Source organism: Carettochelys insculpta, chromosome 3 (assembly GCF_033958435.1).
Source record: "Carettochelys insculpta isolate YL-2023 chromosome 3, ASM3395843v1, whole genome shotgun sequence".
NCBI lineage: Eukaryota > Metazoa > Chordata > Testudines > Carettochelyidae > Carettochelys > Carettochelys insculpta.
In genome coordinates, this window is record NC_134139.1 from 78,757,380 (window position 1) to 78,892,448 (window position 135,069).

General features: G+C 45.2%; 2 protein-coding genes across 3 annotated transcripts; one reads left to right on the forward strand and one right to left on the reverse strand.

Annotated features, from left to right (window-relative positions):
* Positions 1-8,017: 8,017 nt before the first annotated feature.
* On the reverse strand, positions 8,018-38,515 carry TAF5L (TATA-box binding protein associated factor 5 like). Of its 2 annotated transcripts, XM_074990190.1 has the most exons (6): positions 38,338-38,515; positions 37,084-37,184; positions 28,877-29,021; positions 21,056-21,160; positions 17,535-18,259; positions 8,018-9,979 (listed from the first exon to the last, which is right to left on the reverse strand). In XM_074990190.1, the coding sequence occupies exons 3-6, from the start codon at positions 29,016-29,018 to the stop codon at positions 9,182-9,184; spliced, it is 1,770 nt and encodes a 589-aa protein (XP_074846291.1). In that variant the 5' UTR covers positions 29,019-29,021; positions 37,084-37,184; positions 38,338-38,515; the 3' UTR covers positions 8,018-9,181. The 2 variants fall into 2 exon arrangements, with proteins under 2 accessions (XP_074846291.1, XP_074846290.1); XM_074990189.1 differs by lacking the exon at positions 37,084-37,184.
* Positions 38,516-38,663: 148 nt separating this feature from the next.
* Positions 38,664-68,148, forward strand: URB2 (URB2 ribosome biogenesis homolog). Its single transcript, XM_074988656.1, has 10 exons — positions 38,664-38,708; positions 39,592-39,740; positions 42,827-43,003; positions 44,766-48,177; positions 50,947-51,107; positions 55,176-55,286; positions 56,222-56,464; positions 58,085-58,175; positions 60,304-60,443; positions 67,477-68,148. The coding sequence occupies exons 2-10, from the start codon at positions 39,615-39,617 to the stop codon at positions 67,672-67,674; spliced, it is 4,659 nt and encodes a 1,552-aa protein (XP_074844757.1). The 5' UTR covers positions 38,664-38,708; positions 39,592-39,614; the 3' UTR covers positions 67,675-68,148.
* Positions 68,149-135,069: the final 66,921 nt, after the last annotated feature.

The window sequence follows — 135,069 nt, forward strand, 5'->3', positions numbered from 1 at the left end:
TCGCAGCTGTTTTTGGAGAAACCCTGGGAAAACATTAGCTAGGAGCAGAGAGAAACAACAAATGAAAAAAATCTTTAACTAAAAAAAAAAATTGAAAGGCATTATTCAGACTTGTCCTAATGCTTATTGCTTTCTGGAAGACTTTCCCTGGAAATTAATTTGCCAACAGTATTTTAAAGTCTCTCCTTTTATGGGGATGCAGACCAATAGAGTCCTGCACTGATATAAATAATGACCCATGCTCCATCCAGAGCACAAGGGTTTAAATAGGTAAGTACAGATATAAAATTTGCATCTGCATTCATATCGAGATGGACATCCACAGATGCAGACACCTGTGATTATAAAGCAGACATCCACAAATTAACAGGGTTTTAGACAAAAAAAATTTTATCAGCACCTGCAAAAAATGGGACGCAGGTATCTGCATCCATGTCTGCAGAAGTGGATGCTGCAGATAGCTGGGGATTTGCAGAGCTCTACTGAAAAATTGTGCTCTGTGCTGCTTTCTCTGTCAAGGAAGGTGCATATTAGTTTATATTATTTCCATGAAACGTTTGTATTCTCACGAGAATAGGGCGGCAGTTTTATGCATGAAAAATTCCAGTCCCCTTGCCCCATAGCTTTTTAAAAACATGTTTTTTTAATTAAAAAATTCTGCAACATTCTCACCATTTTTCAGAAATACTGACATTTGTTTTACTGAAATTTTTACCAAAATAATTTGATGCTTTTCATTGATCAAAACCCAACTTTCAGTAAGAATGTACAGTAAACCCTCAATTTAACGGACTAATGGGGGGAGGTGTGTTTGTTAATGGTGAAGGTCCATCATAGTCAAGTGGTTATACTGCATCATGATGCACTGACCTTCCCAGCCCATCACTCACTCCTGTCCTGTCCCTTCTTCCCTTTGCGCTCTCCCATTCTTCCCCTCACACCTCCATCTCCCTCTCCCAATTACCAGAAGAGGAGCTGAATGCTGGCCTGACTCCTTCCATCTTCTGCAGCTCACAAAGCTGCAACTTCTCCAGCCCCTGGCTCTGAGCCACCCACGTGAAGGTAGAGTGTGGCTGCCCCCAACCTGTTAGCAGGCAGCAGCCTCCAACACCATGGCTGCTGTTTAGTATCATTGCAGGCAGTGACGTCTGGGTGCCAACATACTCCACACACACGGGGCTGGGGGGAGGAGAGCTCCTGTGCCCTACCACAACCCACTGCTGGCTCCTCCAGCCCTGGCGGCCCCAGCCGTTCCAGCAGCTCTGGTGATTCTCCAGCATTTATATAGGAGCGGGCAGTGGGCTGGCAGACAGCATCCTTTATTTCCGAAGTCCCTTTTATCAGTGTGTGTTTAAATCGAGGGTTTACTGTATGGTTTTTACAAAATGTTCAAATGTTATTGAAAATTTTTGAAAAAGTGAACATTTTTGTAAAAATAGAGAAATTTGAAAAAAGGGAACATTTTCAAACACTGCAAAATGCAAGCAAATTCAAAAACATTAGCTATTTCTATGAAAAGATCAAACATGTATGTTTGTTTTTTAGGAAAAGGAGTGGGGATAATTAAGAGGAAATAAGGAGTTGTAAGAAAGTTGAATTATGGTGAGGTGAGTTAAAAAGGTATGGATGAGATACCGAAGACAATGAAGAAGACAAGTAACCCACTGCTCCTAGAGCTGAGTACGTTCCTGATGTCATCAGTATACGGGAGCATTTATAAGAAGGTAAACACACAGGGAATTAGGTTGGGGAGTAAAGGCACTTTGAAATAGCATGGGCAGCTTGAAGCTGCTGTGGGGGAGAATTTGCCTAATGAAGTGCTGCACGTGCCTTGCAGGAGCCAGGAAACCATCCAGTGCTGCTGCGCTGGTCAGTTTCCTGACTCCCAGAAGTGGCAGGGAGCCAGGAGATGCCTGGTTCCCAGATCCCTACCACTCCTGGGAGCCAGGAAGCTGACCATTGCAGCAGTGCTCCCGCAAACTGTTTGTGTTCTGGAGAAAAGAGACTTTAACAACTGCCTACAGAGAGAATGTTTGGAACTAACATTGATAGCCAAAGTCAACAAGTTAACACTTGGTTTGAACAGGGACAGCAACTACCTGACTCATTATAAGGACTCTCACATACTTTGATGTTTGACCAAACACTCAACTGCCTCGACCCCTCACCCCCCGTCATTTTGCTCTTCTGAGTTGCCAACCTTGATAATCATTTTTTTGATGTGTCAACCTTGATAATTTTTGAACCTCAGTGCTTTATATAGTGAGTCCATTCTGGTAAGGCTATGATCCGACAAAGTGGGTCTGTCCCACAAAATCACCTAATAAATTATTTTTTTGGTCTTTAAAGTCCTACAGGACTGCTTTTTTGTTTTGACAAGACATTTCTGAGCATCTATAGCATGGGTATAAGTTGGTAGTATTTATTATAGATGGCATATAACTGGTTCCTCTACTGAAGTCTATGACAATTTAGACATTAATTCCATGGGAGCAGTATTAAATCTTTAGCTGTATTTGGATTACCCGATTATTGCACCCTTCACAATTGAAGTGGAATCGAGTCAGACTTCAGTCAGACACCATGGTGCCTTCTGGAAGTGGGGAGATCAGGAATGATTTCTTCCAGCCATTCCTTCCTCAGTCTGTGAATTTGTGCATAAAATATTCCTTAAATCATTTTGAAAAACCTGATGGCTGTAATAAAACATAAATCTATGACGTTTATTGGCAATTTGTGAACTGGAAGACCAGTAGACAGTGTTTCACCAAGTAAGTCAAACAGCTCTACTAATTATTACAGCTGTGACTGCAGACGAGGCGTTAGCTCGGGGATGGCGAATAATTTTGACAGGGGAGGCACTCCAAGAATTTGGAAAGCTGGCAAGGGCAGCACTCTACTGTAATATTATTGGAGGAGATGTGGGGTCTGGGATGGAGGTACGGTGCAGAAGAGAGCTTGGGATAAGGAAGTGTCGGTGAAGGAGGGAGTGCAGGAGAGGATTCTGACTTGGAGAAGGGCTGTAGGAGGGGATGGAGGGTCTGGGACAGGATTGTGACTTGGGCCAGGGTGCAAGGGTTTGAGCTGTAACCAGGGATAGGCGATTGAGGTGCCAGGTGTGGAAGGGGGTTGTGACTGGAGGAGACACCTAGCAGGAGGTGCAGGGTCTGGGAAGGAGTACGGGTGCAGGAGTGGGGGGGTGCAGAGGGTTTGGATTACATGGGGTAGGGGTGCAGAAGTGGGGTAGGGTTCCAGAGGCAGCCCTGGCTGGGAGATGCTTACCTGGGTGATTCCTGAGCAGCAGCCGAGCAGGTACCTGAGCCAGGGTCCCTTCCTTCCATGCCCCCACACATGCTCAGAGCAGCTGTAGGGTCTGTGTGTGCTGCTCTGAGCATTGAGAGCCCAGGAGAGGGGTCCTTCATGTGCTGCTTGTCCTGAAAACAAGAACTATTTACCAGAAACCAGCCAATGAGAGCTGCTGAGGGCAGGGGCAGTGTGAGATGCCTCTTCTCCCTGTCTCCCCCAGCATTCACAGATTCATGGGTGACTCTGCAGCTGGCTGTTCTGAATGCTGAGTGGAAGCAAGGAGCCAGTAGAGGCTCCTCCAGGCTGGCTCTGATCGCAAGCCAGATCCAGCCCACAGGACATATTTTTCCTAGGCCTGTTTTAGCTGATGCTACCTCAAGCCTGTCCCTTGTATTTGAGCCTGTGATAAAGTCTTGATGTTAAACATGTGACACTGCTAGAAACAAACTCGATGGCATATGCACAGGATCAAAAATGTATTGCAAGCAGCAGAATAAGAAGCCAGGCAGAGAAGAGGCAAAATTTTTATATATGTTCGTGTCTATACACTCATCCCTCTCTCTACCAGGACAACTGGTTCCCAAATTTCTGCTCGTAGGTGAAAACTCATAAGAGTGACACTAACTTCCCATTAAAATACATGTAAAAATCTCCAATTTGTTCCAAGTGCTTATAACTTGGCGTAAACCAGTTGAGTGTAGGTACTCTTCTGATGTATTTGAATAGTGTTGCACCAGAAATAGGATGTAGTGTATGTATGTAGAGCAGGGATTCCCAACCTATGGGTCCCGGTAGATTTGTTAAACGTTGCCAGCTGGGCAATTTTCAGCTGCATGTGGCTGTTAAAGAAGCCATTTGCAGTTTCTTAACACTGCTGCCTCAGGCAGATATCTACCAATAGAGATAGCGATAACTGCTGGAGATGGCAGCTATCACAAGGGAGAGCAATTACCTTATGTAGTGGTGCTGAAACCTTAAAACTTGAGTTAATTGCTGGGAGAAGGAGGGCTGGGGGAGCCACCCAGCCTAGCAGCCCCAGTGAAGAGGCTGTGGGAGGAGGAGGAGGAGGAGGAGTGTCTAAGGCTGGGGCTGTTAAGGGATGCAGGGATCTAAGACTGGGGGAAGTTTGGGGCAGCAGGGAGAGTCTAATGCTGGGGGCAGTTTGGGGCTGCTGGTGGGGTGTAAAGCTGGGGGCAATTTGGGGCTGCTGGGAGGCTCTAAGTTTGGGGGTGGTTTATGGCTGCTGCGGGGGTTTAAGGCTTGAGGCAGTCTGGGACCGTGGGGGGAGCAGTTAAAACCTGGCTAAGGGAGAGGTCTGCGGGGCAGGCAGGGGGTCTAATCCCGTAAATCCTAGAGTTACCCAGGGGTTGTTCCTGCAACCCCTGTATAACTTGAATTTTCCTGCAAGGGGACGGGAGCCAGGAACCACCAGGGCTGGTCAGTTTCCTGGTTCCCAGAGTGGCAGGAGCTCGGAACTAGGGGCAGGCTGGTTCCAGTCTCCCCATGGCTTGCGGGCCAGGAAACTGATCAGCTCAAGGCTGGTCAGTTTCACGTTCCCCCCATTGCAGGGGAGGGAACCAGGCTGAGAGTCTTCTCCTTGTCCCTCCTCAGCCCCAGGGCTGTCAGACAGCTGCATGCCTGAGGGAAGGGAGGGAGAAGGCCCCAGCTGTGGGTCTCCCCACCCCTGGCCAGGGACCCCATGGCTGGAGCTGAGCCAGCTGCAGGGCTGCGGGTCTCCCTGCCCCCTGGCCAGGGACCCTGCTCATATAAGCAGGGGAAGTTCACTCAAATAATGAATAAAGGTAGGCATATGTGTTCTTCATTTTAGTGAGTAGTCATTAGTAAAGTACTTGTTAAATGAGGGATGAGTGTATTTTAAAACTAACACAGGCAATCCAAAGCCATCAGCCCAAGAAATGCCTCTGAATTATACTTACTATAGGCCTGAATAGATCAATAAGACCCATGTGCTCCACCAACTGACAGGACAATCTCATGCACCATCTATCAGAGTCAATGGAGAACTGCTGGAAAATGTGGAGCACTTCACATACCTTGGAAGTCATCTTTCCACTAAAGTCAACATTGAATCCAGCATCATCTGAGCCATGCAAGGTCTGCTTCCGCCTGCCTGAGACAAAGGGTCTTCAAGAACCGGAACATCTATCCCAAGGCAAAAGCTCCTTATATTGTGTAGTGGTTGTTCCAATGCTACTATACGTATGTGAAACCTGGACAACATACAAGCTTCATTTGAAGGCACTTGAACAATATCATGAACACTGCCTCAGGTGAATCCTAAATATCTCGTGGGAGGACAGGCGCATGAACACTAACATCCTGGAAGAGTCGAACATGACCAGCATTGAAGCCATTATCATTCATCAACAGCTTCGCTGGACTGGTCATGTGATTCGGATGTGTGATCAGCACCTCCCAAACAGATTGTATTCCAAATTCAAAGGACAGAGGAGCATTGAGGGCCAGCAGAAGCGATATGAGGACATGCTGAAGGCACATATGAAGGGTGTAGCATCGGTATCAACCCTTGGGAGCACCTTGCCCAAGACCGTCCCCAGTGGAGAGCAGTAATCCATGAGGGGGATGATGCAATTTGAGAGGCCCCGCTACAGTGCGGACGAGGAGAGATGGAGAAGAAAATATCGTCAAAAAATGCCCCACTTCCCTTCAACAGCTACTAACACCTGCCTCTTCTGTGATAAGATCTGCAGCTTCAGAATTGGGCTGATCAGCCGTCAATGGACTCACAAATAAGAGAGTGATATGAAGACGTCCTACTCATTATCGTTATCGAGTGATTGCCAAAAGAAAGATATTTTAAAATTAACACAGGCAATCCAAAGCCATCAGACCAGGAAATGTGGCTGAATTACACTTACTATAGGCCTGAATATAATATGCATTGTTCCTTTTCCTATTTGAAAATAGAAGTCATACCTTCTAATCAGAAAACAACTCATGAAACAGACTTATAGAATATCTTCAAGAGCTGATTTGTCCAAGAATGTCACAGGCTTAGGAGAAAATGTTTCTACTGGATGGGTCCACAGTACAGTAAGGTCTTAGAGTACGTGACCCTGCTCTTATGCGGCTGTCGCCAGATTCCTACACTAAACCCTAGAAATGCATGATTTCCAGTTGTGCTTCACTCGCTCCCCAGGGCCGTGGGTCAACCCCCCAGATCTGCATGGCCCCAGCACAGCCCCCCCCCTCCCCCCCAGCTCCGCTCACCACCCACGCATAGCTCCTGCTCACCCCTGGCTCTAGCTCACCCCCCTCAGGCATGACTCCAGCTGAACCTCCCTGGCCCTGGTTCCAACCCCTTTGCCGCCTCACCACCCGTGCGCAGCGCTGGCTCAGCTCCCCCCACCCATTCCCGACTCTGACTTTGGCTCAACCTGCCCTGGTTCCAACCCTCCTGCACACAGCTCTGGTTCCGTCCTCCCACCCCAGTTTAAACCCCCTGCATGTGGCGCTGGTTCAGGAAGAAGCTGCCCCTCTCCCAACCATGTGCACAGCTCTGGTTCAACTCCCCTGCCCTGCCTCAAACCCCCCATGCGCAGCTCCAGTTCAACCCCCCTGCCCTGCTTCAAAGCCCACGTGCTCCAGTTCAAACCCTCCCACTGCCCAGCTCACCACCCGAGCAGGGCTCCGGCTGACCACCCCCCGGACCCCCTGCAGCCTAACCCACCCGACTTAGCTCCCTGCACCCACCTCTCACAGCCCCAACCTGCCACCAGGCTTAACCCACCCCACCACCCCAGGTCTTACCTTTCTGCTGCTTCCCCAGCTGCAGAACGTGTGTTCTGGCAGCAAAAAAGACAGATTCCCACTTATGCGAAATCCGGGTTACGTGAGGGCACGCTGAATGGAACCCTCATGTAACTCAGGATTCTACTGTATGTAATGTACTGTTCCAGGAAGTATATGCCTAGCTAGAAGAAATCTATCATCGTATCTGTACGAAGCCTATGAAAGACTGCTGCATACCTGGGATCAGAAAATGGAACAAAGTTGTGCATATTTATAACTTCTAGTAGTCATAAAAACACTAGCCCTCTGACAAATTTTGCTTAGGTTTTTTTAAGTGAGGCAAACTTAACTTGGTGAGTGATGTATTTCAGTCAACCTTGGCTCCTGTCTAATACCTTTTAAAAAAATCAGAGCATGAGTGTCAGGAAATGCTAAAATTGTGCGGTCAACCTTGACACCTCTTCTGAGTACACCTCACGCTGATCCCTATTTTTCTTTCTACTGGTATATCACAGACAATTGGCATTTTAATAGTGACAGTATTTTCTCCAAAGACATTTTGGTCTAACCTTATTTTGCTGCTCAGAACCATGTAAAGTAAGTATAAAATGTTTAAGTTTCAAGTAATTTGAACTGAGTGGAATGTGAGATGTGTAAGATAAGATGTCTCAGGACAAAAATTATGCTATGCCTCACTTGAATTCTTTTAGTAGCAATTCCCCTGCTCCATTCATTGCAATCAAGATTAGTTCTGTTATAAGTCATTAGCATAATGTAGAGTAGCATAACTAACCACAAGCATCAACATTATCAACATGCAACTGCGGAGGAACAAATCTGTTTGTTTGTAACCCAACCAATGAATCTGCCTTAAATTTTCACAGAAATCAGTGCACACCTAAATCCCCACAAAAAGAACAAACACTTTTTTTTTAACTAAATGCTTTTAATAGAAAACAAAATACAAAATAACTCTTTCCAGAAAGCAGAAGTATTTAATCTTCTCTCCAAATGACAGATTAGGACTTGCTTTCTTTTCTGATCCTGATTTTAAACGCTGACAATTTGTTTCACAAAGTGTTCATATAACAGATATTGCAACATTTTGAGAAAAATCCAACACTGGCAAAGCTGCCTCTGTGGATGCACAATAATTTAGTAATACTATTTTCCTTTTCACTTTGTGACCCCTTCCCCAAAGACTGCCATCTTCCATATGATGAAATATTTTTGGTGAGGTGCAGGCATGGGCTGACATGGCCCTTTCCTGTTAGGAGTCCAAATTTATGCTATTAAATCCCATCATGCTTTCACACACTTCCCCAGTCAGGGTGAGTTATTAATCACACCCAATCCCCACTCTCTCCTACTCCCTCCACCTCCAAAACACAGTGCAACCAGATTTGAAAAATCCCACATGCCTGGACCACAAATCGTTACAAGCAGCTCCAGGAATTAAATGCAAATGATAACACGGAGATGGACTGTTATGTCAGATTTCCCTCCCATTCCTAATGGCTATTTCTTTTTTTAAAACATTACAGTCCAAAACACTTCAGTAGTGCTATTGTTAGCTGTAATGGTTGGGACCGTTGCTGTAAATAGCCATTTTCTTTTAAGGGTCTTAAATTCTGTTTCTCTGCAATACCAGAAAAAAATAAAAGCCAACTGGGCCAGTAGTTACACATATGTGTGCGAGTTCATGCCTCAGCTAATAGTAGGTAGGATGTGCCTATCACTCAATGCAGAATCTTTAAGTGCAGGTCAGCAGCTTGTCCAGTTGGGAATTCCACTTTTCTGGACAAGGCTTTTGGTTGTTCCAAGCTATTGGACAACAAACAGGCTCTCTCTTCCCCGCCCTACCATAATCAGACTAGGTTAAAGTCTTCTGCCATTCCCTCTTCCCATGTCAAGGTTCAACAGCATAGGTCATTTAGTTGCAAAGCCATTCAAAAATATTTGCATCACTCCGAACCTGCCTGCTAAAGGGGAAGAGAAAGAAAGTGTTTCACAGTCAGTAATTTAATCTCAGCTTGTAATGGACTCTGGCATTCAAAACACCCACCCACCTCCCTTTTAAAAAAAAAAAAAAAAAAAAAAATCAATGTTCCTGATTTTCTTGTGCAATTCCAGTCACCAGAAGAAGGTTACAGGCCATAAACTGGACGCTCAGTACATTATTCATCTGCCCAGTATATACACCAACCAGTTCACTGGAAGAACCATCTGCAGGAGCATTGCAATATGTGTTCCGAATGTCCCAAACCCGAATAGAATTGTCCATTGATGCAGAGGCAATCAAACTACTGTCGGGGCTAAAAGTAAGGCTGGTTATGTTATCTGTATGCCCCCTCAGTTCTTTGTAAAGAGTGCCAGATGCCAAGTCCCACAGCTTTAGCCGCTGGTCTTCTCCTGCTGAAGCCAGATACTTACCATTGGGGGAAAATGCAAGTGCTAGCACAGGGCCACGGTGACCTGTGAAGAGGCGCACAGAGTTCCCCTGCTGAGTACTCCATAAGCGCACAGTTTTGTCTGTGGATCCTGTAGCCAAATAGTTGGAATTGGGGTGAAATTTGACACAGTCCACATCTGCTAAATGGCCTGCATATATTCGCAGGGGGTATGTTCGATCGAATGACCAGAGTCTTGCTGTGCGGTCGTGGGAACCACTGGCGAAGTACAGGCTCCAAGGACTGATGTCCAAATCCCAGACAGGGTAGGAATGCCCTTGGTACAACACAGTGTTTGTAAAAGTTCCAAGGTCCCAGTATCTGATGGACATGTCCTCAGAGCAGGATAAAAGTCCTGAACTGTCTGATAGGAACCTTGTGCTGTACACCGGTCCACAATGTCCTCTCAGGATTTTCATTTCTGTACCTACATTGCTGTCATCTTCTTCCTGGACAGAGGAGGGGGGGAAAAAAACACGGTATATTTATTTGTTCAGCAAGGAGCAACAAGTGCAAAGCAGGCAGGAGTGATCTCTTAGGATCCTTCCCCTTGACTTCAGAGTTACAGATGTGTGCTCTGTGTAACACAGCAAAGTCCACTTCTCAAGCATGTTTTCTCCATACTGTATCTTATGTGAACATACCAGAAAGGTTGTGGTTTTATCTTCACTTTCCATATTCCCCATTCCCATCCCTGGTGGTGTCTTAAACATAGGTTTGGCTACATAGTGACATTCAGGAAGGTTAATCAAAATAAATAAATAAAGTGGATTACTTAAACCACACTCAGAACTCTCTTATTCAGAATCAAGGTGGCCTTAATTTGGTTTATTTTAGTGCACTTTCAAAGCAAATTAAACTAAATCAAATTAAAGAGAGACAGTGTGAGAGGTAATGTCTTTTATTGGGGACAAACATGGCTGCAACAACACTGTGTAACCCAAATTAAGGCCACTTCAGTTCTGAATAAGAATTCCAGACAAGGGCTTCATGTGGTTTAGTTAGTCCACTTTAATGTCATGCCTTTACTAAATTCGCTTTAACTTTACAGAATGCTCTGTGCAGACAAAGCAAAATGATATTAAAATAGACGAGACAGGCTATATTAAGAGGTATTTTTTCCAAATTTCTTCTCCTTTGGCACACTTGCTAAACTCATTTGGTAATTTCCTACCCACTCTGTAAGCTCTTGGCAATGGTGTGGAAACAGATGTTAGCACCAGATGCTTTGACGTGGTCATTATTGAAAATGAATGTCACTCCGGATAAAAGAAACCCATACTCCCAGCAGAAACCGAAACCAAATGCTACTGTGCATTTCCTCCTCCTGCAGATGTGAGTAGAAATGTAATAGTCACAAATCTTTCCTTCATCAAAGCAACACCTACGGGAATTTTATGACATGGTTTACAGCCAACTGCATCACAGCTATGGGGGTGTAGCATCGAGACTACAGGCTCTAACATGCAATGCTCCCTTTTTAGCCATGTGGTCTTCTCTGCCGTGCATGGAGCACGGCTTGCTGGAGCCTGCAGCGTCTGTGGGCCACCTCTCCATATTAAATGCGACAAAGTTCCCAAAGAGCCAACTAATGTTCCGTATTTTACAGGGCAGTTTTAGTAATTTGTGCAAATGCAAGATTTTAGTTTTATGCTCCCAATTAATGATTTCTAGACTGTCAGCAAGCATGCATCACTTCCTTCAGCAACAGGCTCGTATTCCAGGAACCTTCTTCTGTACTCAAAATGAAATAAAATAAAAAATAAAAAAAATTCACCCAGATATTCATATACCACAAATCTTTCACTGGTTGAGGCCTGGCGTTCTATTCCTTTGTTTCCCAGCTTCAGACAGGAAATGCTAACCACAAAGAACATTCTGAACTCCATATTGTATTTTTAGTGAGAATTTAACAGAATCAGAGAAATATAGGGCTAGAAGGCACCCCAAAAAGTCCTCAAATCCAGCCCCCTGCCCTGTGGCAGGACCAAGTAAACCTAAACTATCGCTGACAGGTGTTGTCCAACTTGTTTTTAACTGCTTCCAAAGACGGGCAGTCCATGACTTCCCTTGGAAGCCCATTCCAGAGCTTAACTACCTTTACTGTTAGCAAGTTTTCCCTAACATTTAACCTAAACCTTCTTGCAGATTAAGCCCATTACGACTTGTCCTAACGTCACTGGCTATGGAGAACAACTGATCACCATCCATTGTATAAAGTCCTTAACTTATTAGAAGACTTATCAAGTGGCCTCTCATCTTCTTGTCTCAAGACTAAACATGCCCAAGTTTTTCAACCCTTGTTTTTTAAACCTCGTATTATTTTTGTTCTCTCAACTCTGTGCAGCAGTCAGAAAAGTAACAATCAGGCATGAGCTGTCATCAACTGTGAGTGGAATAATGCATTTTCTTTTACTAATTCTACAAAATTACTTCTTCAGATATTAAATATGATAATACATATATTTCTAGGATATGTTGTACCACTGAACATTATCGAGAATATCAATCATCCCTTCCAAAAGGAGTTACTACTGCTGGCTAGGGTAATGTGAACTATTTGTTTCCTCTATATTTCAATATGCAAAATACTGTCGTTTTGCAAGCCAGCTACATACATTGCAAGTGTTCTATTGTGTGTGCAGCACAATCTGAAATAAGAATTTTTAAAGAAAGTATTAAAAAACCTTTCCAAATATAATAATAATATTTGGTATAAGATCTTAACCCAAAACCAAATAAAAATAAAAAAGACTGCTCCCCACTGATGAGTAGAAAATTTTCCCACGCAAGTAAAAGACTTAATTCCTACAGAACTGAAGTGTTTTTATTTTTCAAGCCCTTTTGATTGCAAAGGTTATCTTCCAAAGATGAACCAGTGCAGTTATCACCTTTCTGGGTCTACAGAGAAAGAACTCTAGGTGCCCCTGCTGCTGCTCAAATTTTTCTCTTACAATAGGTGTGGTGAGACATAAAACAAACTGTGGTAAATTTCACTGCTGCTGTTTATAATTCTGTGGGCAGTACTTAAACTGACAAAAATCACTGTGATTTAATTTTATTCTGCCACAACTTGGAAAAGCTATGACCAGCAGATGCAAGGACTTGAGCAGGACCCAAAGCACGCTGAAGGACAGGTAGAATAGCAGAGACTCTCCATTTCCCTGCACACATACATGCATGCACAGGGCAACAGCAGCAAGGCTTGGGGAGAAAATAATTAAAGCTATGGCATATTGCCTGAAACTAACAGGAGGTGATTGTGTGTGTGTGTAAATATGCACACATACATCTTTTCTTTCACGGGACAATTTTTTAAAGTATTGTCCCTAGACCCAGTCTGTTTTTATCAATTTTGGGAACATTATTTAAAATCCCTGAAACTATTCTTTTTTAAATGACCAACATTTCATCCTCAAGCCTTTCAAGCCAGTCACATGTTGGGAAAAAATCCAAACCCAGCCCCATGCCTTCTGCCCTGCAGCATTTAGGAAATGAGGCAAGCCTCAAGATCTTAACTGGGAACAACGTTGGGACAAAGCAGCATTTCACACTTCCACCCCAGCCTGCCACCATCAGATTATCCTGGACACCCACGACCTCTCTCTTGCCCTGCAGATCTCCTAAGGCAGGGCTGAGCAGTAATTTTTGATGGTGGGGGGAGCACGCCAAGAATTTGTAAGGGGGTCAAGGATTGCTGTCTTCCAAGATATTAATGGAAAAGGTACAGGGTCTGGGATGGGGGTTGGGTGCAGGAGAGAGACTGGGGTAAGGGACTGGAGGGCAGGAAGCGGTTTGGGGTCTGGGTGGGAGTTTGGGTGAAGGAGGGGGTTGTGTGCCAGAGAGGATTATGAGCTGGAGCAGGAGTACAGGAGGAGGTGCAGGGTCTGAGTGGGGGCTGTGTCCTGAGGCAGGACATTGGGGTGCAGGGTCCATGAAGGGTTATGGGTGCAGGAGCAGGGGTGCAGGGGATTTTGGTGCTCACCCCAGATGGCTCCCAGTCAGTGGCCAAAGGATACATTTAGGCAGGCTCCCTGAACCCCACACGCCTCTCAAAATGGCCAGAGGTGGGAGGCCCGTGCATCCCCGTGCTGCATGCCCTTGGCTGAGGGTGTGCGTAGCCCATGCGCTACCTGCACTGCAAGCATGGTCCAGGCAGCTCTCATTGGCTGCTTTCTGGCCAATGGGAGCTGCATGACTGTGCCGGGGGCGGCGCGCAGAAAGTGTATGAAAGACCCCTCTCTCCAGGGCTCATGCTGCACACGGACCCACAGCTGGCTGTTTTGAGCGACATGCAGCACAACAGGCAGGAAGCCTGTCCAAGGCTCCTGCCGGGCCACAGAACTGTGGCAGGCCATCTGTGTCCTGCAGGCCATATTTTGCCTGTCCCATCCTCAGGTGTTCACTAGGGAAGCCCCATTCCTGCCTCCTTCTCCACGGTAGGAGATGGCACTTCCTTTGTCTTCAGGGTGTTTTCTCCAATGTTCCTCCCACCTGGTACCCAGTGGCTGCTAACTCTTCTCCTCCACCCCTGCAACCCCTGCCACTCAGCGTGCTCAGAGCAGAATTTAAGCAGAGCTGAGTTTACATCAGAGTCTAGAAGCAGCCAGTCCTACAGCTTGCAACAAAAAGCAGCATTTTTGCTGTTGATTTAGGTAGTCCTAGTGGCTTACAAGGCAACACTGCAAAGAGGACAATTATGAGGCTATTTGCACAGCTGAAAAATCATGTTTTACACCGGACTGTTAATATACAGTGAAATGAGAGAATATGAATACAAAACCTATTGCTCACGTGATTATAAAGCCAATGAACTCGCCTTATTCCAAAGGGCAGGCTCAAGCCTCCAGTACTCTCCAAAGATGAGACATCGCCAGCATGCCTGGGCATTACTCAGCATAAGGAACTTACTTTTCCCACCCTGTAAATCCAACCTGCTAAAAGCCTTTTGACCCTATTAATTTTAGGGCATTGTGCCAACTAAAGGCAACTGCACTTCGGTAACACTCCCGCCGTGGAAATTATTTTCATAGTTGAGCGTCTCAATGAAAATACTGATTGTGCACCACTAATGCAGTTACAGCAAACAGTCCATTGAAGAGTGGTACAATCTTACACTTTTTACATTGTGAGAAACTGAACTTAGTCATTTAGTTTACCATAATTTAGGGGAAAAAAAGCTGAAGGCAAATTATTTCAGGCACTCAAGAAACCCAAAACTCTCCCCCAAATCAAAGTATCTAAAGTGAGTGGAGAGAGCAGGCGGAAAGAAAAACAGAGACAATGCAGAAATCCTGTACCCCTAAAGTCAGGCACCACTGACTGTTCTGGAGCATTCAGCTCTGCAGCATCCAGAAGCTTTCTATCTATGTTACCCTGTGCACTGTACATTTTGTATAGCCATAGACATTTATACCTCAACAGCTCTCCCAGCTGCAGCCTTTCCTTTCACTATCACGTGAGCACGACAGCTGTGACCTGCCAGGATGCTCTTGCACTGCCTACACAGGTATTTATGGCCACCAGTCCACTTATCTCTGAATGTCTGTTCCCATGTTTGAACTCCTGGAAGCCTGTGGCAGCATATTTGCGCAGGGGAGGACTCCGCATTCTGGAATTTTTTCTCTTTCTAGTTCAGAGTTTGGCAGTCTTACGACACGTTGCAAGTGCGTTCATCTCAGGTTTTGCCTGAAGTTTGGGCCTGCTGTCAGAATGGTCTGGGGGTTTTTTTGGGTCAGTGGTGAAGGGGTTGGGGCTGAAATTGTTTGGACATGTGCTACGCTTTGACAAGGTATTATTTTAACTTTGCATGCCACTCTTACAATGGACGCAAATGTTAAATAATCAGGCAAGAGCCATCTGTACCCAGACTTCCCAAGCCATTTCAGAATTTGCCAGCAAGAAGCAATATATATTCCAAATACATTGGCAGATTCATGCTATTTAGAAATCAGATATGTAAACAAGGGAATTTACATAGCATAGAGCTGCCTGAAGCCAAGAGGCAACCTGAGGTGACCTGTGTATTTGTTACAGCAGTGATTCAAAGTGACAAGTCCAAGGGACTCCAGAGCCTCATGATAAAGGTAATTCATAGACTGATGTTGGGATAGTCTAAGCTACCTGAAAGGATTAAATCAAGTACTACGCGGTATCACAAAGCTAGCGGTGTTAGTCTGTATCTTTGAGAACAAGAAGAAGTCCTGTGGCACCTTACAGACTGACAGATATTTTGGAGCATAAGCTTTCATGGGTAAAGACCCGCATCATCAGATGGGCAGATGAAGCAGGTCTTTGCCCATGAAAGCTGATGCTCCAAAATATCTGTTAGTCTATAAGGTACTACAGAGTACTGAGCCACACAGCTATGAACCGTGGAAGTTTGCCCCAAGACAAATAACATAATCCCTACTCATAAGTAATGAGGGCTTTGAGTTTTCTTTCCTATTTCAAAGTAAACAGTTCATCACTATCTAGATGCTGCTGGGTTTTCTTTGTAGATGAACAGCAAAACAAGAGGACGCCCTTCCCACAAGCTGGTGAGCACTGCAATGGGAGTGGCCTGGTTTGACAGGGTGATTAAAAGAAAGTCAGAGTAACAAATCCCAATCTATGCACACGCAAGGTGCCATGTGCATGGCTGTAACGGCAGGGCAGAAACGTAGCAACTGAGACTAAATGAAAGGGATGTGAAATAAACTAGATGACAAGGAGTAAAGCGTTGGGCCAGGTATGCAAAGACATATATGGCATTCTCCTCTGAAACATAACTCCAGGCTCTTGCATTTCTACAGAGCAGTTTACCTAATTCAGATAATTCTGCACAATTTCTCTGTATTAGACATTTCTGTGTTGGTGAGTTAAATACAGGATCTCAACCTCTTTGGAGCCTCCCTTGAGACACTCTGGCTTTGTCAACACTACAAAAATAACTTTGAAGTGTGCAACTTTGAAGTTCAGCATTATACAGACCCTACTTCGAAGTTAAACTTCGAAGCAGGGCACTACTCATTCCTGGGAATGGAGTAAGGACTTTGAAGTTGGGATCCCTACTTTGAAGTTAACTTTGAAGGAAGGGAAAATGTGTGTAGACACTGCTGGCTACTTTGAAGCAGTGCTAACTTCGAAGTTAATTCCTAGTGTAGGCGCGCCCTTTGAGAAATGGACCTGGCTCCCACCTCCATGATTCCTCAAACCTGGCCCAGCCCCTTTTTGCTCTCTCCTTTTTCTGTCCATTTTCTATCTCATTGGCTCTTCTGTCTGCTCCATTCCCCCCCCTTGTCTCATTTTCCATGTTAATGTTTTTTGTACTATCTTAACCATTGTTATTGTTTCATTCCTTGTGTATCTCCAGCCCTTGCACTCTCACTCACAAGATGGGTACATGCTACTGGGGTTGGCCTCCACTAGCAGTTCACTGGTGCCAGGCTACATGTGTTTTAATGGCTGAGCCAAGTAAAGTGGGGTCAGGAAAAAAAAACAGCAAAGACTACAGGCTGCTGCCACCTGAGCTTGTCCACACAAAAACTTCCCACAGCTGTCTGGAGTAAGGGCTGCAACAGGGGAAGAGAGGGATGGCAGTAGCAGGGATGTTAATGTTTAACAGGTAAGCTCATCCTGAGCAGATGAGGCTTACCAGTTACAGTTAACCTACAGGAACTGAAGCAGCGCCCCCTCCCCCCATCCCCATCAGCAGAGAGGTTGCTCCACCACAGTCTACCTGGAGCAGCCTTCCTAGCCACCTCACTCATTTAATTGGTGAACTAATTGAACAGGATTTTACATCAGTAGGGAATAGCCTATAGGACATTCATATTGGGGAGGAGCAGATTCAAGGCTATTCAGCTTTTCAGTGTCCTTGCAGATCCTCTGCCCTGTTCCAGGAAGCCCCATCCTCAGCCCAAGTTAGAAAAGATTTCCTTTAGCCTTTCTTGTATTAATAGTCTGCACACATTTCAAAACAGATAAGGTAAAAAATTAGGTAAAAAATAAGGATCTTCCGACCTCCTCATCCACAATGTCACAAGCCAGGTGGATTCGGGACACATCTACAAGATGGGGCTCAGATTTTAACTTCCTGGATCGCAAGCTCCACAGCTTTACACAAGAATTATCAAACCCAGCAGCAAGCAGCTTGCTATCCGACGAGATCTCTGCTGTGTTCAGCAACTGCTCTGTGTTATAGAAGGCATAGAAACATATGGTGGTGAGTGAAGGAGGCCCATCCTTGACTCGCTTAATGCTGTCCTGCAGTAAATCCAGGGCTGCCTCATTCTGCAGTATGGAAGCGGGCATGTCTGTCGTTTCCAGGCCATTGCTTTCATTGCGCGAGGAGCTGCCACTGGCATAGAGCTGGTAATCCGTCCTCTTGGAAGGCTGCACATCCAGGTGAATGTGCAAGGTGAGAACCTTGCAAAGAGCATTGTTGTTGTCACTTTGGAGGTAGCGGAGAAGGTAGTTGTAGCTGTCTTCTTGAAGGCGGATAACGTACTTGTTGTCCAGAAAGGCGCGGAGCTTGAAGTTGGACAGGATGTCTTGAATAGTCAAGGTAGTCTGCAGCTGCTCAATGATATCTTTCTGGCTGGCATTCTGCAAGAACATCCCATGGAAGCGACTGTAGAAACTGTCCACTGTGCTCTTTAGGCCATTTTGGACCATGTTCAGATGGAGGTAGACAAAAAGGGGATATAGAAGAGGCATCACTTCATGGCTGTGCTGGGAATCTGAATCTAAATCAAAACACAACAAGAAGCATTATGGTTTCACGCCATCTATTGTTTTGCTAGGAGCATAAATCAAGACAATTCAAGCAGCCTTCAATGGCATTAGAGAACAAATGCTGATGTCACCTAACAGGGTTGTAGTGAGTCTGTTTCATCTCTGATTTAAAATACATTTTCAATTCATCCCTCAGCCCAAGTTAGAAAACATTCCCTTTAGCCTTTCTTATATTAATAGTCTGCACACATTCCAAAACATATAAGGTAAAAAATAAGGACCTTCGGACCTCCTCATTCATGATGTCGCAAGCCAGGCAGATTCGAGAGACTGAGACTGCCAATATAAAATTAATTTTGGAAAATCTTATTTCTGTTACTAACAGCACTTTCAATTAAGGCCCGTGTATTAAAATACATAGCATAAGCTACACAACAACCAGGATGTCTTTTACGAATTCAGAAGAAAAAAAATTCTTATTTTAAAAGCTCTATGTAGTGAAATAAATGCATCTGAAATCAGTACATCTTCAATTAGTACATCACCAGGCCTCCATTAAGTTTAACATATTATTTTTATTTTTGTAGCTACTTTATTTGGGATGATAGTGTGTGGTTCCCTCAACTCCAGTGCAACTTGCATTTGGTTCTTTTAAATTGTAATTGGAGGATGAGGAACATACGAACAGTTTATTTTGAACACACACTGCCACACGCTGTGCTTCACAGTTTGATTTCTCTCTTTCCTCTCTCTCCTCTTTAGCCAAAACAAATCCCAACAGCAACTTCCAGAACACAGCGTACCATATTTCTGACTGGGATACACTGTACCTTGAAGAGACTGATCTGTTTAACAACTCCACCCCTTCTAAACCAGTGTCCTAAGGTGGTTTTTCTCCCAGGTTCAACTGGCAACAGGGTGCTGTAGCAGGCAGAGCCGTGCCACACATACCAGCATACAGGGCCACAACAGCAATCTACCAGCAACTCAAGGCTCAACCGTTGTGTACGACTGCTTTCAGATCCACAAAATAAAATACGCTTTAAAAGCTTTAAACTGGGGTCTTTTTCACCCCCCTTTTATTTCTTCCTTCTTTTTTCTCTCTGCCTCCTCGCGTCGCGTGCGCCATGTTCTTTCTTTTCAAAAAGGAAAGCAATGGAAAAGAACCCATGTATTCTTCCGATACTTTTCCTTTTCCATTCTACCATTCTGTCTGTCTCGCTGTCTCTTTTCGTAAGCCTCTCCCCTTGGCATTCTTTCTCCCTTCTCATGGACAGGCCATGGACAAGCAATTAGTGCATTCCCAAGCTGAGGCTCTGTTCCATTCCCATGCCACGGAAGTGTTGAGAATAGCAGGACCTCCCTGGTGAAGTGGCTATGATTTGGCAGGAATGGAGGGTGGGGGAGAACAACAGCTGCAAGAGTTGGTCTGGAAGGCAATGCTGAAAAATGCATAATAGCAGCTTTTCAGAGTCACTGAACATAAAGACAGCATGCAGCAAGAAACACCTTGTGGGGGGCGGGGGCTGCACTTGGCAGTCTGCTTACAGGTTACACACTACAGATGCAGAGGCTGAAATAGGTTAAAGTTCAAGTCAAAAGGGGATCAAGCAGGTAAGATCAAGAACAAAAGGGGAAACTGCTCACAGCTGGAGCCTGGAAGGCTGCCTTCAAGGGCACCTGTGAGCCTCAAGCAGGAAGATGCTAGGAAAACTGCATTGCACATTTCCAGAAGGGTACACCAATACGTGAGGTTTACCTGCAATCCTAAAAGGAACATCCACATCTTTCAATACTGTCTCCACCCAGCAAATCACAGAAGCAGGCAATAGTTTGGTACCATTGCTTTATTGGTGGTCACAATAAATTTACAGACCAGCAATACGTATAGTGTGATGGGATATCTTCCCAGCTAACCCTTCTCAACTCCAGTAGGAATAGTAATCCTAACTTAAATATAACTGGAATCAACAGAGCTCATCCTACACCCATGAAGGGTGGCAGCCACATACAACGCTTCCATCTGCTATTTCTTTACTCTTTTTTTCCTGGAAGCCCCTCCCAATTTTTTGACCTGGTGTTAGGAACATTGCCAGCTAGCCCTCCAAAGATCTTTTTGTTTCTAGAAGGGTCAAGTCTTCCTTCTATTTTGGGAGCACACCGTAACAACATTGTTGGCTTCTTCCCCACATCCCCTCATCCAAAAATCTTTGGAGCAATGCTCAGGTAAATGTAAAGGAACACGGTCCCCCTTAAGAGCCAGACACTCAAAAAAAAAAAAAAGTTAAAAGTAGCATCAAGTATTCAGATACCAGAATGTCTGAAAAGTTACAGATAACAGAATTACAACCATACTACATCTACCTCTAAAACAATCCGCCAATTTTAGTGGTGTTACAATCAGTTTCCTTTTTCCATTTTTTTTTTAATATGTTTTTTCCCCATTCTCCTGTTGCTGCATGGAAGATCCACACACATTTGAGGGTAAGCTGACTGATTGAAAAGGGAAACAACAAAACTGACTATGTGTAAAATGCTGTCAAATGCATAGTAAAACTGTAAAAGATAATTCCTCTTGCTAATCTTTCATTTTCAGTAATCTTAAGTGTTAATTTGTTTTACCTGTTTTTAAAGGTGAGTTGACGGAGTCCCTTCACTCACTGGAGCTACAGAACTTCAGATTTAGATGAAAAAGTTACCCATTTGAAAAAGAATTTAAAGACTTTGAACTAACGCTTCACACTCTACAAAATTAAAAATGTATATTGCCTCTCCAGAAGCTGATATCATTCCCCACAGCTGCTTACCTGTGAGAAAATTGCGTAATCGACCAAACTGTACTTCATATTGCTGTGGCTCTGCCAGGCAGGGAGCTGCAGACACTACGTTGGCACAACCAGATTCAGATTGGACTGGGAGAGTAAAAAAAGAATTAGAATCCAATGGTGTTTGTATCCGAAAGTGTCAAAATTCACACCACAGAATCAAACAAAATGCAACCAACAATACAACAGTTCAGGATGAATGTGGGTTGTGTACTCCAAAGCATTTGATAAGGTCTCTTGGGGCATGTGACAAAATAATAATCCAGAAACACACAAACTAGGAAAAACTGAAAAGTACAAAAGGTTGCTTGTGTTAAATACGGTACTGAAAGCCTGACAAGAAACAATACAATTACTTGCCCACAGCTTAACTTTCAAATACAGCACAAAGTTCTCTGTCTGAAAACACCGTTACAGAGCTCTCTAGCTGAGTGGTTTTTGACTGGTGTGCCAGGAGAACGGTCCAAGAGTGCTGCGAAATTTCATCAATTTTCCCTCGCTGCTGCTCTTTGCAGAGCCCTAGCAGGGGGAAACTGACGACTCCCTGTCGGCTGGGGCTCAAGCAGCAAGGCTGCCAGCTCCCTGCTGTGGCAAGGGGGGAGAGGAGGAGCGTGGGAACCTGTTGAAGCTGGGATGCGGTTTAAATGCCGCATTCAGGCTCCAACCAGGCTGGTGGAGAGGGGCAATGTTAATGAGCAATCAATTCAGCTGAAAAAAGCATGTGCGCCGTGGAATGGTTTGTCTCACTGAAGTATTGCTGAAAAGATTGGGAACCACAGCTTTAGACTGTCACTAGTTAACCCACCACAGTTGTAGAACTCTGAGTACTAAGACAAGTTGTTCTTGTTGAAGCAAACTTGTGCGTCTCTCTCTAATCTACCACATGAAATGAGCAATCCCCAGAGAACTGGAGTTCCACAATATTAAATCAGATTCTCAGGTTTCTCAAATATATGGCCTGTTCACATATTACTGTGTATCTGTATTGCAGCAGTGTCTAGAAATCCCAGTCAAGAATCAGGACCCATAAATTCACACCTTCACTTGGACAAACACCAAGTTTTTATCGAAGTTCAGCCTTGTGCTCTCATGTTCACGTGGGCCTCATCGTATAGTAGAGCTGCATCAACCAACTGATTTAGACAGTACCTTCTGACCTGCCTACATGATACAAAATACTAGGTACAGTAAACTCTTTCATATCCAGCAGCCCCAGGCCTGGGAGGTTGACAGATATTGAAATAATCTGGACAACAGAGAGGCATACCTAGCAATACATAACACTTAAAAAAACAAGATTAGATATTAAGAAAAACAAAAATGTATGCAGAGTATTTTATTTACCAACAACAGTAGTATTGTATGCTGTAAACTTACACTGTATTTGCTGTATTTATCGCTATACTATATTTATTGAAAATGTAACTAAAATTTACTTATTAGAGTATTATGTTATATATTACATTATATTTTGGTTTTTTTTTTTAAAATATCAATATTAACTTTGGCAAAGATAGCTCTGAAGTATATAAAGAAGGATCCAAAACCACAACTTTCCACCTCCACACCTATACACTGCTCTCCGTGATACTCTAAGGCCAAGCATATGGTATTTGTACACTATTAAAATGTGCGTGTCAAAATGTAAGTTTTAAAATTTCTCATGTCCAGATTCTTGTGCTTTTCCTTCTCCCCTATGTTTCTTTATACTATATTCTATATCTCTTATGAACTTACCATGCCCTCTTTCCTTCTCTCTCTCTTATTCAAGTTTCTACTCTCCTACATCATCATCTTCCCATCTGTTTGCTAGCCAATCCCGAAAATGTTTTTGGTCAGTCTCTGTTATTAACGCTGCCCTGTCATCCTGCTCTCCCTTCCAACTTCCTGCTCTGCCACATTCATAGCACTCAGGTATTACAGGCCTGCTGGTCTATAGCAAAGTTGCCAGTTTCCACATGCTGCAGAAAGACAGGCCAGTCACCAGTTTACTCACTGCTTTGCACTGAAAAGAAATGGAGGAGTTGAACCAAGATTCTCATGCACCCCAGCATTACTCTCACTGCTCCTTTATAACGAGCAGGCAAATCTATCAGTTTAGGGCAGATGAGGGAACCTCTGGACCACAGCTTATCTGGATCCAGCTCCCAAAGCTTGGGTCTTCCCTCCTCAGCATCTGGCCCACGGCTCATGCCGCATGCATGGAGTCCCAAGCCTTAGGGGCTGGATTAGGCAGGCTGGGGCCAGATCCAGCCCACAGGATCTGCCTAGGGGGGCAGAGATGGGCAGGAAGCAGTACTGCCACCTGTGCTGCTGCTGTTCCTACTCACCCACCCCTGGCCGTGGGGGGAAGAGCAGCCCATGGCTCCCTGGAGAGGCTTTTCTCCCCACCTCTCCCACGATTTCTGGCCAATCAGAGCAAGAGGAGGGCAGTGCCTGGGAGAGGCAGGGAGAACAGCCTCTCTAGGCAGCGTTTCTTCTCACTGCTGTTCTTCCAGCCAGGAGAGGGGGAAGCAGCTGTGATGCACGGAGGTGAGTGTCGCCGCACTGCCCAGACTCCCCAGCCCTACTCTGCAGCTGCCCAGACCCCCCCACCCTCAGCCTGATCCTGTACCCTCCCTCCAACACCCAACCTACCTCCACCCCACTCCTGACCCCCTTGCCCCCCACTTCTCCCTGCCTTCTTATGCACCTTACTTCCCATAAGAGGGCAGCACCTACCTGCTGGAGCTCCAGGGTGGCGGGGCCTCTGCACAGTGTAGAGAAATGGTGTGCACTGGTGCCCCAATTTGGCAATGGGAGCGAAACAGGGCAGTACCTGCACAGATCACTGCCCTGTCATGCAGGAACCGCTTCCCACTTGCCAGGCAGAGCCTGCAGGCCACTTGCACGGAGCTGGCTTCCAAGGCTCGGGGCTCCTCCACAAAGCAGCATGAGCCAACTAGTGCTGGCGCTCCAGCCACGGTTCCCCTCTCCCCCCACACCTGCAGCGCAAGTGCCAGCTTGTGCCCCTGCCGTGGGTAGAAAGGAGCCCAGAGCCTCCCGGGACGTGTGTTCTCCACTCCTGCCTTAATGCCTACAGTTCAGATTCTCTGTTAGTGCTCAGATTTACGGCTCAACGAAGTCAACGTTCTCCATTAGAACGGTAATATACAAACTTTGCTCACGTTGACCCAAAAGATCAGAGTTTATAAAATCATCTGCAGTCATCTGAACAGCCCAAAGAGTAGCAGACTCAGTTAGAAAAGTTCTCCCTTTATACGACTCACCCATGGAAGCAAATAATAAAGGTTAAAGGGAAAAAGTCAGCGTCAGCTCTTCGGGAAGTTCCAGTTGGCCCAGCATGAACCTTGGCAATCGGTCCTGATTCTGATTTTCTCTCAGGCAACGGGAATGACCAGTCACACTGTCCATACCACATAGGTACACACTACTGAGTATCACCAATTCTTCCCTTAGCCTTGTGTAACTGACTGACTTTTCAAAACAAGAAAATCCACTTAAATTTAAGACAGAAGCACGTCACCTTTGAGAAATTAACTCGAGAGAAGGCTAATAGGACAGTTATGTTGTTGCGATCTGCTCTCTCAACATTTGCAGTAAAGTTTACAGATAAAGTTTAAACTTTATTATCCAGCATCCCTGAAGCACAGGGCGTGCCAGCTAATCAAATGTGCCAATTACTGGAGTGGGACCACTGCCACCGGCCCCATCTGGGCAGACAACCCTAGCCCCGTTGCCGTCAGATGGCCCTATGTCACCAGCCATGGCATGGCACCCACCAGCAGAGCAGAAACCAGTTAATAGAGCATATCAGTTATCTGAATTCCGGATAACATGGCTTTTACCGTATTACCAATGAGCCAATTATAAGAATTAAGAATTCTAGTTCTTTCCCCTCCTGATATTTTTACACAAGGATCAAGAACTCAATCACTCCCTAAAAACTCCTCTGGAGCTGGGAGAGCTATTTTCAGGTATACAGTAAACTCGTTCATGTCTGGCATTCTATCATCCGAAACTCTCAAATAACTGGCATTTTAACCATAAGTAATTTTTCGTTTTTAAGTATAGTACAGCAAAAGTAAAAATCAAATAAATACAACAAAGACAGTACAATTGTACAGTGTACAATACTACTTTTGTTGGTAAATAAAGAACTCTGCATACATTTTTATTTGATTCTTAACATCTAATCCTGGTTTGTTTGTTTTTTTAGCGTTATGCATTGCTAGGTATGCCTCCTTAGTATACAGAATATGTGAATTTCTGGCAACCTCCTGGCCCCAGGGTTGCTGGATATAAAAGAGTTTACTGTACGTTTCTTCTGAAGGAAACAAAGAGATGATGACCCTATATGCATTTATTTCACTTCAACTCTGACAGTTTCCCTTCCACCCTCTCCATTGGCTAGGACAGCATTGATTGGACATATCTGTTTCCTGAGTTCAGTTCCTGTAAATGGAGCCAGTTACGTGACATGATAATAGAATCAAAGGAACGATCGGAGTGGAAATGATCTCCCTCGTAGTGTTCTACTTTGGCTAACAAAAGTCTGCTCTTTGGCACACATACAAAGGTTGACAACTCTAAAACTTTCCTTTGTCTGTTAGAAAATCAATTTCCCTCACCCACGGTGTGTGTGTGTGTGTATGTGTGTACATATACACGCACACAGACACATTCACACTATTAGAAAAAGCTGCTGTGGGTTCACTTTCCCTTCTGGTCCAATATGCTTCTGGTTCCATAAAGGGCAGAAAAGGAGCTGGGAGGAAGCTCTGTTCCCCAATTTGTATATGGTAATGAAGGCCCTAAAACAGACAAACAGCGAGTGATATATAGTGACTATATCAAACATTTGGGATGCTGAGGCAAAACAATTCTGAAGAAAGGAGGAAAAAGTAGGTGCCAGTATAGGAAAGAAAAGGAAAAGTGTATAAAATCAAAGAAAGAGTATGAAATATATCTAGAAAAAGCAGAATTAACTGTACAAAAGACAAGCAAGAACAGTAAGTAAATGATGAAGAAAATTAATTGGAAGGATTGTTATTTAGAAAACAATATGGGAAAACCAATCAGGGAAACAGATGAACAGGAAAAGCAGGAGAGGATTTTGTTATGGAGTCAGCAGAAGATTTTTAGGAAAAGCATTAAAAACAGTCATTTCAAGTGTACTTCCACAGAAACTTCATTACTGTAATCAAATATTAGTCTACTTATCAGTCTTCAAGACTGAGGCAATCTCCATAGTCAGGGTAGGTTGCAGGATGACCATCTAACCTCCACAGTCTGGATCAGCCCAGTTTCCAGTTTGATATTTGTCTTAAGTCACAAAGAAAGAACTTTCCAGAGGAGAACTTTCTCATCTGGAGAACGGTATAGCTTATGCACACTGTGCTCCCACTGAATATGTTCAGAATGAACTAGTAGTGATCACTTCAACAGGTGACTGCTGACTGCCCAGAGTCTGGGATCTAATGCAAAATGGTAACTGCTTTCTGAATCACCAGCAACAAGATGCATGAGTGAGCAGGAGGATTCACACTAATGAATATACATTTATGTACAGTGCGTGGTGGTCAGTTAAATACACGTCTTCATACTCTCTAATCTAACTTAACTTTTTATCTGCATGCGAAGTAGATTACCCTATAGCACCACAATCCCACCAGCATCTACTTCCATACTTTATGCCACTCAAATTGTGGTTCCCGAGTCCTAATCCCATTGTTACACTGCTTCCCTCTTCACCAATACAGCCTTCAGCAAAATCACTTCATCTTTACCAGTTGGTGGTGAAGATTAAACATAATCATAGGAATGGAGGACTGAAAGTGACCGTGAGATGCCATCAAATTAAATCGCAAGTTATGGCATGACCAAGTAAACCCACAGGTGTTTGCCCAACATACTTCTAAAAAACTCCAATAAGGGGGAGTCCACAGCCCCCCTTGGAACCCTACTCCACATCTTAACTATTCTTATCATTAGAAAGTTTTTCCTAACATCTAACCTAAATCTCCTTTGCTGCAGATTAAGCTCATTACTTCTTGCACTACCGTCAGCAGCCACGGAGAACAATTAATCACTGTCCTCTTTAGTATCAGAGGGGTAGCCAAGTTAGTTTGCATCTTCAAAAACAACAAGATGCATCTGACCAAGTGGGTCTTTGCCCACAAAATCTTATTTTCCAAAATATCTGTTAGTCTCTAAGGTGCCACAGGACTTCTTCTTGTCCTCTTCAGGACAGCCCTTAATGTTACTGAATACTTAACACCCTTTGGTCTCCTTAAAACTAAATAGGATCAGCTTTTTTAACCTCTCCTTATAGGTTAGGTTTTCAAAACTTATTATTTTTGTTGCTCTCTTCCGGACTGTCTCCAGTTTCTCCACAATCTTCTACCGTGTGGTACCAGAACTGGACTCAGTACACCAGCTGAGGCTGCACCAGCGCTGAGCAGAGCAGGACAATTACCCAACTGGACCTTGAATAAAACTACTTTACTATACCCAGAATCACATTAGCCTCTTTTAAAACTGCATCGCATTGTTGTGTTATGTTCAATTTGTGATCCACTGTAAACCTACTATCGCTACTGTCTGAAAATAGCTTGAAGCTGAAAAGCAGTAAACAAACAAACACCAATTACCATTTATCTTAGGTCTATAAAGAGCTGAACCAGCCATTTACCCATAACACGCTGAACTCTACTTTGGTATTATGGTGGGTCTATTCTAGAAATGGAAAAGCTCTATTTTACCATCTGTCATCTCCCTGCCAAATGCAGGACTGTTCAGTAACTAGTGTCTTGTCCAGGCAAACTGTACGTGTCACAAGAAACACAGTTTGTACTATTTCCTTTGGGAGGCTGCCAGTCTAGGACCTCACTGCCAAAAAGCTCCTTCTCCTACCGAACACTCAGATTTTTTTTTTAATTTTACCTCAAAACATGAGTTTCATCCCTTATTTTAACCTTTCCTTCCCACCCCTTGGTGTTTGCATTCTTGAAATATTTGTGGACAGTTCTATAATGAAGCATGTTATAGGATAGACACAGTTTGAAAAAACAAGCAAGCAAGTTCCTGGGGCAGAGGGGTATATGTTGCCAGTGAACCAGACAATGTCACATATCCAGGAGCTCTCAGAAGGGAGAGAGAAAGAGCATGTTAACACTTTCCATTTCAAATCACTGGAGAAGGGGCAATCAATTATCTTTGTCAAGGTCCAAATTTCTTGGTCAATACATAGTTCAGACTCCAGAGATGATGATGATAACAACAATTATATTTTGATTGTTCAAAGTGTCTGCTGGTCTAGCTTTAGCCTGTAGTCTACCTATTGACTACCCCTGACTTGGACCGCTCTTTTGAGGAATGTGGTAGGATCTTTCAAAACTGCATGACAACAACTTGCCAGAGAAACAAACAGCCCTCGTTGTTTTTGATGTATATGATGCTAAACTTCACCAGCACAAAACTGTATTAGGTTTTCCTGTTCATATCCAATTTCCCACTCTTAAATGTTTTCACCATCAGCATATATCAGGTTTCTCCCTTCCATAGAGCATAAATGTGGTTCACAAACTTCCCAGATTAATTAGCTTACTTCTTCTCTACTATTAAATTTCTTCTTCTCTCCACACTTCCATTTGAGACCTTTTCACATTTTACTTACCCTGCTACTCTTTGTAATTCCTCTCAATTTAATATTTGAAAATTTTCCTCTCACAAAAAAAAGTTTCTATATAGAAACTAGGCATTTTCCAGTATTCCTCCCATGAGAATGCACGGGAAACTTACCAGTGAGATTAGCTGCCATCTCTTCAGCATTCTGACACAGCCTCAGCCCTTGTTTTAAGGGACCCTCTGAGTCCACATACTGACGGCGTTTGAGGTAGCAGGACACTGCCATCTGAATCTGTTCTGTGCGTACGCGTTTCATGACCTCCACAAAAAGAAAAGGATGATGGTGAATAAAAATATGATTTACAGGTGGGCTATGTAGCTTTTTCTATAAACAGTACAGGTGGAAACTCGCTAACCCAGCAATCTCTCATCTGGCAACATCTGTAGTCTGGCCTGATTTCAGTTAGACAGATACCCACTTATCACAGGTGTGGCCAAATTTCCTGTGGTCCCATAAAGTTTGTTTACAGCCACCAGTCCTGGCTCTCAGTGTTCTGTGCTGTTATTTAGCTGTAATTTACCCCTAAATGTCTTCTAAGAGACCAGTAAGCAGCGAAAGTGTTGGTAATGTGCTAGACAGTATTGACCTCCTGTTTGGCAAATTCTCTGGTTCAGTCAGGTTCTGAGGATGCAGGACTTGAGAGGTTCAACCTGTATCTGCATCAAACCTGAAGGGAAATAAATGTCTCAACAACTTCCATTACACCAGCAACCACAAAGACAGCTTCTTTGTCTACTGAAGTATTACAGATACCCTTAAGAGGCTTAACTGCTCCTCTCCCAATAGCTCAACATACCTACACACTCAAAGAGTATGAGAAAACTACAGTGGTTGGCTTAAAGATTGTATTCGGCTAATCACAGAATTATAGAACACTTGGACTGGAAGGGACTTTGAGAGGTTATCAAGTCCAGCCCCCTCCCCTCATGGCAGGACCACGTACTGTCCAGACTATCCCTGATAGACATCTATCTAATCTGTTCTTAAATATCTCCAGCGATGGAGATTCCACAACCTCCCTTGGCAATTTATTCCACTGTTTGACCACCCTGACAGTTAGGAACTTTTTCCTAATGTCCAACCTAAACCTCCCTTGCTGCAGTTTAAGCCCATTGCTGGTTCTTCTTGGCCTCTGAGGATAGAAGTAGTAGTTTTCTCCCTCTTCCTTATGACACCCTTTTAGATACCTGAAAACCGCTATCATGTGCCCCCTCAACCTTCTCTCTTCCAAACTAAACAAGCCCAATTCTTTCACCCTTTCTTCATAGGTCACATTCTCCAGACCTTTGATCATTCTCGTTGCTCTTTTCTGGACCCTTTCCAATTTCTCCACATCTTTCTTGAAATGCAGTGCCTAGAACTGGACACGATACTCCAACTGAGGCCTAACCAAGGCAGAGTAGAGCAGAAGAATGACTTCTCATGTCTTGTTCACAACACACCTGTTAATGCATCCCAGAATCATGTTTGCTCTTTTTGCAACAGCATCACACTGTTGACTCATATTTAGCTTGTGGTCCACTATAACCCCTAGATCCCTTTCTGCCATACTGCTTCCTGGACAGTCGCTTCCCATTCTGAATGTGTGAAACTGATTGTTCCTTCCCAAGTGGAGCACTTTGTATTTGTCTTTATTAAACATCATCCTGTTTACCTCAGACCATTTCTATAATTTGTCCAGATCATCCCTTATAAGGTAGCAAAAGAACATCCCTTATATAGAAGCAAAGGCAACTGACAAAGTTAGTCTGTTTAAACTGGATAGTGTCTCTCCCTCAGCCCCTTTTTCACTGTGATGTACAGTAAACTCTTTCTTATCCAGCAGCCTCAGGACTGGGAGGCTGCCGAAGGTTCAAATATTTTGGATACTAAAGATGCATACCTAGCAATGCATAACACTAAAGAAAAACAGATTAGATATTAAGAAACAAACAAAACTATATGCAGAATATTTTATTTACCAGTAACAGTAGTACTGTACAGTGTAAACTTGCACTGTATTTGCTGAATTTATTTGATTTTACTTTTGCTATACTGTACCTATGGAAAAATGTAACTAAAATTTCCTGGCTCTTCAACTTAAACAAAACTGCATACTATATTTATTTTAACTGTCACTATACAGATATTGTGCTTCTATAAAACTTAAGTAAAATTTGCTTTAATTTAATTTTATTTCACCACTTCAAGTTAAACTTAAACTTAACTACAATGCCAGTTATTTGAGAATTCTGGATAACAGAATGCCAGTTAAAATAGAGTTTACTGTATAATGAGGACCTGAAAGCCATGTTTATTCTGCTTGTTTTTTCCCCCCGTAGAATTTCAGGTCCTGGTTAGCCACAAGAATGAATGGTGGTCGGCAAGAAAGGGAACAGATTTTAATCATCCTATTTAAAAATTTTAAAGGAAGTTTAAGGGGCAAGAGCTGGCATTATACAAGTTCTAGAACTTCCAGGACGTCTCTCAGCAAAACCAGAGAAGACCACGGTTAACGTTCCTATTATTTCAAAGGTAAGGAACACAACTCCCCGCACCTCTCTCTCCTTTGCCCTACTGCATCCAGCCATCCCTCTCCCACACATCTTTTTGGACCTTCCCTCTACAAAAATCAGCAATACAAGTTAATTAGAAATCCTCGGTCTTAATCTGTCAGTGAATTTTGCTAACATTTCCAGGTTCTCCTAGCTTCATAAAAGGAGGTGTCTGCCGCTATTTGCATCAGCCTATAGTTTGTGACAAACCAAACTGAGGTCATACACCCCTCACCCACTAATGATACTTAGATAAAAAGCCAGAGAATCTAATAAGCGTTTTGGGATATTTAGGAGTTTTAGGTAAAATAATCATCAAACATGGACATACGCTTTACTAAATGTGGCATAGTGCCAATTTGCTTCTACTGGAAGAATGAGCTAAAGAACTTCACCATTAAAGCAGCTTCCTAGGTCTCTACTTTATGTCCCCATTCCCATTATAAAAAAATACCTGAATTCATTTAACCGAAATACTCAGATTTTCTGGTATGAGCAGATATGTTTTATGAAGTACATCAGCTCCCAGACAGTAAAGATTGGTTTAAAGGATGTCCTTTTCCAAATAGAGCAACAGGATTTAACAACTTTTTTTTTTTTATAAGTATGACCGTTAGCTTCTGTTAATACACCTACACATTTTACAGCTTACAAGAAAAGTTAAAACAATCAGCTCTTAAAGTACCAACAGACCATGGATATGAAATTTTAACAAGAGTGGAGTTTTAAGAGAGGTGCTATTACAAAGCCATACTTGCTCTAGGAACAAAGGTAAAAAGTTTTTCATCTGTTCATCTAAATGAGTCAATTGTTGGGGGTCACAAACAAGTGGTTTTTCAAAGCATTTCAAAACTTCCTTATGAAATGAAGAAACTGCACAATTCAAACTGAGCTTCTTCCACTCAAAAGAGCTAATTTCCTTTTAATCCTTCCTGCACATAAAATCGTATAAATCAATGTAACTTCTGCTGATATCTTTAACATTTCTCTGCAGAACAGCGAGGTTGAAAAGTCAATAAAAAGTGAATATAGAGAACTCTAGAGCTTAACTCTGAATCACAGAAATTTAACTCAAATTCAGGATCTGTTTTGTTGCAATTCTGTATTTTAACCAATATTGCAGCCAATATAACTGACGTGTAAGTGGCTCACCTGCCGTCAAACTAAGGCTATATCTAAATCTGTGAAACCTCTCGCTGTAGAGGCTCTCATTTCAGATTATAGAAAATATTAGTTTAAATCTTTCTTTTAACCAACTAACTAAATCACACTGTTACTCTTAATCCAAAATACATGCACCGTACTAATTGAACTATGTACCTAACAGGTTTAGGTAGATCATTGCATAGGCTGTGTAGACCACCCCGATCCAGTGGTTCAACGTAAAACAGAACCCCATCCATTAAAGTGTTGGGGGCAGAGGAGGGGGTGTTTGTCTTCAAGGAAAGGTACACAATCATTAGGACACTGCTCCCATTTAATAATCTTCTATTGCGTAAGGGGAATCACTCATTACACTGGAAGCATAAGGAAGTGTAGAACTCCAGAAGACCTTATAAAATAGTAATCATGTAAGGGCCAGAGGGGAACACAAGTCAGTCATCACTAGCAATTCCTGAATCAAGGAGATGACCATTGGAGAAGAGAGTAAGTCTGGGCCCAGGGAGAAAGAAAAGAGAATTGGCATCTTGTTCTTGTGCAGACCTCTCAGAGTTTTGGGGGTATCAGCATGTTACATATGTAGAGTCCCATGGAATACAAAATTTGTATCCACATCCAGTCCACACAAATGGTCTATAGATTATAAGGCAGATATTTGCAGATTTTACTCTTGGGGAAATTCTACCCCCACAAAATTAAAAACAAAACAAAACAAAAACAAAAAATCTGTAACAAACGTTTTAAAAACCTGTGCACATTTTTCAAATTTTGCATAATTTAGCAAATTTTTTTCGAAACAACGCACAATAATCAAGCTGGTTTCAATTATTTTGGTAACTACAATGCAATTGATGGAGGACCAGAAGAAATGACCAAACTCCCTCTAATACACTTAAACCTTCGTACTTCCAGGTGTCCCTAATCCAGGAACACCCTTAATACAGAGGAGGAAGTGGCTCTGCAAGGTGCTACTGTGGCTCCCCATCCCACCCGGCTGGGGGAACAGCAGCTTGGTGTTCCCTGAGATATTCCCCCGTCGCTTCCATAGCGGTGTGGGGTGCAGAGCCATGTGTGTCCCCTGGAGTAGGGTGTCAGGTAAGTACCTAACCCCCATGCCCAGACCCTGCAGCATCTCCCAGATGCAGCAAAATCTTTAATTTGGCATGTCCTGTTTCCCATGGCTGCCGGATTAAAGAGGTTCAAGTATATTAACGTAGCTAGCATTGGCCCATTATTTCTAGCTATTAGTCAACAAATATATGCAGCCATATGCTCAGTGTTACATAATAGGCAAGGCAACAATTTCATCATGGATATTTTTCACAAATCATACACACATCAAAGGCAATAAGAAAAAAAATTCATAGAGGTTGTGACCTGTCCCCAACTCTTCCTGAAAACATCTCTGACAAAAGGGAGGAGGGTCCACCAACCAGCTCCTCTGCATTGCCAAGTGACTGGGAGAGGTCCCTCTGGTGCTGTCAACTGGGAGATGCAGCGGGGCCCTGGCTGCTTGCAGCAACTGAGCTACTGCAGCAGTGGCAGTGGCTTGGCAGCTCAGGTGTCAGTGCTGGCTGCTCAGTTGCGGAGGCGGATCAGCTGCAGGGTTCCCAATGTCACAGAGGTCGCTGGAAGCCATGGATTTCACGGCTCCCACAACCTGTCTGACACAGTCTTAGCCTTATCCACAGGTAACTGAAGTACAAGTGAAAACTCAACTCAAACTCACAATTTATACTGGCTACTACTGATCATCTCCCAAATGATAAGCAGCAAACAGTTCATGCATAAGAAATCTTCTGCATCCAATAAGTGAGACCAGCTTTATAATCACTACAACATTTACAAAGCCCGCCTCTGTCCTTTACACCATTATGGCAAAGTAAAGGAGTCTTAAAAAACGTTACACCTCTTTTATACTCCTGGGGGAATTCATTAAGAACAAAGGGGAACAATTCACTCAGCAGGCAGGCTGCTGCATTCTGCTCTGCCTGAGGGAACAGAGCTTGCTCTACACCCACCTCTTCAAAACCACCCCAAAGCTCTGCCCCTCCTCACAGAGCATGCCACAACAGTCAGTGAGTTTCTCTCACCTGCGCAAGTGCCCAGTTTCTCTCCCCACCACAGTGATTTACCTCTGCTCAGGCTGCCCACATGAACTTGCCTGTACTGCCAGGGTAGGGGTACGTGGCTGCTCTTTCTGCTTGCCTTTAGCTTTCCCATCAGAAGTCATTTTCGACAGGAGTCACGAATTGGGAGCATGTGCCATGACACAAAGTTCCCCAGGAGTAAGATTTGCAAGGGTCGAGATACAAAACTTGTATCCATAAATATAAAGCACATAGCCACAGATTTACAGGGTTGTACACATTTGCAGGCAAACATTGACTCCTCTTCACTCTCCCCCGCTTGCCTGCAAAAGGGCAGGGACTGACACTTGCAATGACATTTCCTACGACAACTTTTTCATTTTTCCTGGGTGTACATGATGATTTAAAGTTTCTAAATAGGAACTGCTTAGCTGCTCTACTGCTGAGCAAATCCCCTAAAACATTGTGAATGCATGACATTACAGCTGCAGGTGCTCCTGAGGCCCAGTTGCAGCTCTTCAGCAGAGCTATTTTTGCACCAGCTGTTGGCTCTCTTGCTGACTGTCGGACTGACTCCTCAAAATTAAAGAAAGTGTTATAATGAAAGAAGAGAAATTATGCACAATAAAAGACACTTGAAGGAAAGCCCCAAAGCACCAAAAATCAAAATTCTTAAAAGATACTGTGACTTTGAATGCCTTTGCAGAGTACATGAAACTAAACAAGCAAGAAGCCCTCCAGAATGCCTTCAACATGGTTCTAGTTAGCTCAGATCAAGCCAGGACAGAGGACCCAGATTTTTCTTTTCCCCCATTCTCTAGAATCTCAGCTTTCACCTTAAAAAGTTTGTTGTTGTCGTCAAGATTATGAAGAAAGCCTTCAAAATATGAAATGACTAATGGATGCAACGATCCAGCCAGAATCTTCATAAAACCTGAAAATCACTCAGAGGTCTGAGCAACCTGATTCTTCTCAGTTGGGCATGAAATTAAATGCCCAGTGATATGGCAATATTGTTAACGACTCTATTCCTAATCAAAAGGAGAAAGAAACGAGACAGAAGATCTACACAGAACTAAATATGCCTGGTTTGATTGATGGGGAGTGGCAGAGGAGAAAACAGACGGGAAGGATTTTTTGGGGGGATTTTTTGGTTTTTGATTTTTTTTTTTAAAGAAACCAGAAGTCTAGAGGGAGCCCAAAGGATACTTCAGCCCCACAAGGGGTGCCAATCCTACAGGACCTAAGCCACACTTCCTCTCCCCAGAGCAACAGGAACATAGTCTGATTTGTTGCTTAGTATGGGGCCAAGAAACACCTTTTCTTGGCTACAGTGGTTGTAACTTCTTCCCCTAGAAACTGTCGGCAAACTCAGGCAGATTCCACTACAGCTACGCTCCATACCCATTATCAAGCTTTTTTTTTTTTAAATGCCTTCTGGATGAATAACAAGTTTTCCAGAAGTTAGCTTAGATTTTGAATTCATCATATGACTGTGTGAGCTGGGGGGTCTCTGCCTTTGCTATGAACCATGTGTCCAAGCCTAAATATGATGAGTCAAATTTAAACACCTCAGCAGAATACCTGTGATCATATTCTGAACTTTGTATGTCAGCCGAGTATCACTGCCTTCTCTCCCCAAATTGAGTCCTTGCTTTCAGGTCAATATTCCCTACCTGAAGGCCAACAAAATCGGAGTCCACATATAGTACAGAGAACCTTCATTTTTTATGGGGCTTTTCAACACAAACTGTACTCCCGGACACGTCAGGTAAAAATCATTATTTGTTCCCCAAATTTTTGTCTATGTAACTAATAACTGAGATAAATAAAACTGAACTTGAAGAATCTAATTCACTATTTATGCTCTTAGCAGTTCCACTTTTGTTTACTCTTGCTCTCTGTCAATCTCTCAGCTCTTCAATGTCTGGTCCACATATAATGCAAGGAAATGTTTAATTGTGCAAAAAATATTTCTTCCAGTAGATTTATTCAAATTACTATTTTATGGAAATACTCCTACTTTTCCTTGAATTCTTTAAAATGTTGTTTTTACAAACTGTATTTTTGCTCAAGTATTACTTACATGTCCCTATATACAATGTAAGATGAAATGGAGATTTAACCAGGTGCAGTAAACTAGGAAAAGCATTTCAGAAGGCAGGAATAGCAAGCAGGAAGACTCTGAGCCACATCTGGACCTGCTCATGCTTTTGAGCAGACCCTGAATTATTTTTATTTTCTTATCATCATTATTGCTATTCACGTGTGAAACTAGCTCTTCAGAGTCTTGACCTTGATCAAGAAATTTGGACTTTGACAAAAAATAATCTGATTATTCTGCAGCAGAGTATACCTTTACACCCAACAGTAGAGTTTATCATAAGAAATAGCAAATTTAGCAGTGGCATCTGTGAGAGTTGCATCCATTTACGCCAGACCCTCATTTTGGGTACAGTCCACAGAATAAACTTGACCAACTTCATAAAAGTAGTATAAGAATAAAGATTAAATATCAAGCTTTGTCTGACTTACTTCCTGTGTGCCACATGAACATCGCCCATTCTATTTCCACAGACAATAAATCACCTCCTCCTTTCCAATTCTAATACATACTTTTCGTCCTTAAAGGAAAACTGTGGGGTCAAAAATTTATCCCAAAATTAGGTTTTGTAAAGTCAAGCTAGAGCAACAGACCCATTTCCATTAATTTCCCTCCCCCAAATGAAACATTATTTTAAAATATTAACTTTCCCTTGCAAGATTTGCAGTCCAAACAAAACACTAATAATCAAGCGCACAAGGACCAGAAAGTGAAAATGTTTTTTTACAGCATAAGAGTAAAAACTAAAAAAAAAAAAAAAAAAAAAAATCAGTGACACACAATTGATTGTTAATAAATCCTGAATTTTTAACAATTTCAGGCTTTATTTACACCACATAAGAAAAGCTTGGTTTTTACACTCAAGTATGTTGGAAGGCAACCTGTAAGAATGGCCTAAATAAAATGTGCTCAGTAGAAAGTCATTTATAATGCCCTGTCCCATAATCTCAGAATGAAGGTTTTTTTTTCCCCTGCTCATGCATCATCATCAGTGTGACATTCAACAGACCAACTTTTGCCTTCACTACCACTTTGGGGAACCTGATTAGCCTTCAGTAGAACTGCATAGGCGTCACGGAGGGCAGAACTGGGCCTGCAGGGCCAGCTCTGATGGAGACAGGGAAGCCTCAGCTTGACCCCTCAGATCGCGGCTGGAGGAGCAGTGCTTACAAAAGTTAAGGTTTTGCTACACATAAGCTAAGCCCTTGCGACCTGGAATCAATGAGACGCAAAAATCAGGGAGTCCCAACAGGACATTTTTACAGCCGCATTTTTCGGGACAGACAGTTTCTGATGCCCTTTCCCTCCTACCCCCCAATCCTAATACAATCACAGCCCAAGACGGGCAGGGCGTGGGGGGACAGCCACGGGCAACGCAGCTTGGAAGAAGCCAGGAAGCTGGGGAGAAGGAAGGCGACAAGAAAACAAGGGGGGGGGCAAAAGAGAAGCGGACGGAGAGGATCTTCATCCCACTGCCTGTTGCTGGGGCTGCACCGCGGGGAGGCAGCTGGCTCGCGTCCCCTTGCAGGCGGGCGCAGCTGCATCTCCGGCGCGGTGTCTCCCCCCACCCCCACGCTCCCAGCTTAAGGCCTGCCTCTGCCTGCCTCCTCCCTCCCAGGCCCGGGGCTGCTGCCGGGCGCGCTGCACGGGCAGCCTGCAGGCGCGCTCCGCCTGGGGCCACTCACTGAGCATCGCAGGCGGCGGCGGCGGCTCCTGCAGCGGGCACGAGGCGGAATCCGGGGCTCGCGCTGTCACTGCGCCCGCCGGCGCGAGACGCCGCTCTCCGCGGCGCGCGCGCAGCCCGCGCCGCCCCCCTCGGCTGCAGCGGCCGCTGCCTCCCTCTCCGCCGCGGCTCGAGGCGGCCGCTCCATGACTGACTGACACAGAGAGCGAGAAGGGGTGGGACTGGCGCCGCGGCGCATGCGCGCCTCTGTCCACCAATGGGAGGCCCTCGCCGCGGCGCTTGGCTAGCGCTGCCTGGCGCCTGCGCAGCGGGCAACCGGAGGGCGAAGGGCCGCGGGGCGGAAGCACGTGTGTGCGGGAGAGCCGCGGCCGGGTGAGGTTGAAACTTGCGCGCCTGGGGTGTCCGGGCCGGGAGCGGGGGTGTTCGGGGCGCTCCCAATTGCGGGGGCCTGAGGCTAACTGCGGACGGAGGGGGGGTCGTGTCCCTGCTCCCAGGCGGGCCTGCGGTGTGGGGCAGCACCTGAGCCGGGTCTTCATCTGATCCACCCTCACGCCGCGCAGGGCAGTAGGGGATGGGCTCGCTCTAGCCGGAGGCTGCGCTCTATTTGCAGTGGTACAGGTGCGGGGCTTTTTTGCAGGCATTGGTTTTACACGCCTGCTACCCCCGGTGAGCGCGGACGTGCTGGGGCTCAGCTTTGGCAAGCAAGTCCTGGGGCAGGTTCAGCACCGAGTGCAGGGGTCTGATCTTGAGAGATGCTGGGCATGAGCCACTTCTTATGACTTACCCCGGAGAGGCGGGTAGGGCAGCACCTCTTATAAAGAGTCCCGGTTTATATTGTCTTCTCGTTTTCCCAACTCTTGTTTGCCTGGTGTCCAGTATTGTTCCCATTGATTTAATTCTGTAGAAGAGGTTGTGGAATCTCTATCACTGGAGATATCTAAGAGCAGGTTAGAAAGACAGGGGCTGGTCTAAACTCTAGACTGTAGTTGGCCCTACTGTGAGGGCAGGGAACTGGACTCAGTGACCTCTCGAGGTCCTTTCCAGTTCTAATGTTCTATGTGCAATGGCTTCTCGGTGACCAAACGTGGGTATTAAACTTGGGTTTCTCACATTAAGCTGAATGAGGATAGGGCTAGCGTGAATAAGTCTGCTTTAATAACGATAAATAACTGTTAATTTAATAGTCTAGTATCCTTTAATCCTTGTGACTAATGTTTATTTCAAGTGCATTTAATATTTTTGTGAATATTTGAAGTTTCAGATCCAGTGCTAGTCTCTATGGCTGCAATTTACTCTGGAATTCACCTGAAGTTGAAAAGTGCAAAAACCTCTTGGGAAGACAAACTCAAGTTAGCTCACTTTGCATGGATTTCTCATCAATGCTTTCTTCCAAATAAAGAGCAAGTATGTTTGACCATTAGAACAAGGGTTTTGTTTTAATACAGAAAAACGTACCAGTTTATTGTTGTGGAGACCAAGCTGATTCAGAGGCTGAATAATCCGTTCTGTAGCCTGCCAATACTGCTGTATTAGGAGTACCTCAAAGTTGTTGCTGTTGATTGACGGTTGTATAGTAGCCAGTGTGAAATTAACTTGGTCTAAGTCCATTTCCTAATGTGTTTTCATCTCTGTCACAAAAATGACCACTAAAAGGACCACTGAAGTTTTTGTTTAGCACAGTGGTGCCCACTAGGAATTCAGATTGCCACATTTGTGGTTATAAGCTTTCGTGGGCAAAGACCCGCTTCGTCCGATGTGTGTCTTTTCCCACGAAAGCTTATGCTCCAAAATACCTGTCAGTCTATAAGGTGCCACAGAACTTCTTGTTCTCAAAGATACAGACTAACATGGCTACCTCTCTGATACTTGTCACGTTTGTGGTTGTCATCTTTCCATATGCGTCACATTCCCCCCACACACTCCTAATAAATGCCCTCCTGCTCCCCCAGAACCAGCTATCCCCAGCAACCCCACTGTCACTGAACGTCCTCCACCAGAGCTAGATGCCCACAGCCGTCCCTGTTCTAATTCAATGCCAGCGGCTCATCAGAGCTCCTAGGGCCGCCACGTGTTTCTCCCACCAAACAGCAGGGCATGTGCATGGCTCCTCTCAGGAGGAACCACATTTAAAGGCACCAAGAGCCATATTCGCTACAAAGTGGTGTCCTATTCACCATATGTGGCAAGTTGTGAACATATTGGCCCCACCTGGTTTACCAGCTTGAGCAGCAAGGCCAGGTATTAGAATGGGCTGGAGAATGAATTACCTTTTCCCTTCTAGAGGTGGTCCTTCCAAGTCAGGGTATGGTTCTCATGGGGCAGATGTGGGGAGTGATGTTGTGTCCATGCTATACTACTTTCGTGGATAAATTGAAGACTCCAGGGTTGCAAGCCTCTTTTATCACTGCTCACACGTGGCTCCACAAAGTCTTGTGACATGCATGCCAAGCTAAAATGTCCATCCCGATCCAGAAGGGGGAAATTGGAGTATTGGAGGGGAGACTTCTCTGTGGCTGAGAGATCTGTTTCATGGCCCACTTATGTGTGTGGAAACAGACAGCATGCCCACTCACTCTTTATGTTCTTCTTTGGATCGGTGGGTGTTATCCTGCACATTCACTGTGCTGTGTTCCTTCTTTGGATACCATGTTTTGATCTTGTGACCTACACCCTTGCTTCTGTTTGTTGTTGTTGTTCTTTGTCCCCTGTAAATAATGGATTTCTGGCTGTGGTTTCTCCTTTCACTTGAGGGACAGGCCTTTAGTCCTTTGGTGCGATTTGTCTGCTGACCCAGCTATCAAACTAGCTGACGTTTTACTTGAGGACTGAGCACGAGAAATATTTAAACAAATTGTTTTTATATTGTTTTGCATAAATTGCCTTAAAACATGAAATTACAGTTTAAAAGAGTGCTTCAGTGAGCAGCATTATAACATTTAATTATATTTGTCTGAATTTCTTAGCTGTTGGAAGAAAACTAACATTTTTAAAATGTCATTTCAAAATATCTTTAAGAATGTGTAAAACGTTAAGAAAAACCTTGTGTATTTCACACCCGTTTACAAACATGGAGCAGAAATTGAAATATTTGTCTTTACTCCCTCAGGCAACTAATGATCTGTGTCAGTGGGTAATTGTAATCTTTCCTTTTTCCTCTCTCAGAATTTAAAAACCATGTTGTCTTTGTGAGCAGAGATTGAGTCCTTGAATGACAGTTCTTTGGTGCTAGTAACTGTGTAGTGGTGATTGTGAAGTTTATTAAATAATTGGAGATATACATCTCCTAGAACTTGAAGGGAGGTCATCTAGTCCAGTCCCCTGCCCTCTTGGCAGGGCCAGGCACCATCCCTGGCATCTGTTTGCCTCAATTTCCTAAATGGCCACCTCAAGGCTTGAACTCAGAACCCTGGGTTTAGCAGGCCGATGCTCAAATCACTGAGCTCTCCCTCTGCACCTGACCAGATACTCAGATTTAGGCTGCAGACCCTATAGTACAGTGGTGTACAAAAGGTATATAAGGGGTCACAGAGCCAGCCCTCCACTCGCACCCCCCACCTCTGCTGCCACAAGTGCCACTCCTCCCCAGCCAGGCACACCAGCTGTCCCCACCAAGATTATTCATGAAAGCCACCCCGGGCTGACGCCACACTGTGAGCCATGTCAGAACCTGGCCGGAGCCTGGCGGGGCTGGAGCAGCCACTGCTGCTGCCATGCACGTCCCACCACATGGTGGGTCACTTGCGCAGGCCAGCAAGGGGATGCTACATGTGTGGAGTTCCTCTGAGTTGCTCTTTGCCACACTGCACTGCCCCATTCGCCACACGTGGTGAACGGGGAGCGTATTGGACACCGCTGCAGTAGTACCTGAGCTGTGCCTGTGTACTTTGTAAGCAATGCCCAAGGGTTTTCTAAACTCTACAGATTGCAAAACTTCCAATGTTTACAACGTGTAGAGCTAAACAACTGAACAAACAGGAATCGCAAAAAAAGAGGGGGAATGTGGTCTGTGCAATGTTTCTATTGGAGGTAAAGATTTTAAATAAGCTTTCCATCTTTCAGGCAAGCTTTTGTACCTTTCAGAAGTTAAAGCTGTTTCATAAAGTGAAAATTCTAGTTCTTTTCCTAAGTACCCTAACTCAAAAAAAAGTCCTTGTTGGTACTAAAATTTCATGCAAGGAATTTTCTGTGCTGGTTTGTGAAGTGGAAAAGGACCCATCATTTTCACACTTGAAATTAGCTTTGCTATGAAGGTTAGAGCATGAAGGGGGCCAAAATTAGCTTTAGAATAGGAACTGTTGCAAATGTAAACCCTGATCCTACTTGGAGAACTGCACAGACAGGCTTTTGTACCCACATTGTGCTCATTCTTCATGGGCGTCTTTCTACACAGTTTTCAGGTGTGAAGTAGCTGCTTCTCTTCTGTAACCTTTTCCCCCAAAGGTAAAGATGATCACCCAGAGCTGTTTGTTTGTTTTATTTTAATAACATAGGTATTACTTGATTGGGTGAGCCATGCGTTGGTATCATACTACAACAAGAAACTCGAACTGGAAGATGAAATTGTTGAGAAACTTTGGACGTACCTGGATAACGTTCTCCACAGCAGAAAACTACAGAATCTCTTAAAGGATGGAAAGATAATCAACCTCAGTTTTTCAATTGCACAGGTAACTCAAATCAACCTGTTTATAAGATGATGAATTTCTGGGCAGTATGTGACTCTTCCTTTTAGAGCGGGGTGATATACAAAATAAGTTCCGGGTAATTAGCTGACATTTTTAGACTGTTGTATTTATTTTGGTTTTGGTCCTCTCTGTTGCCAAACACCTGATATTTTTGGACAACAAAGATGGAAAGCAACAGTGCTTCCCAATAACCTGGTACTGGGCTGATCTCTTACAGGTTTTTCCTTCCCCAGCCCATCAGGAATGGAAAAGGGTTAAATATTTTACTTCTTAAGGAAAGACTCAGGCAGGCAGCCCCTATTCTTACAAGAAGTCCAGATCGGTTTATTCAAGTTACTCGTGAGAGGGTTAAAAGCTTGCTAGTTAAGGAGGGACTCTAAAGAGAGTTATCCTAGTGGAGATCCCGCCTAGATTGCCTGTCTAGGATAAGGAAGGAATTTTCCCCTGGAGGCTAGGACTTCGTAGGGATGGGGAGGACTTCTTGCGTTTCTTTTCTCTGCAGTTAAGTAAGTTTCTTTATTGTTTTAGAATGAGGTGGAGCGATCATACATCATCATTTCTATTACAGCAAAAGTTATGGGGCCTTTTGTCAGATGCTGGGCAAACTCATACAAAGACAAGATCCCCACACTGATGAGTTTGCGGTCTAAAAATGATCAAGTATCGTTGGCTTAAGTCAGGAATGATGACTGGTGGATTTATGTTCTTCCCATCTTCTGTTACTAATAATCTTGATGTGTTCAGTCAGAGCTATCTATCATGTAGAAGGCTGTTTCCTGTTTTCCAATGACCTTTGTTTCTGTGTCCCAGGTTGATAGTACTAGTAGGTTAAACGAGTACTCGTTTAAGTGAGGGACACAAATACCTCCCCTAGTTCACTCATTGAGTGAACTCCCCCAGTTAATACAAGCCTTATCGCCTCTCCACAGCTTTAACCTGCCACAGCCTGACTTCCCCTCCCCCACACCAGCCCCACAGACACCAAACCGTCGAAACGTAAACCCTGCCCCCACCCCGCTGGCCCTGCACACCTGACCACCGAAACCTAAACCCCACCCTGCCAGCCCCACACACCCAACTGCCAAAACCTAAACCTCCCCCCACTGGCCCTGCACACCAGACCGCAGCGACTTAAACCCCCCACCGGCTCTGTACACCTGACCGCTGAAACCTAAACCCTCCCCGCTAGCCCCGCACACCTGACTGCTGAAACCTAAACCCCCCCACTGGCCCCAAACACTCAACCGCAGCAACTTAAAAAATCCCCACTGGCCCCATGCACCAGAATCACCAAACCACACCCCCCGCCATCCCCGCACACCTGAACTGCCTAAACATAAACCCCCCCTGCCGGTCCTGCACACCGGAATTGCCAAAGCTTCACGCCCCCCCCAGCCCCTCGCTGGCCTCATGCACCTAAACTGCTGCAGCCTAACCCTTCCCCTCCCTCCTCCCCCCGCGGACCCAACCTGCCACCATGTTTTAACCCTCCCTCCCACTCATGTCCCCAAAGTGCCCCCAGCTTTTAACCCTCCAAAACCCCAGGGTCACTTACCTTTCAAAAGCAGCACCACCTGCTGCCACTCTGAGCACTTGGAACCAGTCAGACAATTTTACATGTATTTTAGTAGGAATTTAGAGTCCCTCTTACGAGTTTTTGCCTACGAGCAAAAAGTTAGGAACCAATTGTGCTCGTATAGCAAGGGATGAGTGTCATATTTTGTTCTTTATTTTAAATCTTCAGGTCATAAATGAAAGGATATCAGAGGCCTGTGTCCAAAAATCCCACAGAAGTGTTAGCACGGTGCTGAGTTGTTGCAGGGGCATCCTTTCCACTCCGCCTCTCTCCATCATTTACACAGCAAAATATGAGCTGATGGTGACTCTCCTGAGCAAGCTTTCCTGGCTGGCCTTTCAGTGGCTCACCTCTGAAGATGCTGTGACCTCCCACTTGTTCGATGTCCTCCAGCTGACCTTCACTCAGTACCTCCTGATTCAGAGGCAACAAATCAACCCAAATCGTGTATTCGGCCAAGTAACCAGTCACTTGTTTCAACCGGGGCTGCTCCTAAGGCATTTACTTATGACCAGAGTGTGGACATCAGCAGATGACGGCCGTGTACGTCAGCATTTGAGCAGGGAAATCCGAAATCAAATAGAGGCCGTGCTGCAGGCTGGGATTTTCCCGCCTGAGCTCTTGCCATCTTACAGAGAGGAGCTCCTGCCGGAAAGGGAACCACAAGAGAAAAAGAAAAGGGCTCTTAAAACTGTTCTGCTGCCGGTCAGTGCAGTGCTGTCCAAGCTGCTTGATGCTAGTTTTTGTGAGCCAGCTCTCCAGGTCATCATAGTAGCAAACTCAGTACCTTTGCTTTATAGGCTCTTTTTGGACTCTTACTGTAAGGCAGACAACCAACTGGTCTGTTTCCACATGTGCACCAGGCTCTTTGGCTGTCTAAGGATTTCCCGCCTGCAGGAGGATCTGTGGCAGGAGAAGCTCTCGCCAGCAGACTGGAGCATAGAACTACTGGCTGCGGAACAGCTCCTGAGCTTGGTGCTCAGCAACAACATCTATAACGTTGCTGCAGACCGCATCAGGCACAAGGAAGTCCAGTTCCAGTTTTACCGCAAGCTGGCAGAAATGTTGGTGAATCACGCACAGGCTACCGTCCCAGCTTGGTTTAGATGTCTCAAGGCCTTGATTTCATTAAATCATTTAATTGTGGAGCCAGACTTGGATGACCTAGTGGCTTCAGCTTGGATTGATGCAGAGGTTTCTGAGCTACGTACAAAGAAACCCCAGGAGAGTCTCATAAGTGCCATGTTTGAGACATACACCAAGCTGCGACAGTTTCCTCGGCTCTTTGAAGAGGTTCTGTCTGTGATCTGCCGTCCAGCTGCTGATGAGTTAAGGCTGCCTGTCTTGTCCGCTGGGCTGACAGCAAAGCTTAGTGAGTGCCTGCTTGAACTGCCCCCAAACCAGATTCTGGATATTATGTTCCTGGTAATGGAAAAGTGTCAGACTCTAATCATTCCTGATGTTCAAGGTGATTCGGACATGGCACTGAAGCTGTTGTCTATGAGCTCAGTGCTGCATGCTTTCCTGTTCAACATGAAGTGTCTGGATAACAACACCCCCTTGCCGGTTGTTTTTCGTGCTCAGAGTCTATGGGACACGATGCACAGAGGGGTAATCCAGCCATTGCTGAATCTATTGGCGGATCACTGGGTAGAGAAAAATAAACCAGAGCCTTGGCTAGAGAAGGTCAGTGACTCTGTGCTCCTCCTTGTCTACACATGGGTGGAAGTTGACACTCTGCTTAGTATAAACTGCAGCAAATATGTGTCTCGGCTGGCTGAAGCAACTGGTGGTATTAGTGACTCTGCTACAGAGTGCTGGGATTTTTCAACCCTTCTCCCGGGCGTGGACAGACAGTGTTGGAAGAAGGTAGTGGGGCTCTCAAGTCGTTTCTGCTCGACTAGTAAATATTGCTTAGAACTGCTCATGCTACAGAAAATAAAAAAGATCTTACTGCAAACCAGTTTTCAGGCTGAGGCTGATCTGCACACCTTGCAGCAAGCTGCAGCTTTCATCCTTCATTCTGGAAGATCAAACGTGAGCACAGGTGAGTCAGAACCTTGGAATGGCAACGTTAGCGCAATAAGTGCTCTCACCTACCCAGCTGCACATTGGCATCTTGTGGTCGCAAATCTTACTATCCTGATTCCTTATCTTCCTCTGAAAGATGTGGAGTATGTTGCTGATGTGTTCCTGAAGACTTTATCATCAACTGAAGCTCATGGAGTTTCTGCAGATCAGGACTCCTCTATCACAGCTGAAAAGGTTTTCAAAGCTTTGCTGCATAGTACCCTTCTTCCAGAAATGAAGGTGCTCCACTGTGCTTTTGTAAGCCGTGTTGTTCAGCAGTGCTGGGGTGTTTTGTGTACTGCTGCTGAGGGCATCCCAGATCAGCCTATTCGGCAGCTAGCTGCAGAGAATATTCCATGGCATGAAGAAGTCTTCTCATGTTGTGACACGGTTGCTAAGGTGGAGGCACAGTCAAAAAACAAACACGCAAAGGATGAACCCTCCATTTGCTGGACAGCAATGGAAGAAATAGCTCAATGTATATTGTTGTCAGCAAGGGCTGGCTCCCCCATTACTGTGGAAGAAGACCAGATAAAAAGCCTTCTGCATTTACTAGAGATTATTTCTGCCTTGAAACTTGACAGTCTTTTGCCTTCAGACCGTACCCGTTGTTTTCTCTTGCTGCTATCCTTGGTAGCTAATACCAGACCTAACGTCTCTTGCAGTAAATTGCTGTCCCTGAAGTTTCTAATAACCTGCTTCCGTCTCTTAACATGCCTACAGACTGGCAGAAGTGTCAATTCTGTCTTTAAAGTTTTTCATGCCAGTGATGCCCTTGAGGCTGTCATGAGCGCCTTGTTCACAGCCAGCAAGTGCTTCGCTGATCTTTTGTCCACTCCCGACTGGGTAGAATTTATCCAGGTAATCCGAACCTTTTTGGAATGCTTTCTTCAGATGATTATCGAGAGGAGACAGAGCCTGAAACTCAATTTGGAAAAGTTCACTTCTTTCCTAGCCAACTGCAAACCATACACTGATGCAGACAGAGGCAAGCCCTGGAATGCTGCAGTCAATCAGCTGCTCCTGGTGCCACTAACCACACTCTGCCATGTTCTGAGTCTATACCTCCAGCAGCAGACAGAGAAGAATCGGCAACGGACAGAAATGCTGTCTGCTTTCTTGGAGCCAGCAGTCCTCCAGACAGGTGCAGCCATCCAGCTCTGCCTCAGAAACCTCACCCGAGACCAGCCTTTGCCTGTGGCCTTCATCCCATCTGTCACTACCCTGCTGAAAGCAGATCTGAGCTACGTGGGCATGGGTGGCTTTATGAAAACGGAAGGCAAGCAAAAGAATCCTAAAGACCCAGGAAAATATCGGGAGTATTCCCACACTGAACTATACCAAAAGTTTTACACACAAATACTCAGAGAGCTGACCTCGGCAGGTGGCCATCTCCAGTTCCTTCACTCCGCCTTGCAGTTTTTAACTGTTTTCTGCTCAGAGACAGATCTGCATCCCGAACAAGAGACTGCTCTGACCGTCTTTCATTCTGTAAAACAGCTACTTACTGGTATGGTGCTCTTGGTCTTTTCATAAGCTCTTTGTTTACTTTTTGCAACGCAGGGAGGGTAAGAGCATTCAGGAGGGTTTTTCAGAAAGTCAGATATCCGGTGATGCTAGCCCAACAGCAAATTGGTCCTGGCTTTAAAAGTTTTCCTGTCTTTTTTGAGGAATGTGGTTGTCTTGACTGGAAGGGAGTGTTGATGAGACTTAAGTGGTCTCGTCCAGAAGGTTTCCGTAGATATCACCTCATAGTTATTTTGTTCTCCTTTCTTTCACAGGAATGATGAGTCCTGTAGCACCTTAGAGAGTAACACAGTTATTTGGTCATGAGCTTTTGTGGGTACAATCCACTTCTTCAGATGAAAAAAGTTCTACCCACGAAAGCTCATGATCTAATACATTCCTTAGGCTCTAAGGCAGAGAAGAGCAAACTTTTTATGTTGGGTCCCACTTTTCATCCCAGCAGTGAGCAGCCCCTCCGCACAACCTGTCTCATGTAATCCAGACTGATGGGAATTTTGGTTATGTTCATACATTTAAAAAAGAACAGAAAACAAAAACCTTTCTGCAAGTGCAAGAAAATCATATGTAGCATGTAAAAATTTATTAATGGGTAAATAAATGTTATGACTACACATACATAAAATCAGTAATATAATTCAACATTTTAATGAGATGCATGAACCTGAGATGCAGCAGCAAATTATTCAGTGCTCCCTGTCCCCTTCCACGTGCTCCCCTGCTTTAAGATTCTAGAGGGCTGCTTGTTGTTTGTGAAGCTACAGACTAACATGGCTACTCCTCTGAGACTTTTCATAGGAGACTGTTCACTCATATGCCTGAGCAATATGTTTTTATGTATTTTGTGTACGCTAATACATATTTTGTGGCTGCTCATGCATATTTTGTTACACAAATGCATCATGGTTTGAAAATGGATCTTCTGTAACATAATGCTACAGTGTTCTATAAATGATGAGCAAAGGCACTGAAAAACACCAGTGTAAAAATGTTCTGATTAGGACCATTTCACCAAATGTGATCAGAGTTTTGGGGCTGCTCTGAAGATGCATATTTGTATCTGGTGTGTCTGGGTATAGCAGGTAGAATTGAAGGATCTGCTTAATTAATAACTCAGCACTTTTCGTCTGAAGATCTCAGAGAGCCTTACAGAGGTAGGTAAGTATCATGTCCATTTAAAAGGGAGGAAAATTGAGGAACACAAAGGCTGGTGGCTTGGCAGTCAGAGGTGCTGAGCACCAAATGCTCCAGGCAAGGTCTATAACTGTGGGTGCTCAGCATTGCTCTGAATACCAGGCCCTTTATCACCTGCCCACAGTGAGGCAGTGACAGAATTGAGATTGAGAGCCTGGTCCTCTGACTGCCAAGAGTGAGCCAGTGACTTTACTGTGTTGCGTCATTTGCTGTACAGGTTGAACCTCTCTCATCTGACACCCTCAGGACCTGACTGGTGCCAGATGAGAGAATTTGCTGGATCATGGGAGGTCAATATTGTCTAGCACGTTACCAACACTTCCACTGCTTACTGGGCTCTTTGAAGACATTGAGGGGTACATTATAGCTAAATTACAGCACAGAATACTGAGAGCCAGGACTGGTGGCTGGAAACAAACTTTATGGGACCACAGGAAACTTGGCCTCACCCATGATAAGTGGTCGTCCGGCTAACTAAAATCATTCTGGATTATGGATTTAGCTGGACAAGAGAGTTCTGGGTTAGAGAAGTTCAACCTATATAACCTGAACTGACATTGCGCATGTGGAATGCAGTAGTACAAAAAAAGCCCCTGGCAGTGTTGTTTTTGTCTGTGATGCCCAAAGTGTTTGATTTAGCCAGGTTTACTATTACAGTGATTTTAAAAAATTATGTTAACCCTTGCTTGTCAGGGATTAAGCACATTTGTGATTCCCTTATAGGATAATTTTAGTACAATTCTGTAGGGAGAAGCCTTTTGGTAAATCCGTTTGTGAGCCCAGCTGAAGCTCTTGGTAGTTGAATTGCAAATAGATTTTTATGTAAGGTCTATGTATAAATTTGTTATAACTCATCTCTTGTATGCTGTGTGTCTCAACTCTTTCCAGTTGTAGAGGCAATGAAATAGGCGTTAAAACATAGAAGTGGGAGTCAGGGTTACCAAATTCTGATTTTTGGCTCTTCTGCTGATTCCCCGTTAACATTTCTGTGCTGCACTCTTGGTACAAAGGTGGCATCTTACTTAGCGCAGAGGTATAATGAATGGTAATAAAATGCTTTGACATTCTCTCATGAAATGTGCTGCAGAACTGCTAGGCTTTAAATACATTGCAATTATTTTCTCCTACAGAAAATATTGCCGCAAAGCCCAGGAGCTACTGCTACATTTGGGGTGTTTGTGGAGCACATCAGTATGCTTGCAAAGTAATCAAAATGTAAACTAGTCATAAATAATATAATGTTTGACTTAATATGTAAGAGATCTGGTCACTGCTTAAAAGAGATCTTTGTGACCTTAATGTTCGTGTGACGTGTGGCTTTTCTCCTAACACCCTGATATTGTGATCAGCTTGTTCATAGTGTTTTCACAGAGTGAAAGCATTTAATCCGGATAACAACTGGGGGATAAATAGTAGGGTGGGAATGAGGCATTGCTGCTGTTGTATGCGGGAGAAAGCAGAGAGTTCTGCCTGGGTGACCATTAAAAAGAAAACCACACGCTCCTTTTCAAGGCTTGATTTTGAAAGTTACTTTTTATGTTTGTATTTCTTGAATACACAGGACCTGAAATCACAATCCAGGTGGCTCAAGATCTAGAAATGCCTCTGACAGAATTGATGACCCAGCTGGTGGAGACCTGCACCACTGAGGAGTTCTGTGTCATGATGAAGCTGGTGCTTCAAGGGCTTGAAGTTAGCAATATTTGGAAACGAAATCCTAAAGTAGGGGACTTTTGGCTTATTTCTTACCATTTATTTTCTTTAGTTTTCACTCATTAGCTTGAAGAGCTGTGGTAGAACATGGTGGCATCTCAGAAAATGGGCAAGAGGGAAAGGGGAGAGACTGGGAACATGACATGAGGAAGATATAGGCGTTTGGCTTGAAAAGCGTTTCTGTCTTATGCTGCACCCTCACGGTAACTTACGTGGCAGTAAAACTGATGCTTAGATGCTCTGATGAAGAGTGCCTTAAAAATACCAGAGATCAATAGAATCCACAATGAGAGAGAGAGAAACTTGCTACCTGTGACGAAACCTTCAAGTATGATTCCCAGACATTTAGCACCCTAACTCCAAGTAACAGGAGTCTTATATCAGTGAATTCCTTTAGACTGTGCTGAAAGTCATCTCCTGTGCATTAATTCAAACATTACGCACTGGCCAAATGAAAGCTTTAATTTGTTTCCTGTTGTGTTATAGAATCATAGAATCATAGAACACTAGGACCGGAAGGGGCCTCAAGAGGCCATCGAGTCCAGTCTCCTGCCCCGACGGCAGGACCGACCACTATCTACACCATCCCTGATAGACATCTATCTAATCTGTTCTTAAATATCTCCAGCAATGGAGATTCCACAACCTCCCTTGGCAACTTATTCCAGTACTTGACCACCCTGACAGTTAGGAACTTTTTCCTAATGTCCAACCTAAACTTCCCTTGCTGCAGCTTAAGTCCATTGCCTCTTGCTCTCTCCTCAGAGGCCAAGAAGAGCAAGTTTTCTCCCTCCTCCTTATGACACCCTTTAAGATATCTGAAAACCGCTATCATGTCCCCCCTCAATCTTCTTTTTTCCAAGCTAAACAAGCCCAATTCTTTCAGCCTTTCTTCATAAGTCATGTTCTCCAGACCTTTTATCATTCTAGTTGCTCTTCTCTGGACCTTCTCTAATTTCTCCACATCTTTCTTGAATTGGGGTGCCCAGAACTGGACACAATATTCCAGCTGAGGCCTAACCAGCCCAGAGTAGAGCGGTAGAATGATTTCTCGTGTCTTGTTCACAACACACCTGCTAATGCATCCCAGAATCATGTTTGCTTTTTTTGCAACAGCATCACACTGTTGACTCATATTTAACTTATGATCTACTAGAACCACTAGATCCCTTTCTGCTGTACTCCTTCCTAGACAGTCTTTTCCCATTCTGTATGTGTGAAACAGATTATTCCTTCCTAAGTGCAGCACCTTACATTTATCTTTATTAAACTTCATCCTGTTTACTTCAGACCATTTCTCCAATTTATCTAGATCATTCTGAATTATGACCCTATCCTCCAAGGTAGTTGCAACGCCTCCCAGCTTGGTATCATCTGCAAACTTAATAAGTGTACTTTCTATGCCAATATCCAAATCATTAATGAAGATATTGAACAGAACTGGTCCCAAAACAGACCCCTGCGGAACCCCACTTGTTATGCTTTTCCAGCTGGATTGAGCACCATTAACTACTACTCTCTGGGTACGATTAGCCAGCCAGTTATGCACCCACCTTATTGCAGCCCCATTTAAGTTGGACTTGCCTAGTTTGTCGATAAGAATATTATGCGAGACCGTATCAAATGCTTTACTGAAGTCTAGGTATACCACATCCACTGCTTCTCCCTTATCTACGAGTCTCGTTATCCTGTAGAGTCTTCAGGCTCTGTGCCCAGAACAATGTTTTGACCTATTTATATAGGTGATTGTCAGGAAGCTGGTTTCATTCATGAACCTCATTCACTCAAAGCCATGACTTGCCTAGTTCTTTAAAAGTCACACCTAGTGTGGGCTGGGTTTGGTAGTTGTAGGTGTAAATTGGCATGTGCAACAGGTTGAACCTCTCTTACTCAGCCATTCTCTCGTCTGGCGACATACATAATCCTGCATGATTTTACTTAGCTCGACGACCGCTTATGATGGGTATGGCCAAGTTTCCCAGGATCCCGTAAAGTTTGTTTACAGCCACTACTCCTGGCTCTCAGTGTTCTGTGCGGTTACAGTAAACTCTTTCACATCCTGCAGCCCCAGGGCCAGGAGGTTGCTGGATATTTAGGTATTTTGGATACTAGAGAGGTATAGCTAGCAATACGTAATGCTAAAGAAAAATGAAGATGAGATATTAAGAAACAAACAAAAATGTGTGCAGAGTACTTTATTTATGAACAGTAGTACTGTGCACTGTAAACTTACTGTATTTGCTGTATTTCTTTGTTTACTTTCACTCTACTGTATTTGTGGAAAAGCTCACTAAAATGTACTTATACTTAAAATTCCGATGATTTGAGAGTTCCAGATTACAGAGAGCCGGATATGAAAGAGTTTACCATATTTAGCTGTAATTTACCCCAAATGTCTTCTAAGAGCCCAGTAAACAGTGGAAGTGTTGATAATGCTGCTAGACAATATTGACTTCCTGTAGTCTGGCAAATTCTCTTTCAGCACCGGTCAGGTCCTGAGGGTGCCACACTAGAGAGATTCAACCTATAGTATAAATTTCTTGTGGTGTGGATGATTCTTTACTAATCACAGTACTACTTAGCAGTTACTGAGCACTTTTCATTACCAAAGTGCTCTACAAACACACATGCAGTGCGTTGAGGAGGAGGATAAATTATACAGATTGGCTCCATTTTTCATTTGGAGGAACTGAGATCGAGACCAGACACAAGGTTTTTATCTCTAAATGTGTCTCACTGACAAGACACTTGCAGCCACTAGCATTTTAACTATTTTATTGTCCAAACCTGCTCTGAATAGGGTTAGATGGCCTGGTGTTTTCAAACACCAGCAGTTATATAAAACACTGATTGCATTAGTGTTCACACTGTTGTGTATAAGTTTTTGTACCATGCTCATTACTGTGGTATTTGAAAAGGGCGACTAAGATGATTAGGGGCTTGGAACGGGTCCCATATGGGGAGAGGCTAGAGAGACTGGGACTTTTCAGTTTGGAAAAGAGGCGATTGAGGGGCGATATGATAGAGGTGTATAAAATCATGAATGGTGTGGAGAAAGTGAATATAGAAAAATTATTTACCTTTTCCCATAATACAAGAACTAGGGGACACCAAATGAAATTGATGGGTAGTAGGTTCAAAACTAATAAAAGGAAATTTTTCTTCACACAGCGCACAGTCAACCTGTGGAACTCCTTGCCCGAGGAGGCTGTGAAGGCCAGGACTCTATTAGGGTTTAAAAAAGAGCTTGATAAATTTTTGCAGGTTAGGTCCATAAATGGCTATTAGCCAGGGATAAAGTATGGTGCCCTAGCCTTCAGAACAAGGGCAGGAGATGGATGGCAGGAGATAAATCACTTGATCATTGTCTTCTGTTCTCCTTCTCTGGGGCACCTGGCATTGGCCACCGTCGGCAGATGGGATGCTGGGCTGGATGGACCTTTGGTCTGACCCAGTATGGCCATTCTTATGTTCTTATCTTCCAATAGTTCATTCAGTAACCTGATTAACGTCCAGTGGAGCTGAATTGGTAGTTGTAACATTGGGAAGAAATTTGGAAACAAGCCTAGTATAGACCCTTCTTGGAAAGTTAAGTGACTTGGAACTCTGAGCTGTATTAAAGTGCAGGAGTTTTTGGCTCCTGGGCCTCACCGTTTGGAAAAGGCATCTGTGTGTCAAATCTGTAGTTCATGTCCGTTTTAAAATAGTTAACTTAGTCTTTTAACATTGTTGGTGTAAGTCTAATAGCCATAGTATATCATGTAACATGTTTTCAACTTGTTAGCTAGTAATATATTATGCTCATTTTGTGCAGTTGTGTGGTATAAGTTTAATGAGTGTGTGCTTTCACTTCTTCCCTCCATTGTCTACAACAGTGTGTGAGCTGATCTGCTTTATTTTTAAATGTTTTAATGTCACAGTCTGTTTTCGAAATAGACGTAGTACAGAATGTTAAGGTGATTATTGCTCAGCACAAATTCTGTGGTGCTAATGTGACGTTTCTACTAACAAGGGTTATATTTTCTAAGTGAGTGTCTTTACCTTTTTTTTGCAATGATTGTTTATCCATTTTTGCAGGAAATATTGTCAGCGGTTACACTAATCAAATTGTTGCTCAGATGCCCATTAACTGGAGAGAAGGAGAAAGCTTTCTGGTTTACCAGCCCGCAGATAATCACAGCTTTAGTTGTAAGTAATTCCTATAGTATAAGTTACCTGTCACTTTTGGTTGACAGAACTTGTACGTATTGTGTCTGAAACACACAGGGAAATCTTTTAAAAAGTTATATGCTTGACATGACTTGGCTAGGATCCATTCGTGCTGCTTGGCCCAAATTTCCCCAAGTATATCCTGATATACTGGCACAGCGCAAACCTAATTAATTAACATCACCATCACTTTGAAAAAGATTGTCTTTGGGGTTGCACTGCCTTATATAGGGCTTTAGAGTGACTGACTCACTCAGCTACATGGAGGGGCTTTAGAGAGTTGCCCGGGCCACTCTAGTTCTGATCCAGAGGAGAAAAATCCTGTTAGTTTGGCTAAGAAATGAAAAAACAGCCCATAAAAATGAAGGAATAGGTGAATAAAAATAATTAGATCAGGTTTCTTACCTGTATCCTGCCACAATCAAATGTAGTGAGGTGGATGCTTGCTATTGTGATGCCTGACCCTCTGGCATCATACTCAGAGTCTGACTGGTAGCAGCTGGGAGTCCCCTATCATGGCCTCCTATGATGACCGTGAGAACATTTCTCCCGCCCTGCGTAGTAGGGCAGTCAATGCTTGGGAAGAACAGAAATGTGTGCTGTAAGAGTGCAAAACCACAACCAGGTGCAAATAGACCCATATAGCATATTCCGTGTGCCTCTTCTCTACAGCCTTGTGGGATAGAGGCTACAATGCACAGGTCTTGGAGTGTTATCCGGCAGTGCTGCAAGTGGCTATGGTGCATGGTATGCACCTAAACCGGATTGGTTAGTAGGGATGAGGCTTTATGCTGTTGCGGTTTGCACCAGTGTACTCATGGCTCAAGTTGCAACAGTACAGTTCTCTGGCGTGGAAGAAGGGTGTGTGCGGAGACACCAAATTCTTTTTTGTTGTTGTTCATTTTCACATGTAGATGCAAACAAAGGAGGCTTGTCAGGACCCGTTGCTGGTTCCCACCATTGTTGTGCATATATTGGAGACCGTAGCAGCCTTGCTGAGGCAAGGAGAAGAGATTCTCTCCAATCCACATCATGTGACCCTGGCATTCAGCATTCTCCTGACTGTCCCTCTGGAACATTTGAAGATGGAACAGTATGGGAACATCTTCCTGGGAATTCATGAAGTGCTGTTCTCTATACTGCAGTGTCACCCGAAGGTGAAGGGAGAAGGGCTGACGAGTGGGAAGGGGCCAGTGATCAGAAATTTTAAAAATCCAATCCCTAACCTGTGACTGGTATCTAGAAAAAATGTAGAGATTCTGAAATAACAGCTAACTGGAAGCAGATTTTCACAAAACCTCTACAGTTAGAGTCAGGTAAAGCTTTCAAAAGTGCCTAAGTTCCATGTTAAGAAAATGATGTAGATACTTAGCCTGAGTCGTCTTGTATCTGACCCTAAGTCACTTTTGAAAATTTCCTCTCTAGTGCCAAATCATTTTCAGATCCCTAAGCTTGTCGGTCCTTAAATCTCTGGTCTCCTGGGTAAGCTGGGGTTCAGTACAGATGACAGTAAATGCCACAGCCATTAGACTAGGATAACTTTCAACCTCTGCTGATCTACAACCCATCCTGCACAATGATCCTTCTCTCTCCCAGACCTTGGGAGGCAGGCCTCTCCTCGCTTGCAGACAGCCTGGCAACCTTAAACAAATTCTCACCAGCAATTACAGACCACACCACAGTAACTCTAAACCTGGAACCAATCCGTGCAACAAACCTCGCTGCCAGCTCTGCTCACATATCTGCACCTGTGCTATCATCACAGGACCTAACATCAACCACACCACACCTTTCACCTGCACATCTACTAATATAATACATGCCATCATGTGCCAGCAATGCCCCACTGCCATTTGCATTGGCCAAACTGGACAGTCTCTATGTAAAAGAATAAATGGACATAAATCAGACATTAGGAAATGGTAACATACAAAAACCTGTAGGAGAACACTTAAATCTCCATGGACACTCGGGGAGCAGATTTAAAAGGAGCAGTCCTACAACACAAAAACTTCAAAAAAAAAAACCTTAGAGCTGCAATTCATTAGCAAATTTGACACCATAAGCCAAGGAATGAACAGAGACTGGGAGTGTCTGGCCCATTACCAAAGCAGTTTCTCCGTTCTTGTTCGCACCTCCACGTTAGCTACTAATAATGGGCCACGTCCCCCCTGACTGAACTGACTTTATTTCTCCTCTCTTGATGTTCAAAACTGCACATTAACTGCTGATAATGGGCCACATCCTGCGTGGCTGAACAGACCTTGTCACCTCTGGCCCTCCCCTTGACTGAGACTCCCTCTTTAAACCCTCCTCTGAACCAGCCCCCCCGCCCCCCCGACTCATGCATCTGACGAAGTGGGTCTTTGCCCACGAAAGCTTATGCTCCAAAATATCTGCTGGTCTATAGGGTGCCACAGGACTTGTTTTTAAGGTACAGACTAACTCGGCTGCCCCTCTGAACCTCTGCTTTGTGGATATGGGATTACTTTGAGAAGATTATAATTATTTGTATTAACCATAGCATCTAGGATCCCTAGTTATGTACCAAGACCCCATTGTGCTAGCAGCCATACAAACAGAACAAAAATACAGTCCCTTCCCTGTAGAGCTTAGTCAATGTACCTTCATTTCAAAGTACATAAATCCACTCTTACAGTAGGGTTTTGCATGTTGTGCTGCATGTGCTGCTCTAGTAAAGGAGTCGTTCTTAGTCTTTTTTTTTCCTTAACTGTTTTAGATATTATTTGATCCTCTTTCGTTTGATGTTCTTGCAGGTGATGCTAAAAGCAGCGCCATCTTTCTTGAACAGTTTCCATAGACTGGTGGTTTCTGTTATGCATGAGGGGCGACAGAAAGGAGACCGAGGTGCTGTGTCATCATTTTCATTAACATACTCAGCGCGGGGTGCCAGGCACAGAAGAATGTGGGGGACAGGGCAGGCCGTCGTGTAATGTTAGAAGTTAAAACAAAATCCCAGGGCCAGGTTGTGGTTTTTAAGCCCCTGGCCACATAAGCAGAGGTGAGGCTGAGCCACGTCGGAGCTTGTGCTCTGACCATCTTTAAAAGGTCCTTTTCCAGGCTTCATCGTGGGGGATTAGCATAGTGCTTCCATTCTGCACTCTGACCCTGGCTGGCTCCAGCACAATGACACCACAGTGATGGGGCAGAGCGTCCCGGTAGGCTATATCTGTTCTTCTCCCTCAGTTTTGCATTCTCACTGAGAAATAACCCCAGTAGTCCCCGTTGTGTAAGGTCAGTGAAGGTTTTAAGGAAAGCACATTTTTTGGCGTGATGGCTCCAAATGTTAATGATATCATAGAATCATAGAACAGTAGAGCTGGAAGAGACCTAAAAAAGGCCATCGAGTCCAGCATCCTGCTCTAAGCAGGACCAAACCTATCCGATCAGCCCAGCCAGGGCTTTGTCGAGGCGAGACTTAAACACCTCCAGGGATGGAGACTCCACTCCTTCCCTGGGTAGACCATTCCAATGCTTCACCACTGGATATGTCCAGTGCACTTGGGAGAGGGCTTTATGGATGTGCTACTAAGCAGAGTCCTGTACTGCCATGTGTTGTGTGCTACAGACCACACGTTCATCACTGTGTGTTAGGTACAAACCAGGATGTTGTAAACATTCAAAGAGTTATTTGGGATTTATTTACTTGATTCCATTAATTCATGTGGCAAAAACAAAGTTTGCTTCTTTGCAATTTACCCCACTTTGCGTTAGGGATGTTAACAATCAACTGGTAAGCCTCACTCTAAACGGATGAGGCATACCAGTCACGGGTAACCAGCGAGGGCTGGCACAGCCCCTTTCCTGCCATGGGCCTACTGCAGGCTGGGGGGGGCTGTGCTCCAGCCTGCCCAGAGCTATCCCCATCCACAGCAGCCTGTGGTACGCCACCGGCAGGGTCTCTCCAGCCTGGCCAGGGCAGCCCTGGTCTGTGAGAGAGGAGGACCACCCCAACCCAGCAAGTCTGGAGCCCATTGCCCCCGATTGAATTGTTTAACATTTACCCAGGTAGCTAATTAAACGGGATTTTATAGCGTGTGCGTGTGTGTATGTGTGTGTGTGTGTATATGTGTGTGTGTGTGTGTATATATATACATATATCTCACAATGGACAAGTAGGTACACTAAGTTATGCCAGATGGGAGAGGGAGAGGAATGTTACACCGATGCATCCAGGGCATGAAAGCCCAGGCATATGCAATTCAGTAATGGCCACATTTTCCAAAGAGCAGAATCGGTGGGAAGTTACAGATTCAGGAAATGCTCCGATTTAAATCCACTTGGTACCTCCATGCAGAATTTGTTGTATTTTAACGATGAAAAACACACGCCTAGATTTTCCTGCCATTTTCCCTCCTCATTTCCTTTGTTACCTCATCACCTGCCACTGAAAGATTGTTCCCTGAAGAAAATTGAGGTGCTCTGTCCCATCTAATTTAATGTCTCTAGTGGCAGAGCTTCTCTTCAGAGACTCTTCCATGTAACAGGTCTTAGGATCAAGAAGCTGCTTCTTGATGTAGGATTCCAAAAGCAGCACTTAAAAATAAAAAAAACTGTGTTCTGCTTTTTTTCTCCATTAATTGGGCAGAGGGATGGAACATGGGAGACACCATCTCTGCCCTTCTCTCTGCTTGAGTTCATGTAACAAAAGTTGGCTGCATCCTGGTGTAAGGGAGTATTGAAATAGCCTTATGCCTATAGTCTTACGACTTTGCCCTTGGAAGAGAGTTGATAAAGTATTGTGACTGTGCATTTCCTTATGGGCGCAGTTGTTTTGAAACCACTTTTCTCACTTCCCCTGGATTTAAAAAAAAAAAAAAAAAAAAGACATTTTGGCGTATCCAGAATATGAAACTGTGGCTGGCTGCTTGTAGGTCTTATGTAGTGAAGTTTGTTTTGGGTGTTTTTTTTTTTTTTTTGATTGGCAGGTTTATTTAGCCCTTCATTCTGAACCACAATTTAATGTCTGTTTTAGGGAGCGCGGATGAGTTTGATGTTGTATTGAAATGTGCACATTTGGTGGAAAGGATGTATAGTCATATTGCTGCGAAAACCGAGGAGTTTACAGTGTTTTCTGCCTTCATAGTGGCCCAGTATGTGATTGAACTGCAGAAGGTAAGTTGTCTGCCTTAAAGATATTATAAGGTTAAAGCTGAGAGTAGCTTATTGATTAAAAGGCAACTATTTTAAATCTCTAAATGCTTACTTGGGAGTCTTGAAATTTGCTGTAGCTCAGGGGGATGCACAGTAGGGCTAGCAGTCCAAATGTGTGGTCAGACCCCTTTAAAAAACTGCATTTGCAAAAATCACTTGGTTCTTCTGTTTGTCTGTTCATTTGTTTGCATACACTTGGGGCTCAAGCCCTGGCTCTAATCCTCCTAGAACTGATCTCAGTCAGTACATGATGCCATAGCTGCTTTGGGAAGTGAGGGGGCCGGGGGGGGGTGGAGTTTAAAGGATGGTTTGCTACTTCAGTTAGGTGGCGCTAGCTGATGAACCCAAGAGGGAGTGATAGTCACATGGGCATTTTCAGCAAAATAAGGGCTCTGTTGAAGTTGAAGCATTACACACACATCTCCTAGAACTGGAAGGGACGTTGGGAGGTCATCTAGTCCAGTCCCCTGCCCTTTTGGCAGAGCTAAGCACTATCCCTGACATCTATTTGCCTCAGTCCCTAAATGGCCTCCTGAAGGATTGCGCTCACAACCCTGGGTTTAGTAGGCCAATGACCAAACCACCGAGCTGTTTGTTGTCAGCAGAGGTGACTAGTGCAAAGATTGCAGAGGGAGTAGCGGCCGTGTGCCCATGCCTCACCTGTGTACCTCCCCATCCTGTCCCTGCCCCACCTGTGCCCTTTCCTCGCTAGCCCCTGCTCTGCCCATGTCCCAGCATCCCCCGAGCAGCACCGCCTAAGAGTAGCACAGACTTGGAAACTTGCTCTGCTCTCCTGCTGCGCCACTCCCAGGGAGGCCATCGCACTCATCGGATCTGGTGCGGTGCAGTGCTGACAGGGGGGGTGTGTGTGGCGGGGGGTGACACTGGGGATGTGTGTAGGTCCCATGCACTCCCCATGTGTCACCTGTGGTTGCCAGCCTGATCTCACGAAAGGTGAGCAGCGAAAGGTGCTGTGCTGTGGTCACTGAACTGAAGAATACCCGTGCCCTGAATTTTAGCCCTAAGCTTGGGCTGACTTTTCAGCTCATCCAATGTCAAATCTTAGGCAAGGCCAGTCCCCACTTTTACTGAAAGCAAATATTCTTGCGCTCTCGCACAATCAAAAATTCATCTATAATGGAGCAGCTTGCTATCGCCAGCTCTAACTTCTGAATTACTAACATGCTCCAAGTAAGCCAGTCTGGAATCTGTTAGGATTTGAGTACTACCCATGTCCATCAGAGCCTGCAGAATCCTCCTGTAATTAATTGTATTAGTAATGGGTATTCTACATGTCTCCCTGTCCTAGAGAAGAACCTAACCAGGCCCTTTTCCTTTCTGTGCAGGACACGGTAGCTACTGTATACCCTGCCTGCCTACCCCAATCACTGACTTCCTGCTTACTGAATTTGCCCCTGCTAAGGCTTTAGAGCACTAGTGCTATTTGCTGTTCCTCAGCAAAGTCTTTCAAAGCACTGCCTGGCATACTGGTTGAACCTCTCTTGTCTGGCAACTTCTGTTATCCAGCATGATTTTAGTTAGCCAGACAAGCCCAGATGACCATTTATCATGTGTGTGGCCAAGTTTCCTGTGGTCCCATAAAGTTAGTGTACAGTGACTAGTCCTCTGTCTTAGTGTTCTGTGCTGTTATTTAGCTTTAATTTACCCCAAAATGTCTTTTAAGAGTCCACTGAGCAGTGGAAATGTTGGTAATGTGCTCGACAATACTGACCTCCCATGGTCCGGCAAATTTGTTCAGCACCCATCAGGTCCCGAGGATGCTGGGCTAGAGAGAGTCAACCTGTACTAGCCTTTCTGGGCCTGATCCATCAACGTCCTGGTACCTTTCTGCACTCACCCCAGCGAGCCAGTTTCTTATCGTTCTTGGCTGCTGCTCATCTCTCCAAATCTTCGTCTTTGAGTAAGGCATCTAGAGCAACTGTTGTAGCATCAAAAATCTCCACAGTTGTTGCGTGGCTTAATCCAATTTTGTGTAGCTCACCTGGCACTTCCCTGGGCTGCATATCACGTGAGCAGAACTTCAGGCTCTCTCTAGGCCGAGGTTCATCTTGCAACGTGATAATCTGACTATCAGCTATTGCTGCCTGAACCTTCAGTCGGCTGAACAGACGATTGCCCATGTAATTCAGCCACCCTTTCAAGTAATGAGAGATGTTCAGGGTCGTCAGTTTCTTTGCGCTTCTGCAGCCAGAGCCCTCGCCAGCAATAAGCTGTATCTGGCCGAAGGACAGGAGTGGTTGAAGTATTGCCAAATGGAGCCCTGAGGAGGATAACCTGGGTGTTAATAAATCCAGTAACAGCAACGAAGGGTCCTGTGGCACCTTATAAACTAACAGAAAAGTTTTGAGCATGAGCACAGACTCACTTCATCAGAGATGTGAGTCTGTGCTTACGAAAGCTCATGCTCAGAACTTTTCTGTTAGTCTATAAGGTGCCACAGGACCCTTCGTTGCTGTTACAGATCCAGACTAACACGGCTACCCCTCCGATACTTAACAAATCCAGTATCTCCTGTCTTGTCTGCCCCCACCTCACTGCCCTACCTCCACCCAGAGGCCTCACTGTGTTTAAGCAAGTTTTTGCTGCCAGGCCCTGCTACAGCTCGCTGCCATGGTGTTCAGACATCTGTCTGTGCGCCTTTTTGGAGCACACCTCCCTATCTGTTTTCCTAGCTGTATTCAGTAACTCGCCCAGAGCAGCGGGCTCCCTGGTATCTGCCTCACCTGTTTTCCAGTCCTCCGCAGAAGCTGCCGGTCTCTCTCTTTATCACCTTCTTTCTTTTTCTCTTCCACAAATTGCACCTCCCACTGGATAGGGTTAATCCAGCCTCGGTATCAGTCACAGCTTTGGTGGCTCCAGGGTGCGGAAAGGTGGCAGGAGAATTATTCAAAGCCAGCGTAAGTGCAAGATGCTCTTTTGCTAAGGGACTCTCCCTGTCCCCCCACCCCGCCATTAGTGGTGTTAAAACTATAAACACATTTCTCAGACAACATTACTAGAACCTTTGGGGAGGCAACCCATAAAACCGAGACACCCACTGTTTACTGACCTCCATTTCATGAATACGCCATGTGGCTAAGGTTTTTCAATCAGAGCGCAGCACTTTATAGATCCACTTTGAAGTTTGTATGTTTTGCAGCCAGCCATCTCCTTGCAGTCTCCCAGCATGACGACTTGTCTGTCTTCTGCATCTATGAAGCCGCGTCCTCTCCCTCCCACTAGCGCACTTGCTAGGTGGGCGGTAAATAACCCTCCTTTACCCACAGGCAGATGGACAAGAGAGTTCTGGATTAGAGCACTTCGACCTGTACTTATACCCCAGGTTGCTGCCCAGTGTTGGTTAAAGCTACCCCACACTAGCCTGCCATGTGCTAAGTGTCTTGTGGACTCAGCTGCCGGGCAGTAAAAATCATGAGTGAACTTAGATCTTCCATGCTTTGAAATAGGAGTAGATCAAAGCGTCGTGCGGAGCTGTTGGTGCCTGGCAAAAAGGTCCACAGAGAGTGCACAGCAGGCTACTGTGAGGAATTAACTGTTCATTTAGACGAGCCCTCGGTGTTTCAGAACAGAGTCTTTCATATCGAAAGCATAAGCTGGTTCCGCAGATAACACAGTCCAGCATTAACTTTCAGGTGTTTAGTTTGCACATGCTGCTCAGCTAGCTGTAAGTCTCACTCTTTAAAACCTGCTGTGTCGCTCTGCTGGCTGATTGTGGAACCAGTGACTATTCAAAGGCGGTGTCTTGTTTTAATTTTCCCATTTTCAGGTTACTGGAGTGTGTTTTAGGCTTTAAGGCCTCTTGAGACTTGCTAACGGGTGTGGTGCAACAGCACGTGTAACGGGCTTATTGACGAAGATAAATAACTGCACAAATGAATTTTGGTGTGGAGATTTGTATGTAAATTGTATGTGTGTATTTGTATGAACATGGGGGGGGAGCATTAATGAACTGGTGGGACAGTTTCTGATTTGGTGACAAGGGAGAAAAAAATTGAACTCAAGTGGGAAGAGGCAGGTCTGGTGCATACAGCAAGGTCTGAGAGTACGTGACCCCACTCTCACGCAGCTGATCCCCAGTTCTTGCAGTAAACCCTGCAAATGCATGATTTCCAGTTGTGCTTCGCTTGCTCCCCCGTCGCCCCAGCTCAGCGCCCCCGACAGCTCCGCTCACCACCTGTGCATAGCTCCTGGTTACGCCCACCCCCGCCTCTGGTTCTGTCTCACCACCCCTCGGGCGCCACTCCAGCTCAACCTCCCCGGCCCCGGTTCAGTCCCCCTGCCGGCTCCCCACCCGCACGTGGCTCCAGCTCACCCCCTACCTCTGGCTCTGGCTCTGGCTCTGGCTCTGGCTCTGGCTCAGCCTCAGCCCCCCATGCATGGCTCTGGCTCAGCCCCCGCCCTTCCCCCCACCCTGGTTCAACCTCCCGCTCCTGCGCACAGCCCTGGTTTCATCCTCCTGCCCCAGTTCAAACCCCCGCGCGTGGCTCTAGTTTAACCCATCCCCTGCCCCCCACCCTGGTTCAAACCCCTTGTGCATGGCCCCAGTTCCATCCTCCGGCCCCAGTTTAAACACCCCATGCACAGCCCTGGTTCAGGCCCCCTGCCTGCCCTAGTTCAAACCCCCCGTGCTCTGGTTCAAATCCCTTGCAGCCCGCTCAGCTCACCTCCTGAGCAAGACTCCAGCTCAACTCCACCCCCTGCCCATCTCCCACAGCCGGGCTTAACCCTCCCCAACTGTCCCCCCGCCCAGGACTTACTTTTCTGCTGCTTCCCCGGCTGCAGAACCTGTGTTCTGCCAGGGAAAACGCCGGACCCCCACTGACACGAAATCCGGGTTACGTGAGGCCACACGGAACAGAACCCTCGCATAACTGGGGCCTCTGCTGTACTACAAAGCACTTGTGACCACCACCCCCCATGCTATGCTGAAAGAACATAAGAGAAACCCCTTTTCTATGTAGAGTTCTACAAAGCCTGCATGCCCAATTTTAGTCTCTCAATCGTAAATAAAGGCCTGTTTTCCCCTGATGAAAAGTTTAGTTGATCAATATTTACCCCCCGACAAATGGATACCCCTATTAATTATCTTGAAGTAAATCTAGAAAACGCTGTCATTGGCACCGGGTACACCTGTGGCCTCTTTCATAAGCTTGTTATCGCTTTTCACGGGTTATCTCTGAGCTGCAGCGTAATTTAGGAATGGCAAAATAACTCTTCACACACTTAGCATCCCCCTTCAGGAGTTCTGTAAGGCAGATTTGGCTTTGCTAACTCTACAGACTATAGAGTGTTTATAAGTCAAGTTAACTGCCTATGAACAGCAGCAACTGTTTAAAGCTCACACGGTTTATAGACCGTGATTAGCGGGAGCTGTGTTGTAAAGAGAAGACAGTCAAGAGAGGTTCAGGCCAAATTCTGGTGTGGTGTAAGCACATGTAACTCCTCTATAGATGCCTCTGCTTACACCAACTATGAAAGTGACCCAGCTTCTCAATAACTAGAGGCTTTTCATACCATTCTGTCTGTGCAGCTGTCAGCTGGCTCTCTTCATCCCTTAGAAGGCAGCTCCCACCCCGTCACTGCTCTGGGTGCTTAGAGCAGAAAGCCTGACACAGGGATTAGAAGCCCACTTCTGTAGCAGAAGAGTTTATTATTTGCTTTGGGAAGAGAGGAACATCTTCAGTTTTAGTGAGAGCCTTTCATGCAGTTTGCATTGTGTGGAGTACAGGAGCCCAGGTCTGGCGGCACCAAGTTAATGCTGGTATTTAGCAGAGATAAAACCTGGTCCTATGGTTGGAACCTGATCCACTTCAGAGGCCATCTGAACCTAAGGCAGTAAAATGAGCAGCTGACTGAGCAGGTTATGACGACAGGGTGTGTTCCAGTTTGCCTAGAGCCCCAGAACAGCCCGGATGTGCTTTGTTGTGGGGACTATGACAGTTGTGGGGAGTGTGGGGAGATGGAGTGCCTCATGATGAGCAAGAAGCTGAGTTAGGGGTTTTAGGTTGTGTTGCCAGCTCTGGTATTAGCTAGCTGAAAGGTCTCAGGAAAGTCTTTTAATTTCTCTGTCCCTACATTTTGTAAGGGATAAAATGGTGAAGTAAGCACAAACCTCACAGGGTTTGGTTTTGTTTGTTTGTTTTGAGCCTTCATTATAAAGCAAATAGCAACTCTTGGATAAAAGTTGTAGAAAAATTCAGCTATGAAATTGGAAAAGGCAAAACAGGCTGTTTTGGATGTAGACTCGCAGAAGGATATGTTCTTAATTGAGATTTCCGTGCACACCATGCAGCTAATATGTTGACTTTTGTTCTGTATTCTGAATATGAAAGAGGTGGGCAAACGTCTATTCCAGGATCGAGATCTTAGTGTTTTACTATAAGGCTGTGTTTTTTCTTCTTTCTTTGAAGGAGTGGTGTGGAATGATTTCAAATTATCCCATGTTTGACAGTCTTTACTTGAACTCTCAACACCAGTGCAAATCTTAATATACAGGCTTATTCAATCCTGCTATGTTTTAAATCAGGTATAAAAAATCAGGGAAATAAACAGTGTGAAATATTGGCTCATGAATAACTGACCATTCTAGAGGGGCTGATCCATTATACAGTAGGCCCCTGAGATACAAGCACTGGAGTTGCCCATATCTCAGGTTAACATGAGTCTGAGCGGTGGGGAAACTGACCAGCCTTGCTGCACTGCTCAGTTTCCTGGCTCCCCTCTCCTTGCAGAACTGAGAAACTGACCAGCTCTGCAAGCGGAGGGGAGCCGGAAGCCAGGCTGCTGCCTAGTTCCCGGCTCCTCCTGACCCGCATGAAATTTGAGTTGCACATGGTTGCCAAAGAATGCAACCTACACGTAACTTGTGGTGGGTCTACTGTATTATATCTTGTGAGTACCTTATTTCCAGTCACTTGATATATACTTACTATGGAAACTAACAAGATTCATGAGATTTTTTTTTTTCTTCTAGGTGACCTTACATCCACCTGTAAAGAGACATCTGACTGAGGGGATTTATCACATCCTAGACCTTTGCATTGAACGTGACATCAAGTTCTTAAATGCATCGCTACAGATGGGAGTAAGAGAAGTCTTTAAGGAACTGTACAATGATTATACCCACCACCACAAAACTAAAAAGCACGGGGAGAAAAAGTACACTGCGTGATCCATCCTTTCCAAATATGACATGATCGGGAATGAGTTGATCTTGTGTGGAGCTGAGAAATTGATGGTCAGCACATTGCAGGAGTGTGCCCTTAGATGTCTATTTATTTAAAAGTAAATATTGATATCTTTTCTATATAGTTGGCCTCTCAAGCTATGCTAGGAAAGAGGCACGGGCTTATCTCTCGTCCTGCTGTTGCTTCGCAGAGCTCCATTTGAAATCGGTGGGACTCAAGCTCTCACTGCAGCCTGTCCATGTATATATGTTGCAGGATCTGAGGTCTCAAGTAATTTTCCTGTGTAAGGAAAACATACTGAGTGAAAACCTTCAGCTGTTAAGCAACTGCCTTTCTGCTGTTTATTTACAATAGAGACCATCATTAAACAATGGGAAAGTGCTTCATGCCATATTTGTTTTTTACATTTGTGCCAAATAATTGTGTACAGTTGTAAAATAGCCAGACAGTTTGTTACATAATTGCATAAATACAGATTTTTAAAAAACTGAAGGGGTGTTTATATCTCTCTGGCCAGTAAGTTTTTCTACTGTGTCATCTTGAAGTATCCTAACAAGAAACTAACCTTTCAGAAAGCTTTGTCAAGCATCTCCTTTCTGTCAAAACCAGAACAATTTGTTGATCCGATGCTGCCTTCCTGTGAAGTTTCACAAAAATCACACCTGCTTAATTTGCCCAAATATATCACCAGAGTGATTCATTCTACCTAAATACTTTGATATCTTTACAAGTAATTCCTAAGCTTTCCATAAATGGGGAAAAAAAAAATTGTGTTTATTTTTGTCAACTTTACATAGGGTCAGGTTCACTTTCCTCTACTTTAATATTTATTTATATTATGGGGGTGCCCAGAGGACCCAGCTCAGAGCCCCCCTCCGCTTGGCAGTGTACATACATAGACTGAAACAGTCCTTATCCCAAAACACCATCTAAGGAGATGGTAAGACGGGGAAGGGACCTGCCAAAGGTGACAGAGCAAGTCAGTGCTGAGATGAGACAAAAACCAGATCCCCTGCCTCTGAGTCCAAGGCCCTCTCCTGTGGGCAGTTCTGTCTCCCTGCTCCTGCAAACTGCTCCAGGCAGGCAGACAATGCAGCCCCATTAACTCCAGTGCTTGCCAGAAGCAGTTTGCAGGAATGGAGGCGCAATTAGTAAGTTTCCCCTTTTGTTTGTGTGGGACTTCCATCCAGCAACAGAGGAGAGAAAAAAATATCTAATAGAACAGGAAAATTTGATTTTAAACCCTCTTCCCCCAAAATTGGCCAGGAATTCAGAGGCTAGTGTAGTCCCGAAGACAACCTTTAACTCCTATCTTCAGCCTGATGGCGTAATGTTCTCCTTTTAAGCGTAGTTGATAAGGGTAATAGTGGCTGACGTACAAATGTGTGCATAATAGTGACTTTAAAAAAAAAATCTGACCTCAGTTACAACCATCTGATCTGAACTAGACTGAGACCTCTTTGCCCAAAATAACACCTTGTGTTCCAATTTAGTTTTATTTGCTAATGAAAAAAGACAAATATTACTGCTTTAAGCCTTAAAGTGCGGAGGGCTAGAATTTGGCTCACTATAATATTTTAAATGATGTAGAAAAGTCACATGCTATTTTATGCAGCTAGAGTTGAAAAGAGAGCGCTGGACACCCTGGCTTTCTGAGAATCCAGGAACATGAAGGATTCCCAATGTGAGCTGTGCCTTTAAAGGGCTGCTACTGGAGGAACAAAGTGGGTAGGGGGTTGGGCTCAGCGACACCTGCTTCAGATGACTGGCCTTCCCAGCCAGAGCAGACTGGTGGAGGATTAAGTGACTAGGAGCAGGCCTGGAGGGAAGATAAGAACAGTCTATGACCCAGTAAAGTGAGGTAGCAAACAGAAAGGAGCTCCCTGGGAAAAGAGACCCAAGAGTCAGTGGTCCAGGACAAACTGGAGGATGGCTAGTGGGACAGCAAGCATGGGCGGAGGCCCTGGGGCGAAGGATGTGAGGTTTCTGATCGAGAGGCGGGGTGTGAACCAGTTACAGTGAGCTCTTTGGCCCCCAGCTGGATAAGGCCTCTGACTTGGAGGTGGAGGATGAGGTCTGATTTGTAATTAAATCTGGGTGAAATTTTTCAGACAAAACACTATTTCCACTGCAAAATACAGACTTGGATTGCCTGAAACATTTGGGGAATTTGTGTTGATTTTTGGCAAATTGTTTCTGTTGAAAAGAGAACTTTTCGGAAACTTGGTTTGCTGAAATGTTTGTGTGGCCTAAGAAATCATGTTTTCACTCGGCTCTCATCAAAACCACCACTGGCAAAGCTCTGCTGCCACAAACTTGTTAAAATCCCCTGAATGTAAATAGTGGAGCAACTGACAAATCTGTGCCAGTCTTCTCACAGGAGTGAGGGTAGGGGTAGTCTTACAGTGGTAATCTTGAATTACTACTATTCAGTTTGGTAAAAGTAAGTGTCAAATTGATCTGACACAAGAATTCTCACTGTGGCCTGATGGGAACAACCAGTTTGGACCGTTAGTAATAGATTTTGGATGATCAAAAGATTGAAACTATTCCAAAACTGCAAATGCGTTCACATGGCAGTGTACCCCTCAAATCCTCCTCAGTCTTCAGGCTGTGCATGAGGACCCCAAAACAAAGAGGAGGGTTGATTTTTGTTTTGAAAGATCAGGACATTAATAAGGTTGAAAGATTACTTTGTCATCGCTGTGAAGACACTATTGTAAATTGATCATCTTAGATTTTTGCCCAAGAACTTTCTTGGGCTAGACCAAGTTTACTCTAGCTGTGTTGAAACAGCTGATTTTACTTCTGTGAAAGAAATTCACGTTTGGCTGCAGTGCAATGTTTCGTCACATGATGGAGCCATTCCGCAAAGGCACAAAAGGCATCTATGAAGTCATGGCTTTTCTTTGCTGCACTAATCTTGGAGCTTGCCAGTTGGCGAGCTAATCGCTGGAAGGGAAAGATTTTGTAGGAAGCACAATCTTATAGTTAAGACTGAGGTCTCGTCGATGCTGGCACTTTTAATCAGTGGTGTACGGCAACACACACCAATGCAATGCAAGCCTCTAGGACAGACTTTAGCAATGGAGTAACCTAGAATTGTTTCTGAATACCGGTGCAATGCATCTACCTGCGTCTGGTGCAGGTATTTGCACTGGTGGTGTTACATCAGTGGCTTAAAACTCATGCATGGATAAGGCCTGAGTGTCGTGAGTTCCATGTTGTACAGTACTCCATGCAAGCACAACACTACAGGCTTGCTCAGTGAGAAAGACCCAAAGGCTCCAACCAAAACTGTAGTTCTGTTGTGCTAGATAGCATGAAAACGTAGTAAAAGATCTCTTGCCCCTGTGAACTTACAATCTAAATAGAAAAATGCTGGGGGGGAGGGGAAAGGATGCAACAGATAAGCTATCGTAGATGGCAAACATTATGTAAGTTCATTTTCTTCCTTTAAAAAAATAAAAAAGCAATGTTCTTCTATAAAATGGAGGCAACAGTATGTTTCTAGCTGCATCCCAGAGTCATTAATCAATGTCTGTAAAGTAATTAGAGCTCCTTACTAAGACGACTCTAGCGGATTGCATGGTATTTTGCCTGTTCATACAGATGTTTTGTCTTAGTCACCCAGAGGAGACAATGTGTTAGTAATTTTGATCCCTGAGTGTCAACGTGGTGCAATAGCTTCATAGCTATATACCTTTCAGGAGGAGGCTATAGATCCCAGAGAAAATAAGAGTTCCTTTAGAGACTTCCTTAGGTGTTAAAGTACTATGCTATGACAAAGGGCTCGTTTTAATAAATAGGCTCTTGTGTTGTTATGACTGATCTATTAAATGGTGAGTGTGTTAATGGCTCTGCTGGGCCTGTTTAATCTTTGAATACTATTCACTTGCAGGGGAAAGTTTAACTTATCGATACAATAAGTGCCCTAGTATCTGGAATAGATTCGAGTCAAAGTGGGAACTGCTTGTGTGTTCTAAGAAGGCTCGAAAGTTTACTTCTCCCCCTTTATATTTAACGTAAGAAATTCAGATCTCTGTAGTTTTCAAGAAAATTCTGAGGACTACTGAAGGAGACCCTGTTATAAAATCGATACCAGGGATCATGTTCCTTCTTGCATGTACAGGGAATCTCTCTCAAACCACTACAAGCTTCCAGTACAGAAGAAATTCTTGTAACTGTGCCCACTCTAGCAGAGCTGTATTAGACATGCCAAAAACTGAAACCTAATTAACTGTAAAAGGGCAGTGATTTGTATTCAGACTGCTTAAAACTTCATGGGTTTTTAAAGAACTTTTAAATGCCTGAGAAACGCTGCAGGACAGTCCATCTTCATTATACTTCAAGGCTACAGTTACACTAGCGAGTTTTGCTAACAAAACCCCAGTTTTGTTGACAAAACCGGTGGAACGTCAACACAAAAAAAATGCATTTTGTCAACAAAACTCAGCACTTTTGCTGGCAGCATTCTGCCTCTCAGCCATGAGTCATAATGCTGCTGTCGACAGAGTCCGTCAACAAAAAAGCTGTGTGGATGCGCTGCGGGGGGCCTTCCCTCACCAGACAGGACATCCAGGACAATGGGCAGTTCTGTCTGCTATGCTTTCAGGTGCCTGTTTTGTCGAGAGAGCAGCTGGACAAGCCAGCTGCTCTGTCAACAGGGTGGAGCGCTCTTCCGATTGGCTTTTGCATGTGGCCACATTTTGTCAAAAGAAATTTTATCAGGAAATCTCTTCCAACAGTCACTTCTCTCAACAGATTGCTGTAGCGAAACCACAGCCCAAGGGAATCCTGCCCCATAGGCCAAGACTGAGAAAGTACGCAGTTCGTATCGGAATCCTTCGGTGTTCTTCAGAGGAAAGCAGTGAGATCACACTGAATATTCCTTAAACGTGTAAGGTTTTAATAAAACAAAACACTCAACACTTTATTCACTACTTCCTCAAAAGGGACTCCGTTTCTTCTGTATATGTGTTTTTAAGGATAATAAGCCTATCCGGAAGGTTAAACACCGAGGGGGAAGAACTATTTAGTGTATAGGACAGTGCTAGCACAAGAACCAATGGGTATAAGCTGGTTATGAATAAATTTAGGCTAGAAATTGGACGAAGGCTTATAACCATCAGAAGGAGGTTCTGGAATCTCCTGGGGGCAAACAACTTGACTGGTTTAAGAAGGAATGGTACATTTATAAACAGGATTGCCTGTGAGACCAAAAGATTGGATTCCGGGAGTCAGGAGTTCCCTTCCAATCCAATTTTCCTAACAAATAAGGAAGCAAAACAGAGCAAAAACACAATGTTTGCACTTTGGAGATCACGAGCGCTGGAGAGATGGTGTAGTGGCAGGTACAGAACTGCCACAGCCTTTTCATTATCGCTTCATTCGTGGTCGCTACTAATTCCCTGCTTCAGGATTACCCTTCTATACCTGAGTTTTCCCCTGCATGCATGTCTGGAGCTGGCCTTTTTAATGTGATAGAGAGAAACTGCTATGGTCCTAAGGTGGCCAATTTTAAGACTGACCATTGGGATTCATTTGATTTCCTTGTGATTTCTCCCCAGGCCATGCATGCTAACTTTTTTTCAGTGGGGAAAAGCTTCACTGGGCCTTCACCTTCAGATCTAAAGAACATCTTTCAAGGAGAAATCCTGGGCCATGTTGTCCTAGCTTGGCTGTCTCTGGATGTGGGGAGCAGCTGAAAGCGCATCAGAGGAGACAAGTCTTTCCCTTAGTCACATGATGGAGAAGTGAAGGCTGTGGGACAAAAATGGAGAAAGAGAAGAAATGGAGCACAGACCAGGACCTAACCAGCACTACTACATTCAGTGGTGCTATTTTTTCTTAGGCTCTAATCCCTCCTTTTGTCTTCCAGCTTCTTTCGTAACACATCACCCCAGAACTACAACCTTTTCTCAGATATAGTACCATTGACCTCAGTGGGTCTGCTTAGGTGAGCAAAGGCTCCTTGCATGCAGAACAGGCCTCCCAGAGCTGTGAGCAGACCTCGACACGATAATCATGTATGCTAACTTTGAAACAAGATCTCCTCTGGTTGCACTGCAGCATGCCGGCGCTGATAGGGGCATGCCACTGGAGCACAGCAACCTAACTCTGAGTGTCTCCCCAGTTTCCAGGCTCTTGCTGAGGAAGGCACACTTTCCCAGGCCCACTCTTCAGTCAGCAATAGATGCAGCAGGTACATCCCCAAGGGCCATAGCTACTGCCATTACGATGTGCCATAAACTGTGGCTTCACACTGCAGGCTGCTTCTGGGAGGTCCTGCCCTTTGATACAACTCACCTTTTTAACTGGAGGTCAGATGAATCCTTATATAGTCTAAAGAATTCCTGGGCTACCCTCAATTTGCTAGGAATATGTATGCCTCTCTGGAAGAGAAAACCCCACAGGCTTAAGCCTAGACCAATGGCTCAAAAATTTCAACACCTGCAGCCTTGTGAGGCAACCCATCTGAGGCAAAGGGTTCAGAAGGCCCATTTCCCTGCCCCATTAGTGACACTATAACCCCCCATGTGCAAAGGAGGAATGTAATTGTGAGCACCCTCATTCCTACATGCAGTTCAGGGGCAGCCAAGAAGAGTCATTACACACGCTATCATCTTTAGTGCTATTTGCTGCCATCAGATATGTGTGCATCACTTTCGAGGGCAGCATCCTACTCATGGCAATCCTCATCTTCAAAAGGGCTTTTGTGACTGTTAATATGTTAATTAAATGTTCTCTCCTCTCTTCCTGCTAACAAGGTGTATTAAGCTGCATGTATTTATCTTTGGGCAACTCCAAGGAGCAATCAAACAAAGAATTTTCCTGCTAAATTTAATAACGAAGGCCTGAAAAAGAGCAGGGGCTGACAGGAAGAGGGAAAAGCACATAAAGCTTTGCTGTGAAAAGAGGAGCACAAAAGTTACTGAGCTAATTTCACTTCACTTAATCCTGTAATCATCCTGTATTGCTTCCATCTGGTGGCTTTGCATCTTACTTCTCCCCCACATGCGCAAAAAAACCCTAGGGAATGTATGACCTTGACAAAGTGGAGAGAACAGAGTTATGCATTATTCTTTAGGCAAGCCCTAATGACAGGACTAAATATAGGAGTATCTGAATGAAATTCAATGGCCTGTGATACACAGGCGGTCAGACTAAGCAATCACGTGGCTCCTGCTCTCTGTGACTCTCTTAAATGAAAATATGCTTAAACAACATGGTTGAACATGAGCCCCGCCCCCCCGCATTTATCTGTGAACTACAGATTCAAGGTTCAGGTTTCACCTACACGAGGATATGAATAGTCACAGAGAGATAGCTGTGTTAGTCTGTGTTCTAACAAAACAAACCAGTAGTCCTGTATCACTTTAAAAACCAACAAAATAATTTATTAGGTAATGAAATTTCGTGGGACAGATCTGAAGAAGTGGGTCTGTCCCACCAAAGCTCATCACCAAATAAATTATTTTGTTAGTCTTTAAAGTGCTACTGGATGGCTGGTTTGCTTTTTGCACAAGTATATGAGTCATCTAGCTCTGTTACAATTAAGGCAGATAGAAAATGTGCTCTTTTTTTTTTTAAATAGAAAATGGCTTTTTGATGCAAAGGAATGGTTTTGTGAGAGCACTTTAATTCGAAATATTTTGGTTTTTCAGCTAAACCCGCTCCACTCCTGCCCCTATGCTTCTGTTTTCACATATGATTTTTCTTTTGTTTGTAAAAAAAAATTTTGAGAGGGAAAAAGCATTTAAAAAAATCTAAGTTTCAGCAGAAAAATAAGCCCATTCCTCCCCAGCAACCCTGACCTGGAGGGTCCACCTCTGGGAAGCAGGAACAGAGAGGTAGCTGTGCTGGTATATACATTATGAAAACAAAAAAGCAGTCCAGTAGCACTTTAAAGACTAACAAAATAATTTATTAGGTGATGAGCTTTCATGGGACAGACCCACTTCTTCAGATCACAGCCGTACCATTGAGTCTGTTCTGGTATGGCTGTGATCTGAAGAAGTGGGTCTGTCCCACAAAAGCTCATCACCTGATAAATTATTTTGTTAGTCTTTAAAGTGCTACTGGACTGCTTCTCTGGGAAGCAGGGAGTAACTCTGTCTCCATACACATTGTCTCCTTAGTCCGTGTAGAGGCAGTCACTAAGTAGCTGAAAACGGGAGAGGGGAAATGGGGTGTATATGTGTCAGGGTGTGGGGAAAATCAAAGGAAGAGTTGTAAATATTTATGCACGGAGGACAGGACAGGGTTCATCAACTGCACTATGAAGCGGCCAAAAAGAAGCCATTGACGGTAATTATCTTCAATCACTCATTATACAGAGGCCGATTTTTCCAGGGTGAAATCCACCCTGAGTAGAGGGTCCAGAGCCAGAGGTTGTATCCCTTAAATAACACTTAGGCCTTAAAAGAGCTTGTGCTGGTCTCTGCATAACATACCAGCAACTTAACTTGAGTTACTTTAGTTCTGCAGCAGGAGAAGATCTCAGACTTGGATTCCAAAGAGGATCTAGGGATGCAAGATTCCATTGTCCTTTCTCCACGTCCTGTGCCATCCAGAGTGGTGCTTTTAAACCTGTGTGCATAAAACAATGATAAGCATCAAGTATGTGCAGTCATTCTTCTGTGTAAGACCTGACAATGCACAGCCAAGTCATTTCAGGGGCTGAACTAGAAATCAATTTGCTCCTCTAAGATATTCATAAAAAGGAAGCACTCAGAGGACTTATCTGTGCGGCGCAATAATGTGCACTCCAGGAGGTGTGATTTCTAGAGTGCACTAATGCATTGCACATTAATTGGTCCATGAAGACTCTGCTGGCACTCACTAAAGGCTCTCTGGAGGGCTTTAAGGTAGTGCTGTTTTAAACAGCCTCATTTTAAGGAGCCCCGACAAGGCTGTCCTTACAAAGTATGGGGCTCTTGGCAACTGAGTACCCCTTTTCCTCGCACAGCTTCTGCTGAGGGCCCGTGGCTTGGGGCTTCCCGATTCCCCACTCCTCCGTCGCTTCTCTCGCCTCCCCCCTGCAGCATCTAGTGGGGCATGGGGGTTTCCCTGAGGCCCAAGTGGAGTTGCGGATGCTGAGGGCTCCTCTCTGCTGCCAGTTTGGTAGCAAGAAGCTATCACAAGCCAGCTGAGGAGCACATGGGGAGGGAGAAGAGGATGGGAGAAGCCGTGCAACAGATCTTCAAGAGCATTGCTGAGGAGGAGGCCAGAGAGGAAACAGCAGAGGCATATCCTCAGGCATACAGGAACACATGGCTGTGTAGAGGCACCTGAAAATTTTTGGGTATGCCGAGGGACCACAGCAATGATGCTCAGCGCTCAGGTCCTGAAGGTCGAAGGGCATATTTGGCACTATGAATAGTTAGTTACATCCAACCTTCGTCAGGCCACCTCTTTTGAAGATAGGGTCTTTCACTTGCTGTCTCAAACCTTGCCGGTCAACATCTGCCACTTTCTACCCCAAAGCATAGAAGCTGGGTGTGTTTAACAGCGAGAGAAGTGATTTCTGTTGAGGACATCTGTAACGTTCTTTAGGATCCTGGTTGGGATGAAAAATGCTGTAGAAACGGAAGTATATTACCATCATTGCAAATGACAAGCAAAGCTTCAGATCAATATTTACTATTTCAATATTCCCCATAGGAAGGGCCATAATTTTGTCCACTAATCACACACTTAGATGTTCGTCAGTTTTGTGAATTAGTGCCATGAATAACCCAGACTGCGTCTCTTTCTGTTTGAGGAGTAGGGTATGTAGCAAGTCGCCTACTCTAAGTGATCCTAGTCTTTTTGCCCTCTTAATCAACAGTCTTCTTTGGAATTCACTTCCCTGTCTGAATCTACTGACAGCAGTTTCCCAGGGTCTCCCATGACAGCCTGGAAATTGGAAATCTTGCAACATGTCATTCTGATCACTCTTTTTCTTTTACATGTCATCTGCCTGCAGCCAGGCTACCCAACTGTACTTTCCACTCCCCCTGTTTTTACACGACACGTCGCCTGCAATGAAGTCAGTAGCTGATTAGGCAGGAGCAAGCAAATGCTCTGATGTGAGTGCTTCGGGGACCAAAAGAGACTCAGACTTTTGGCAGAGATCAACTGCAACCTCTCAGAAACAAGTGAGTCATTGGGGTAATGCCATGGGCTTGCGGCCCATCCAGCTCCTAATTCATTCCTGACTGCCTCAGAAATTTTATTGGACAATATTCTGCTCTTGCTGAGCCAGTCACTCACTAATGGAAAATGACTGACACTTGAGAAGCCATTGTGTCCAGTATCAATTGTCTCTCGATCTCTGTGGAGCTTTGCTGCGACGAATATGACGAATATGCACATCAAAGAGTTTTATAGATGGAAACAGGGTTCTCTGGCTATTTTTTCAGGAAACATCTCAGTTTGTCCCCTCAGAAAACTGCAAATGCAGTTGACAGAAATCAGATATTGACTTCAGTTTCCTCCACCCCTCAGATAGTTGGAAATCTGAACGTTATCATTTTGTGGAAGGAATGTGTGATGTCCCAATTGGCTGCTGGAGTCTGAAATCAGGTGGTCAGGTACCAGCATGACAAGTTCGGTGTAAAAATATAGGCCTGAGTCCTTCAGGCTACGTCTACATGGTGGGCACTATGTTGGGGTACAGCGGTATCCTGAAATAGCTGCCCATGTCTAGGAAACGTGCCTGTTGTCTGAAAACAGCTTTTGAAATAAGAGGCGTGCTCTTCCCTTGCAGTTGGAGTACAGGGATGCCTCAAAAAAGCACTTTATTTCTGTGTGTGGCACCATTTGGACAGCACTACATGCTGAAATAGCTTATCTTGACATTAGGCTGTTGTGTAGTCACACCCCCAGCAAGCTTTGTGTAAGTGGACTCCTGCCCTGGTGTAGCACCACATCTCTGAGTGAGTTACTGGCAGCAGGGCTTGAACCTGTCACCTCTGCATTGCACAGCATTAGGAACACCTCTTGGTTAATGGACAATTGGAGCAAATACAGCAACTTTTACACAGCCCAGCCCCTACAGCCAGAGTGCCACACAGTGCAAGGGGAGGGGTAGATAAGTGTAAGTAACTCCAGGGTGGAGCCACAGGATTTCAGCTGGGTGCTGTAATAGCAGTTTGCCCCTTTAAGAGCCAGGGAGCACCAATTCCTGGTGTTCAGGCAAGTCCAGCAGGCAGGTATTGAGACCCAGGTGATGTAGCTAAGCAGCAGTTAATGATTGCGCTGACTGCCTGAGAAGCTGCAGAAGGCTGTAACAAGGCAGGTATGTCCTGTGGCCCTGCTGAAGGGGGACTAGTTACTGGTGAGTAGAAAGGAACCAGCAATATCAGTCCAGCTCTGTCCCTGTTTTCATTTTTTCATCTGTTGCGTGTGGTAGAAGAACAAATGTACTACTGTAGAAGTTGGGTGTGCCTAGCTGTTTTGCCCCCAAGCTGGTGGATTGGCCCAGCTATGTTTTAGCCATCTGTGCAGGCTTTTCATCCTGCTGATGAGGAACCAACAGGTACCTGTGCTCTGACACAAAGACATTTTTGTATTTAATTTCTCTGGGCTGCACTGTGGTTGACTGTTTGTCTGCAGCATAAAATACACCATTGGGAATGACTAGGTATCTTTTGTTTCGCAGAGGAGCTGTATCCCTGGGGCAACTGCCTCCCCTTCCCTATCAACAGGCCACATTAAAGCTTAATAAGGTCTAACGTTGTGCTAAGCTGCACAATAAAATCAGGCCCTGCCTGGAAGAGCAATCAGTCTGAGGGAGGAGAGTTTAACACACCTTGACTAATATGCTGCCTTTATGTGGCTGTTCTTTAGAAGAGCAAATCAAGGCCTGAAGGGAAAGGCTCGGAGGGAGCTAGGTTAGATGCAATGTTGGACAAGTGCTACATTTGGACTCCAGGTCCCCTGAGGGGGAAGATCCAGGATTTGCTAGGAAAGCCCCTCGTTCCCAGGCGGCAAGGGAGAGCTTGCCAGCACGCCCTATGACAGACTGGTTCTCTCTCCAGGCAAAAACACCTGTGTGGAGGGTTCCTTCTGTTAAGGGGTCCTCCAGGCCTGCATCTCCCCTGCCCTGCATGGAAGCAGGAGGCAGTTGTCTCAACAATGCTTTCCCCCTAGTGTACAAGGCCAGCATATTGGGCAGGCTTGGAGCAGGGCCTGTTGGCCAGTTCTCTGCTCCATGGTCCTGGCAACAAGCAGCAAATCTGCACATGATATAATACAGATTTAGGGTGTATTATCTGTTATGGGATCACCCTTAATGGTGTAGGAGCTCCCCTTTCGGGGGGTTCTAGGTGCCTGCCCTGCTGTGGAGCTGGAAGAGAAGTGCACACCTCCATTCCTCTAGTACATGATTTCCCAAACTGGCGGGAGCATGAAGAAATTCGGGGGTGGGGGGGATGAGGCAGGCAGCTGGCGAAGACCCACGTGTAAAGTGGAGTGAGTGTGGGTTGGGGGCAGGGAGGAAGAGGATGGGGTAGGAGTAGGGGGTTGGTGGTGCCTGGCTTTTTTGGGAGGGGAGGGGCTCAGACGGCTGTCTGCTTGCAGGACTCTCAGGGCTTGCACGGCTGGCCCCAGCATCAAAGGCTCAGGTGGCTGGGGCTGGCGGCTGGCCCCAGCAACATGGGGCTTGGGTGGCTCGGGCTGGCAGCTTTGTGCTTCAGCAGGTGGCCCACAGCTAGGGCAGGCAGCTGGCCAGCGGGTAGGTGGCTGGCCCTGGCGGTGTGGGGCTCAGGCAGGTGGCTCTGGCAGTGCAGGTCTCAGGCAGGCAGGCGGCTGTTATGGGCAGCTGTGGTGGTTGGCACAGGGTTCAGGCAGCTGGCCAACTGAGGCTGTACCAGGCACCCACAAGGGGCCAAGGAAAACTATTTGTGCTTATTTTTAATTTTAAATACAATTTTTATATCAGGTTTTTGTGCTTATTTGAAATCACAAATTGATTTTTTTGATAAAAAGGGGGTGGATGGTGGTAAAGAAGAGGTGGGGGTGTGTGAGGGTTTCTCACAAATCAAAAGGGGGTGTGAGGCCAAAAAGTTTGGGAACCCCTGGTCTAGTGGATACCAGAGATCTTCAGGACTCGAGGGCCAAATCCCAGCTTGTTCAGGTGTCAAGTCCCTCACCCATCATGGAAACAGCTGAAGAAATGTTTCTCTTGCCTGGCTTCCTCCTACAAGTTCCAACAGATAATAAACAATATTACTGGCAGCCTCCAGTAATGGTGGGCATCAGTGGTAATAGGACAAATAATATTTTGGTGGGAATACCGAGGACTGTGTGTGGGGGCGGGTCTGGCTGTGAACTCCCAGCAGGGGTGGGGCCTCAGAGGAAAGGGGTGTGGCTGAGGGTAACCAGCTCTCAGCACCACCTGAAGCCTGCCATGCTGGGCACCCTCCCCTGGCTGCCCTCAGAGCTGCCTGCAGCACACAGCTTGGCGTTCCAGCGGTGATTTAAAGGGCCCAGGGCTCCAGCTGCCACCGGTCTTGTAATAGTGGTGGTGGATGGGAGCCCCAGACTCTCCTGAGTGGCCAGGCCCTGGGGCAGCTGCTCCTGGCCCTGCCCCTGCTTCAACAGGTCATATTAAAACTTAGTTTGAGCATTGGCCTGCTAAACCCAGGGTTGTGAGCTCAGTCCTTGAGGAGGCCATTTAGGGGTCTGGGGCAAATAGATTTAAAAAAAAAAATCTGTCAGGGATGGTGCTTGGTCCTGCCAAGAGGGCAGGGGACTGGACTCGATGACCTCCTGAGGTCTCTTCCAGTTCTATGAGATCTGTATCTCCATATATTCAGTAAGTGCTAATGTTGTGCTAAGATGCAAAATAAAATCAGGCCCTGCCTGGAAGAGTGACGGGTCTGAAGAAGGCAACGTTGAACATGCATTGACTAATATACTGCCTTTACATGGCTGTTCTCCAGAAGAGCGAATGCAGGCAGAAGACCTGGAAAATGTCATGGAGAAACGTTTGAGTGAGAAACTGATTCAAAGTCAGGAGTGAGATTTCTAGCCTAGGGTCTGGCTCAGAGTTCCTTCGTGACGTGGGGCAAGACAGACAATGTCCCTGTGCCCCAGTTTTTCTCTGGTTGTATTGGAGATATTTACCTACTGCCAGGGCAGAGGGTGAGCACTCATTTATTAATAAAACAAAAAAGCAGTCCAGTAGCACTTTAAAGACTAACAAGACAGTTTATTAGGTGAGTTTCCGTGGGACAGACCCACTTTTTCAAAAGTGGGTCTGTCCCACGAAAGCTCACCTAATAAACTGTCTTGTTTAGTCTTTAAAGTGCTATTGGACTGCTTTTTGTTTTGATCGTATATAGACTAGCACAGCTTTCTCTTTGTTATCCTTTATTAACGTGTGAACAAATTTTGAGACCCTTGGGTAGAAGGGGCCCTAGAATCTGTGTGTGTATATAATTATGTATGGTGTGTGACTCTGGTGCTGGGAAATGTGCCAGGGTGCAAAAGCAGAACACACTGATCCTATCCATCCAGGCGTGGCACTGTGTATCTTCCCACAGACAGAGGTGAAGGAGCCAGTGTCATCCAAATGCTGCTCAAGTCAGACGTTCACCAGGGAATGGGTGTGAAAGGTACTGCACTGATGACAGAAAGCCTTTGCTCGGCCATAGAACAGTCGCAGTCCAGGAGCAATGGTGTAAGTTTACGCCCGTGAGGGAGTTAGCACAAGTCATTGGTGAGCATCTCTAAAATTGAGGGGGGTGGTCCTGTCTCCATTCTCGCTCATTCCTTGACTTCTCTGCCGGTTGTAGCAGTTGGATTGTGATATGGACATGGGTCCACAAGGCACTTCACAGAGACCACTGAGAGGCAAATGAGAGAGTTCTTCATCTCTACGAGAGGATGATCTAGATTCCAAGGTTGACATCCGTGATATGGATGTCTTCCCCAGACCACATCCCCTATTGGTCAGAGCACTGTCTAGCCATAACACCCAATGGCTCAAGTCTAAGGATTGGCAGTAGGGGAATGTGAGCTGTCCTGTTCCTGGAGGTTCCAAGCCAGGGGCAGGCAAATCAGGAGCACGCCCTAGGTTCAGCTATCACCCAGTCTGTCTTCTGGGTTTCCTCCTATCCCTTCCCTGCCTCTCCACAGGCGGAGGCCCGGCCAGCAGCCTGCAATGCTTCCCCTGACAAATGGATCAAAGGGTTCCCATCCCCTGCTCACAAACGGGTATTTTGCTGTCTTTTCTCAGAGCTATGATGCTGGCAATGCGGGGCTCCTCGTCGAGTTCCGCAGGAGATATCCAAGCAGGTCTGCTCCCTCTCACTGAGTGCTGGGGGGGCTGTGCTGCACCTTTTTCAGCTCCACCTCTGACAGCACAGCCAGCAGGTTCAGCTGGGTGGGACCTTCTGTTACCAGTGAGGGGTTTGTATACCCCATCACACCATATGGTAACTATGTCACAGAAAGACACCAGGCTCCTGGATCCCATTTCCCAGGCCAGGGGGCAATTAGGTTCCATTCCGGGATCAGCTTTGCCAAGCACTGTTAATAAAACTTCAACTTTCCCAGGCTCAGGTACCCACCATTACTCTGTCACCATGCCCGCTGAAGTAGGGAGGGTGGTGACGGCACCATGGGCTCCCAAGCTTCTTTACAAGGCTTAGTGGAGGCTTATTAGGAGTGGGTTTGTAGGGTGTGGCTGATCAGATTCTACCTGAGTCTGTTCCAAAAAAGGAAATTCCTGAAGTAGTGGAGAGGAAGTCTTGTACAGCTGACAGCAAACCCCTGCAGACAAACTGGGATATTCAGTTAGCAGATGGTCTAACACTTCCTGAGCTTGTGCCAGCAAGTCTGATTGATTTTTCTGAAGAATGCCAGTGCCTGGGAAAGAAAGCTGGTACTCCACTGAATAGAAGCACTTTCCAGCAGCTGTTCTCATTCTAGCGGTTACACAACTCTTTCTTTCTGAAAATCCATCTGAGATGGGGAGCAAGGGTGACTCTGGGAAGGAAATATGACCACTGGGGACTACACACAACTACAAGGATCAGTTTTGTGGGTGGCAGCATGGAAAATGTCTGATTTGTAAAGGAAGCTACGAACGCACAGCTCATGAGAATTACTCTACCAGACCAGAATGATGGGCCATTTAGTTCAATATCCTGTCTCCAGGAGGGGCAAGTGTTGGATGTTGGAAATGAAGGTACAGATCCCTTGGCAATCCACCTAACTGCAGTATTATTCCAGAGGAAAATTTTTGCCTTGCTCCAGGTGGTGCTTAATTTATGGTCTCCAGCATGATTTCTCTCCCTTGAGACATTAGCTGTGCTGCAGATCTATATCCAAATGCCTTTGCACTGAAAGCACAGAGGCAAATTAATCAGCGGCGTAATTATAGTGATGCTAATGGCACCTATGAATTGGGAAAAGTATGCTACTCAAGAACTTCAAATCCCACCCCCCATTCCCTGTCCCCAATTTCCTTTTCTACAGAAACAGGGTGAGTCTGAGGAGTTTGTTCCCTGCTTTAATTTTTGTCCCAGTGATATAACCCCAGTGTCAATGAAATATGGAGGTTCATACACTGATTAGAAACCTACCACGTAACAAACAAGTGTGTGTGTGTGTGTGTGTGTGTGTGTGTGTGTGTGTGTATATATATATATATATATATATATATATATATATATATATATATATATATATATATACAGTATATATTCAGTATGTTTGGCAAATTAAGTGTTTCCACAGCAGCCCAGCCCATCCTATTCTATTCCAATGGCTCATCTAACTTATGATGGCAGTTCCAGGTCATTCCTCTTCATCTCTCATTATATATGATTTAGTTCTCTCTCTTCAGCATATGGTATATATTTTTATTGCATGCATGGGAAAGAGGCAGACTCAGACACTGAACTGGTGCCAGCTCAACATCTTGACTTGCCCCCGAACATAAGCTTGCATAAAAGTTAATCAGTTAGTGGGCTGATGGTGCAACATGTGCAGTTGTGATTAGAGTCTGTATTTAAGACTTGGCTGCCAAAAACACTTCAGCACTGACAGGCTTAAACACTATTTTAAAGGAAGATTCAAACAAACCTGGGATTGGCCAGCAGATCTGCACAATTTACATACAGACACAAGCAAGCACATTAACCCTTCCCCCTGCAGCCCCTGTCTATCATTCCAGTGTACGCATTCCCCATTTGCAATGCAAACCCCTTGTCCTTCTCCATCCCCAGGGCTGCGAAGTGAAAGATCAGGACAAATGTGGGTCTACAAATGCATCAACAGCAGATAAAAATGAAGGCATTGCTGGGAAAGATGCGTGGAAGGTAGCGCTTGAATCTGGGTCTCTTCGTTATTAGTAAAGATTCTAGTGTTTCCTGTACTGTGCCACAGCATTGGTCAAGCTTACTAGGAATGGATATTCAGGCCTCCCTGTGAGGGCTAATATGTTAAGAATTTAGTTATTTTTATCATTTGGCTACTTACAAAGGATTAAAAACCAGGCATCAAATTCTTTCTGCATGGTGGCTGAGGCCTTGTTCTTAATTAACCCTTTGGCTAAGCAGGCGGGGAAGCTGTAAACTGGGAAATCTACAGTCACGTCCTCACACACCCAAAACTAGTCTCACTGAAATAAGGCTTGGTCAACAGTAGGCAGGTAAGTCGATTACAGATAAGCAATTCTAGCTACAGCAATTGCGTAGCTGGAACTGACTTATCTGTAATCAACTTATCTGACTGTCCTCACTTCAGAAGGTCGACTGCTGATCTTGATAGGTTGATTTTGCACGTCTCTGCCTGGCGTGTGAAATCAAACCCTGGAAGATTGACCCTGAGTAGGTAAATCTTCTGGGTAATGTAGATATGAACTGTGGCAGTTTTGGTGATCCAATTTATTGTCTCCAGATAAAGGGAAGAACCTAAAAGATTTAAAGAAAATTTAGATTGATAACTTTCTGTCTGGCAAGGATCAATTCAGTAAAATGATTGGATGAGGTACAGCTGAGAATGTTCTTATAAGCTGGGGGCAAACAGGCAGTAGTTTGGGGAATAGGGAAAAAGGATCCATGCTTGCTGGAAGCTAACCGCAAGAAGCATCAAATTGTCTGCATCTCTGCACTTAGGGTATTGCTGTTCTCTGTTCACAGGAGAAGGACCAGGGAGGTGGGAAGGGTGTGTGTGTGTGTGTGTGTGGGTGCGTGTGTGTGTGTGAAGGGACATGCCCTCTAACAAGACTGTTTGCATTTTGGGTAGTCTGGTTAAAAGAAGAACCAAATCAAGCCGTCACTCAACACGCAAATTTAACTTTGTCTGATGGTTTGCACCCATTTGCTTAAGTTTAGAGTGGTTCCTGCCTTGCTGAACCCTGAGGACCTGATCTGAAGGGCCATCAATGGGATTTCCTGCTTTAAGAAGGTTAAATAAAACTCTTATCTGCCTGCTTATCCAAGGCAAGCCTAGATTTTAGGATTGGGAGAGTGATCTTTTCATTGCTGATACATCGATTAAAATCTGACCCACATATGTAGAGTGATGTCATTACCATCTGATTGTTGCCTAGAGGCCAATACAGAACGAAGGTGATCACTGCAGTTTCCTTCCTAGAGGGCCAGTGTTTGTCCATGTCAGAAGGGGCATTAGGGCTGCACCACAGACATGGTTAAGTGTTCACTAACGAAGTGGATAACCAGGGTCTATCTTATCCCATTCAGCAGGGTACCCAGCTGGTGCCTCTGTTTTTCCTCCTTGGCTTCTCCAAAAACTGCCCACAGCCATGGCAACTCAGTGAACGCCCTTTCTTTGAGTCTGCTTTCTTAATACATCATTATAGTTCAAATGCCAAGATCAAAACTATTTTTTCCTCCACACCGCCATCTCTGCAGCCCTAGCTGGGCTCAGCATTTCTTTCCAAAAGCCACATCCTGCTGCTGCCTGGAATTTCCTCAGGCCTCAGTCTCCTAAGGCTGTTGCTCCTCCCTCCACTGTAGGTATCTCCAATCAGACCTGCCCTCTGGCTGGTATGGCAAGAGATTGCTTCTGCCAGGCCTTTTCATCTAACTGGCTTAGAGAGTTCCTCTTCTAGTCCTCATTGGCTCTGGGTGCCCCAGGGGATCATTGGAGGTCTGTCTCCCTTTTTATCCTCATCTTAGGGACCTCAGACTCCAGCCCTCACTTACTCCCCCAGGTCACTGTGAGGACTGTAGTCTTCTCTGATGGTAACTCCTCAGCATTTCTCTCTCTGGGGAAGTGGGTCCTGACTTACAATTACAGGTGACAACTTTCATTTATCTGGATGGATGTTCCACCTGGCTACGTTCCAAAACCTAGCCACCAATCCTCTCTTCCAAGACCCCATAAACATCCTGTATATTCCCAGCTCCTCCCAAGGCCCTACCCTCGCTCTGCCTCTTTCCACCCTCACCCAGACTTCTTACTCCTCCTTCTCCCATCCATGCACTACCCCCACCCTATTGCTTCCAACCTACTGCCAAACAGCTGATTGGCTGATTGCAAGCACCTACTACTTTTTTCTGTGGGTACTTCAGCTCATAGTGTTGACACCTATGCTTATAGCCCAATAAGCGACCGTCATGTGATGCCTGATCACCTGACCCAACCATCAGCCCAGATCCATTCCTTGGGACTAGTGACAAGACATCTATGGGTCTGAGCCCAAATTCCATAAAGGGACAGCCCACCCTGTGACTGGGTGCAAACACAGCTCAATCAAATGAAGGGCCTGATTCACCATTGGCTCACATCATTTTAAGCCAATGTAAGACCACTGACTTGGAATTATGTTGGTGTCAAACCGGAATAGCAGTGGTGGATCAGACCCTTTAATTGCTTATGTAGTTCTTGTGCCTTCAGGATTTGCTTTCAGTGAATGAGCTGACTGGTAGGAATGATAACAGAGTACATTTTGTCTTCAGGGAAATAAATATTGCACTTGAAAATATTTTGAATATTTACCCCAGAAGCCTGATCCCAAATGCTGCTCCTTTAGTTGTAGAGCAGAAATGTACTGTGGGCAGACTCTGATCTTAGTACTACCAGTGTAATCTGGAGGCATGGTGCTGAAGTTATGCTGGATTTTCACCTCTGCATAACCTGAGCTCAGAGTCTGGCACAAGTGATCAATCAAAAATAATTGACATGGTCAGCATCTGAAATTTCAAAAACTTGCCCTGAACTGCTCACGAACAATCTGCAGACTAGGAATTATCTGCAGTAAGTATTCTCTGATCTATTTTAAGTCTTAAATAAATTTTCAGCGATTCATAAGCTGCTAGCAAACACAAAAAGGCAAAAAATGATGAAAGTAAATTATCCGCCATGAATTATCCCAGCATGACAAACAGCTCCTTCATTCGTCTCAGCAAAGAGACCCAGGAATGAATAGAGTGTAGAGGCAGAACTGTGCTTTCACCCAGAGTCGTGCACCTTCAAAACAGAGTAGCAGCACATAAGTGATGACGTATGCTGTATCTGTTCTGTGGCTAAACAAAAGATTTTATCCAGCAGAACTGTCAAGGTGGCTGCTTACCTGGGGACTATACTAACACAAAAAATATGTTAAGTGTTAGAAAAGGAGAGACAACCTTATGAGGATTCTCACCAACAGCCACAGGCTATACCACAGGAATGCCAATCCTGGAACTTTCCCTTGCAACATGGCCCATTGCCAACTTTGCCCACCTATCTATTCTGAAGATATTATCACTGGATCTAACCAGGTTATTCACAGAATCACAGGCACATTCTCATGTTCCTCAACTAACATCATATATGCCATCATGTGCCAACAATGCCCAGATGCTTTGTATATTGGACAGACTTCAAACTCCCTTGGACAAAGAATTAATGGGCATAAAACAGACATAAAAACACTGCTGATTCGCAAACCTGTCAGCCAGCACTGTAATGGAGTGGGCCATTCTGTTAATGACCTGAAAGTCTGTGTTTTACTGAAAAGGAATTTTCACAGCCATTTGGAAAGAGAGGCTGCTGAACTCTCTTTTATATTCAAATTAGACACATTAACATGTGGTTTGAACTGGGATGGCAATTTTCTAGCTCATTTTAAGGGCTCTTTCACATACTTTGCTTTATCTAATTCTTGACCCACCCCCTTTGCCCCTCAGCTCTCTGATTTGCTCACCTTGATGATAATTTTTCTGATTTGTCAACCTTGATTACTATGGTTGGTTCTCTGTGCCTTAAATATTGAGTCTGTTCTGGTATGGCTATGGTCTGAAGAAGTGGGTCTGTCCCACGAAAGCTCATCACCCAATAAATTATTTTGTCAGTCTTCAAAGTGCTACTGGACTGCTTTTTTGTTTTGTTAGTCTATAGACTAGCACAGCTATCTCTCTGTTGCTCAGTCTGGTTGTATGCATGTTGTGTATTATCTTTTTTTCAGGGTGGGAGGGGAGAAGGATTCAGCACCTTCTGGCAGACTGGTAGCTTGTAGTGAAATAATCTGCCTTCCCAAGCATGTCATGCAGTGCTGACTACCTGGGGATAAACAGTGAATATGGAAATGCAATATAAAGCAGCAGGGTAATCCAACTCAAGCGTGCTTATGCAGAAAAAACATGTGTGGATGCCTTTTTTTACTATAGTTATCTGCAGGGCCAGCCCAAAAATGCAGGCAAACTAGGCAGTTGTTTGGGAAGCCAGGCTGTAAGGGGCACCAAATTGGGTGGAAGTGATTTTCTTCTCTCTATTTTAAAAATGTTAATATGCTAGCTGTCATAAATGATAGCATTAAATGTTGTAAAACAGTGGGTCAGTGTCAGAAGTTGAGTTATATTAATTATTTCACTTTGCAGCACATGGCTGTGTACGTAAAACAGTTAAAATGTGTCATGACATAGCTTCAAAATAGCATGGGCTGGGTTTGCTGCCCTGGGGGCAGGGTCTGGCACTTCAGGTATTCTCATGAGCTCAGAGTCGGCCAGTCATCCAGTCGAGTCAGTGTTGCCTCCCGTTTAGGGAAGGCATGTCAGCAACCCGCACTAGCTTTTCTGTTGTGTTACAAGCCTTGATCCTGAACAAGAATTTGCATTGTGTTGGACTTGCAAAATTTGGTAAGAGGCTTTAACAAGATTGTAAAAGGAGAATCACAACTACTTGTAAGCTTGATTGACTGTGTCTGTATTGTGGACTATTACCTTAAAGTAATTGGGAAGTTCTGCTTTTTGAACTCCTGACTGCTAATGTTACAGACACATCATATCTCGTAGAGCTGGAAGGGACCTTGAGAGGACTTTGAGTCCAGGCCCCTGCCCTCACAGCAGGGCCTATCACCATCCCTGACTTTTTTTTTTTTTTTTAAATCTAACTTGCCCTAGGCCCTTGAAAGGCCCCCCTCAAGGACTGAGCTCACAACTCGCAGTGTACAAGGCAAATGCTCAAACCACTGACTTAGCAAATAGCCTTTAATGGAGACATTCCTTTCTGTTCTAATTGCAATTATGTTTGAAAGCGAGACTTGTTGGACCAGCCAGCCTCTCGATAGAACACGAAATAGCTTCAGAACCTTGTCACAAACAATGGCGCTAGAACTATTTTTGGAGTGCAAGGGGTGAGCTGCATCCCTTCCCTTCAGGTCCTCTCGCATTGCATTGCCAACTCTCCTAGACCAGATGGGGCAGACTCCATTGCTGCAAGTGGCATCTGCTCTGTCCAGTCAGGAGAGGAAAAAAAGTCAGCCTTGACTGCCCCAGGCTGGAGCCAAAGCTGGGGGCAACTGCAGAGCCCTGGGCCAGAAGTGGGACCATGGGGCTGGCAGAGCCAGAGGTCAGTGAGCCTGCACCAGGACTGATGGGAGACAGGGGTGTCGGAGAGACATGCAGTAGGGGCTGCCTGGACGATGGGAGTCAGGGCAGGAGGGAGCAGCATCAGGGCCAGCCCTCAAGTGCAGGGAAGCTGGGTGCAAACCTGTGGGTGCTACAGCACCTCTGCCCCCTCCTTCCCCCACTTATGGTTCTAAAGGTTTACACAAATTAATAGCCCAGTCCGAAAGGGGCACAGCTCAACAGCAGACTTCATTCAGTATCAAGGAATACAGATTTTCCTAGTGTCCCAGAAATCAGCTCCTTTGGAAAGAAGTGTGTTGCAAGTTGAAATGCAACTGTTTATAGCGCTGACCAAAAGCAACTCCGAATGGTTAAAACTTTCAAGTGTAGCTACTGGGTGCTTTACCCGACACCATACAACTGTGTTAGGATTAAAGAAAAGTAGAAATACAATCCATAAATATTTTATTTTTAATTTTTACATTGTTCATTTCCAATGCCAAATAGATGAAGGTGAAGTTTCCTTCTAGACTTCTCATTTTTTTATTCTCCTGCATGGGGGTGAGGGAAGTGGCAACGTCTTAGTTCACCTCAGGTGCCAAAAACCCAGGGGCCAGCCCTGACTGGCTGCTTTCTGGAAACAGGTGTGCCTCCGAAATGGGTGTGGGCATTAGGAACGAAATGATGACTGATGTCCAGATAACAGCTCAAAGAGAGAGGACAAGCATTGAAGGAGGCTGATCTATGACACAGTTAATCTAGTAAAGTCCATATCCAAGTCGAGTTGATTCTGGGACCAAGGTGACTTGATGACAGACTTGGAGCCTGATTCATCTCTACTTTACTTCAGTTTTACATCAGTGGAATTCCTGGTATGCTGACTCGGTTACACCAGCATAACACTGGAGTAGCATCGTGGTGAATTAGGCTCTTTGGCTGAATGTTTTTATCCAGTGAAAACAACTCATTCCTGGTCCAAAAAGATTGGGAATTGAATGGTCGTATGCAGCGTCTAACAAACCAACTTGTTGGCTATTTATTGATTAAAGGACATTGGGTTCAGTTTGGAGGTGACGTGTAAACTGTCCACTGTGGCTGACCAGAAGCAGCTGCCAGCAAAGGTCTAATAGAGGAGCTGGAGGAATGCCTTTTTGTTCTGCTCCTAAATCCCCCAGAAGATGCAGGCTGGATAGGCAGCTGGGGCTTGTTAGGAGTCAGCCAACCACTGCTTGCAGTCAAGCACCTGCCACCAGTTAAGGCCTCCAGGCTCCCTATAAAAGGCTTTCCCCAGGCAGCAGGGGGAGGCTAGTGCCCAGAGAGAAGGAGGCTGGAGTACTGAGAGAAGTACGGTGCAGGATAGGCTGAGTGAAGCCAAGGGATGCCAGCCACCAGGTACTGGAGGGAAGTGGTGGGTGCAGAGGCACAGGGAAGGGGCGCTGCTGTGGGGCAGGGGCAAAAGCCCTGCTCGTTCCCTTCCCTCCGAGGGTCCCTGGGCTGGAGTCCAGGGCAGTGGGTGGGACTGAACTCCCCCCACCCTTCCACTGGAGGGGTTCATAGTCTGCCCTCACTCAAGACTGGCCTGTGGTGAAAATGGCTCAGTAAAAGGAGACCCTTGCCCTTGGGAAGCTCCAGCGCAACAAAAGGGCCTCTGAGTCTCTGAGGCACACAAGGAGCCCCTTGGAAGCAAGGACCCCGAAAGGGACATTTGTGGGTTTGTCACACCAACTACACACTGGCATGGCTCCCCTCACTTTACTGTCTGAGCCCCATTAATACATTTGTATCTAAGGTGTGGAAAAACGGACCTGTTTACAGATGGGGAACTCAATGACGGGGCAGATGAAGTGAGTTGTCCAAGGTAACGGGGAAATTATGAGCTGAAAACCTAAACTTCAGAGCCCCATCTCAGTGCCTGATCCACTAGGCCATCCTTCTTACCCCTCACTAAGTGAATACACTTAGGAATAAAGGAGTCTAAGTGGGTGTAATTCAAATGCCAAAGGCTGGAAGAGAGGCATTTAAGAGGAAGAGCAGATTGAAGTACTCTCCATCCGCTTGTAACTTACAGCATCTTATACTTTCCTACAAACCCTCTGCTGTGTGAGTTACACCATTATAGACACATTTACATTCCTGTCAGACAACTTGCCAACAGGTAACTCACCCCAGCTCACCTGTCACCTGTTACTTCAACCCATTGCCTTCCAAGATTCCACATCATCGTGTCGTCTGTGGGGACCAACCCTGTATGAAACTGGGAGCCAGGCAGGCATATCCAGGGAATTGTTTGAATGGAGGAGAGAGATCTTTTGAGTCTCAGAGAAAGCTGTCAGGCTCAAGACCGCAGCTATAGGAGTCAGGTCATGTGAAGGAAAAGCAAAGTTTGATTTCTTTTCCTTTTTTTTTTTTCTTAACCTCAATTTCTATTAAGATCATAGGCTCACAGCGCCATGAGATGATGTCCCTCTTGATATACCTGTGTTTAAATTCATTTAATTTCCTCCCGCTTTGCCTTATTTCTGCCCATTCCATCTAAAAATCAATGTACCGCATACGAAGTGACTACCTTTAAATGATAGCTCACCCCTGCAAGGCCTTAGCAAGACTTTAGCACAAAGCTGAAAGAAGACAGATGAAAGGACAGACTTATCTTTGCACTGGTGCTGATGGAAGCACAGAGAAAGGTGGCTTGTGTCTCCCTTAGTCAGGGACCAGGTCAGCGCCTGACACAGACCAGAGTAACCAGAAAGGTGGCCTTAACATGTACCCCATGAATAGCTGCTGCAGGTCTTACCTTTCCCTAGCTCATTTCCCAAAACCAGTGATGCTGAGCCAAGCTCCCTTAAAGGGCCATTCTACCCTGCTACACTCAGGACCTTGCAAAAGGTGAATCTTGCAGGGATGGGCCCTGTACAGTGATGCTGGAATAATTTATATGGTGAGGGTGCTGTGAACCATTGAATCAAACTGTAAACCCTGTATATGACAGAAACCACTTCAAGCCCCACTCTCCTTCCACTCACTCCCAATATCCAGCACCTGTGGCCTTATAGAAGGAAAATAACATGCAATATGTTCCTAAGTTAGGAAAATGATAAGCTGTGTGATTGCAAAGCACCAATGGTGTGCTATAGTTCTTCCTGATGTGGGAAGGTCTCTTTCTTTTATATTGGCATGAGCCTGTGTGTGTGTGTGTGTGTGTGTTAGAGAGAGAGAGAGAGAACTCAGCCTTACAGCTGAATGCCTCTTCCCTTCACATGAAGTCAGTGGTACTCACATCCAGTGGCAGATTTTGTAGCTCTGCAGCTGAAGAATATGGGGTGGTGGTTACTGGAGGCTAACAACTGATTAGCACCTCCCCATTATTGGCACATGGTCCCGCTCTGTTATCTCATGTTTCATTTGAAATAAATTTGCTTGCTGCCAGCAGCTTTGCCGTCTTAGACTTGCATTGCCATAGAAACGATCTCTCACCTCCCTCTGTTCATAGTGCATTTTCCTTAAAGAAGCTTTCTCCTTTACTTATCCACTTCATCTTTTCATTTACTGCCTTTCTCCTCATTATGATGTTCCAATTCCCCTGCCTTCTATCCTGCTTCGCTATAGCTAAATATTTACCTGGTAACCTTACTCAGTTCACAGCCTCTGCCTGTGTGGCTGTCAAAATCCTGTAATGATATATCTTAGCTAGGGAAATCAGCACAACTAAGGAGGTGGTGTCATAGATGTAGATTGGAATTGGAACATCTTGACGTTGAGCAGACCAATTTTAACTTGGACATGAGACAAGGAGGAGGATTGCTATTAGAGAAAAGGTAGTATGGGATGGTGAGGAATTCCCTTCCTGGATCACTTTCCTCTGCTAAGTAGAAGAACACAGCAAGGATTCTAGGCACTGTGGTCGAATGGAGTCATTTCAGGGTCACTCAGCTGGTGGTTTTTATTCTATTTTATTGTGTGATCATTGCCACCCTTCTGCTCTTGTACCTATACTTTACATTTTGAAAAAGTGGACATGTCAGTAGGCCTTGTAGTTGGGAAGGTGACTTTTGAATCTTACTAAGGCTACGGCTACGCTGCAGCCCTGTTTCAAAATAACACAACTACACACAAAATGCATTTTGAAAGAGCACTCAGCTATTTCAAAATAGCATTTCTGGATCCATAGTGCTATTTCAGAACAGTGCCATGGGAGCCCATTATAGCTGATTTTAAAATAGCTCTATAGTGTATTTATAGAGCCTATTTTGAAATAATTTCAAAATAGGCCTTATTCCTCTCACTTTGGCGATGTCTACACTAGCCCCCGCCTTTCAAAAGGGGGATGCTAATAAGGCACTTTGGCAGATGCTAATGAGGCACTGCCATGAATATGCAAAACCTCTTTAGCATAATGATGGCTGCAGCAATTCAAAAGTGCCTCTTTCGAATCGTGCACTGCCCATGTAGCTGGGGGCCTTTCGAAAGGAAATCTTTGAAAGCCCCTTCTTCCTAAAGCCAACTAGAAATAAGGGGCTTTCAAAGTCTGGGCGGGGGGTGTCCTTTCGGAAGGCCCCCATCTACACGGGCGGCACACAATTCGATAGCAGCACTTTCAAATTGCCACAACTGCCATTATGCTCATGAGGCTCTGCATATTCATGGAAGCACCTCGTTAGCATCTGCTGAAGTGTCTCATTAGCATCTCCCTTTCGAAAGGCGGGGCTAGCGTAGACATAGCCTTTGAGGGTTACCAGTTCTGGAGCGACGCACATACTATTTCAAAATTCTTGCAAAACAGCTTGAGTGTAGTGTAAATGACAGCTGAGGTATTTAGAAATAGTTGATGTTATTTTGAAATAACTAGCTAGTATAGATGCAGCCTAAGGGAGGTTTTCCAAGCTACCAGGGCTGAGTTTTCAAACTTGGATGCTCAATGGTCATAATTTCCCCTAGCCGAGAACCCAGCCTTTGCTTCAGAACTCCAGCCCTCAGAGAGCTGTGCATTTAAGTGTCTCGGGCTGAACTATCTTGTGGACTTGTCCCAACTCATACAGCAGGCCAATCACAGAGCAGGGAATAAAATTCAGATTTCTTGAATTCCAGTCCCTTAATCTATCTATAGGCAACTTTGGGTTGCTAGATGATTCCAAGAGGGAATCTCACAGTGGCAGAATGGCATTGCAGACTTCTGTATCACTGAATTCAGAAGACCTTCAGAGCACTGGGATCAGGTCTTTATTTCTGTAGTGCACTATGCGGGAGAATGGAGGGTGCCCAGCTCAGTAGCTCACCTGCCTTTTCTCTATTTCTGGCTTGGAACCCCATGCTGAGGTCTAGTGCAGGGGATTTATATTACTAGAGTGCCTTTCTGGGTTAACTCTTCATTACAGCCCCACTGCTGATGGAGCCTTCCGTTCCATGATTGTTCAACAACCAATTCAGCTGTTCTGTAGGGCCAGGTCATAAAATGAATGGCGCCGGGGTGGGGTAGAAAATCTCGAGATGCCACAGGCCTACTTAGTTTGGGTGCCAGCAAGAAGGAAAAATATCTAATTGCTAATGTAAACAAAAAAGAAGCAGGAGAGTAATAAAGCTTTCAGTGTTTCTGTATGCATCAGAAAAACCTGATCAATGGGCATGAATTCAGATTTTTTTCCCCTTTGTAGGTCACCTTTAAATCATCCATTGATGTTGAAAGAAAACCAAGTGGGGTGGCACTTAGCTTGTTTCTTTTGACACTGAGGCTACGTCTACATGTGCCCCAAACTTCGAAATGGCCACGCAAACGGCCATTTCGAAGTTTACTAATGAAGAGCTGAAATGCACATTCAGCGCTTCATTAGCATGCGGGCTGCCGCGACGCTTCGAAATTGACGCGCCTCGCTGCCGAGCGGCGCGTCCAGATGGGGCTCCTCTTCGAAAGGACCCCGCCTACTTCGAAGTCCCCTTATTCCCACGAGCTGATGGGAATAAGGGGACTTCGAAGTAGGCGGGGTCCTTTCGAAAAGGAGCCCCGTCTGGATGCGCCGCACGGCGGCGAGGCGCGTCAATTTCGAAGCGTCGCGGCAGCCCGCATGCTAATGAAGCACTGAATGTGCATTTCAGCGCTTCATTAGTAAACTTCGAAATGGCCGTTTGCGTGACCATTTCGAAGTTTGGGGCACGTGTAGACACGGCCCGAATCTCTTTTCATCCCATGGAAGGAGTTTAGGAGCATTTCAGACTTCTTCCTTTCCACAGTGATTCTGGGCTTCCCTTCATTTTTCCCTTAAAGTTGCTATGCACCAAAATCTGTCTGTTATCTGTCGCTATTAAGATCAACAATAACACTATAATAGCATATTATAAGTTCTAGTATTCTGCAGTGCTGTCAGATTCAGGGAACAATCACAAGGTCTAGCCATCCATCAATACAAATCAACCTCCCCATGAACATATTGTTGGAACATCTCATGGGGATTGGGAGGATTTATTCCTCAATTATTTCTCTCTTTCTTATGTCAGATATAAGTTCAGTGTGTAGTCCCTTCAATATTGTAGAAAACTCCACCGGTCACTCTGGTGTTATCCACTCACTCATAAGCCCCTTCTCCTCTTACTTGTCCTCTTTAATGCCTTCCTCTGTCCCATATACCTGGAACTCCTTCCCTATTGTAATGTATTGGGCTGTCCTCATGCGCAGACTTGATGTTGCCCCTTGAAGGTGGCTGTCACAGGGCGGCTGTGTCGGTGACCATTGTGCCACATTGCCTGGCCTATTTCTTGAGCTCTTACCCACAGATTCGCACAAGGTTATCCCCCTTTCAGCACGTGCCTATTTATTTTTCACTTATGTATTAGAACAGGAGGTATTGCAGGGAACTTCCATGCAGACCTCTCTTCCCACAGCCCAGGCTCATCCTCTGAGATCTCCACTCCTTTTCCTCCCACTCATATCCTACCAAATGCTCAGCCAATTGCCCAGTTATCACATCAGTTGCCACCAAGTGTTAGTAATTCCCAACAAAAACTGGTGAATTGTCTTCAATCATGTCTGCCCTCTTCTGGGTGCTGCAGAGCACGCAGCGGCCAGGGTACTACTAATAGCGTGGGGTCCTGTCACTGTGGCCTACTCAGACAGTAAAGTCCCCAGACTGTGGGGTGCACCCACCTAGGACAGCATAGAGCAATATTCGGGAGGCACAGCTGGGGTCTGAGCCAGCCCCCATGGGTGGGGCCCCATCCAGCTTCACTCCTAGTTCTGCTCACAGCCCCAGGCCTGGGGTCCTGGCTGCTGGCCCTGTGCCCAGGGCTCCCCTTCTGTCCTAGCTGTTAGGCCTGTGCCTCTGCCATGGCTGCTAGCCCAGTGCTCCCTGCCCAGCCCACAGCTGTGGCCCCCTCCTCAGGCCCCTTACCCCTATCCATGTAACTCCTTCCTGGAGCCCTGGCCCCACTCATGTTCCTGGTTCAGTGGGAGGCAGCAGGGGTGTGGGGGGGATGTGAGTAAAAAGATTGGGGATCACCTGCTGCAAGGTGTCTGCACCTCCTAGGAGTGACAGGGCCGACAAGTGGTAGCAGCTTGTATTTCTGGAACAGAAGCAGCAGAGTTGCAGGGTTTGTTAAAATGAGACAGTGCCATGGTGTAGCCTTGTTCTTATTAGAGACTGTCTGCAGTAACAGGAGAACTGGAAGAGGCCAGAGTTTTGAACGGGACAGTGCAAATGTATTAACACTAGATTTGAACACGTTTGCTAGCCTGTGGAGAACAGGACAAGTCCTGAGCTGTTCTACATCAGGTCTACATTTCCCTGCTAGGGCCCAAGATATAGAGACGGGATAAACTCCAACCCTGTGTCTACACGTGCCCCTTCCTTTCGAAAGGGGCATGTTAATGAGCGGGTTTGAAAGTTGCTAATGAGGTGCTGCAATCAATATGCAGCGCCTCATTAGCATAATGGCGGCTGCGGCGATTCGAAAGTGCGGCTTTTCGAATTGCGCGCCGCCCGTGGAGACAGGACCTTCCGAAAGGACCCACCTAGTTTTCAAAAGCCGCCCTTCTTATCTGGTGATTGGCAGAAGGGCTTTTGAAAACTGGGGGGGTCCTTTCGGAAGATCCCGTCTCCACGGGCGGCATGGGATTCGAAAAGCTGCACTTTCGAATCACCGCGGCCGCCATTATGTTGAGGAGCTGCATATTCATTGCAGTGCCTCATTAGCATATTTCGAACCCGCTCATTAACATGCCCCTTTCGAAAGGAAGGGGAACATGTAGACCCAGACCTAGGGTGTGTCTACACTTGCATTCCTCTTTCGAAAGAGGCATGCAGATAAGGTAAATCAAAAATGCAAATGGATTATAAATCTGCATATTTGGCATGTCATTTGCATATTTTAATTTTGAAAAAGCTTCTTTTGACAGAAGAAAGCCAGTGTAGACGCTTCTCTTTCAGAAGAAAACCCCATCTTCGAAATAATCCTTCTTCCCTTCATTTAATAGGAAGAATTCTTTCAAAGACGGGGTTTACTTTTGAAAAAGCAGTGTCTGCACTGGCTTTCTTCTTTCGAAAGAAGCTCTTTTGAAATTAGAATATGCAAATATGCCAAATATGCAAATTTATACTTCATTTGCATTTTCAATTGACCTCATTTGCATCCCTCTTTTGAAAGAGGAATGCCAGTGTAGGTGCACCCCAAGGGACAGAGTCTTCCCTTTCATAACTCCATGTGATGTTAATGAGTTAATCATCATGACCTGGAAGATCTAGCGGGGATGCACAAAATCAGACTATCGGGGGTCGACAGTCAACCCTTGCACTCCCCAATCTTACAAGGAGTAAAGGAAGTCGATGGGGAGGGAGGATGATGGGAGAGTTTCTCCCATGGACCTCCCTCAATGAGGACGGCCAGGTAAGTCCTAACTGCTGTAGCCGGAATTGCGTATCTACAATCAACTTTAGGGTCTAATGTAGACCTGGTCTTAGACAAGAAATGAATCTCACTCCAGGTGTTTTCTGTGTTCAAAATCTAGACTATTATCAAAACTCAGAGGGCCAATTCAGAGGTGCTGAATCCATATAATATTGCCACATCCCTGTAATTGCAGTCAGTATTTTTCTGTGTGTAAGCTTTTTTCCCCCCTCCGGAGACTTAATTATACAAAAACACTTGCATGAAGAATCTGTCACAGCCTTATAATGAACTTTTCATCTCCATAGTACCGAGAGCCATCAGCACCTACAGACGCTTCATTCGCGATCAAGAATGCCCTGAATTCCCTTTTGCACTATGATACCTTTGGACTGCTCTGGCAGCGGAAAGGTGTCTTTAAAGTGGGTGTGACAGAATTTGCTCCCAGTTTACAGCTTCTTTTCAGTGTCTGAGCAGCATGAAGGGGCCTTTGGGTAAATGGAAATCAGGCCCAGTATGATGAGTGACAAGCATTATATTAAGGACAGAAGTATTATGCTATCACCTATAAGACTGCTAGCAGCTTTTTACATTCCAGCCACAATGAGGATGAAGGTCTGCCTAGAAGTACCTGCTGTCTTGCTGCCCCACTTAGTAGCTCTCTTGCCTGTAGACCTGAAGGTTGAGATCAGGCTTTGTCTACACTGCTACATTTAGTGCACAGCTGTGGCCGTGCTTTAATGCATCCATCTGGTCACGGCACCAGTACTGGGACAGAACTCTCCAGCTCTGTAGGTAAACCACCTCCACAAAGGGAATAGCCAACAGTGCCACTGGGAGGCTGTTTCCACTAATCCCGTTACGGCGATCAGACTTGCTGCGCTCAGGTGTGGTGGTGTGTTTTCACACCCCTCGGTGAGAGAGTCCAGCGCAATGCAGTGGCCATGTAGACACCGCTAAGGCTAGCAGCTCTACACCGGCCACAAAAGATGGAACGTGAGCTGCAAGGATGAAGGACCGTCGGCGGGAGGAGCACTCCTGTCGACATTCTGCAGCAAAGACAGGGACTGATGTTGATGGCTGCAAAATCGATTTTTTTAGGTATGCAGTTGGCGTAACTAAAATTGCATAGCAGCCATCGATAAGTGTAGGTGTAGCCTCGTATTTGGCTCCCTGCCCAGGCTTGACACGCCAGTGCAGCTCTCTGGGTGGCTGCTCTTTCATCCAGCCTTTGGATACCAGATTTAAAGGGAAGTCCCTCTTGCCCATCCGTGTTGGCTGCCCAGGTGGCCTCTGGCACTTCTTGACAAGAGCAGGGGCATACCCAATTTGGCTGATGAATAGCCTTCAGGTTGCATTGGCCAAGCCATTGTGAGAGCTATTGTTCCATGCATAATGGCTGCTCCTTCACCTGATCCGGTAAGCTCTCACTGGATGAAGTGCTTGTTTTTTCTGTGTAATCTTAATGGTCCAAATTCTGCTCTTGTTTGCACCAATGTAGATCTGGAGTCAAACCCTTGACATTCCCAGATGTCCTGTGGATTTATACCAGGGGAAGATGAACAGAATTTCTTCCATGGAGATCCCTTGTAGCAGTAGGCATTGTGACCGGTAGTAAGCGGTTGTAGGCTCAGGCCTTTGCTCAGGGCCACGTGCTCTGTGATACCTCAGGTAAGGAAGCTGCTACAAAAACGAACCCAATCAAAGCTGATGCTAATTAGAAAACAAAAAGCGAATGTCTGCAAAAGTCAGCACTGCCTACCAAGGCTCAGCTGGTCATTAAAAATACTGGTACACAATGTTATTTTATGATGTCCCTGGATTTAAAATGCCTCTGGCGAGTGGGTCTTTTCCCACAAAAGCGTATGCTTCAATAAATCTGTTAGTCTACAAGGTGCCCCAGGACTTCTCCTTGATTTAAAATGACTCTATTGAAATGGAAAAACCTTATTAGAACTTAACATCCTATTTAATACGTTTTCTTAGCAGTCAGTTTTAAAGGGGTACTAAAAATATGCAAAAAATTGCATGGATGCTCTGTTGGAAAATGGTTACAGCTTTGCATGTCGTTTGGGGTCAGAAAGCTCTCAGATGGAAATTTTAAGAAAACTAATGCAGAGCACACATCCCTACCCAGCTTACACACAAACAACCGAATTTTCTGACCCAGTGCCTGCAGCACTAATACCTCATCTGTATGCGCACAACATATGGTTTGATCAATATTTGAACAAGTCTGATATTCAGTCTCCACTCACCTGCTCTTGTGCGCCCTCATTGCCTTCAGCAGGATTACACCCAGTTTATAGGATAATGAGAAGATAACTCGGCATATATGTGCAGCATATCTGTGTTATTTAAAAAACAAAATGTACTTGATGAAATACCTAATTAGGAAGTTAATCACTGCTTGGATACTCTGGGAGCTCTCTGGTAGAAAGCAGTTTATCTTGAGAGAGGTTCACGTGTTTCTGGACTGTTTCCTTCTCTTTCATCTTGCGTGATCACTTCAGTGCTTGTGTGCTTTCTGTGTGTATGTCTGGGAGGGTGGAGCTTCCACTGCAGTTGTGTTATGTGCACATGCATTGCGTTGATTTTACTGTAGATACTTTCATAATAGGTGTGTGTTTGGTTTTTTTCATAATAGGTGTGTGTTGGTTTTTTTTTTTTTTTTTGTATACTCTAGGATAAAATCCTTCCTCAAAGGCCCAGTCTGAACAGCTGTGCTGTGTTCTGGGGAGTTCCTCCAGGTGTAAGACAGGGAAAGTCTTTGAATCCCCTGGAGCTGTACACGTCTGTGTTGTCTATTTCAGCTTTAGGTGGGAGTAGCCTCAGTACCACTTGCATCTCCTTTCCTCGGCTGGGTTGCAGGGGAATGACTGGTGAATATATATGGCGGTGAATCCGCTGACTTCACTCCTAAATCCTTGCTTTGCACCAGTGACCAGCGAATCCTTTGACAATTGTCCCTTGCTCCAAAGAGCAGAGTCATCCTACTGGTTCTGGCCTTTTCTGATTGGCTGGAAGAAGTGGGAGGGTTTGCCAAGAGGCCACTCTCTTGCCAACTGTTTGAAATGTAACAATATGGGACAAACCAGGAACAGAATGTGGCCTTGTTCTTATGGCAGGGGCTTAATTTCAAGACTCCTAAATTCCGTTGCCAGCTCTTCCATTCACTTGCTTTATGACAGTGGTGAGCAACCTCTGGCCCGGGGCTTGCCTGCGGCCCATTAGGTTTCTGCGTGCAACTCGGACATTTTATTTACCGTTGCCAATGTGCAGGGTTACCAGATTCTGCTGGTTTCTGTCCACTTAGGTTTTTTATTTATTTTTCCCCCCTACCTGTATTACCAAAGTGCCATGCATATAAAGCAATGGCATGGGAAGTGAGGTGCCTGCTGATTACATGCAGCACTGACTGTGAGAGCCGTATGATCCTGCTGCATCTAATACAAACGCACCTATGGTTCAATCAGTGCACGCCACAAAGTCTAGGTGCACAAGCACAGTGAGTGAAGCTACCCTATCCCAGGGGACTGTCTTGGTTATGACCATCTGGCGGCTCACCGAGACGAAGGAGGGCCACTCAAGCAGCCCATTCCTTAGCCTAGGTTGCCGGTTGTCACTTCATGACCACTTTGTTGTTCCACTTCCCTCTCTGTAAAATGAGGAATAACAACACCTACCTTCAGGAGCTGAATATTGCTAGACCGCTTGGAGATGCTTGGTGCTGCCCCACCTCTCACACAAGCGTTAATATAAATAAAGTAGGGAACAACCGTTTCAAAGGAAAGCTTTAGCAAATGCTTCCATTGTTATGTCTTTGCTGATTCTTGCCTGACATAGACTGAATGGACCTGCATACCGTATTGAATGGCATATGCTGAATTCCCTAGCCTTTTTGTGATGGCAGGAGAGAACTGAGATGGCAGCCGTTCCTGGAAGGTGAGGCTGACGCCAAAGGCAACAAGGCCTGTATAAAATATTTAATCCCTCAGAGTGAGGTGGTACAATGAGGCTGCCATTGACCCAGGTAACCTTAGTGAATATTGCATAAAGGGCTCTCTCTTCTTGTCACTATAAATGAAATCTGTGATTACTCATAATGAAATTTGAGTCTTGACTGCCACACAGCTTAACAAGCACATTAATCTGAAGGGCTCTGCGAGCTCCAGGGTTGTCTGAAATAGGTGTCTTCACAGACCACTGTCTTGGCATGTGCAGTAGCCGAGTGGTTGGCAGTTCTTCCTCTGGCAGCACCGGCACCAGTATGGAATTGAAAATGCACATTTTGGCAGCAGAAAAATGGGCGCCATTTTAAAAACGGAAACAGGGCAAGAGGCAAGTTACACAGAGAGGCTACAGAAGAAAGAGCTAAACTTGGTTGTAAACTCGGACTTACCACTGCTGGGGATGGGTCTCTGGGCTGTGCTGATGTATCCGTGCTGCACTGGGCAGACATTCTCGTGTGGGTTTGTGACTTGAGCCACATTCGCACTGCAAAATGGCAGGAGTGGGACCTGAATTGCCGTGAGACTCAGACTGTGCCTCACCCAGGCAAGGTTTTAGGACACAGGACCTAAGCGCCAGCTGACCCTGAGTCAGGCTGATTTGTGTGTGAATGAAAGGGGGGCTTGGGCTCAATCCTGAGTTGGCGCCCAACCTTAGTGTGCAGATACAGACAGCACTCAGCACCCTTTGGCTATTGGCCCGTCAGGGTCATCCGCTGGCTGGTTATTAGGCATTTTGCTGACATTGACTGCCCACAGACTTGCCCCCTCCCCGCGGCTCCCTGTGGCCTTAGTTCCTGGCTGAGGGGAGCTGCAGGAAGTGGTACAGGCTGCAGGGACTTGCCAGCTGCCACTTCTGAAATTTCCCATTATGTGTGCGTGACCCTTGATTCTTTGTATCCTGGAGTTTACTTCTGGTAAAATGACAAGTTAAAGCATGGAGTGAGTAGTTGATTAGAGCAAGTTACGGCTCCACGATCTCATGGCCAGATGTTGCTCTCCGGATGCTCTAATGGTTCCATGGCTAGAGGGCCCCAATGGTTCATATGCCAGTAAAGGGTTGATAGTGTGATGTGAACTCCACCCAGCCCTCTCTCATCCCCTGCTCTGAGAGAGGGGAGAGCAGTCTCCAAAGCAGCGCAGAAAACCATCTGAGAGATAGGGCAACTCTCCGTCCTGGTTTGGGCAGGACAGCCCCGTATTTCAGGCACCAGGGAAGCATTCTGAGTTATTTTTAAATAGAGCTAATTGCCCCATATTTCACTCCCTGCTGGTGCACAGGAGCAGCTGCTGACCAGACAGCACATACATAAAAGATGCCAGTTCAGATGTCACCTGGATAAACAAGGTCCGCAACACCAATCGAGCGATCGGGGTTGGGTCGATAAGTTGGCTACTGAAAGAAAATTACAACTAACACATATAGTATCATTTGGAACATGGAACATCCAAATACTGAAGTGGGCATCTGGAAAGTTAGAGCTTCTTCAAAAGGAGATGGAGAGAAATGGATGCGACGCCCTTGAACTGGCAGAGATGCATTGGATGGCATTGGGAGAGAACTGCAGTGAAAGTCTTTGGGTCAGGGAATGAAATGAAGCATGAGGCAGGAGTTGGATTCCTTCTTAGCAAAAGAGATAGAAGAGCATTGTTAGGATATAAAACAGCAAGTGCAAGAATGATGGTAGTGAGACTCAAAGTGAAACCGTTCAACATCTCAGTCATTCAGGCGTATGCACCCACATTGGACTATTCTATAAAAACTTGACAAAGATGTTGGAGGAGATACCGAAGAGAGATGTGTTGATCATCAGAGGAGATTGGGACATGAAGGTAGAACAGATAATGAAGGTTGGGAGAGGGTCATGGGAAGATTTGGATATGGAGAAAGAAATGAATGAGGTGAGAAACTACTAGAGTTTGCTACAAAGCATGAGATGGTGATCTGCAGCACAAGATTCCAACAAAAGGACTGTAGGAAGTGGACATGGTGATCAAACGATGGGGAGTCCAAGAATATGATAGATATGGTCTTGATAAGAAGAAGCTGGATAACATCAGTACAGCAGTGCCGAACTTTCCAAGGAATGGGTGTGGACTTGGACCACAGTCTAATGATGTGAACATCAAGGTGAAACTCAAGAGAAAATGTAAGACACAGTTCAAGAACTGAAGAGATGTGGCGAGGCTAGGCAAGGAAGACATAGGGAATGCATCCACAGCAGCACTCAAAGAGAAGATCAGGAAAGTGGGCACAGAGAAAGACCTAGATAAGAGAGAGTTGAAGGAAGAGCCATGGTGATAAGAGGCAATTGAGCAGGTGGTTTCTAAATAAGAGAAGATCACTAAAAAATGGGTTATGCGGGAGACTTGAAGTTGGTTGAAGAGAAGAGCACATTGATGATCAGAAGGCAAGTTTCCAAGAGAGTGGAATGGCAATTTAGAGTGAAATGCAATGAGGTAAGGAGAGTGCCCAGAATGGATAAGACGAAATGGTTAGAGGAGCAGTGTGAAGATACTGAGAGGTGTTATGGCAAGTATAAGACAAGGGAAGTGTATAAGATGATCAGAAATATTAATAGCAAATGGCAGCCAAAGCAGATGGTGCTCAAAGACGAGAACTATCAGCTGCTCACATAGAAAGTGGAGGCTGTGCAGCGATGGATGAGATATTGCACCAATCTGTACAAAACACAAGTGGACCCAAGTGTCTCAGAGAGACTGATCAGAGAACTGAAAGAGATATCACTGCCGAACATTGAGAGCAAGATCCATATTTTGAAGGAGGAAGTAGAAAGCATTGAAACAACTAAAGAGCAACAAGAGCCCTGGAAATGATAACACCATGGGAGAGATGGTCAAATATGTCCAAGAAAGCATGATTCAGGAAATACACTGACAATGTAATATAGCATGGAAAGAAGGGAAGGCACCTAAGGGCTGGGCAAGATCTGTGCTAGTGACAATACATAAGAAGGGAAGCGTGCTGGAGTGCAAGAACTACAGAACAAATGCCATAACGAGTCATCTAGGCAAGGTGCTGCTGATGATACCGATGGAGAGGCTGAGATAACAGATAGAAGAACATCTAGCAGATGAGCAAGTGGGATTCAGGAAAGATGGACGTACCTTACAGCAGATATTGGCACTAAGATTGAAAGCAGAGAAAGCTCAACGAAAGAACAAGAACATCTACAACTGCTTCGTTAATTTTCAGAAAGCATTTGACATTATAGATAAGAAAGTGACTTGGGTGGTGTTGGAGTCACACAGAGTGGATAGCAGACTGATATGGCGGATGAAGGATATCAAAGACAATTCTGAGTGGTGAGACTGTGGAGAGAGTTGGGAAGTTGGTTTAGAACAAGTAGAGGTATGAGACAAGGAGATCTGATATCACCGAGTATCTTCTTCACATGCTGGGAGAGAACAATCGGCAAGCTCAAGGAAGAGGTAGAAGGAATATCAGCTCACTGGATGAGAATTAACATCTTGAGGTTTGCGAATGACAGTCATCATCGAGGAAGATGGAGAGAAGCTAGCAAGAATGCTGCAGGTGCTAAATGAGGAAGGGAAGTGGTACGGATTGACTATGAAGATCAATAAAACAAAGACAATGGTATTTGGTGATAAGGAAATAGGAAGGACGATCAGTGTAGATGGGTCAAACTAGAGAACATAGAGAAGTTCACATATCTGGGGAGCAACATGGCATTTGAGTTCGACTGTAAGAAGGAAATGGTGACTAGAATAGCAAAAGCAAGAGTGAATTTGAAAGCGATGGATAAGATCTGGCAAAGCAAAACAATTAGCTTAGGAATGAAGCTGAGCATCTTGAAAATGTGTGTATTCAACAGCATGTTGAATGAATGTGAGAAAAGAGTGATCAGGAAATATTCTAAGAGAAGGATATTGGCATTCAAGAGGAGGAGTTATAGAAAGATTCTGAGAATAAGATGTATGAAGAAGGTCATGAGTGAGGAATTATATAGGGAGATACAGCCAAAAGAGAACCTGCTGCAGATGGTTATACAACAGAAGGTACAGCTTTTTGAGCATATCTGCAGAACAAATGACAAGCAAAAAGTCAAGACCCTGGTATTCAGCATAATGGACAGTTCGAATAGGAGAGGCAAACCCCACAGAGAAAGGGTAGATGATATAGTAGATTGGTGTGGAGTTGGTCTACAGAAACGAAGTCACTCTGCACTGGACAGGGAAAAACGGAAGGAAATAGTGACAGAGGTATTGGACACTAACAGGTTCTGAGCCCATGGTTGTTGATGAGGACATAGACTCCAGTGGGTATATTTCCATTGTGAGCTATGCAGCTAAATAGGCGTATCCATAAAAAAATGGAACATTTTCAGGGTAATGAGGGGCATTGTACTTCAGTAGTCGGAACAGGAGGCTAGAAATTGAGAGAACCAGGGTTTTCTACCCAGTTTTGCCACAGACATTCTCTGTATCTTTTTGGTCAAGCCACTTTACCTCACTCTGCCTCTATTTCCTTTCCTGTAAAATAGTGATGATACAGGTTGAACCTCTCTAAGCCAACACCTTGGGACCTGACATGAGGTCAGTATTGTATAGCAGAATTACCAACACTTCCAGTGCTTACTGGGCTCTTCGAAGACATTTGGGGTAAATTACGGCTAAATAACCGCAGAGAACACTGACAGCCAGGACTGCTGGATGTAAACAAACTTTATGGGACCATGGGAAACCTGGGCACACCTATGGTAACTGGTCCTCCAGCTAACTAAAACCATGATGAATTACAGATGTTGCCAGACAAGAGAGTTCTGGATTAGAGAGGTTCAACCTGTAATACCTTCCTTTGCTTTTCATGGCACTTTGAGATCCTCCAGTGAAAAGTGCTATGGAAGGACGCTGTGTTGCCTCGAGTACCTAATTCAGCTGGAAAAAAAAATCTTATTTATTTATGTGAAATTCTAAACACCTAGCTGAGGGTCCTCCAGTTTCATATATCTTGTCATTAATGTTTCAAAGAACCCAGCATGTTTCTCTATTCATAACTACACTCTGATCAACATCCCCCATGTTCATTAACATATCTGTTGCCTCCAGTTTATGCTTGCCTTTGCACCATGTAAACCACTTCTAATGCTTTCTTCCCTCTTCTTTCAAGGCATTCCTTCCACTAAAGATGGAGTGTTATTGGAAGGCAAAAGCTGACTTTTTAAAATAGTACTGAAAGTGAGTGGAAATAATTATGTAACTTTAAAATGGGACTATTTCTCCCCTTCTTGTTCCCCTTTTATTTCAAATTTTGTTATACCTATCATATGGAATTTCTTGCTATTCCAAAAAAGTTAAAAAGCCCACCTTTTCCCTAAATAACCTATTGTCTGGGTAAAAAACAAAGTTACATTGGATTTTTATGTTCTGTAACAAACATGTGGCATTGCTTGGGATTTATATAGAGGGTTTGGCTGATCCCCTTCTAAATACCCCCTCTCCCAAAGAACATCTGGAACTAATACGGCATTGATGGTTATTGCATTGTTCACTCTGCTTGTGTGGTCTGCCCTGTCACTTGCTCCGTGGCTGTCTGTTTTGTTTCCAATTAAGCTCTTTGGAGCAGGGGCATATACTGATGTATTGATTCTACCTATGAGAGTCCTGGTCAATGCTGAACAGTTATATTGGCATTGCTGTGTTGGTCAGGGGTGTGGTTTATTTCACACCTCCAATCTGACCAGGCAAGCAATACTGAAAAAGGAGTTGGCGCAGACACACTATGTCAACAGAAGAGGACTTCTGTTAACATATCTGAGGGCATGTCTTCACTACCTGGAAGATTGACTTGATCGGGGTCGATCTTCTGGGGTTCAATTTCACAAGCCAGGTAGGGAAGTGTGAAATGAAACTATCTCAGGTCCGCAGTTGACACCTGTACTCCCTCTGTGAGGATGGCAGGTAAGTCGATTGTTGATAAGTTGATTCAAGCAATGCAATTGCCATGGCTAGAAGTTCATATCTACAACTGATTTTCATGTCTAGTGTAGACCTGGCCTGTCCCTATTCAGGATGGTAGTGTCATGCACTGATGGAAAAACCCTTCCTGCCAGTATAATTTCCATAGTGACACATCCTTTCTTGTCCATTGAGCTTGCTTAAATTCCTTTGGCTATAGTAGTTCTCATATTCTGTTCTGATTTACTGTGTAGAGTTGTGAACCATTAAATAGCTGCCATACTTCAATGGACAGGTGGCTGCATTTCAGTGACAGATGGGATGATTTAGTTGTGTCCGTGTATAGTTCTGAAATGCTTTGAGATGCTAATGGATGAACGGTGCAATGTAAATATAAAATGAATGTTATCTTATTAATATTTAAGGTTTTTTTTTTCATATGGAGCCACACAGAAGAGATCTCTTTGGAAAACTTCCTCCTCCACCTAAGGATCCTCTTGAGCCCCTAGGATGTCCTTGCTTTTGCTTTTATAATTACTACCCAGGCCCGCCCCTTTGTGGTAGCCACAGCTGAAGTACTGGGCCCTCCCCCAGATCCAGGCTCCCCCAGCCCCCATCTAAATAAATGCCCTCCGCCAGAGCCAGGTAGCTTCAGCCCCACATTCTAAATCAATGCTGGCGACTTACCAGGGCTGGAGATGCTGGGGTTACTTGGGGCCACCAGAGCAGCCATGGCTATGGGGGCTGCTGGAGCAGGCCAGAATGGCAGGAACTGCCAGAGCAGCTCCCAGGTCCACTGCTGGAGCTGTTGCGGCCAGGCCCATTGCAGTGGCTGGATCCACTAGGGCTGATGGAGTAGCTGGAGCCACCAGCACCAGGGGCCATCAGAATGGCCAACAACACTGGGGCCACCGGAGCTGCCACTGCTAAGTGGCTGGGGCTGCTGGGCCTGACAGAGCACCAGGAGCCGCAACCGCTGGAGTCTCTGAGGCTACTGGGGCCACCACTAGTGGGGCCACCAGAGTGGCCAGAGCCACTGGAGCTGCCAGGGCTTGGAGCTACTGCTGCTGCCATGCACTTCTCCCCCGCAACCAGTGGGAAAGACTACAGTGGGATGGACAGACGGCTGGCTGGACGGATGGCTGGACAAACGGCTCTCCTTTTCTAATAGCATAGATTTCTTTCAGGAGACACCAACTTTCTCCTGGCTGGAACACATTAACTCCTGCCTGTCAAAGTGATTCAGCAACTTGCCACTCAGCACTACAGACGGAAAACATTCTGCTGGCGTTCTGCTGTGCTGTCTGGTCTAGTCGTGGTCAGCTATCAAATTACATTCGTTTGGCTGGCTGAGTCTTAACACTGAGTCACTGTAGAACAGCCTGTCTTGAGTTCTTTATCTAGCTAGTGGCTTTGTCCTTTAAACATAGGGACTTCCTTGAATAGACAGGATTAAGGTTACATACTTCATAGTTTTCCCCTTACCTAGACAGGGTCAGATTAAGTAACTAAACGGTATTTTTAACTATGAGGTGTGTTTGCTAAATATACTAAATTGAAGGGGAGTCAAGTTCTGTCACAAAATATATGGAAAATTGTTTAGCTTAGTTTTCCTGCAACAAGCTCAAATATGACATTTTAAAGGCTGTTGCGCGATTAAGGCTGGTTTCTTTTTTTTGTGTCCTAGTGAAAAGGGAGACGTAATTTTTTGTTTAAAAATAAAGAGGAAATTCGTGTTACAACATTTTTACTTGTTTTGTTTTTCCAGTAGTGAAGTATTAAAAAGCTCTGTATGTGTGACTAATATGTCTTATGAAGCATGGCATACATATGCCTTACTTTCTTAAAGTGTGAGATACATTGCTAACTAATATGGTTTTATGGATCTGTAAACTGTGGTTTTATAGATCTTCTGTCATATCTTAAAGAAAAACTCCCAAAGAGAAAATGCTATTCCTCATGTTGGACACACATGATTTAGCTGATGACTATTTAGTTACCATGGATCTCTAACTCATTTTAGGAGTTGCATGATTCAGAGTAACGATTTTTAGATTTTTTTCCCCCTTCCCCCTGCAGAAATTAGACTGTTCTTTCTAGTGGCCATTTGCCTATATTGGAATTCAGCTTCCAGAACAAAACTGAACTGGGTACCAACTTTAAATTTAATTTCACCTCCTGCCCTAGAAGTGGTACTCTCTGACAAGCCTTAGCATAACTTCAACACTGTCTTTTTTTTTTTTAACAGCAGAAGAATCTCTGCCTCTTGATAACTGAACTTTTGTATTGGGCATAAAATGGATTTGAAATACCTGCTGTCTCATCCAACCTGCTTGGGAAATGCTTAGCTAGTGACAATGCAGCTGTGACATTCAGAACTTGATATTAATATCTGAAGTTTCTCTTTTTACCTTATTGCCAGGAGCACCTGCAGGATGGTGCGTGTGCGTGTGCGTGTGCACACTACTTTTGTTTCTGCAGTAAGATTTAAGAGGCCTGGACAGTTCATGTGCTAATGAAGGTGCCATTAGAATGTGAGAGGATGGGTAAAAGAGCGCAGGGAAACATAAAAATACATGTTGCAGTGGGCAGTCTGAGTGACTGGGGAGACTAAATGCAGAGCCTTATGCTGCCAACCCAGCTCTAGTCCAGGCTGGAAATGAATGTCTTAAAGCTGTTATCGACGGCGAGCTTGTGAGTGGCCTGTGTGAACTGAGGTTGGTGGGCTCTGTGCCCTCTCAGGTGGGATGGTTTCTGTGTCTCAGAACCCACCAGCACAGCCGGCTCTAACTGGTTGTTTTAGCGGGTGCAGGATTGGAGGGTTTGCATAGTGACCTGCCCTCTCAGCCCTGGTAAGGCGTGTGGTGTCTGATGCTGTCCATAAGGCTGCACAAAATCAGGACTTCTGAGAGCTTTGATTCTGTTTCAGGTACCTGCAATATTTAACATCAGATTTGCAACTCCCTTTGCCTGGTTTCCAGCCAAAAAGAGCTGCCTGTTTGCAGGACAGGCAGCACAGGAAGTACTTGCCTCCCCTCCCCACCTCCCCAGGCTGGCAGCATTCAGTTCTGAGCTGCATGCATGCAGCAGATGCAGATGCTCTGAGTATGTGTGGGGGGCTTGGAAGGCAGGGACCCTGGCTAAGGTACCTGCTGAATTGGTGGCCAGGAGCAGCCCAGGCAAGTGGTTGCTTCAGGCAATCCCCATCTCCCTCCTTCCCCGCTCCTCTTCCTGCACTAATACTCCTCCCAGACCCTGCACTCCCTTCCACACCCCTCCTCCAGCTCGGAATCCTCTCCAGCACCATACCCTCTTCTGGATCCTGCACCCCACCCTTGCACCCCAGTCCCCTGCCCTGCCACCTCCTTCACCCAACCTCCTTCCGGATCCTGCACCTCCTCCACTGATATCCTGGAAGAATGTGGTCCTTGATTATTTATTCAGTTCCTGGAGTGCCCCCAGTCAAAAATGATTGCCCACCCCGTGCTAAGCAATGCTATTTTTGCAATGCTATTTTGCATATCTTTTGTCTTGCATTTTACTATGGCACTGGGGGCTAGTCTAGACTTACCAGAGAGTCAGTGCTCTGGAGGTCAATCTTACAGGGTTCAATTTAGTGGATCTAGCAGGGATGTGACAAATTAAATGCTGAGAGTGTCCCGTCAATCCCAGTACACCTCACAGTCACAAGGAGTAAGGGACGTTGACAAGAGAGTTTCTCCTATTGACCTCCCACTGTGGGGATGGCCAGAAAATCAATGTAAGGTAAGTCAACTCCAGCTACGCAGTTCCTGTAGCTTGCGTTGCATATCTTATGTTGATTTTTCTCTCCTGCTGTAGACCTGTCCTAAGACATCCTTTTCCATACCTGAAAAAGAGCTGTGGTTGGTGCAAATGCGCGTCCCACTCACCCACAGAAATTGGTCCAATAATAGATATAACCTCACCCATCAGTGATGATTCATGGTTTCTGATTACTCTTTCTAGGAGTGTTTGATACTAAATGGGGTGGGACACAAGTGGCCAGGCTTGGCAAGGATATTTGTTTTAATGTGACAGATCAGCTGAAATAAACCTGAACATGCAACTGCCTTTGTGAAAAGCCAGTGCCCTGTTAGTTATAGTGAGGCTGGTGTTAGTTATAGGAAGGCTGGTGTGTTCTACCCCAGAAAAGACAGCGCAATCCCTGGATCTGCAAAGCCTAATGCTCTAGGGTCCATGGTGCCAGGGACTAAGAATCCTGTTGCCCCTTAGATAATTGCTGGTGAGTGAACTGTAAGATCTCTCAGACAGGGGCTGCCTGTTTGTTCCCTCTCCATGTGTTCAGTGCCTGGCACAGCGTGGTCCTGGTCTGTGACTAGAGCTTCTTGTCATTACTGCAGTACAAATAAGAGATGGTAACAACAGGGAACAGGAAGCTCCTGCAGAGTTTACAGCTGTGGAAACAGCAAAAGGGTCCTTCTCCTTATGACTAATGGATCTGTGTGAGTCAGGGACTCACCCTCCTGCCTTCTCCCAGAGAGTCTAACTCTTGAAGGAAGGAGCTCTGCTGCTAAGGAATCTCCAGCAGCTATTTCCCCTGGAAAATGCATTGTCCCTCTGCAGAGAATGCATCAGGTGAAGAAGCTAAAGCTGACTGAGACTGTACTCATTTACATGCAAAAGCACCGAGACTCTTGAAAGGTGAGGGATGATGCCAGAGTGAGCAGAAATTTCTTCCTCTCCCAAATATAGTCACCAGATTCCACAGAACTAGTTCTCCCCTTTGTGTGTCCCCACACCCAACCTGGATTTGCTAGGTTCTTGTCCCTCTGTCCATGGAAACAGAAGGCATGATAAGGCCCCCTCTCAGAGCTAGTGGGCAAGTACCAGGAGCGTGATTCTAGTGGAGGGGTCAGCAACCTTTCCAAGGCAGAATGCTGAAATTTGACCTTTTGACCTCTATCTACTGTAGGAATGCTGGTGATACTTTTTAAAGTCGCCAATAGTTCTACTTACAACAGCTTCATTAATAAATTAAGACACAGAACTTTACCATTCAGGCAGTGGTTGGTAGCATTGGCTGGTCTTTTGCTAATCTGCAGGTAGCATGGCTTTGAGCAAGCTCCCAGCTGCATGAGGGGAGAAAGGGCGGGGCTGAGCTCCTGACTCAAGTGCCAATGAAAATCGGTTCACGTGCCGCTCTTGGCATGTGTACCAGGGCTGCTGATCCCTGCTGTAGTGTGTGACTCTCAGCATGGCCGTGCAGGTTTCCTTATTCTACTGGAAAGCGTAACGGTTTAGGCTTATTTTTGTGTGCGAAAGCAATTACATGGTAGGGAAGCTTTTGGGCCATGGCCGGAATGTTTGAGCTGTGCTGATTGACTGGCCCACAGCCGCACTTGAGGGAGTGGCAGCCACAAACGCTTCTCCTGTCCCTACCCTGCAGTAGCTGTCCATCTGCCACGTTTGCACTGGGTACTGCATGCTGGTGCTGTGAGGGTTCTCAGACCCCCGTGCACAAGGCCGAATTTCACCCTGAGTCAGTGGGAGGGTGTAACATAAGCTGAACCATTTCCATTCTAGCCAGGTGGCCGATTCAGCTGGAGATATGTGCGACCCAGCCTGTCAGTCTGAAGTACACAACCCAAGACAGTTATTTATGCTTCTGTAAAATGGAGGCTGGTGGGAGCCAGAGCAACTGTTGTTTCCCAGGAATCAGGAGGGGCGGGAGACAGAGTCAGATAGAGACAGGAATACAAACATGCCAAGGAGTGAGAAATTATTTAGGATACACAACCTTAGGCAGATGTGTTCTTCACCAGCGCTGCAAGTTACCCCATTAGTACTGTGAACGACACTGGAACTGGCTCTGAACCACTACTATGAATGACATACACTGGAATCTCGTCCCTGCAAGGTTTGATATGCTGGGCATGAATGAAACTTATTGAAAATTGTAGGCACATCTTTACAGGGTCCGCCTCTATCATTCTTCCTCCTCCTTGTGCAGTGCTTATTCACAATGCCTCAGAATGAGCTGGAGCTCTCTTTGAAATATATAATCTATCTAGGCAAAGGCTACCAGGGCACTGTCTCTTTAGTCTGGAATTATGGCATTCATATTAGCAAGTCTACTAAGAAATTCATATTCAGGAAATGCGCACTGTGCAGAAATGGCTTGTGGAAATTGGATTTTAAGAGGTGAAAACAAAACAATGCATGAGATTACGGAAGGTGGAGATCCTTTGTGTGTGTGCGTGTTTTCTCCCATCCTCCCAGCAATTAATTTTTCCCTCTGGCCCAATTTAAAGACAATAAATTTATTTTCATTAATTTATTGTCTATCTGTTACAGAACATTATATTGGTGGGGATTTTTTTTGAACACGAGCATTTTTAAAATTATGCTTTCATCATAAACCTGCTAGAAAGATCTAACACACTCACGTATATTCTAAGGCACTCATCCATGTAATACATACTTGGCCAAATGCAGTGCTGGGGTAAGCAGGCATCAATCAGCTGAAGCCAGTGGAATTGCACCTGTTTGTATCACAGCAGAGCGTGGCCCAATAATTTTGCAACATGAAAAACAAATGGTGATGACTTGTTGTATTCGGGTTGTATGTGACTACACGATGGTCCTACAAATTTTGAAGAGTAGAGGGACTTCGAAGTTGCCCAGGCACTTCGAAGTACCAGCGGGTGAGCCGCGGCTGCCCGCAAGCTGGCACTTCAAAGTTTAACATCTCTAAGTTGCCGTGGGGGAGAATTAGCTTCATGAAGTGCTGCATATGCACTGCAGCACTTCATTAATAAGATCCCGACACCCTACTTACCATGCTCCCTTCGAAGTAGGGAGCTAGTGTAGACATGGCCCATGTGTTCCACTTCTGGATATGCAAATTCACTCTCTTACTAGACTCCAGTCTCAGAAGCTGACAGGGCTGCTCACTCAGTCAGAGAGAGAGCAAGAATGTCCTCTGGTCTCAGTCTTAACTAGTTCCTCCTGCCCATTTCTGTTCCTCTCTCTTCTTCAGGGTAGCAGATAGCTAACCAGCTCTGGTAAGTTCACTCCTTTTGTAAATACAGGTTTATATGAATAAGCCCAATGGCTCAGCTGCTGTGGCCTTGAGATTATAGACTTCCTCCAGCTCCCTCTTTACTAAAGCAGTAGCCAACACCGTCTCATTGGAGTCAGCATCATCGACAACCAACATGGGCTCAGCACCTGTTGGTGTCCAATGCCTCCCTCAGTATTTCCTTCCATCTTTCCCTGTCCAGTGCAGAGTGGCTTAGTTTCTGTAGACGAGCTCCTCACCAATCTGCTATATCATCTACACATTCTCTGTGGGGTCTGCCTCTCCTGTTCAAACCATCCATTATGCCGAATACCAGGGCCTTGACTTTTTGCTCATTGTTCATTTTGCAGATACGGCCAAATAGGTGTAACTTGCATTGTATAACCTTCTGCAGTACCTTATCTTTTGGCTGTATCCTCCTGTAGAATTCCTCACTGGTGGCCTTCTGCATCCATCCTATTCTCAGAATCTTTCTGTAACAACTCCTCTTGAATCCCAATATTCTTGCCTTCAAATCTTTCGTTATCACCCATGTCTCACATCCACCCAACATGCTACTGAATACACACATTTTCAAGATGGTCAGCTGCGTTCCTAAGCTAATCGCTTTGCTTTTCCAGATCTTATCCATCACCTTTAAACTTGCTTTTGCTTTCACTAGTCTAGTCGTTATTTCCTGCTTACAGTCTAGATCATATGTCATGTTGCTCCCCAGATATGTGAACTCTACATTCTCTATTCATTTACATCTACACTGATCTTCCTTCCCAATCCTTATCTCCAAATGCCATTGTTTTCATTTTATTGATGTTCATAATTAGCCTGTACTGCTTCCCTTCCTCATTTAAGACTCTCGTTGGAGTGCTTCAGAACAATCTAGAATGAGGTTGTGCCCATCTCTACCTAATCCCCTGGTTAAAACTGTTATCAAAATGGACCTGGGTGACAGTCCAGAAAAGAACATAAACTTGAGTCTCCTCATTCAAAGAGAGCAGCAGCTGGCTGGAGGTTCTCTGGATGGTGCTTCTCCCCCACCTTGGTCAGAAATAGGACAAACCTGAAGGTGTGTGAGGTCTGATGTCTGCCATCTTAACAGATCCTGAGCAGTGAATTACATACTTCCTCTGGACAGAAATTCCTGAGCAACTGAATTTCACACCATTCTGAAAGATCAAAACAAAAAGCAGTCAAGTAGCACTTTAAAGACTAGCAAAATAGTTTATTAGGTGAGCTTTCGTGGGACAGACCCACTTCTTCAGACCATAGCCAGACCAGAACAGACTCAATATTTAAGACACAGAGAACCAAAAACAGTAAGCAAGAACGATAAATCAGAAAAAGATAATCAAGGTGAGCAAATCAGAGAGTGGAAGGGTGGGGGGAAGGTCAAGAATTAGATTGAGCCAAGTATGCAGACGAGCCCCTATAGTGACTCAGAAAGTTCCCATCACGATTTAAACCATGTGTTAATGTGCCGAACTTGAATGTAAATGTCAGCTCGTCCACTTCGCTTTCTAAAATGGAGCGATAATTTCTCTTCAGTAATGCACATACCTTGAGGTCATTGACAGAATGCCCCATTCCATTAAAATGTTGACTAACTGGTTTGTGGATCTGGAGTGTTTTGATGTCTCTTTTGTGCCCGTTGACCCTTTGTCTAAGGGAGTTAGAAGTCTGTCCAATATACAAAGCATCTGGGCATTGTTGGCACATGATGGCATATATGATGTTAGTAGAGGAGCATGAGAAAGTGCCCGTGATTCTGTGAGTAACCTGGTTAGGTCCAGTGATGGTATTTCCAGAGAAGATATGTGGACAAAGCTGACAGCAGGCTTTGTTGCAAGGAAAGGTTCCAGGACTGGTGTTCCTGGGGTATAGACTGTGGCTGTTAGTAAGGATCCTCATGAGGTTGGGAGGTTGTCTGTAGGAGAGAACAGGCATGTCACCCAGGGCCTTCTGGAGTGTAGCATCCTGATTAAGAATAGGTTGTAGGTCTTTAATAATTCGTTGCAGCAGTCCTGGAACCTTTCCCTGCAACAAAGCCCGCTGCCAGCTTTGTCCACATATCTTCTCTGGAAATACCATCACTGGACCTAACCAGGTTACTCACAGAATCACAGGCACTTTCTCATGCTCCTCTACTAACATCATATATGCCATCATGTGCCAACAATGCCCAGATGCTTTGTATATTGGACAGACTTCTAACTCCCTTAGACAAAGGGTCAACGGGCACAAAAGAGACATCAAAACACTCCAGATCCACAAACCAGTTAGTCAACATTTTAATGGAATGGGGCATTCTGTCAATGACCTCAAGGTATGTGCATTACTGAAGAGAAATTATCGCTCCATTTTAGAAAGCGAAGTGGACGAGCTGACATTTACATTCAAGTTCGGCACATTAACACATGGTTTAAATCGTGATGGGAACTTTCTGAGTCACTATAGGGGCTCGTCTGCATACTTGGCTCAATCTAATTCTTGACCTTCCCCCCACCCTTCCACTCTCTGATTTGCTCACCTTGATTATCTTTTTCTGATTTATCGTTCTTGCTTACTGTTTTTGGTTCTCTGTGTCTTAAATATTGAGTCTGTTCTGGTCTGGCTATGGTCTGAAGAAGTGGGTCTGTCCCACGAAAGCTCACCTAATAAACTATTTTGCTAGTCTTTAAAGTGCTACTTGACTGCTTTTTGTTTTGATAGTGTATAGACTAGCACAGCTTTACTCTCTGTTACCATTCTGAAAGATGGATGAGCTCCTACTTATGTGCTAATAGCTACCTTGTGCAACACACTGGGGATTGACCTGGGAACCTGTGGTGGTATAAATGTAAGTATCTCAGCTTGAGTTAAAGAACAGACTCTGTAACTGAAGATTTTAAGTTTCATGTATTCTGTAGATTGGGCATGGGGGCGTGGGGCAGGGGGAGGCTGGGTGGGGTGAAAGCGTGTAACTTTAACCTCTTCTGTGGCTTTGGGCAAGTTACTTAACACAACTGTCTGTTTCTCCATCTGTAAAATGGGAATCACCATATTTACCTACCTGCACAACAGTTTGATACAATGTGTGTAAAGACCTTTAAAAAAGTGCTGCCTTCAAAATACTGCTTCTTTTTCTCCCTGGACCCCTATTTACTGCTGCTCATCCTCAACAATAAATTGAAATGGGACTTTTTTAATCTCTGTAATGAACCCATTAACTTATGCCAGGGGGATTTTATGACATGGTATGATTCTCTATAGAAGGTGATTTTGAATATTTAATGATACAACATTAGCTAGAGCTTTTCACTTCTACAGATGCCATAGCAATTATGCTTTAATATAAGGAACTTGATATTTTAGAATAAAAAGCATAACTGTTCTTTGGCATGAGCCCAGCATTCCTCCTGGTTTGCTGATGTCCTTCCGGAGACAAGGGGTTTAATTCTTCATGACTTTACACCTTGTGGAGTCATTTGTGTCTATGCACAGTGGGAACCAAAGGCTAGAATAGGGGCATCATTGAGAGGAGGAGCAAGGGGAGGCAGCACCCCTTTTCTCCACCCCAACAAGATCTCTGCCATTGAAGGACATTGGCTCTGCCTCTCCTCTGTCCAGGAGTGTGTAGGACACTTAATGCATCTCTGGCTCTGCTGTTTCTCCAAGGTTCCTCCCCACACCTATCCTGAGCCACATTGATTAAAAAACTAATTCACTCTTCTCTCTCTTTCCCCCTCCCCCTGGACTGGCTATTCTTTGCTCTGTCACATAGGGATGCCTCACCATAAGAGCAGCAGAGCTAAAGAATGACCACCGGCTGGGATCTTTCCCTGCCATTGAGGAAAAAACATGCTGTCACACCACAAACATGGCTTAAATTACACTTAAAACATCCCTATTTTTTCCAACTCTCCAATTTTGAGGGGCGGGGCAGTATCTCAGGGTGGGACATCTATTGTGCCATTTAGTTCCACTTCACATTTGTCTGAGACTCTTTCCTTTACAGTGGGCTAGGTCAGGTTACCAGGTGGGGCAATCAGATGTTCATTCCTCAGCAGGACAGCAAATGCACTTTTGAGGTCTAAGGACTTTTTTCCCAGAGCACCTTTGCTAGCGGTTACTGGGCAGAAACAATAAATGCTGGCCCTAAGCAGTGAGCCATTTCATAGCTGTGTGTCTCCTGTACAATTCTTCTCTTCCATCTCATAAGTGATCTTGGCTCCTGTTTGCTTTTTAAAATTTCCCCTCCAGGGAACGACATGGAGGCGATGTTTATACTCTAATCCTTAGAGAAACGCTAGGATTGGAACCTCCTTCCAATCCTTTATATTTATTCCTATCCGGGGTGAAAGTAGCAGATTTCTTACAGGCGGTGCTCTCACAACCTCTCCCCCACCCCCTTTGGGGAGGGGCACTGCAATAAAACAGTGCCTGCAAAAACCTGAAGTGCTGGGTGGAGGGCAGGGGGTTTTGGGAAAGAGGGATGATGGGTGCAAGTGGGGCGGAGGCAGGAAGCGGGGAGTTGGGATGTGGGGCACTGTCCTCTCTCTGATTTTTCATCCGTGAATGAAGCGAGTTTTATCTCGTGCACCAATACCAAGGTCATGTGTGCTTGTTCAGATGTGTGCTTCCATAGCGTTGCACCCATCACTTAATAATGGAGGCATTGTTAAAGCATGTGTACACACACACACACACACACACACACACACCACCTGAGGAAATGGGGGAGCCCAGTCACACACTCATACCCAGAGGCAGGCGGGGGAGTGCAGCCACACATGCCCATGATAGTGGGGGTCAAGAGGGGAAGTTGCCCCGGGCCAGCCCTTCAAGGGCGGCTGGGCTCTCCCGGCCCCTTTGAACTGGATCAGTTCACAGGCTGGAGCCGTGTTGTTCCCCTCTGCCGCTCTGCCAGCTTGGGAGGGGGCCTGAGGGCTGATTGCCCTCAGCCTCGCCCCGGTCAGACTCAAGGGGTCAGAGAATCTCAGCCCTTCAGAACATGGTACTGAAATTCATTGGTCTCGGTGCAGCTGTGCGGCTTTGTCTTAGTAGGCATCCTTCAGTTGGTGTAGACTATGGATCGCGCCCTTCGTAGTTCCATTTGGGATCATCATTTGCAGCGTCGACTGTGACTGTGAAGGCCCACATGAGAGTGACGGGCTTTGTCTACCATACAGAATTAAACAGATGCAGAGCAGGGCTGTCAATCAACTCTCTGAACTGGAACAGCTAAGCTGCAAACATAGACAAGGACAAACCAAGGAGTGCTAAAGGTAGTTTGGCCTCATCTACACTTGCAGACATGGGAGAAAACCAGGCAGCAGTGGTCTTTAGGAAACTCTTTTCATTACTTAGCCACAGCTGGACTGAGTGTCGTGGTTCTGGTTCACCCTTTTACACCTTAACAACACCCACCTTTCCTATCAGACACTGCTTCAGTTAGAGAAAAAATGAACTGTGCCCAGTGGCGTAGGAATGAGGGATACTGGGGATGTGGCTACACTAGCTTGAAGTAGTCATGACAAACCCGAAATACATGGTTTCCACAGGTTCTGCCATCAGCAATCTGGCTATAAAAATGGTTCCAGCACCCAGCTCATACAACTGCTATAGCACAGCAATGCCTTGGCATGGGTTATGCTTTCAGTTATGGACAGGTATTCCTTGAAGCAGTCTCAGAGGGGTAGTAGCCGTGTTTAGTCAGTAGCTTGACAAAAAAACAAGCAGTCCTGTAGCACCTGAAAGACTAACGCTTTTGTTTATTAGGTAATGAGCTTTCGTGGGTAAGACCCAAATCTGATCAGCTCATTACCTAATAAATAAAATCATTAGTCTTTCAGGTGCTACAGGGCTGCTTGGTCCCTTGAAGCAGGAAACAACAGAAATGAATCAGAGAGGTGGCCATGTTAGTCTGTAGCTTCGAGAACAACAAGAAGTCCTGTGGCACCTTATAGACTAACAGATATTTTGGAGCATAAGCTTTCATGGGCAAAGACCCGCTTCGTCAGATGCATGAGTGGGGGGTGGTTTCAGAGGGGTATTTAAAGATTGAGGTCCCAGTTAGAGGGAAGGCCAAAGCTGACAAGCTGTCAGCTCTTGTCAGCTCTGGCCTTCCCTCTTACTGGGACTCCACTCTTTAAATACCGCTCTGAAACTACCCCCACCCCCCATTCACGCATCCGATGAAGCAAGTCTTTGCCAACAGAAATGAAGTATTCCTGTGGCACTGATAAATACCTGGGGCTCTCATTCCCTTGTGAACTAATAGGCTTGCTTCTAGCCTTAGGATAGGTGATATTGTCATGCTTAGCTATTCTGAAAATCTTTCTCTTTTGTTTTGGCTCTTATGCCTCCGGATGGAGCAAAGGTATAGTTGGAGGAGCAACATTCCTTCCTGTCCTGTCCTTCTCAAAAGTACTATAGGCAGTATCTGATTGTGTCTCTGAGCACGAGACATAGGACCAGATTTGTGAAAGTATTTAGTCACATAAAGCTACAGCTAGGCATTTATTAGGGTTTCCAAAAGAATGTAGGTGCCAACTGCCATTGACATCAATGGGTGTCTAAGTGCTTTTGGAAAACCTACTTGGTGTCTGTGTGCATTTTTAGGCACCTAAATACCTTTAGAATTTGTCCCTTAACCCACCAAAAGCTGATTGCTCCTGTTGGTGCTAAACTAGGTGTGGGTGTGCAGTCCCTCTCCAAATCAGTGGCAAAGTACTGTTTATGACAATGATGAGTTAATGCTTGTGTAATAAATGTATTCAGTCTCTCTCTCTCTCTCTCTCTCTCTCTGATGTATATGCTTGGGGGAAAAAAACCTATTTTAGTGATATGGCTCATTTCCCAGTGTTCTGGGCAAATCACATATGTCCACTTTCCTGTGTCATCTGATAATTTATTGCAATTAGTGTCTGAAATATTACTAAGCCTCCAGGTGCAGTAGTTTAACCCATATTTGTAAAATAAATATTTTCCCTCACTCTCACTTAGAGGGGTGCTTTATGTGCTCATGTAGTGAAAGACCCTTGTGCCTTGCATGCTGTGTGCACAATGGGAGCGTTTAAGCTTTTCTGAGGGAGTTTTGCCACTGAATTTTCTAACTTGCTTTTGTGGGGTTCAATTATGACTTCAAGGTTTGTTAGGTTAGACATTTTTTCAGCTTAACAGTGAAATTAATGCTTGATTTTTGATCTCATCAGCTTCATTCCAGCTGCCTGTCTTTTGATAACAGATTTGGAAGTATCTGATTATTTAGTGCCCATTATGGCAGCTGCCCAAAGTAATCATTAATTCATCCTACTCATGCCTATCTTTAAAAGAATATATTCAATTTTAACGGTCTAATTTGACCCCAGAGATCTCTTATCTTTCCTCCTCCTCGTTTTTTGGTTGTAGGGTTTTTTTAGTAGCTTAGGAAGGCTGCTGGATTCACAGACTTGGAGAATGAAGACCTGTCTTGTTGGAAGAAAATGCAGCATCCTCATGCTTCCCTGACAACATAGCTCAAACCTGCTGGGACAGATTTCAGGAGGGGAGAGGAGGTCAGACTTTGGACCCGTTTAATCCTTTGCTGAAGTGAGAGTTAATTGAATATATTAATAACTGGTGATGGGGGGCTTGGATGTGGTATTTCACTGCTAGGACCTGGATTGAATCCACCAGACACATTTCGTGGAAACCACTGAGTAGCCACAATCAGCCTGGGCTGGGTCTCTCATTTATATGTAGGGATTGTTCCATAGATATTTCAGTTGCCTGTGGCCCCATGGGTTTCCATCAACTTGCCATTCTCTTGGGGAGAAATTCATCCCAATGTCTAGGCCCAGAGGTAGTACCGTGCACAGTGGTGAATGCCACCCTGGCTGAGTAAAGTGATGGCTCTTAAACATTGCACAGTAAAAAAAAAAAAAAAAAATTAAAAAATAACTTTTTTCAATTAAATAAATTGATATTTTTACAGTTTTTAAATAATAAATGGGATGGTTCTCTGTCAAGTAAGATGATTTTATCTTGTGGCTTTTACACAAGGAGAATGAATTCTGTGGAGTCAATGTCCTGTGAGCCCACACTTGTGTTTCTTATCACAACTGTATGTTCCTGTCTCTCCATCAAATAAAATCAAACTTATTATCCCCTGGATTAGTAACAGCCTGAACTCTTCCTGTGCTGGTACCGAAAGAATGACAATGGGATCCCAGTGAAGACTGCTTTCCTCATTCATGGGGCTGTAAAGTACTTTGAAAATGTAAGAGCCTGCTGAAATATCTTTACATTATAGAACAACAAGAAGTCTTGTGGCACTTTATAGACTAACAGATATTTTGGAGCATAAGATTTGTGGGCAAAGACCTGCTTCATCAGATGCATGAGTGGGTGCGGGGGTTGTTTCAGAGGGTATTTGAAGAGTGGGGTCCCAGAGGGAGGGAGGGCCAGAGCTGACAAGGTCTATTCAGCAAGGTGGAAATGGCCCAGGATCAACAGTACTTGACAAAAGAGGAAAAAACAAGTCAGATCAGACAGGGGGATGTGAGCCTTTGTCAGAGTCTAATGGGGAGATATTGGCACCCAGAGCAGAGAAACTGCTTCTGTAAGCTGCGAGCCACTCACAATCTCTGTTTAATCCATGGTTAATGAAGTCAAATTTGGCCAATGGACAGTCTCTCCGAAAAAGAATAAATGGACATAAATCAGACATCAGGAACGGTAATGTACAGAAGCCTGTGGGAGAGCACTTCGATCTCCCTGGACACTCAGTGGCAGATTTAAGGATGACAGTCCTGAAACAAAAAAAATTTCAAAAATCAAATGGAGGGAGAAATCTCTGAGCTGCAATTTATTTGCAAATTTGACTGCATTAACTATGGATTAAACAGAGACTGGGGGTGGCTCGCAGCTTACAGAGGCAATTTCTCTGCTCTGGGTGCTAATATCTCCCCATTAGACTCTGACAAAGGCTCACATCCCCCTGTCTGATCTGACTTGCTTTTTCCTCTTTTGATAAGTACTGTTGATCCTGGGCCATTTCCAGCTTGCTAAATAGACCTTGTCAGCTCTGGCCCTCCCTCTTACTGAGACCCCATTCTTTAAATACCCCACTGAAAACACCCCCTCCCCCACTCATGCCTCTAATGAAGGGGGTGTTTGCCCACAAAAGCTTATGCTCCAAAATATCTGTTAGTCTACAACGTGCCACAAGACTTCTTGTTGTTCTTGAAGCTACAGACTAACACAGCTACCTCTCTGATACCTAACATTATATGTGACCTCACTGGGGTTTGTTTTAATAAAGAGATTTGGAAAAACAGCTTAGTTGAATTAAGTAAGTTTTGAAATATCTTGTCTTCTCAGATCATAAATAATACACTCATGCCTCATTAAACAAGTACTTTACTTATGAGTACTCCCTTAAACACAGGACACATATACCTACCTTTGTTCACTGGATGAGAGAACTCCGCTCGCTAATACAAACCTTCCCACCCCACTCCCTGCAGCTCCAACCCGCCACAGCCTGACCCCCCCCCCCCGCCGGCCCTGCACACCTAAACTGCCCCAGCCTTAACCCCGCCACCAGCTCTGCAGACTTGAACCGCCACAGCCTGAACGCCCCCGCCAGCCTCACAGACCTAAACCACCACAGTCTGACCCCTCACCAGCTCCGCACACTTAAACTGCCACAGACTTAATCCCCCCCCACCTGCCCCACAGACCCAACCTTCAGCAGCCTGAACCCCTCCTCCGGGTCCTGCCCGTCTGCCCGCCCCATGGATCCAACCCACCACCAGGTTTTAACTCCCTCCTCCCGCTTATGGCCCCAAACTGCCCCCCCAGCCTTCAACCCTCCGCAAGCCCCAAACCCCAGGTTCACTTAGCTTTCAAAAGCAGCCCCACCTGCTGACACTCCTTCCCTGAATTAGGAGCACTAGGAACCAATCGGAGACTTTTATGTGTATTTTAATGGTAATTTAGTGTCCCTCTTAAGAGTTCTTGCCTACGAGCAGAAAGTTGGGAACCAATTGTGCTCACAGAGCGTGGGATGAGTGTACCAACTTAGGCCCTGATCCTATAAGTGGATCTGCATGGACAGACACTTATTCCTCAGTAGAATTAAACTGAAGTTATGGATTCAGCTATGTGGAGCTGGTTGCCAGAGAATGTTGTGAAGACCAGGGCTGTAACAGGTTTCAAAAAAGAACGAGATAAATTCATGGAGGTTAGGTCCATCAATGGCTATTAGCCAGAATGGGTAGGAATGATGTTCCCAGCCTTTGCTTGTCAGAGGCTCGAAATGGATGACAGGAGAGGGATCACTTGATGATCACCTGCCCTGTTTACTCCTCTGGGGTATCTGGCATTGGCCACTGTCAGAAGACAGGATACTAGGTTAGATGGACCTTGGGTCTGATCCAGTATGACCGTTCTTATGATCTGGGCCTTCTTGTTGATGATCATGTCTTCCTCTTACATCTGGCCCAGGAGACTGATAAACAACAACCTTCTCACACCTAAAGGAGTTCCTCTTTAGCTGAAGTGGTAGGGGTCTGTGCTCTTGATGCTGAAGGTCTCAGGTTCAGTCCCCTAAGGGGGGCATAATAGCTGTATGTGTACATTTATTACACTCATCTCCTGGCAGAATTGACTCAGCTCTTTGTCTCTTTGATATAGTTTGATTCAGTTCTGTGAACCTGAGTGTGTCTTTCCAATGAGGTCTTACAAACAACATGCATACGAAAGATCTCAGGAGGATTTTTACGCAATCATAGAAATGTAGGTCTTAAGAGACGTCAAGTGATCAAGTCCAGCCCCCTGCTCTGAGGCAGTGCCAAGTAAACTTAAGCCACCCTGAGGGATTTTTATCCAACCTGCTCTGAAACACCTTCCATGATGGGGGACTACACAACCTCCCTTGGAAGCCTATTCCAGGCCTTACCTACCCTTACAGTTAGAAAGCGTTTCCTAAAGTAGTACTCAGAGGCACTGAGACCTCATACTGGGGTGAGTAAAGCCTCTGCTCTGCAGCCTTAGCTGAGAGCCAGCTGGCCTTTAGCTCATGCAGTAGAGCACAGGATTTTAGCCCCTATGATTGCAGGTTCAACATCTGGGGCTGGCATTATGCTAATATCTAACCAAAATCTCCCTTGCTGCAGTTTAAGCCCATTCCTGCATAACTTATCTTCAGTGGACACGGAGAACAATTAATCATTGTCCCCTCTAAAACAGTAGAGTTCGATAGGAATTGCAAGCTTTTGCCACACTTGTGGTTGTTGTCTTTCCATATTCACCGCATTGTTAGACAAAACTTTGTTGTTTTCCACATTTATATTACACAAAACTTTACTAAATAGTAGAAAAATAAATACTTTCTGCCCTTTGAATTTGCACAAAACTGTGAGATGACATAATCACAGACACAAGTACAGCAACGCAACTTGTTGCAGCAAAGAGAGGCTAACCATGGAAAGGCTTTGACCCCTATGTAGCCTGTAACAACCAACCCCCTGGCGCAGTAGGGAGCGGCACGGCTCCAGCTGTTCCCTGCGAATAGCGCGCAGACAGTGGCGCTACCCCGCCCGTTATAGGGTGTGATACCAAACCCCCTTTAGCATGGCCGGTGTCAGTGCCCACAGGGGTTCCCCACTGTCTGGCAGGCTCCCTGCCGCATTGCCCCTGTGCTAATCATCTTGAGCACGTGATGAATTTGAAGAATTCTTATTTCTTATGAGTTAGGTATGCATGCCTTCGCCACAACGCTGTGTCCTGTTCGCCAAGCGTATTGGGTGCCGCAGCTCTAAAACAACCCTGAACATACTTGAAGATTTTCATCAGGTCCCCTTTCAGGCTTCTTTTACCAGCACTAACGACGCTCAGCTTTTTTTTAAACCTCTCTGCATCGGTCAGATTTTCTAAATCTTTTATCCTTTTTTGTTGCTTTCCTCTGGATTTGTCCACATGCTGAATGTTGTGCCGCCCCAGTGCTAAGCAGAATGGGGCAATGAGAGCTGAAGCTAGCCACTTCTCTTTTCCTTCCTCAGGGTGTTTGGATGTCACATAGCCTGTGCATGGCTGCATTTCAGGGGTGCTGTACATTTTCTCAGAGCTGGGCAGCACTTTGGGGTCATTCCGGATGAAAAGTTCTGTGATAAAAATGTATTATTTAAGACAACTGATTCCTTTGCATGATATATTTATAATTCGGTACTTGTGATGTTGCCCCCTCATTGGTTGTAGCTGATGTTTCTACATGAAAACTGGAAGTCACCAGCAATTGAAGGGTTTGGATAGAAACCTCCTCCCTGGGCTTATCATTCCATATGGTATCAAGTACTGATCTTTAAAGCAGCTTAAATTGGCCACAGGGACAAGATACTAGAATAGTAGGTGACTGGTCTGAATGAGTGTGGCAATGCCTATATTCCCCCTTTGTATTGAGCACCTTCTAGTAAATAAAATTACAGTCCCTTAACCCCTTCCACTGCTGCAAACTCCCATCAAATTGGAACCAATGTTTTATGTATAGTGCAGCAGTCAGTGCTTTTTTGTGCCAGTACTTGTCGGTACTGAGTACTGCCACCTCAGCAGCCCTAGCCATGCGATTGGCTGGGAGGTGGGTGGAGAGGGGGTTGAGTATAAGCTCCTCCTTTTTCCACGAAAAAGGCACTGGGTGTAGTAAAGTACAATTCACAGCTCTCTCACGTCCTGAGAGACATGGTGCTTTCACAGAATCACAGGGCTGGAAGGGACCTCAGGAGGTCATCTAGTCCAGCCCCCTGCTTCAAGCAGGATCAACCCCCACTAAGTCATCCCAGCCAGGACCTTGTCCAGCTGGGACTTGAAAACCTCAAGGGATGGAGAATCCACCATCTCTCTAGGCAACGCATTCCCATGCTTCAACATCCGCCTGGTGAAGTAGTTTTTCCTAATATCTAACCTACACCTCTCCCTCTTCAACTTCTGACCATTACTCCTTGTTCTGCCATCTGACACCACTGAGAACAGCTTCTCACCCTCCTTTTTAGAGCTCCCCTTCAGGAAGTTGAAGGCTGCTATTAAATCACCTCTAATCACACCTTTGCTGTGTATCAGCCTGCTCCTTGATCTGGAGGGAAGGCTGTGGAGAATGAAGCTGTTCTATGGAGTTTTGATAGGCCTCTCAGGTCAACTGTTGGAGATTAAGCTGCCTGACTGCCAGGAGAGAAATCAAAAGAGGCTGTTAAGCGGCGGAGCAAAGAGGAAATGAAACGATAGCAAAGAGATGACACTTTAAGGGCCTGTCCTCCTGCCCTAAGTCCTTCCTGACCCCCAAACCCTCCTTCCTATGTTTCCCTCACACCAACTCCATGCCCTGAGCCCTTCCTAACCCAAGACCCTCTGGGCACAGCTGTTTGTGGCATGACCACAAGAGTGTTGCAAGCTGTGGCCTGCACGCACCCCGTGCATGATCAGGGCATCGCTACCCAATCAGAACCCGGCATGCCAGCATGCACTGACAACCACCTCCCCCTGAGGAGCTAAGGGCTCAGCCACATACGAGGAAGTGGGGCTGGCTAAGGGCTGAGTCACATATGCGGAAGCGAGACCCCCGTCTCACCAAACATTGAAAGCCCCTGAAAAGGAAAAACTCCTAACCCCTAAAAAGGGCAAAGGGGAGCAATGCCGTTGGCCCAGGGGTTGCTTCCATGGCCAAACCCCGATTAAAAAGTTAACTCCCCACTCCCAAATCAGAGACGTGTGTACCTAGACAAGCCCGTCAGCTGGTCTGAGTCACTTGTCCGTCCCACCAAAAATCCGGACCCCTTCGGCTAGATGTTGGTGTGGGTTCCACTCTCCATCTGCAGTTTGGTAACTGCCCTGAAAGTACAGGCTTTCCCCGTCTGTCACCTGACATTGCATTGGGGTAGACGGCTAGAGTGTGGTAGGTGTACTGAGAATAAAAGGGGTTTGCTGGATGAGTGGGAGACAGAGACATGGCCTTTTCCAGCACCCCTTAACTCCCCCGCCATAACATTGATTAAGCCATTGTTAATAAAGCTTTTTTACTCTCACTGCTCAGCTTGTCTCTGTCTCCCACTCATCCAGCAAACCCCTTTTATTCCCGGGACAGACCCTCACTCCAGCCCCCACCACGCCCTGCCCTGAACCCTCCTCACCCCCCAAACCCTGAGTCCTGAACCTCCACACATACCTGCAGCCCCTGGCCCTGAGCACCTCCTTACCCCCAAGCCTTGACACCTGTACCCTCCCACACCTCAAGCCCGCCTCCCTGTGCCCCTCTTAAGGATCCAAACAACACCAAGTAACTGTGCTAGTGATCCATACTTAAGAAAATCCTGCTGGTGTACCTGATGTAAGACGTTTACATTTCTTGTTTTGGCACTAAATGAGCTCAGCCAAAGCCATTGGATCAACAGCTGTTTTGAACATGAGAAATCAGATTCTGTGGCAGCACTACAGACAAAGAGCCTTCTACATCCTACATGTAGGAACGCAGGGAGCGCGCTCTTGCAAAATAACTTCAAGTGAGCCGTAAGCCGTATGGCTGCTTTCCATGCAGAAACACTGATCATGTTCTCTCTTGAAAAGGTCATGGCCAAGCAGGGTCAAGTACAGATTCCTTTTTCAAACTACCTGTTAATGGAATAAGTAATTCTACAGACCTTCCATTCACATGGCACTCGCTTTATATGCATGTGAATTAATTCTGTTGGGAAAAAATAATTGGTTTAAATCAGGTTGATCCAATTGAAAATCTAAACTTTTGTTGAGTGGTATTTGTATTTCAGCAGCTAGTCCTTGGTGAAACTTTACATGCTAGGAATGTTAATCTTGGGTTCCCTTGGCACAAAAGTAATGCCAAGGTCTCTCAAATGACATTGTTATATTTACAGAAAGCAACACAGCTCTATAGTTAGAGCACAGTGTAATCACATTTGGGATGAGAACCAAACTGAACCCCACAATGTACAACAGTGGTAGATCAGGATTATTATTTTTTGTTTTAATTAGGGTTGGGTAAAGTGTCTGCCAGTGTAGAGAGGATACCCACATGAAGGAGAATGTTTGTTTCTCTGGGATCGAGCTGCAAGGGGAGCTCAGCAGCTGGGATGGAAAGAGGTCAAGGCTGCAATTGCTTGTGGGGAGGGTGTGGGTGCCACAACTAGACAGTACGGAGGGATGAAGTAGTGGTGTCATGGGAAGTGTACTGCACCAAAAACTAACTAAAAACAGTACTTACTGTTTTTGGTTCTCTGTGCCTTAAATATTGAGTCTGTTCTGGTCTGGCTATGGTCTGAAGAAGTGGGTCTGTCCCACGAAAGCTCACCTAATAAACTATTTTGCTCGTCTTTAAAGTGCTACTTGACTGCTTTTTGTTTTGATAGTGTATAGACTAGCACGGCTTCCTCTCTGTTGTTACTGCACTAAGGACTGTGTTGGAATTGCAAGCTATCACTTTAAGAAGATGGGGTAGTGGGAAGTTTCTGCTCTGGCTTGCAGGCTGGAGCTGGAGCAAAGAATGAAAGTACAGTAAACTCTTTCATACCCAGCATGCTATTATCCAGAACTTTCAAATAACCGGCATTTTAACCATACGTACATTTTTTGTTACATGTTCCATAAGTACAGTGTAGTGAAAGTAAATACAAATAAATACAGCAAACAGAGTCCAAGCTGACAGTGTACAATGCTGCTGTTGTTCGTAGATAAAGTCCTCTGCATACATTTTTGTTTCGTAAAATCTAACTTTGTTTTCCTTTAGAGTTATGCATTGATAGGTGTACTTCTCTCTCTAGCCAGAATATTTGAATATCTGGCAACCTTCCAGTTCTGGGGCTGCTGGATATGAAAGAGTTTCCTGTACAATCATTCTGGAAAGAGAGAGTTTAAAGTAAGGTAGGGTGAGTTGTGCCTCACTACCTTAGGAAGCAGCCTGTTTTTTTCTCTGTTTTTACCTTTGCCTGTGTTGTTATTCTGGACTCTAAGAAATGAAGTAGTGAGTGATGGGTTGAATAAACCTAGCAGGCATGATAAAGAGGTCACAGTGTGGCTGCAGACAAGGCTGTCTGCTCCCATCCCGTCCGTCCAGTCAGGTCAGGGGTGCAATAAGGGCTTAAAAGCAGGAAGTTCAAGATAGGTACTGAACTGCTCTGGAACAAAGCACACAGTGGCCCAAAAGAGACTTCTAGAATCTTCAGGAAGGCTATTCACCAATTTCCCTCTCCTCCAATTCTTACTTTGGTGCTTTCAATGACACGACAGCTTGCCTGGTATACAATTGGGGTAGGACAGGTTCTGCAAGTCCTAGTAACTCTACTTAAACTAAGTAACTTGTGTAATTGTTTAATGGGCATAACTGGGAAGGTGACTGGAGGGTTAAGCTGACGTAATAAGCAGTATGCTGGAATTTACGGTAGCTAGTTAGGATAAGCAGGATTGTTCTGATATTAGTAAACAGACCTAAAGGCAGATAAGGCTGAGATCAGATTACGCACAGACAGAGCAGGTTGCACAGAATTTGTTTGGTTCCTGAAGAATAACCAATTAACCAATAATCAGTCAATGAAGAAGTGTATTATTCAGTGTCATACAACAAGGTTTTTCTTATCTACATTTCTACCAACACTACTTCCAAACTATACATTACAGGGTTACGAACCAATGTTGGTAGAAATAGACAAGGACAAGGTTTGTTGTGTGACTTTGGATGTACCATGTACCTTGCATCCGTCCCCTATCTTTGAGTCTGATCAGCTCAGCATAGCTTTGCTTTATGCCTGGCAAGGGCACCTGCGTGATGAGATTAGAGCTGAACTGAGTTTGGGGGGAACTTCAACAGACATGAATAGGGCTGTTAGGTGACAGGTTCAGTGACCCCCTCCTCCTTTGAGGGACAGGGTTTCTATGAGGGGATAGGAGGAGAGGGCATCAGGAACCCCACTCTCTTCAAACATTGTCAGACTATTTGATTCAGTATTTTATCACTGAGAAACTCATGCTAAAGCCGATAGATGTACCTTAAGGATTTTCCAATGTCTAGACAGCAGGAGTTTCCCCTCAGCAGCCTGAGAACTGTGATAAATGATGTAGAAGGCAGGCACTACATCACTCCAACAGTAAGTGGAGCTGGGTGTGTGTGAGAGAAAGTTACTTACACTTGTGGGCTGTGTAAGCAAGATGGACTTGGACAGGCTGCTGCAATGGCTGACAGAAAGCCAACAGCAACAAGCCACACAGCAGCTGCTACAACAATTAGCTATGCCACAGCAGGTGCGACAGCAGCAAGAGCTGCTAAGAGATGCAACTGCCTGACAGCAAGACCAACAACTGTCGGTTCAACGAAGCTCATCCCCTCATGATGCCAGCTCTGATGCCCTTACCCTAATCCTGAGTGGGGAGGGTGTGTGACAGAGTGTATAAGCACCACAGTGTCAATGAAAGAGTTAGATAACAGCTCTGGTCAAGGCTAGCCCTTCCCCTCTGGCCCTGTCAGTCTTGACAGAGGTGTAATAAAGGCATAAACGCTGGCAAATTCAGACAGTTTGCTAAGCAGCTCAGGTAGAAAGCAGACAGCCATTTTCTGGCTTCCAGGAAGGACTCCCAGAAGAACTGGCCAAAAAGGGCCATTCCCCGATTTTTCCCCTCCTCACATCCTTCCCATGCCCACAAAGGAACAGTAGAATTTGTTGTGCCAGCCTGGTAGGAGAGGTTTAACAAGTCCCAGGGTGAGTTGTTAGGTGGCTGATACTGCTCTTTTCCACCCCTAAAGGCACTAGAGCAGTGGGAGCCCAGATCCCCACCCACTTCAAAACACTGTCAGAATAGATGACCCGGTTTTGAATCAAATAGACCCTCCCCTCCCCCCGCTCGCTTAGGCAGATGGGGGCACCATAAGGAATTTTCAGACTGTAGGAGGTGCCCATTAGCAGTTAGAGAACTGTGACACACTGTTACTCTTGTTGGAAGGCTGCCATGTATCTCTATTTTTACTCTGTGTGCGCTGTGAACATAACAGAAAAGTTTGGCAAGCGCCACAGAGTATAAATTTGCTGGGAATTTGGGAAGCAGGATGGAGAAGTCAGGACTTTTTTTTTTTTGTTTTACTGGTGAGAAGCAGGATCTGTTGGGGTATGTCGCGGGCAGATGGAAGGAAGGCTCAGCAGCAGAGGCGGGACAGGGCTCTTTTCACAGCTTACTCTGAGACAAAGCTCCTTGTATACTGTGCAGTGGTTATTCCATCGGTACTGTATGCATGTGAAACCTGGACAACTTGGAAGCGTCATTTGAAGGCGCCTGAACAATATCCTCAATGCTGCCTCAAGAGAATCCTAAGTCTCTCTTGGGGTGAGGGGGTTACACAGATGCATGAGCACTCATGTCCTGGAAGAGTCGAACATGACCAGCACTGAAGCCGTTATCATTCGTCAACAATTGTGTTGGGCTGGTCACATGGTTTGGATGTGTGCGTTGACAGAAGGACAGAGGAGCACTGGGGGCCAGTGGAAGTGATATAATGATGTGCTGAAGTCACACGTGAAAAAAGTGCAGCAGTGGTGACGCTTGGGAGAACCTGCCCAAGACAGTCGCCAGTAGAGAGCAGTCATCCATGAGGGGGTGGCGCAATTCATGAGGTCCTGCTGCAGTGCAAACAAGGAGTGGGGAAGAAGAAGGCAAGAGTGACGGAAGCTGCCTCACACTGCTCGAACACCTACCAACACC

Excerpts from the sequence above, each read along its gene's own strand:
- TAF5L (XM_074990189.1), bottom strand. The coding sequence starts at position 29,018 with ATGAAACGCGTACGCACAGAACAGATTCAGATGGCAGTGTCCTGCTAC. Across the intron at positions 18,260-21,055 it reads ATTACGCAATTTTCTCACAG|ATTCAGATTCCCAGCACAGC; the intron begins GTAAGCAGCTGT and ends GTTTTGATTTAG. Across the intron at positions 9,980-17,534 it reads GTGACATTGTGGATGAGGAG|GAAGAAGATGACAGCAATGT; the intron begins GTCGGAAGATCC and ends TCCTCTGTCCAG.
- URB2 (XM_074988656.1), top strand. The coding sequence starts at position 39,615 with ATGGCTGCAATTTACTCTGGAATTCACCTGAAGTTGAAAAGTGCAAAA. Across the intron at positions 39,741-42,826 it reads TTCTTCCAAATAAAGAGCAA|GTATTACTTGATTGGGTGAG; the intron begins GTATGTTTGACC and ends TTAATAACATAG. Across the intron at positions 43,004-44,765 it reads TCAGTTTTTCAATTGCACAG|GTCATAAATGAAAGGATATC; the intron begins GTAACTCAAATC and ends TTAAATCTTCAG.